General features: G+C 47.1%; 4 protein-coding genes, 4 long non-coding RNA genes and 1 pseudogene across 11 annotated transcripts; 2 read left to right on the forward strand and 7 right to left on the reverse strand.

Moving 5' to 3' along the window:
- Nucleotides 1-9,017: 9,017 nt before the first annotated feature.
- On the reverse strand, nt 9,018-24,247 carry CDC25A (cell division cycle 25A). The gene is made up of 15 exons (XM_081882506.1): nt 24,052-24,247; nt 22,899-22,981; nt 20,504-20,555; nt 19,977-20,013; nt 18,771-18,872; nt 17,603-17,710; nt 16,877-17,020; nt 15,390-15,467; nt 14,404-14,556; nt 13,491-13,592; nt 13,338-13,400; nt 13,012-13,110; nt 11,271-11,401; nt 10,459-10,570; nt 9,018-9,962 (listed from the first exon to the last, which is right to left on the reverse strand). The coding sequence occupies exons 1-15, from the start codon at nt 24,210-24,212 to the stop codon at nt 9,822-9,824; spliced, it is 1,566 nt and encodes a 521-aa protein (XP_081738632.1). The 5' UTR covers nt 24,213-24,247; the 3' UTR covers nt 9,018-9,821.
- On the forward strand, nt 11,947-18,894 carry LOC309353481. The gene is made up of 2 exons (XR_014161896.1): nt 11,947-12,359; nt 18,791-18,894. It is a non-coding gene; the product is annotated as an uncharacterized lncRNA (long non-coding RNA).
- A 263-nt stretch (nt 24,248-24,510) lies between the features above and the next one.
- Nucleotides 24,511-32,947, forward strand: LOC309353374. Of its 3 annotated transcripts, none has more exons than XR_014161751.1 (2): nt 24,511-24,982; nt 32,628-32,947. It is a non-coding gene; the product is annotated as an uncharacterized lncRNA (long non-coding RNA). The 3 variants fall into 3 exon arrangements; XR_014161752.1 differs by lacking the exon at nt 24,511-24,982 and adding an exon at nt 31,401-31,924; XR_014161753.1 differs by lacking the exon at nt 24,511-24,982 and adding an exon at nt 31,912-32,007.
- On the reverse strand, nt 26,241-27,326 carry LOC309353376. Its single transcript, XR_014161755.1, has 2 exons — nt 27,263-27,326; nt 26,241-26,560 (listed from the first exon to the last, which is right to left on the reverse strand). It is a non-coding gene; the product is annotated as an uncharacterized lncRNA (long non-coding RNA).
- A 1,774-nt stretch (nt 32,948-34,721) lies between the features above and the next one.
- On the reverse strand, nt 34,722-51,180 carry BPNT2 (3'(2'), 5'-bisphosphate nucleotidase 2). The gene is made up of 5 exons (XM_081882654.1): nt 50,645-51,180; nt 42,913-43,072; nt 40,479-40,574; nt 38,208-38,369; nt 34,722-36,070 (listed from the first exon to the last, which is right to left on the reverse strand). Exons 1-5 carry the CDS (start codon nt 51,053-51,055, stop codon nt 35,799-35,801), a joined length of 1,101 nt encoding a protein of 366 aa, XP_081738780.1. The 5' UTR covers nt 51,056-51,180; the 3' UTR covers nt 34,722-35,798.
- Nucleotides 51,181-62,522: 11,342 nt separating this feature from the next.
- LOC309353678 (polypeptide N-acetylgalactosaminyltransferase 4-like) lies at nt 62,523-64,928 on the reverse strand. Its single transcript, XM_081883117.1, has one exon. It carries the CDS (start codon nt 64,891-64,893, stop codon nt 63,142-63,144), a length of 1,752 nt encoding a protein of 583 aa, XP_081739243.1. The 5' UTR covers nt 64,894-64,928; the 3' UTR covers nt 62,523-63,141.
- Nucleotides 64,929-74,645: 9,717 nt separating this feature from the next.
- LOC309380832 (protein mago nashi homolog pseudogene) lies at nt 74,646-75,141 on the reverse strand (annotated as a pseudogene). The gene has a single exon. The product of its transcript is annotated as a protein mago nashi homolog pseudogene (transcript).
- Nucleotides 75,142-102,316: 27,175 nt separating this feature from the next.
- On the reverse strand, nt 102,317-106,155 carry LOC309353403. Its single transcript, XR_014161807.1, has 2 exons — nt 104,676-106,155; nt 102,317-104,227 (listed from the first exon to the last, which is right to left on the reverse strand). It is a non-coding gene; the product is annotated as an uncharacterized lncRNA (long non-coding RNA).
- Nucleotides 106,156-109,076: 2,921 nt separating this feature from the next.
- On the reverse strand, nt 109,077-140,534 carry LOC309353208 (EH domain-containing protein 3). Its single transcript, XM_081882492.1, has 6 exons — nt 139,947-140,534; nt 124,921-125,097; nt 121,751-121,848; nt 115,005-115,417; nt 112,740-112,904; nt 109,077-109,974 (listed from the first exon to the last, which is right to left on the reverse strand). Exons 1-6 carry the CDS (start codon nt 140,171-140,173, stop codon nt 109,447-109,449), a joined length of 1,608 nt encoding a protein of 535 aa, XP_081738618.1. The 5' UTR covers nt 140,174-140,534; the 3' UTR covers nt 109,077-109,446.
- Nucleotides 140,535-142,482: the final 1,948 nt, after the last annotated feature.

Consider the following 142,482-nt stretch of genomic DNA (forward strand, 5'->3'; position numbering starts at 1 on the left):
ACCCCCAGGGCATATCATTCTGTTAGGTAAGCTGGAATGCTTACACCAACAGAACAAGAACATTGGATTTCTCCCCATTTCCCCCCTCTAATAGCATTTATATACTGCTTAGTATTTCAAAAGTGGTGCAAAAGGGTGGTGAAAAGATGAACATTAAGTTTGCCTAGTGGAGGAGTCTAAAATGATGTTAATGGGTCCAAGAATGGCAGCAGGGGATGCTAAATTCGGTCAGAAGATGTGATCCTGGTGCCAGGAAGCCATACTTCTGTGATGGAACTCCTACTTGGGGACTTCCCTTTTTTCTAGCCCACATAAGACCAGTCTGGATGAAAACATGACGTTTTCATCCCCCCAAAAGTTTGAGTTTCTGCTGAAATGAGGCTGCATTTTAATGTATTTTAATCTTGTTTTTTAAGTTGTATTTCAATCAATTGTTTTATATCTGGTGTTAGCCACTCTGAGCCCGATCTTGGCTGGGGAGAGCGGGGTATAAATAAAATGCATTATTATTGTTGTTGTTTAGTGGTTTCCGACTCCGCGACCCCATGGACCAGAGCACGCCAGGCACTCCCGTCTTCCACTGCCTCCCACAGTTTGGTCAAACTCATGCTGGTAGCTTCGAGAACACTGTCCCACCATCTCGTCCTCTGGCGTCCCCTTCTCCTTGTGCCCTCCATCTTTCCCAGCATCAGGGTCTTTTCCAGGGAGTCTTCTCTTCTCCTGAGGTGGCCAAAGTCTTGGAGCCTCAGCTTCAGGATCTGTCCTTCCAGTGAGCACTCAGGGCTGATTTCCTTCAGAATGGAGAGGTTTGATCTTCTGGCAGTCCATGGGACTCTCAAGCGTCTCCTCCAGCACCAGAATTCAAAAGCATCAATTCTTCGGCGATCAGCCTTCTTATTATAATCAAAACAAAACCAGTCTAGTAATTGATGCTTGCGTCTCTGATCTCTGCTCTGCACTGCTACAGTGCTGTGCTCCCCCATCTCTGCAGGACAATAAATGTGCCTGCAAAAGCCAAGAGGCTCCCTGACTTTTGGAACCCGGGCCCATCTGAGCAAGCAAGCAGCGCTTGGCCATCAGGCCTCGGGAACGGAAGCATTTCAGAACGAGATTAATGGGGTTGACAGATCAGAAGGCAGACATGTTTTCCAGGAATATTGTCGGCGTCTGCTGCATTGGAGCAAAAACAACCAAGCCATATGTGCAAACTACAGTGGCTGCAAAGGGAAAAAGAGCAGGCTGTGTGGCTAGGAAGACACAGGATTAGGTGGGAGGAAGCCAGGCTGCAGCCTTCCCCATAAGGCTATGCAATAGTCTTGCAGAGAGAGGTTGTGTTGTCGGGGTAGTTGCTTTTTGTTCCCCTTTCCATTCAAAGGAAATAATTTTATTATTTGTACCCAGCCCATCCGACTGGGTTTCCCCAGCGCCACTCATGGCAGCTTCCAGCATGTATAAAAAGATATCAAACATTACGTAATAGAACATTAAACAAAAATCTTTATATAGCTGCCTTGAATTGAGTTGGGCCCCAGTAGTGTCTACTCCAGGGATGGGAACCTGTGATCCTCCAGGTGATGGAATCGAAGAACTGTAGAGTTGGAAGGGAGTCTGAGGTTTACGGGGTAGAGGGCTACAATAACCTAGACGGCTCTAGCGGGTAGCTGCTTGCAACGCAGTTGCAGAGGCCCAATTTATTAGAAGCCACTGCTCTCCTATTTTCATGAGATGCAAACACGCCAGCCCCTGTTGGCATCCTCATTTAAATCTGGGATCTGCCACGGCTACAACTGAATCTTGTCATCTCAGGGCATGCATTAGCCTTAATCTAAGTGCACGTGACATGGTTGTAGCTCAGCTCTGCTAAGGAGTAATCTTGCTTTAGCCAGGATTTCAATCTGTAGATTTGGAACAGTAGTGACACATCCCACATGATCCGGTGCACAGGGGAATCATATAATTGTAGAGCTGGAAGGGACCTTGAGGGTCAATCTAGCCCAACCCCCTGCGATGCAGGAAACAGAGCTGAAGCATCCCTGACAGATGGCCATCCAGCCTCTGCTTAAAATCCTCCAAGGAAGGAGAGGCCACAACCTTCTGAGGGAGATGGTTCCACCGTTGAACAAAGATGGAGCTGTGCTGCATCTTTGTACTTCTGTCCTTCTGGTTTACCTTTTGATTCTTTGTCTGTGTCTTATATTTTCACTTTTGTTGTTCTAACAAATCAATAAAAAGTTTTTAAAAAGAAACCACGCTTGCTTCCATGTGACAGCCCTTGAGATATTTGAAGGTGACTATCATATCTATTAGGGACACGGGTGGCGCTGTGGGTTAAACCACAGAGCCTGGGACTTGCCAACCAGAAGGTTGGTGGTTCGAATCCCTGCAATGGGGTGAGCTCCCGTTGCTCGGTCCCTGCTCCTGCCAACCTAGCAGTTCGAAAGCACGTCCAAGTGCAAGTAGATAAATAGGTACAGCTCCGGCAGGAAGGTAAACGGCGTTTCCGTGTGCTGCTCTGGTTCGCCTGAAGCGCCTTAGTCATGCCTGCCACATGACCCAGAAGCTGTACCCCGGCTCCCTCGGCCAATAAAGCGAGATGATCACCACAACCCCACTTGGCCACGACTGGACCTAATGGTCAGGGGTCCCTTTACCTATCATATCTATTATCCAGGCTAAACATACCCAGCTCTTTCAACTGTTCCTCATAAGGCTTGGTTTCTAGACCCTTGACCCTTGGGTTGTTCTAGACCCTTGACCCTTGGTTTCTTGACCCTTGGGTTGCCTTTTTCTGCACACCTTACAGCTTGTCAATATATCAATAATGCTTTTGTGATACTACATAATAAAGCTTACCTTTTTAAACAGTCACCACCCAGGAAGTTAAGGTAAGGAGGCAATGTATCCAGCAGCTGAGCTGTTTGCAGGAAGCCCATTTAGCAAGTGGCAGCAGCCTCCCCTTGCTGTCAAAGACTTCAGCATTCGGCCATTGAGAAACCTACTATTTTGTACATTTCAATATCTGGAGTGCTCCTGTTGCAAGTTTCAGCCTCTTCCCCCTTTCCCAGGATACTCCATTCCATTTCCCTCCGCCTCGGTTTTCTTTCACAGCTGCCCGCATCCGCCAGCCCCAAGCTCACTGGGCATACTTAGTCCTCACCATGTTGTTTTATCGCCTCTCCCCGCCCAACCCAACATTTTTTGAACTTGTGGAAACTGTGTTTCCCGAGCTGCTGGCTGATACATCCAGCTTCTGCATGGGTTTTGGCTGCATGCGGAGTCCACACTTGGAATCAATTCACTAGTGATATGAAAAGCGATACAAACCCATCATTACAAAACTGTGCTGCTTTTTCCCCAAGCTGAGAAGATCTGTATATCACCAGTAACATGGCTCAAAATACATGAGGCCAGGGATAGCGATCTTAAAAAGAAAAAAAACCCTTGCTTTGGCCAATGCTCCAAAAACCACAAGCCAGTGGTGGATGTAATTATCCCTTATCTGCGACTCACTCTTGCTTCAGCTGATCCATGCAAATCGGCAGAGGGAGGTTAGCGCCTTCTCTCCTCTCACCAAATGATCAAGTGATGACCAAGGAGGGGACAGTTTGCATCCCTATCAGGAGGCTTTGGGTGGGGTGGTTTAGTTAACCTTCTATTGGAGGTAAGGGTGAGCCAGGGTTAGCAATCCCTGCATAGCCTCGGACGAGAACTTTAAAAATAACTTTCAGTGCACGAGAATGCATATTTGGGCTAGTCTACCACCAGTGAGGTCAAAAATTTTAACTGGGCTTTGGTGGGGGAACCTGTCATGAAAAGCAGAATATCCAACCCCCTTTAGAAGCTTTCTATGCAGTGCCAGAGGCTGTGTGTCGTCCCCACAGATGCCAGCCCTTACGACTGGAGGGGCACGCGAGTGAGTGCAGATGGCACCAGGCAGATGGTCAAGAGTCCACCCTAAGGCACACCTTGGGGTTATGAGCCTAGAGCAGAACAATCACCATGCTTCATGGGGCTGCCGCAAGTTTCGTTTGCTTTCAAGGTCACCTTGATCTCTTTGCTGACCATAGTAAATTCATTCCGGATGCATTCTCACATGAACCAGCTGTTACAAGGCAGCCGCTTTGAAGACAGACTTCTCCCAGAGCAACCTCTCATCATAAAATGCTAATGCCAATCTTGGGGGGGGGGGGGACACAATTATTGTTGCTCATCTCATCAAAACAGCATGATGAGGACGCAATAGGGAGCAGCAGGAGCATTGAGGACAACCCACTGGTTGCAGAAATACTCAAGACAATTAACATAAACCCCACCACCATAACCCTGTAAGTCTGTCCATGCTCAGCTACCACAAAATTGTTCAGCCTGGACACTGAGATCCAGCGCCGAGGGCCTTCTGGCGGTTCCCTCATTGCGAGAAGTGAGGCTACAGGGAACCAGACAGAGGGCCTTCTCGGTGGTGGCACCCGCCCTGTGGAACGTCCTCCCATCAGATGTCAAAGAGATAAAGAATTACCTGACATTCAGAAGACATCTTAAGGCAGCCCTGTTCAGGGAAGTTTTTAATATGTAATGCTGTACTGTTTTTAACACTGATTGGGAGCCGCCCAGAGTGGCTGGGGAAACTCAGCCAGATGGGCGGGGTATAAATAATAAATTATTATTATTATTTGGCTTGCTCCACTTGCCCCCAAGATTAGCGAAATTCTCACCAGGATTGGGGCAGCGGGAGGAAGTATAGCCTAGAAGGGTAGAGATAATTGCCTGTTCTGTCGCTTACTGACAACATTGGTGACTTTTGCTCATCTCTATAGATTCACATTTGCTTCCAGGCCTGTTAAGGATGGCAGTCTATAGGCCTTTACAGCACAGGGGTGAGGAACCCGTGATCATCCAGATTCTGTAGGACTCCAGTTCCCATCTGCCTCAGCAAGCATGCCTAATGGTCAGGGCTGATGGGAGCTAGAGCCCAGGAACATGTGGGAGGGTCACAGGTCCCCAACATGTGGCTTAAAGGTAAAGGGACCCCTGACAGTTAAGTCCAGTCATGAACGACTCGGGGGTTGCGGCACTCATCTCGCTTTACTGGCCAAGGGAGCTGGCGTACAGCTTCCGGGTCATGTGGCCAGCATGACTAAGCCGCTTCTGGTGAACCAGAGCAGTGCACGGAAACGCCATTTACCTTCCCACCAGAGTGGTACCTATTTATCTACTTGCACTTTGATTTGCCTTCAAACTGCTAGGTTGGCAGGAGCTGGGATTGAGCAACGGGAGCTCACCCCATCGCAGGGATTCGAAGCGCCAACCTTCCAATCAGCAAGCCTTAGGCAAGGCTCAGTGGTTTACACCACAGCGCCACCCGCGTCCCTACAGGTGGCTTAGCATTACGCTAATCAACTACTAGATGAGCAAAGATGATAGTGGTGGCGGTGATGCCATTTTACCAAAGGCACCGCGAACTCTCCATCAAGGGAGAAGGGGCATTTAGGAGTCTCTTTCCAAGGTGCAAAACTACAATTCCCCAAGCACAGAAACTCCCCTTCGCACAACCAAAGGGGCAAGCAGGGCCACACCGTGACCCCCAACCGCCTACACATTAGGATCCTGCATGATCTAACCCTGAGGCTGCACAGGCTGGTCTTCTACAATAACTGGGTTGGAGGATGCAGCATCCTAGAATTGCAGCATTGGAAGGGACCACAGGGGTCATCTAGTCCAACCCCCTGCAATGCAGGAATTTTTTGCCCAACGTGGGGCTCAAACCCACAACCCTGAGATTAAGAGACTCATGCTCTACCGCATGAGCTATTCTCCATATGGAAGTGGCTCTGCAGCACATTTACTTCGACAGAGGCACCAGGAGATATATTCTGACACTTAAAGAAACTGCTAGTTTAATTGTCTTGATATACCTTTAAAAAAACCCAAGCTCTGTTATTCTATATGTAAGCCACTTTGGATATGCAGAAACTGGCATTAATGTCAGTGTCAGGCTGGGTACCACTTTATGGTGTGTGAGGCAAAACAAGACGACTTTTAATGTTTGAAGCAGCCAATCAGAGGCCAGGGTTTGCAAGCCATTATCCCATGCTAGATATCATATGCCACAGCTCACTCAGAAGCAACGCCACATTTGCCTGTGAGCACCTTCAGTGTCCTTTTGTTTGGGAAGAGAGATGGAGGCGCACTGGAGAGGGGAAAAACACGAACCCACGCAGCAGCCTCTGACCGAGAAGATTTCAGTGGAAACCAGGAAGCGTAATCATTAATAGATGAAAGCTACCATACAATTTTAAATAGGAAGCAGAAGAGTCGAGTACAGCAGCTTAGCTGCTATGCTGAAACTGGAGCGACACACACACACACACACACACACACACACACACAGAGAGAGAGAGAGAGAGAGAGAGAGAGAGAGAGAGAGAGAGAGAGAGAGACAGACCATGAACTATTGAGTAGTCCTGTGTAAAATGTAAGAGCCACACCATGCGTGATGGAGCAACCTTAGTGCTGTCAATTCAGGTTTCCAATGCTTCCTGCATCACTGCACTTCCAACACACAGAGAATTGCTTGATCTTTATCTCATTCTGCATCTGACTAATGAAATCAAAGAGCTAAAGAAGAGGCCTGCATGTTATACTCCTCCTTTCTTCCGACACTGTGCAACAGTCGAGGTTCTCATTTTAGACATCCTTACAGAATTTATTAAGTTAAAAAAAAAGGTAGAAGTTTAAACCCTCTGTCAACAACACGCATCACAGATTGCCCTGAACAAATCACCTTCTGTAAATACAGGAACCATGGTGAACAGTCACAAGGCCACTGCGAGAAGGAATAATGAACAAGGGTACAACTCCTTTTCTAGCCCACAGAGCTGAAACACAAGATTTTTAGAGATTGGAACAGCAGCACCACCAAGTGGGAACTTGGACGCATACAGCATAGACCCATAGCATCACCGGAAATGGAAGCATCAACCAGCTCCTTAGGGGGAACTGTTAGTAGTCTTTTGCCTTTAAACAGATTAACCAATTAAGTAATTGCAGCATGCCATCTCTTTCAAAATACCACAGCTTCTCTTGAACAGATGAAAATTCTTCTGTTAGATTATCTTTAAACAACTGGCCAATGTCAGAACTGGCAAATGTAGAGTCAAAATCACCCTCTGCTCAGATTTCATATGAGCAGATGGAACTGTAGTATTTAGCACTACCCACAAACTTTCAAGAAGCCATTTGAGAGCACATTGGCCTGATCCCAATCGCAGCAGAAGTATAGAAGTCTCCATCTGAGTAGGACTCCCTCTAAAAGATCCTGCCTAAGAGGCAATAAGGACCAGTCAAGGCTTACTGAACAAGAACTCAGCAGGCGTTCAGCTCTGGGCTCGGTGCCCCTGGCATCTCTTCCCCCTCACTTTTAAGTCATCTCCACCCGCAAAATTAAACACACATGGTATGGAAAGGCAAATCATTAAAAGGGGAAGGTTCAATGTACCGACAAGCTGAAGTTTGCACAACGTGCTCCAGCAAACCCAAAGTAGGACCTTCGCCTTCTACCACCCACCAGCCCCTCCTAAATCCACATGCAAATCAGAAAACAATTTACTTAAAACTGTTCAACGGAGCCCAGGGGAATGCAAAACAAGCTACTGCTCTTCAGGAAGATGTAAATAAAGTTGTGATTTAATCCCACCAAAACGACATGCAGATTTTGTACGCTCTTATCAGGTGTTTTTGACAGGCCTCCCTCCTTAGACCATATTGAGTACCAGTTGCTCTAAAGGCAAAAGAAACAGAGCTTGTGCATTGGGCATTTTATTTCCCGAGGCCACAGAAGTAGGTGGTTTCAGCCAAGGCCCTTATTAGGACCAGTGTCGTTTAAAATGTCCCCGTCGCCCTTCAAAAAAGTCACAATACATTAAAAAGCACACTGTTTTTCCTACCCTTAAATGAATTATGTGCAAATGTCAAATTAAAAAGACAAACAGCAACTTGAACAAACAATACATATCCAAATACCAGGAAGTGTGCTTTGGGGAGTGGAATAAACACTTTTGGGAATGTTCACAGGAAGCAGCCAGCAAGGAAACAGTAGAATGGTCTGGCAGACCGCTGGTCCCTGGTGCAGAAAGGCAAAAGCCTGGACTTCCGCTACGGCAATTCACCCCATTTAAGCACCACCTCTGGTCGAAGGCGGCAGCCTTCCTCCACACTGAATGGGAGGACTGGCTTGCATTGAAGTGAGCCTCCTAATCCCGCCCTGTTCGGAGGTACCTGCTGATCACCTGCACAGAGGCCAAATAACAGCAGAGTAAACAAACTAGGGGGTGGTATTTTAGATCTGATGCAGAGACGGAATTGCATCACAGCATATTTGAGCATATGGAACAACATTACCAAAAACCAAACATCTGCACAAATATGAAGCAGAAAACATCCCAGCCTCATGGTTGAGTTTAGCCACTGACTGATTTCTTATGATGTTTGAAGGCTTGTTTCATAGACCAAAACACAATTACGGCAAAGTATAGCTTGCAATACTACTTCCCCCTAAAAAACACTTGTTCTCCCCCTAATGTTTAGAAGTAAGCTGGCTTGTAATACTTTCTGGCCAGGCACAACATAGTCTCTGAGTTACTCCAGCTCCTTCTGCCCCCAAGATTTACACTGGTAACTGGAGCAATTTAAAGCAGCTCAGAATTTGTTTTGGCCAACACTCCTCAAACAGCCGTGTAACTTACACACTTAAAAGAGGAAAGCCATTGATTCCTCACTGGGCAGATGAAGACTCACTGCCATCGGACCTCCCAGCCCTCTTCCAATAAGGCAAGAGGGAGTGATTTGGGAGCAAAATTCTTTAAAAAGGGTTAGCAAACCTCTGTTGGGGACAGATGGAGGAAGGATAAACACACAGCATGATCTATCCAGGCCAGATTTACCTTCTATGTCAGCTTTTGCCCACCTGGTGCCCACCAGATGTTCTGAACTGTAACAGCCACCTGTCCCAGCCTGAAGCATGCCACAATCACAGCCGAGCACACAGGGTGTGTGACTGTATATATGCAGGGACGGCAGTTTGCATTTGAACACTGACAAGCTGTTTTGGCACCAGGTCACTCCAGGCGCTGCACATGTAAAATGTCCCACCTACGCATTAAAAAGCAACTAAGTTTAAGGTGACAACAAGGTCCAAGAATAAGTTAGAACATGATAAAACAGCTTCCTCCTTGGCAGCAGATAAATACTTCATTACAGGAAGCCTATGCAAGTTCCACAAAAATACTTCCAACACCCCTCCTCCACATGGTAAGAGAATGCTGGCAGTATCAGAGCTGCAGCTCAGAGGATGGGGTCAGGTCTCAAAAAAAACCCCTCCCTGCTCATTGCCCCTTGTACAAAATTAGGGCCATGACACAACCCAGGAAGCCCAGTCACAGGTAACTTAGCTTCATCCGGCTGTACTAACATAAAAAGGCACAATTTGTAAAATCGACATTAAAATCTCATGATCGACACTCTGCTCGGCAGTTATATGCTACCCTGATTCCCGTATACACACTGTTTAAATGGACTGTCTTCAGAAGCATACGGGGAAACCCTGGATTCACGGACAGAACGCAAACGCTTGAAGAGTTCATGCCTGCAATATGGCAGTCCAAGGACTCCGCTTGGTCTTGGGTGAAATGATTCAGTAGACAGTGAAGCAAAGCCCATGCAAGGAGTGAACAATTCCTGCGAGGCACATGGAAAAGTTAATGTGTCCCCTCTTTCACCCACAGGGCAGGCAGGCAGGCTAAATCTGGCTGTCCTTCTTGCGGCTCTCAGAGCTTCTTCAGACGACTGTAGTGTTCCCTTTTGCTCTTCTCACCAGCCCAGGTCCTGCTCTTCGTGCGACATTTGCGCAGGTCTTCCTTGAAGTCTTCGTGGTGCATCGGGCGATAGGCTTGGGGCTCACAGTAGCTCTGAAAGGAAAAAGGGGATTATGCAAGACCCATAAAATCTCTGGGGCTATTTGTGATTCATTGACAGCCCTTGTATAAATGTATTCCGCACCGATCTCCGGGGTGCTGAAGTCCTACTTAGCATCCATTTCTGTCACCTAAAAAAGCAATCACTTTTCCTTTCTCCCTAGGTTGACACAGGAGGTGGGAAATCAAGAAGCACTCAATCCAACTATTTTATATAGAGTTCATAACCCTGGTTTTCCTAGCACAGAACTGCCTTTCACCCTGTACAAAGAACACCTGCACACAGCAACAGCTAGGTTGTTAAATTCCCACCTAGCCATTAAGTGAATTGTCTGGGGTTTGGGGACAGTCACTCTCTCTCACACACAACGTTTTGTGGATAGAGAGAGAAACCATCTACACCACCTTGAGCTTCAGGAAGGAAGGTCACAGTACTCATGCAATAAAGACGTAAGGAAGAGAAACGGAAGCAGAGTAAAATGACACTGACCTTGCATTTTAAGAAGAAATCCTTGTATCCTCCCTTTAGAACATATAGTTCAGGATAATGCAGAGTGGGGTAGCTGTTGCCAAGTCGGTCTCTCTCCCTCACAAATCGACACCTGTAACAGATGGGAAAGAGCCTCAAAACCCTCCATAAGTGATATATGTGTTGGTTATACGCAGTTTAGTAGCGCTGCAGAGAGCTTGCTGGGGAGACCATGCATAACAAGGAACTCAAAAATAACTTTAAGAAGGTTTTAATAACAAAACAAAAACTCCTTTTACAGTAAAAATAACAACAACAAACATGACCCAACCACCAACCAATCCCCCAGGGTAATGGGAGAGCTAGGTGCTGCTCCTTATATACTATGCCCAAATCCTGACACAGCTTAATTAACACAACCTAGCAGCACCTGCTATGTTTCACAGCTGTAAGACGGGGTCTTGTTATTTGCCCTGGCCCTTAAAGACATACACAACTTGTGAAACAAGAATGAACCTTCGCATTTTACAGTGACCATTCAACAATACGTGGATGTCATTTCTAACAGGAGGGGGAATTGTGACGCCAAGCATCAAAATGCTGTGTGAAAGACAATTATTAAAGAAACGCTTGGAGCGCACAGGAATGCACCAGGGCCTGCTTCTTAAAACCCTTCCATTCCTGTACCCGCCTAGTCTCATTATCTTCCTGGGCTATCAATTCTCACCTACACTATTAAGTATCAATTATTGCCCATCCAATCGCGTCTGCACGTAACACCACAAGTCCTCCAAGTTCCCAACCTATGCAATGGGGAGCATTCGTGTACTCACATCCGCGGGGCCCGCTCTGAAGAGAACTCGCAGTGGAAAATGATGATGACTCGTTTGCCGTCCGATGACACAATGGGCTTCTTCAGCAAAAAGTCCTCCACGTCCTCTTCCATGTGAAGGTTTACAGCACCCTGAGAAGGAAGAGACACTAGTGAGAGAAGGCAGGTCGACTGCGGGTTGTGTGTGTGTTATGGCACAGCACCCAACAGGACATGTGGCCCCCCAAACTGCATTAAAACAGTATCCATATTCACTCAAGATCTGTCACGATAACTTAGTCTTAGAAGATGAAAAGGGCAGGCATGTCCAAAGTCCGTTTCGGGGGCTCAATCTGGCCCACCAGTCGGTTTAATCTGGCCCCTGTGGCAGTTTATTTCCTGGGGGGAAATCCTAAACTTTGGTCAGCCCTTACGGCCCTTCACTTCATCAAATCTAATGTGGCCAATCTTCCCCTCCCTAGCCCAAGTTATAAATAGAAGAAGAAGAAGAAGAAGAAGAAGAAGAAGAAGAAGAAGAAGAAGAAGAAGAAGAAGAGTAGTAGTAGTAGTAGTAGTAGTAGTAGTAGTAGTAGTTTGGATTTGATATCCCGCCTTTCACTCCCCTTCAGGAGTCTCAAAGCGGCTAACATTCTCCTTTCCCTTCCTTCCCCACAACAAACACTCTGTGAGGTGAGTGGGGCTGAGAGACTGCAGAGAAGTGTGACTGGCCCAAGGTCACCCAGCAGCTGCATGTGGAGGAGCGGAGACGCGAACCCGGCTCCCCAGATTACAAGACTACCGCTCTTAACCACTACACCACACTGGCTCTCAATAGGACGTCTGGAAGCAGAGGACACCAAACAGAAGCTTCGTAATATGCTATTCAGTTTTCTCCAGCATCATTGCATCCTCTTAGACGTCACTACAATGGCTCTGTATAAAAGCAGTGACTTTTTGTTCAGCCTCCCACCAGAAAGCAAAACGTTCTTTTGGAAGCTGAACGTCCGACAGGGCTTCCATGGCTTCCAATTGGCTCAAAAGCCACACTTTGGAAGTCAAACATTTCGGAAGTCGAACAAACTTCTGGAATGGATTCTGTTCAACTTCCAAGGTAAGACTGTAAATCTTCTGTCCCCTGACTTGATCTCTCTCCCCTGCCCTGCCATAAAGACACCTTCCTCCCCTGTTTTAGGAAAATCAGCCAAGGGGATCTTTCCCTGCAAAGGAGGCCTAAAAATCCTTACCTTTGAAGTGAGTGTTGAAACTTAGTCAGAAGTGACAATGCCTAATATTTGGGATATGCCTAGCTTTGGGATAAGGGACGTGGGTGGCACTGTGGGTTAAACCACAAAGCCTAGGACTTGCTGATCAGAAGGCCGGCGGTTCGAATCCCCGCGACGGGGTGAGCTCCCGTTGCTCAGTCCCAGCTCCTGCCCACCTAGCAGTTCAAAAGCACATCAAAGTGCAAGTAGATAAAAAGGTACCGCTCCGGAGGGAAGGTAAAAGGCGTTTCCGTGCGCTGCTCTGGTTCGCCAGAAGCGACTAAGTCATGCTGGCCACATGACCCGGAAGCTGTACGCCGGCTCCCTCAGCCAATAAAGCAAGATGAGCGTCGCAACCCCAGAGTCGGCCACGACTGGACCTAATGGTCAGGGGTCCCTTTACCTTTACTAGCTTTGAGATTCACTCTAATGTTTTTCTGCTTATGCCCAAATTAATCAGGATGCCAGTCTTAAGCAGGTGCCTCTGAACTCCCTCCATACCTTGATGTGGCCTCCTTCATATTCATAGGGATATCGACAGTCAATTATCACGCACTCCTTAATGAAGTTTGAAAACTTGCCATTCAACACGTCAACAATCTGGAGGGGAGGAAAAGGTCAAGCATTAGACCTCGGGGACGTTGCCCCATTACTTAAAAAAAATAAATACTTGTTTTAACTGACAGAACTGTCTAGCTGCGTAGACAAATACCCCACCCCTCTGCCTTCTCTGGACTCCACAGGTGGCCTGCAGACAAACTACCGGTAAGTTTGCAATCCATGTGAAGCAAACATTTATTTTTGTGAGAAGAGCCTGTGCTGCTTACCATTTCTGGGTCAATATACTTCAGATCTTGATGCTTCCCGTCTACAGTATGGAAAAGGTAACCCTAAGGTGAGGAAAGCAGAACACATGAGTGTGCTGCACTTGTCTCACGCAAGCCACAGAATGTCAAAAGAGGAAAGGTCATCAGCATTACCTTTGAAAAATCTCCAATAAGATCCCTTGCGTCATTGTCCAAAATGCTCTCTATTTCCGTTGAGTTTTCAAACAACGAGTTTTGGTCAATTAGCACCAGGCTCTAAAGGAACAAGGGGAAAGCAGATGTGAGATGATGGAAGACCAAGTTCATGTAAAGCTTGCAGCGATCGAAGCATCCTTCCCACAACTGCTTTTGCTTATGCTTATGCTAGAAAGGTTTGCAGAACCTCAAGGATGAAGAGTGTAAAAGCAATTAGGAAGAGAGGGTGGAGGAGAGTGTGTTGAAAGACTGCATTGAGAAAGAGAGGAATGAAGTACAGAAGGAGGCTCTTGGGAGACCAGTTCCTCTGAAGGGGTGGGTTTGGTGAGAAGGGAACTTTGGAACCCCTGGATTAAGGGGGAAAGTGTGGGAAGTACGGGGAGAAGCAGTGGCAGTTTTCTATGATTCCAAAGGTATGCTAGAAAGAACAAGCAGAAAGGATGGGAAGGACTTGAAACTAGAGTTAGGTAAACCTCAAAACATCAGTATTGCCTTACCTAAGAGAATCACAAAGGAATACAAGGAACTCCATGGAAAGATAGAAAGTCAGAAGGAAAAGGAAATAAGCTGGAATTTTAAGAAACACATTAAGGGCCTTCCCTCAGACCCCCAAGTCACCCCTGTACCTGCTTGGTTGGCAACCAAATCCCTTAGGATTTTTGCATTTGTTCCCATCTGCACATTAAGCCCCTTTCCTCCTCAAGATTTAGAAGAGTGCCTGCTGATCAGGGGTTCCCACCCCCTTCAGAGAACAGCACACCTCTCACAACCAGTACCAAAGGCAAACAGGCTTTGCTTGAAGTTAAGAGTCCAATATGAACACAAACAAATTGAGCAGGCTGCAGTCAGTATATGGTGCTCAGCCACCAACCGTTAGTTCTTCAGAAGATGCCTTGCAGACGTTTCTTTTCCTCTTGATGAAATATGGAGAGTTCTCTTCTGGGGATCGCCCCGTTCTCTTCAGGGCAGCTTTGGCCATGCTGTATGGTTCGCTTTCCATGCCCAGCAACCTGCACTGCTTATTCTGCACAAAAACCAAAGCAGCATTAGGACTGCCAGGGAGCCAAAGGTAAAGGGACCCCCTGACCATTAGGTCCAGTCGTGGCCGGCTCTGGGGTTGCGGCGCTCATCTCGCTTTATTGGCCGAGGGAGCCGGCATACAGCTTCCGGGTCATGTGGCCAGCATGACTAAGCCAGTCCTGGCAAACCAGAGCAGCACACGGAAATGCTGTTTACCTTCCCGCCGACGTGGTACCTATTTATCTACTTGCACTTTGACGTGCTTTCGAACTGCTAGGTGGGCGGGAGCAGGGACCGAGCAACGGGAGCTCACCCCGTCGCGGGGATTTGAAGCGACGACCTTCTGATCGGCAAGTCCTAGGCTCTGTGGTTTAACCCACAGTGCCACCCGCGTCCCTGCCAGGCAGCCAAAGGCATCAACAAAAAACAACCGACCACACGTAATTACTTATACGTCATCCACCCACTTTGAAAATGCTGAAGGAACAGCTGCCTCCATTGCAGGAGCAAGGCAACATTTCCCACCACAGTTGAGCTCCCTGCCAAGATAAGGCACCAAGTGGAATCCAAAAGGACTGGCATGGCCGTGGAAGTGGAAGAGAGCTCTACTTGCATCTTGGCCAGAACACACAACCACACACTTCAGCAAAGAAACACAAGCTCCAAAGCCACAGATAGACAACTGTGGAGTAGATTGTCATATGCTTGAACGTATTCAAGAGAAACAGCACTAAAAGCGAACCCCTCTTGAATATCAGAAAATAAGCTCCACTGAAAGCAACAAAGGGTTTTAAATGCACTATTCAGGCTCCATGAAGACTAAAATGGCCAACTTACATGGGCATCTTCCCCTTTCTTCATGACTAGAGGAGCTGTCCAAAGGCTGGCCACGTCAGAGGGCATCTCACCATCGTTCTAAAATAAAATTAAAAGGTCAGTTACTAAGCAGGGAAAACAACATTGGTAGCAAGTGAAATGGTGACTCTTCTTGGACAGGAGGGACTTTGCCACTTATCAAGATTAAATTAAATTATTGTCGTAAGTTATATGTGGAGTGCATTTGCAGACTACTCAGAAATGTCCACTGGACCAAAATAGAGTGCTGAGTTTGCTGTGTGGGTCAAATTTCAATGAATACATCACACCCAACTTGCAAAATGTGCATGGGGCTTCAGTGTTGTTTCCTAGAGTTGTCAGAAGTGCTGGTATTCATCTTTAAGTTCTGAGACAGGGTAGGGGTAAGAAATTCCCCCAATGTTGTTGGGACTCAAAATCTCTTCATCCGCAGTCAGCATGGCCATTGGTCAGCACTGAAGTAAGTGGAAGCTTAGTAACACATGGTGGGCCAAAAGTCGCTGGCCTAAACTATTTGCAGTATTGTTCCCTCCCATTTTGAGTTTGCTTTCCCACAAATGTGCTTCAAAAGCCCTTCTCTGTGTTCCACCTGCTCCTGTGGTGAAAAGGGTCTGACTAAGGATACACTTTTCCTGTGGCACAACATCTTTGGAATTTCCTTCCCCTGGTAGGCTATTTGGTATCATCACTTTTTGCATTTACGCAGCAAGGCAAGAGCCTTTTAGCTCTGTTTAATAATGTGTTACTGTTGAAAGCTGCTTTGAACTCATCTGCTGGAAACCCAACCAACCAATGAATTACTAAAAAAAAAAAAAAAAAGAGGTTACTGCTCAAGTCCTCTTATCTCCATATTTTCACCCAAAATAGGCAAACCAAGGAATTTGAAAAAGCCTACTTATATCAGTTATCAAGTGCAGTAACTACAGTACTAGTCATCTTTAGACAGGCTGAAAATGGCTGTACCCAACACAAACCACCTAGCTGGGGAACTTTTAGTTTTTAAAGTACCATATTTTTCGCCCTATAGGACGGACTTTCCCCCCTCCAAAAATGAAGGGAAAATGTGTGTGCGTCCTATGGGGCGAATGCAGGCTTTCGCTGAAGTCAGGAGAGCCCCACAAGGTCGGGGGACAGCTAGGAGGTGGAACGCCGCCATCCCGCTTTCTCCCGATGTGGTTTGGAGGCTGACGGCGGGGAGATGCGTGCTTCTCCCCGCTGCCTGCCCCGCAAGCTCGGGGGACAGCTGGGAGGCGCAGCGTGTCTTCCCACTGTCCCCGGACCTGGTCTGCAGGCAGGCGGCGGGGAGAAGAGCGCTTCTCCCCGCTGCCGGCCCCACAAGCACCTGGGGGGGAAATAATTTTTTTTTCTTTATTTCCCCCAAAAAAACCGTGGTGCTTCCTATGGGCCGGTGCGTCCTATGGGGCGAAAAATACGGTATTTAATACAGAGGTGTCTTCATCATCACTTACGCAGACATCTGGACCATCCATTATCTCCAAGAATCCATCATCATCGTCATCATCTTCCTCAGTTTCTGAGGCCCCTCGAGATAGCGGCCTCAGAAATGCCGGACTGAAGCTTTCTTGATAGTTGTCAGCTTTTCCACTATGGAACTAAAACAAATGATATTTTATTGGTTGACATGCATTCAGTCTTCCCTCATAGGATTATGGCTTCACTTTGAGGCGAAGATCAGGAGAGGAATAAAGAGACAGGGCATTCTCCTGGCTTGCTTGGGTAGCTCTCATCTAGAATCACAACTCTGTAAACCCAAATACACTAAATGCATAGATCCAACGACTTAAAAATCAGCTTTATCTGCTTGCAAAATCAAGATGCAGAAAGATGTGGCCTCCTACAATCAGATCGGCTGTCCTCATGGCATGCAAATAATGAAGACTCGCTTGGTTTGTGTACCTCCAAGTTGTCCTCTTCAGCACATTGTCTCATTCCGTGCAGTTTGTTCGAAACTGCAGGCGTACAAAGAGCTGAGCTTACAATCTGGCACCTGATGCGGAAGCATGGTTTTTTTTTTCAAATCTTGATTTCTAACAGTATTTCTGCCTTTTGAGACTCTCCTGCCATTTCTGACAGAGTTGGTCCCAGGTTTGGGCATAGTAGTTAGCACCACAACATTCTGGGACAGGAAGCTCTTTCTCAAGGCTGAACACAGAGACTACACTAGTAGTACATACCAAAAGTGTTGAGGCGGGCTCCTGCCTCAACGGTTCATCTTCAAGGGAAGAGGTACGCAGACAGGTACGAGAAGCTGGCTTTGTTGGCTTTTTGAATTCAAATGGTTCCTTAGGGAAAGGAAACAAGACAGCCATTTTACCAATTCATTAGGGCTCAAAAGGTCAGGAAATAAATCTGTAGTTCTAGAGCCTTTGGTCTAGAGTCCTGCGGCGTTCAAGAGAAATCTAATCTCGATCAGCTCTTTTGTTCTGCCACACCCAGTCTTTCTGTAACCTTTTTCGCCCCCACTCATCTTCCTATAATGAAATTAAAGTTCATAGCAGAGACCTGATATGCATCTCGGGTGGAACACCTAAGCAAAGCTTAAAATGTATTCACATTTATTTTATTTTTTTTATAAATATTTATTAAGATTTTTTGAGTACAAAAACATAAATAGTAAACAACTTTACTTATATAACATACTTTCTTCACTTCTTTGGACTCCCTCACGTCACCCACTCCCACTTACATTGTAGAAAAGTTTATCCAAGCAAATTATCATCTTGTTTACAATCTTATATCCGCTCCTTTAAATACAGTCTAACAGTTCTCCATCATAGAGTTTATACTCATTTATCATCAAATTTCAAATCTAAGTTAGTGGAGGAAAAATGTATTCACATTTAAATGAAGAACCACATGCAGCTATTTATCAAGGCTCTAAATTCTCCATGAATACATCAGTGCAATGAAAAGCTGTCTTGCCTAAAAGGTATCGCCCATTCAGGCAAAGAAAAATTACCACCACCCTGGGACAAACAGCATCAGATTCAAACACAAAAACTAATTGGGGCCCTTCTCCAGCAACCTTAGGAAGGAAACAGAAGGAGCAAAATGGCTGAAGCAATTCAGTATGATTTTTCAACACACTGGCTGAAGTTACTCTTATCCCACGGAAAGTGCTCCTGTAAATAGCCAAATGAATACTCTACCAATAACATTCCATCAAGTATTTCACATCTAGGATTTTACAACAGCAAAAAGCACTTAAGCTGGAACACAGTGCCTGCAGCAACACTCATTTACAACTCTAACCCTGTTACACTTCCCTCTTACATATGGAGGTCAGTTCCAGCCCTTGGGGGCCATCTTCCCCAGATTAGGAACTTAATGAAATAAACTTACATTCTCTTTGTTCTCCTCAGGGCCACATCCCTGGAAGACATCACAAGTGAGCAAATCTAAGTGGCTCCTCTTCAGAGCAGGACTGCATCCCAAAAGGCTCTGCTGCAAAGGTGGGAGAAGCAAATGCAGTGTCAGGTTCCAGCTCTCCTCTTTTGTCATGAGGAGCAACCAACAGAACAGCAGGACCCAATTCAATTAAAAAAACATAAAAATCTGGGCATGTGACAGTAGCTATGGACCACAGCATGCTAGCTGAAAAAGAAAACAGGGAAGGATTTGAATTGGGAGGTGGGCAGAGCTGGCTAGGACCCGGAACAAGAGCCAGAGATGTAGGGAAGAAGGATTTCTAAAATTGAACATTTCTCAGGGCTTTGTTTTTCCACAGGGGGGAAAAATAAATCACTATTTTTATGCATTTGTTGTTTCATAAAATTCATCATTTAAAATTAGTGGGTGCCAATACAATATTAAGCAAACTTGGGAGTTTCAAACTGTAATTTTTTTCAGGTGATCATGCCTAAGGATGGGAGAGAGTACATACATACTTTACATTGGCTCCCAGTGTGTTTCTGAGCACAATTTAAAGTGTTGGTGCTGACTTTTAAAGCCCTAAATGGCCTCGGCCCAGTATACCTGAAGGAGCATCTCCACCCTCATTGTTCAGCCAGGACACTGAGGTCCAGCTCCGAGGGTCTTCAGGCAGTTCCCACGCTGCAAGAAGTTAAGCTACAGGGAACCAGGCAGAGGGCCTTCTCGGTAGTGGCGCCCACCCTGTGGAATGCTCTCCCATCAGACAAAAAAGATGAGTATATAACATTTAAGAAACACCTGAAAGCAGCCCTGTATAGGGAAGCTTTTTAAGGTTCAATGTTTTATTATGTTTTTATATATACTGGAAGCTATTTTGGCTGGAGCAACCCAGTCAGATAGGTGGGATACAAATAATAATAATTACTATTATTAATAATAATCAGTCATTAAATTAGGTGTGTGCAAAATTAAACCAAAACTACACTAAGAATCCAGCTCTGTGTAAGATATTAAAATCCCTTAATGTCAACATTGGGATTTCCAGGAGCCTGACAGACAACATGCAAGACTTTTCAAGCTTTATTAATTAAGTTTACATAATCTGACAGTTCTGCATAGTGTGAAATTCAGCTGAGAAAGGGACAAAGGAAGGTTTCCTTCCTAAGCTTCACTTACCGGGAGGGAGTGCATTCTTCGCATGGGCACTCTAAAACTGCAGGAACAAAAAGATGCACATGCCTTAATATAGATTTACATGTTAAATTTCAACATCCAAGCTAAAATAATAGACTACCTAGTAATGACTCATTTAGCTAAAATAATATCACACTGACAGTGACCCAACATTCTGGCAAGCGTGACATGTTCCCGAGTGTGAGAGTGCATAAACATCCCTCTCCTGTGCCTTGGTGAGTGAGTACTAAAGTCTAAGAATGAGACATTCCCATAAACATTGTGCCAGGAAACAGAGGGGAACCTATCATACAGCCTTAGCTACAGAGCTACAACCAAGAACGTTTTACACCAGTCCTGCTAATTTGAAGTACCAGGGTTCTGAAATAGTCAAGTCAATACTCTCACACCTTCCAAATGCATTTTTTGCTTAACACAAGCTGCTCCAAAGCAGACTCTTTGAGGATGCCCTGAACCAGTTTCATACAAAACCCCAAGCAAAAAAAACACCCCAGTGTATTTCTACATACATTTCATCAAGGTTTTTCATGCCGAGCTGGGTAGGAGAATCCATACAGCAACCTGTGAAAGAAATAATCTTACAACTTGCACAGATTTTTGTAGAAAGTGACAAAACATGCAGACAAAGATATTAGGTCAGTACTGTTCCCATTACATAAATGGACTGCTGACATATTGAAGCTTACTGTTCACATATAACAGCCATCTTATGGTTTGGCTGCTCATACTAAGTCTTGGATCGTAGTATTCCCCTTTCTCCCAATCAGAAAAACAATGATGTTACATCTCAACTGAGTAATCAATCACTGTTAGAACTGGGCTTCCAGTCCTGATCTGTAGGCCATCATTGCCCTGGCTCAGGGAAATTATGGTGGAATCAAACCAGGAAATCATACATGTTTATATGTTTTGTTTGTCTATGTATTGTGTGTTGTTTTGTTTTTAATATGTGTTGAAAACCAATAAAAAATTATATATTAAAAAAAAATGGCAAGAAAAAAAACCCAAACAAACCAGGAAATCAAGGAAAGAACTGGGAGTGCTGGTTTACAACATGCTCCCAATCCTCCAAATCATTTGGATAAGAAAGTTACATTTGGACCAATCAATTAAGCTCCTAGCTCAGATGCTAGTTGAACTTCCCAACTAAAACTACAGAGAAATTTATTGTCAAGCCCAGCGGGTTTTGGATTATATGGGAGCATATTCACCTAGTGCTTTTCCAGCTGCACTGGCTCCCGGTGGAGTACAGGGTCAGATTTAAAGTGCTGCGTAAAGCCCTTCACGGCCTAGGACCCTTGTACCTAAGGGACTGCCTCTCCTGGTATGCCCCATGGAGGACCTTAAGGTCCATAAATAGCAACACCCTAGAGCAGTGTTTCCCAACCGGTGTTCCGCGGCACACTAGTGTGCCGCGAGACGTTGCCTGGTGTGCCGTGGGAGGGAGGCGGGCACTTTCTCGTTCGCGCCCTGCAGCGAGAAGGGCAGCGCGGCGCCGCAGAAGAGGCCCAGGAGGCAGCAGGCGCCCAGCGCGCACCCGAGTCCCGCCCAGCTCGCCATGTCCGCCCGCAGCATTGGCGACCTGAGCCAGGCTCCGCGCGCGACGCCCGTCTTATGGCGCGCGCCTCTGCCGAACGCTCAGCCCCGGCGCCGAGCGGCTTAGCAACGCCGTCCAATCAGGGTGCATCTCGGCTGGGCGGCCGCGGCATTCTGGGAAATGTAGTCCTCGGGCAGCAGCGGCATTCTGAGAAGGCGCGCTTCTTCGCCGCTGCGCCTTTTCTTCCTCATTCCTTCTTTGCTGGCAACGCAAAAAGAGGTGGAGGAGGAAGAGCTGCTGGAAATGCCTGCGTGGGCATTGGTGCGCGCAGGAGATTTAGGCCGGGTGGGGTTGTTAGAGTCAAGATTATATTTTGTTTATGTCCATCTTGCTGTTCGTGATACTAAACTACTCTTTATAGATCTCGTTATAACTTGTGTGGGGATTGCTTAATTTCGTTGTGGGCGCTTTGATACGGTTTCTTATGAGTGCATTTGGGTAATTATGTAAATATTGCCATGTCGTAAGCCGCCTCGAGCATGGTTTTTAACTATGGAAACAGCATGCAAATGACGATGATATCTAGGGAGGTTTCAAAGGCTTTGTAAGCAAAGTGAAGGAAAGAAATCCAGATGTGATTGTTACGCATTGTTTTTTGCACCATGAGGCCCTCGTAGCCAAGACTTTACCAGCAGACCTAGTTCATGTGTTTGATGATGTTGTGCGCATGGTAAACAGGCCCAGGTTGCGCACTGAATAAAGTATTTTATAATTTTTCATATTTCTGTTTACTTACTATTTCATAATAAAGTAATTATAAAATACTATCTTTGTGTTTGATTCCTATTAAAGAGAGTTACTTTATATATAGTCAATATAGGCACAGAGTTAATTTTTTAAACATTTTCTAATGGTGGTGTGCCTCAAGATTTTTTTCATGAAACAAGTGTGCCTTTGCCCAAAAAAGGTTGGGAAACACTGCCCTAGAGGTCCCGGGCCCTAAGGAAGTCAGATTAGCCTCAGCCAGAGCCTTCTCAACACTGACTCCGGCCTGGTGGAACGCTCCGTCTCATGAGACCAGGGCCCTGCAGGATCTGATTTCTTTCCGCAGGGCCTGTAAGAGTTGTTCCACCTGGCCTTTGGCTTAGAATCAATTTGATTCCCTCCCCCTTTTTATTTTTCCTTTCTCCTACTGTGAAGAGGCTGCATCCTAATGTTTTAATGTTGTATTTTAATCTTGTTTTTTTAAATTGTATTTTAATCAATTTGTTTTATTATTGGTTGTTAGCCGCCCTGAGCCCGGTCTTGGCTGGGGAGGGCGGGGTATAAATAAAAAATATTATTATTATGGCTGAAGGCAGACAAACCTGAATCTGTAGATTCAGAAGACGACGTCCTTTGCAGATTGACATTCTTTTCTTCCGACGTTTGTACACAATTTTCACTTGAGCTGCAAATAATCAGATACACTATTGTTACATCACACATCATTGTGAAGAAGTCTTCTCAGGGCAACCAAACGGAACATAATGCCACTTTACATAAACACAAACGGAAGTCCATAAATAAAAAATGCAGAATCAAAGTGGTTCCATGCCGAGATCAGTTACTTAAGAAAACCAGGGTGGCAAAGTGGCTATGATAACTGGAAATGCTAGCATTCAAATTCCCACTCAGCTCACTGGGTGACCCTGGGCTATGTCACTGTGCCAGCCTAATCTACCTCAAAGGCTGAGAGAGAAAAATGGAGCGAGTTGGGAGTGGAAGCATGGAAACCACCTGGAACTCGCTGGAGAAATGGTGTAATATTAGCGTATCAAGTAAATAAAACAGCCAAATAATAACCAATTATTATTCTATCCAATTCTAAAGGAGGACGGGGCTCAAAGTGGTATAGTGCTCAAGAGTGTTGGGCCAGGGTTCAATTCTCCACTGAACTATGAAGCTCACGTTGGGCCAGTCGCGCTCTCTCAGCTTAACCTGCCTCAGCTTAACCGTGCTCTCTCAGCTTAACCTGTGTGTTCAGATTAAGGGGAAAATAGAGAAATAGAGACCTGGCGAGGAGAACCATGTACGCCACCTTGCCCTGCTTCAGAGGAAGAGCGCGGCATAATAAGTAATAATAATAATAATAATAATAATAATTAATAATAATAATAATAAACAGGCCTATTTGGATTATATACTTAGTAGTAGTAATAATAATAATAGTAAACAGCCCTATTTGGATTATATACTTAATAATAATAATAATAATAATAATAATAATAATAATAAAAAACAGTCCTATTTGGATTATATACTTAGTCCCACCAAGGCAGCTCAATGGATAGACGAAGCAGCTTCTAGAGCCAGGTGTGCGCCGTCGCCGAACTCCAACTCCCATCAGCCCCAGCGAGCGTGGCCGACGGCAAAGCATGATGGGAGTTGGAGTTCTGCGGCGTCTGGCGGGACAAAGGCCCCCCAACACGCCACAGCGAGGCGTGAGGCGCCGAAGTCGAGGGCGGCCGCCTGCCTTACCCGCCGCAGCCCAGGCTCCTCCGGCGGTCGGCGGCGCGAGCGAGGCCGGCGGGTTCGGGGAGGCCTCCGAGACCCTGGGGAGCGGGGCAGCGCGGCTGGTCCTGCAGGAGGAGGCGGCGGCGGTGAGAGAGCCTCGGCGGGGCAAGGCCGCCGGGCTCCATGAGGCGAGGCTGAGGGGAGTCAGTCGGTCCGGCGGCAGCGGGGACCCCCTGCTTCTTGCCGCCTCAGCGCTGTGAGGCGGAATGAGCCTCGCCGTCGACGTCGCCTCGGCCTGGAACGCGGAGCAAACCGAAGGGGCGCACGCGCATTGGAGAAAGAGCGGCGAGGCCCCGCCCCTTCCTCCGGGAGACGCCCACTTCGCGCGCGCGGCGGCGGTTCGCGCCCTCCCGCCAAAAGTGAGAGCGGCCAATAGCAGCGCGGCAGCCCGCCTCGCTTTGCTTCCCGCCCTCGTCATCCTGGAAGCGAGCGGCCAATGGAAAGAGGGGACTCGCTATCGAGGTAGCCAATGAGGAACCGCGACAACGTCCTTCGCTTCGCGGGCTCCGGACCCCGCCCCTCTGTGAAGAGGCGGGGCGGGAAAGGCGGGAGGGCGAATAGGAAAGCGCTCCCTCCCGAACAGCCAATGGCAGAGAGGGGAAGAGCGCTGTAAGATGACGCCACGAAATGAACCGCGTGTTTTTAAGGCTGCTCTTCCCGCCCCGCAGCTTTAAGGCGGGACAGCGAAGGGAAATCCCGCCCTCGCGCCCGGAAGTCGCCTGGCAAAGTGCGACCGTAGAGAGATACTCAAGGCGGAAATAGTCAAATTAACGGGGAAAAGTCGACAACAGGGCGATGAAACGTTTCAAAAAGACTGGAAGAAGTTTATGTTGTACATAGGAAAGATGTGTGTGAAATAGAGAAACCAGTAGAATTGGAAAAAAGTTCATAATGTGTAATATAAATAATTTTATTGGAATAATAATGATGATGATGATGATAAGAAGAAGTACAATGTACAATGTAATCAAAGTAACCAATGGTGGTTGCAAATAATATATGGATAGACAAGAATAGCCGCCCTCAGCCCGGTCTTTGCTGGGGAGGGCGGGATATAAATAAATTATTATTATTATTATTATTATTATTATTATTATTTTATATATAGATGGGTTTATTTATTTACAGACAATTTATGGACAAATGGGGACGTGGATGGCGCTGTGGGTTAAACCACTGAGCCTAGGACTTGCCGATCAGAAGGCTGGCAGTTCGAATCCCCGCAACGGGGTGAGCTCCCGTTGCTCGGTCCCTGCTCCTGCCAACCTAGCAGTTCGAAAGCACACCAGTGCATGTAGATAAATAGGTACCGCTCTGGCGGGAAGGTAAACGGCGTTTCCGTGCACTGCTCTGGTTCGTGCACTGTGCTGGCCACATGACCTGGAAGTTGTACTCCAGCTCCCTCGGCCAGTAAAGCGAGATGAGCGCCGCAACCCCAGAGTCGGCCACGATTGGACCTAATGGTCAGGGGTCCCTTTACCTTTACTAAGGAAAAGTAGGACATTCGGCATCAAATTAGAAACTGGGGCAGCTGTCCCCGGAAAATAGGAGCACTTGGAGGGTTTGCTTTCCCTGTGGGGTCATTTTACAGTACATTTCCCTCTGAATTCACCTCCCATATCTCCAACCACCTATAAGTGGTGGGCTGACAAAAGCAATTGTGATTTCGTTTTATTTTATTGGCAGCTGCGTAGGTGAGATCAGCCCACAGGGCACAAATGTTGGCAACTCGATTCTGTGTCCCCAGCTGGCCTTGCCTGCCCCCAGACTCCAGGGGCTGCTCACCCCTCCAGAAACTGCCTCTTTCCCCTCATTTGCCATGTCCGTTTGTGACATCACAGGGAGTTGGTGGATGTCTGTGACATCATAGGGAGTCCATGGCCAACAGCCACATCTAGGGAAACATCTGCACAGCCGTTGCTGGCCTCACAATGGGGGGGCACCTTAGCAATTATTAAAAATGAGGTGACCCCCCCATTGTGAGGCCTGGGAGGGCTGTGCGGATGCCTCCCAAGCTGTGGCCATTGGCTACCAACTCCCTGTGATGTCACAAGGGGGCGCAACCCCCCCTTCCGGTGACATCACTACCAAGGAGGGGTACCCTATGATCCTAGAGATTTCCCATATAATAAAAACATGGCACAAAACAGGGATTTCTTTTCAGAAAACGTTTATTTTGAATAAAAATTAGAAAGCCATTTATTTAGAAAACAGGAGCTGTCTGGCTTAAGTCCTGCGGTTCTCTTCATGACTTTCACGGCTGGTCTCGGGGGAAACCTTGCTGGCTCCGGCCATTCCTGAAAGGCAAAGGCAAACAGATGAGTGGGGTGGTCACCATCCGACAGCGTCAACGCAGACCCCTTGCCTTCTCCTTGCTCCACAGCATCCCAATGCCAGGCGATCGCCTCCTTCCGCTTGCCAGCTTGCTGCCACCGTCTGGTCTTGGGGAAAACTTTGCCAGCATTGGACGTCCCTGAAAGGCAAAGGCAAACATGTTGATGGGATGGCAACTATCCGGCGTCCATCCAGATTTTTCCACAGGCTTTGGTCTGACAACTTCATCCCTGACTGGCCTGCCCCGTCAAGGCAGGTTGCAGAAGTGGAGGGTTGCCAGTTTGAAGTGGTAGATCCACATGGGACTACACTGGTTTCCCTGGTTTCCACCTCTAGGGCTGTGCCGGGTAGTTTCCCTCCTCGCTTTGGCCGTCAACGTAAGGTCAAGAGCTCTACGAATGTCAGCAAGCTGACATTCTCAAAAGGTAGGTCTGTTGACCTTAGGTTGAGGGCCAAAGACAAAGGTGAGTGTCACCAGATAGCGTTCACAAATGGATCGGCCAGCTTCACGGGCCTCTCGGCCTCCACTGACATCCCCAAATGTGAACCTGGCTTCACCTAGGCGCCACCACTAGAAGCCGATGGGCAACTTTCCCTCACCACAGAATCCGCCTAGGGACACTCACCCGCCGCCAAAGGGGCAGCTTCCCTCCTCGGTTTGTCCGCCTGTTAATAAACAAACTAGGCTTCCAAACCCGTTTGCATCCCCTCGGCCAGTCTTGTAGCCTTGCGGCATCAACCAGGCACTGAATGCAAACCTTCCGGCAATCCGTCCACCACCAACAGCCGTGCCAGGTCCATTGCCAGACCTCCCCCTGCTTCAGAGCTGAATTTCATCCACCTTCAAGTGCGATCCCACCAGCAAGTAAACCTCAACTTGCCTTCTCCTTGCTCCACAGCATCCCAGATAAGTGCTTTACAACCAAAAACCGGAAGTCAACACAAGTGTGGTTTTGTTCAACGAAGTTTTCAACCAGCGGAGCCTCTCTTGATCTTGCCTCTGATGCGGAATCAGTGTTCTAAAATTTGGCCATTTGGTGGCACCAATATATATCAACCAACAAGTGAATTCAATTAAATAAATAACATTTCAGGTGCCACAGTAAGTGAACCCATTCGATTTCTGAATTGTGGCACTGTTAGGGACATGATAAGAGGCAGTTTCAAAAGATTCGCTGCATGCCAAATAGCCTCTACACTGAAAGTGTTCTGTGGTCATTTAAAATCACTGTGAACCAGAAAATGTTTTAAATTGTGGGTTATACAGAAACTTATCAAAGGAGGGAGATCACAACCCGCAATGTGAGATACAATGCCCCAATATCTGTTTATGATTTATCTTACCTCCATCGTCTGTGGGGTAAAGTCAAAAGAACAAGTGATGCATTTTTGTGGTATTTTGCTTTTGGGTACAAGAAGGTCCCTTCTGTCACATGCCTCTGCTTTCACCTGGGTTTTATAAATAATATGCCAGGGGAGTCCTCTATTTACCAGCGCAATCTCCAGCTCAACTGCCGTTCGTTCGGCGCACGGAAACGCCGTTTACCTTCCCGCCGGAGCAGTACCTATTTATCTACTTGCACTTTTTGGTGTGCTTTCAAACTGCTAGGTTGGCAGGAGCAGGGACTGAGCAACAGGAGCTCACCCCGTCGCGGGGAATCGAACCACCGACCTTCAATTACAAGAAAATACTTGGATACAATTATATATAAAAATAGAGAAAGGGTAAATTCAGGAAACTGGGTAATGGGCAGTGCAGGGAAGAAAAATGTTTATGGGACAGAACGGAAATAAGGGATTCGAAGGAGGGTACTAATGGGAGAAGCAAATTGAAAAGAGAGCAAAATAAAATGGCAAAATTGAGGGAAAAGTTCATCTATTTCTTAGGTTGTCTTCATTTGGTTTATTTGGCCTTGGTTTTCAGTTTCTTTAGTTTTCTGCATCAGAATTCAATCCTCTGCAGTGCAGGAATCTTTTGCCCAGTGTGGGGCTTGAGATTAAGAGATCAAGAGTCTCATCTTCTGCCCAATGAGTAATATGAATTGATCTAAAAAACAAACACCATTTTTTATTTTGCAATTTACAGTGGCGTAAAATAGGGACGTGGGTGGCACTGTGGGTTAAACCACAGAGCCTAGGACTTGCCGATCAGAAGGTCGGCGGTTCGAATCCCCGCGACGGGGTGAGCTCCCGTTGCTCGGTCCCTGCTCCTGCCAACGTAGCAATTCAAAAGCACGTCAAAGTGCAAGTAGATAAATAGGTACCACTCCGGCGGGAAGGTTTCCATGCGCTGCTCTGGTTCGCCAGAAGTGGCTTAGTCATGCTGGCCACATGACCCAGAAGCTGTACGCCGGCTCCCTCGGCCAATAAAGCGAGATGAGTACCGCAACCCCAGAGTCGGCCACGACTGGACCTAATGGTCAGGGGTCCCTTTACCTTTACCTTTAAAATAAGGGGCAATAATAATAATAATAACCACTCGGCTCCCCAAACAATTATGCTGGATAATTTGTTTCACTGGAATCTTCTTCAGCACAACCCATAGATTAGAAAAATGCACAAGGAGCAGCGGTTATAAGGATATGTAACCAAACAGATTATCCGGGATCACTGTCCTACGTTGTTATTCACTTACTACTTCGGCACAGATTGTGAAGTTGAGGCTCCAATACTTTGGCCACCTCAGGAGAAGAGAAGACTCCCTGGAAAAGACCCTGATGTTGGGAAAGATGGAGGGCACAAGAAGAAGGGGATGACAGAGAACGAGATGGCTGGACAGTGTTCTCGAAGCTACAAACATGAGCCTGACCAAACTGCGGGAGGCACTGGAAGACAGGAGGGCCTGGTGTGTTCTGGTCCAGGGGGTCACGAAGAGTCGGACACAACTAAACGACAACAACAACAACAACAACAACAACACTTCGGCACCATGAACACCTAGAAAGTTTTACCGCTTAGCCCACAGGATAGCATCTATTACTTTGTTTCAACCATAGACTTATTATACTTCTACGAACTTTCAAAGACTGACAGAGGTCTGTTCATTCGATTTCAGATATATTAGAGAATTTACAAGTGTACACATTTTGTTTTTGTTGTACTAAATTATGTACCGTATTTTTTGCTCTATAAGACTCACTTTTTCCCTCCTAAAAAGTAAGGGGAAATGTGTGTGCGTCTTATGGAGTGAATGCAGGCTGCGCAGCTATCCCAGAAGCCAGAACAGCAAGAGGGATCGCTGCTTTCACTGTGCACTGACCCCTCTTGCTCTCCAAGCTTCAGCGAAAGCCTGTATTCGCCCCATAGGACACACACAGATTTCCCCTTCATTTTTGGAGGAGGAAAAGTGTGTCCTATAGGGCGAAAAATACGGTATATTGTATTCAGTTATAGGGTATCAAGAGTTTTTAGGGGCTTACCAGGTTGGGATAGCTGGGATAGCAGGCTTATGGGTTTTTGAATGTCTCATGTAGATTTTTTTTCAATTTCGTTGTTCTGTATGGGACAATGACAATAAAGATTATCGTATTGAAAGCCACCAAAGTGTTTTTTGATATATATATATATATATATATATATATTCCCATACCTCACAAACAGATTTTCTTACAGCATGATCCAGGAAAGCTCTATGTACAATAACCTTTCCATACCACAAATAAGCATGCCAACCATATCTATTGTCGTGACCTTCCAGGTCTAAGACATCAGCATTTTTTTAATAATATCCATTCCCAAGGGGATGGCTTGGTCAAAGGACTTTGGCCAGACTTCTATGTGATGATTATAAGCACTGTTGTTCATTGGGGGTACATAATTGGATGGCCCTGGGGCAATACCAGTGGGGTTAGCCTTGCTTAAGAGTCCTCAGTACTAGTAGGTCCAGTTCAAAAAGCAAGATTTATCTTCAATCCATGTCTCAAAACACTCCCATTTGGTACCATTTGAGGAACCCAAGAACCCAGGACTTGCAGACACTGACCTTTGCCTCCCTGAGAACTGCAATTACAGCTCTCCGCTTTCAAACGATGCCCACATCAGTCTGAGATGGAAGAGACAGGAAAGTTCCAAGGCAGTTGAGATTCTTTATTTGTGGGGTCAGTTAAGGAGAAGATCTTCTCCATTGCATACTCCATGGTCAGCTCTAACAAAACCCCAGAGAATTTTTGGAACAGATGTTGGCACCGCTACAGGGACAGAACCCAGAAGGGAAAATACGTTGGCTATTACCTGACTGAGACCTGCTTGTCACATATAAAACAGCCTTACCAACAAAAGCCACTAGAAGTATTTGTGCTAGTCACATAAAAGAAAACGCTGTAGATTCATTACCATATTTTTCGCCCTATAGGACGGACTTTTCCCCCTCCAAAAATGAAGGGGAATTGTGTGTGCGTCCTTATGGGGCGAATGCAGGCTTTCGCTGAAGCCTGGAGAGTGAGAGGGGGCGGTGCGCACCGACCCCTCTCGCTCTCCAGGCTTCAGGAAGCTCTGCGAAACCCTCGGGAGACCGGCTCTGAGGGTTGCGCAGAGCCGTCTGCAGTTCCGGGCTCAGCGCAGCTCTGCGCGGCCATCGGGAGCCGGGCGCGAAGCCCCGCACGGCTCCCAATGGCTGCGCAGAGCTGCCTGCAGTCCCGGGCTCAGCGCACTTCTCCCCATCGCCAGCCCCACAAGCTCGGGGGACAGCGGGGAGGCGGAGCACACCTTCCCGCTGTTCCCCGACCTGGTTCTTCCAGCCCCGTACCTGGGGGGGAGAATATATTTTTTTTCTTTATTCCCTCCCCCCAAAAAACCTAGGTGTGTCCTATGGGCCGGTGCGTCCTATGGGGCGCAAAATACGGTAATTTGATTTATTGTAAATGGATCTTAATAGGTTTTATTGGATTAGCTGCATTTGGAACTGGATTTGTAATGGCTTTTAGTCAAATACAAGCAGTGATTGATGAAAAGGTGCTTTTTTCATGAGATGACAACTTTCTCCCTGCTTATCACTCCTTGAAAAGCTTCATATGGAAATATGAGTCGCTTTGATTGCACCGTTCATTTTTGTGTTTGACCCCCCCCTTTGCCAGTGTTGTGTGGAGGGAAATGCAACCACTGGGATGAAAGATGCCCCCTCCTGCCCCCCTGGGTTTCTGGTGTGGCCTTCACAGATACTGGCACAAATTGGGGAGGGGGGTGTTATATATCTCCTTGGTCAAAAGCGAAGGAGCCAATGGCTGCTGAGCTGCGCCCCTCATTGTGAGGTCTGAGGGGTGGTGGGGATGCCTCCCCAGATGCTGCAATTGTGATGCCACAAAAACATCGGGCAGCTGAGAGGGTATAAATGTTGGCCAAGTCAAGGGCCGAGGCAGTTGCCTCAGTGGAGGCACTCAGCTTGGGTGGTCCCCTGCCCCGTGGGGCAAGCTGGCCGGAGGAAGGAGGCGATCGCCCGGCGCTGGGATGCTGTGGAGCAAGGAGAAGGCAAGTTGAGGTTTACTTGCTGGTGGGATCGCACTTGAAGGTGGATGAAATTCAGCTCTGAAGCAGGGGGAGGTCTGGCAATGGACCTGGCGCGCCTGTTGGTGGTGGACGGATTGCCGGAAGGTTTGCATTCAGTGCCCTGGTTGATGCCGCAAGGCTACAAGACTGGCCGAGGGGATGCAAACGGGTTTGGAAGCCTAGTTTGTTTATTAACAGGCGGACAAACCGAGGAGGGAAGCTGCCCCTTTGGCGGCGGGTGAGTGTCCCTAGGCGGATTCTGTGGTGAGGGAAAGTTGCCCATCGGCTTCTAGTGGTGGCGCCTAGGTGAAGCCAGGTTCACATTTGGGGATGTCAGTGGAGGCCGAGAGGCCCGTGAAGCTGGCCGATCCATTTGTGAACGCTATCTGGTGGCACTCACCTTTGTCTTTGGCCCTCAACCTAAGGTCAACAGACCTACCTTTTGAGAATGTCAGCTTGCTGACATTCGTAGAGCTCTTGACCTTACGTCGATGGCCAAAGCGAGGAGGGAAACTACCCGGCACAGCCCTAGAGGTGGAAACCAGGGAAACCAGTGTAGTCCCTTGTGGATCTACCGCTTCAAACTGGCGACCCTCCACTTCTGCAACCTGCCTTGACGGGGCAGGCCAGTCAGGGATGAAGTTGTCAGACCAAAGCCTGTGGAAAAGTCTGGATGGACGCCGGATAGTCGCCATCCCATCAACGTGTTTGCCTTTGCCTTTCAGGGACGTCCAATGCTGGTAAAGTTTTCCCCAAGACCAGACGGTGGCGGCAAGCTGGCAAGCGGAAGGAGGCGATCGCCTGGCATTGGGATGCTGTGGAGCAAGGAGAAGGCAAGGGGTCTGCGTTGACGCTGTCGGATGGTGACCACCCCACTCATCTGTTTGCCTTTGCCTTTCAGGAATGGCCGGAGCCAGCAAGGTTTCCCCCGAGACCAGCCGTGAAAGTCATGAAGAGAACCGCAGGACTTAAGCCAGACAGCTCCTGTTTTCTAAATAAATGGCTTTCTAATTTTTATTCAAAATAAACGTTTTCTGAAAAGAAATCCCTGTTTTGTGCCATGTTTTTATTATATGGGAAATCTCTAGGATCATAGGGTACCCCTCCTTGGTAGTGATGTCACCGGAAGGGGGGGTTGCACCCCCTTGTGACATCACAGGGAGTTGGTAGCCAATGGCCACAGCTGGGGAAACATCTGCACAGCCCTCCCAGGCCTCACAATGGGGGGGCACCTCATTTTTAATAACTGCTGAGGTGCCACCCCATTGTGAGGCCAGCGAGGACTGTGCAGATGTTTCCCCAGCTGTTACTGTTGGCAACGGACTCCCTATGATGTCACAGACATCCACCAACTCCCTGTGATGTCACAAACGGACATGGCAAATGAGGGGAAAGAGGCAGTTTCTGGAGGTGAGGAGCAGCCCCTGGAGTTTGGGGGCAGGCAGGGCCAGCTGGGCACACAGAATCGAGTTGCCAACATTTGTGCCCTGTGGGCTGATCTCACCTACGCAGCTGCCAATAAAATAAAACGAAATCACAATTGCTTTTGTCAGCCCACCGCTTACAGGTGGTTGGAGATAAGGGAGGTGAATTCAGAGGGAAATTTACTGTAAAATGACCCCACAGTGAAAGCAAACCCTCCAAGTGCTCCTATTTTCTGGGGACAGCCGCCCCAGTTTCTAATTTGATTCCAGAATGTCGTGGTGCTACCTGAAGGAACTTTGAAGGGAGACTGCAAGCCGATTTCTGCTGGATTGCAAATGATGGGGCAATTCCCATCTGTCACCACTGCAGTCTGTTCTTTCCACATTTCTTTCACCTCTCCATTCACCACCGTGCATGTGAATTTCAGGAAGACACATCCTCTGATGAAACAAGGTGTGTTCCAAGCAGTTTCACCAAAATGCCACTTTATACAATAAAACAACGATCATGGTGGCGATACAACGGCTACTGCAAACACAAGATACTATCACCGAGGCAACTATATGTAAACAAACAATAAAGGTCCACTGAAAAGGCAGATATATTGTCTTTCCCAAATACGTTTTATCTTCAACACTCGCAAAAACAGTAAATAAAGAATTCACTTGTACTATATCAGTGGTTCAGTGCTCATTTCTTCTCTTTCCAGGATAGATTTTATATTGAACAATTGCATTGGAAGATGAAGATTCACTGTTCCAGGAAACTCCCCAGCCAGGCAAAAGCATTTGAGGAGGGCGCAGAGCACGCTGGCTGAAGCCGGGCTTAGCTTGGGGAGAATCCTGAGCGGAAGTTGCAAATTGGTGGCCACCACTGCCTCTTGTGGCAAGGAGTTCCATGGTTCAACTCTGCTATATAAAACTATATGCACCTTAACTGGGAATAAGCTCCGTGGAAGACAATACTACTTTTTTTCTGAGCAGAAGTGTGTAGGATCGCTGTTAGTTACTAATTACCTGTTTTTAAAAATGAAAATGATCCAGTTAATATACTAACCAAAAAGCACCAGAAAATCCTTTGTAGGAAAACTGAAAACGAGACATGGTTTTATGAGTTGCATCCCCTGCCACATTCAGATAACCAGCTTTATGCAACTTCAAACATGGTATTTTAGAGCCCTTTGTGTCATCCAGGAGAGATTGTGAATCAGTACACCAGAGACCCAGGAGGCTCAAATCATATGCTTTTGCTTGGTGGGGTGGTGGGCGCAATTTAATATGTTTGCAAGCCTTGATTAATCACACCAGTTAATCATTTGCAAATTACAGGCCTAATTTTTTTTTAACAGAGCTTAAAATCTTGTTTTTCGCAGTCACAGATATTCATCGAACTGATACAGGGGTTTATTTTATTTTATTTAACATAAAGGGGCAAAAAGGCTGGTTTATTAAGAGGTGGGCAGGTCTGAAGGGCAGAAAACAAGTTGTCAAATACATGTTCCTCTGAATCCGTGGCAAATTCCTACAACTCTCCTGCGAAGACTGAATGCCAAGCATCACAACAGGGTGAGAGTTTTGAACTGACAAATCAAAAACTGGGGCCAGCCTTTCAAAGGAAGTGTCCACACAGTGTAACAGTTATGGCAGCCAGGAAGACACTTTTAGATTCCCTGTAAAGACAGCTGCACATAATTCATAATCATAATTCATAATATCACTCGCTCTCTTATCAAGTAGCTTATTAAATGATCACCAAAGATAAATGACTTCTTTATCAGCTCGAACACGGGATGTTAAAGAGTTTTAAGAAATTCAACAGCTTAGAATGGCAATATCCAATAGCTGAAACTGTACAAGGGGAAATCTTTTCTTTTAACATGACACACAGAAATGTTATAATTAAAGATTATAATAAAACCACACAAATATTAACACTCTCATCCACATTAAGCTGGTTTGAATTTTCAGGTAGACATTAAAAATAGACCCAAACATTGCCTTTTCCATTTCAAATTGCACCCAAGATTAGACAATTGTCCGAGGAAGATGATCTGGCCTTCTTGCACCTTTGTATCCCAAAGGGATGAAGAATACCTATCCACTGATTTCAAGTGACCCACAGCCAATCTTTTCTTTTGTCACACAATACAAAGAATACTATAACAGAATGTGAGTGTTTTCCAGAACCAGATCTGTGACATGCTTGTGCTCTTCCAAGCATTATCTGGCCTTGTGTTATGGACACGAAAGAGTCTCAGAAATTAAAAGCTTGATGTTGAGGCCTAAGGACACCGAGTCCCAGTAACCTTGCTTCTGAACGCTGCCAGGGTCTAGGAGGAGGCCAGGATCTATGCAGTTTCCCAAAAGAATATTCCTCTGCCATCTTCCAAAGGCCAGACGCACGTTCCCCCACCTCTAAAGGACCATTTGCAGGCTCCAGAAGCACGACTTGACTTGGTCACTCTTCAGAATTTAATTCTGAGACGCCTTGTCTAATACAGGGAGTTTTTCAACCAGTGCTCTGTGGTCTATATTGATACTAGCTATGAGCCCGCCTTCGTTGCCATCTGAACCCGTGTAACTGATTTCCTCCCCAGACAGTGTAGTCATTTGACCTCCTAATGCCTTCAGCACTGCATTGCCAGCACAGATGTCCCACTTTTTGATGTACGTCACATGAATGTACACATCGGCTTTTTCCTGATCCTTCTCAGGCACATCCAGGAGCGAGAGAACTTTGTATCCTGGGTAGGAAATAATTGAGAGCTCATTACGTATATTTTACAAGCAGGTGTGGGTGTGTTTGAGCTACTCCCTGTAGGCAGTCCATGCAAATCTCTGCTTCTTTACACAAAGAAAATTCTTAAAACTTTGGGTTTAGCTAAACAGTTTGAAAGCTCGATCAAAACTTGAACAAACTACAGCCTCTCTCATGGGTTATGTAGTGGCATGCATACACCCATGGTCACCATCACCAGGGTGGAGATTTGGGCAGAGAACACTGTTCACTGCAAGTGTGTGACTAAGTAGGTGGTTTGCTCTTACCCAGAACTCCCTGTCTGCAAAAGAAAGCACAAGAGACACCTGTTGATTCAGGGTAAACAGAAGTATTTGCTTCTGCAGGACACACCCTTTGTCCTGGCAGGTACAGTGCATCCTGGAAGACTCCAGGAACTGATATGGAGACTGAGGAATTGTGTCTGCTAGACCTCCCCAACAGTGTTTTGGACTCTCCCAACTCTATGATCATATTTATGACTCATATTTATCAAACTCCAAAAGCTGCTGGTATTCTTAGTCTGAGAAAATATTATACAATGACAGTTTTTTTTTTAAGTATGTATTTTACTACTTATTGATTTTTATATTTTTATTTGTAGTATTTTTTATTTTTTACTGCTTTTCTTTTGTTGTGCGTGAACTTTGGCAATAGTACAGCTGAACAGCAGCATGTGAGGAGAAATAAATGGAATCCTTGCAAGGCAAATCTGACACAGGACCATTTTGCAACCTACTTTCATTTGGTAGCTACAGAGTAATCTCAGAAGCAAGGAAAAAACCTAGAGTTTAACTCCCACCAGATACGGCAACGTTTTTACTGTTCGCCAACCATAAACAGTGTCCTGAGAGAGATTATATATTTCTAAATTAACTATTTGATCACTCTGTTGCCCGGAGAACCGTAATCATTTCACACGTTTAAACTGGCAACCACTCCTGAACTAATTTGCCAGGTGAAACAGCTTCCAAAACTCTTAATCTTTCAAAGATCCACTACCCAGTGAAAATCTAGCAACCCTCCTCATCAATTAAGTACCTTCAGGCTCGAAAGATTCCAACAATGGTGTCTCCGAAAAATTTTACATATCACTTGGAAAGACAGGCGAACTAATGCCAGTGTACTGGAAGAAGCAAAGATCACAAGTGTCGAAGCAATGATTCTTCAACATCTACTTTGTTGGGCTGGTCATGTTGTGCGGATGCCTGATTATCATCTTCCAAAGCAACTACAGGTGTACCTTGGAAGTCGAACAGATTCTGTTCCGGAAGTCCGTTCAACTTCCAAAACGTTCAGAAACCAAAGCGCGGCTTCTGACTGGCTTCAGTAAGCTCTTGCAGCCAATCGGAAGCCCCACCGTATGCTTGGGTTCCAAAGAACGTTCGCAAACCTGAACGTTGGGTTTGCAGCATTCAAGAGCAAAAACGTCCAAGTACCAAGGGATCCAAGGTACGACTGTACTCTATTCCCAACTTAAGAATGGAAAGCAAAATGCCAATGGACAACAAAAGAGGTTTAAAGATGTTCTCAAGGCAAATCTTTTAAAATCCAGTATAAGCGTTGGTAATTGGGAAACACTGGCCTGTGAGAATTCCAATTGAGGAATAGTCTCTATCAAAGGTGTCATGGACTTTGAAGCACAAAGGCAGGGAGAAATGAGCTAAGAGGAAGGCATGTTTTAGAAACCCTCACTGTGATCAACTAACTCCCGCCCAGAAACCTATGTTCCCGCGTTGCAAGGACGTGTGGATCCAGAATTAGCCTCCACAGTCACTTACAGACACACTGTTAAGCCTGTTTTCATGGTAGACAATCTTACTTGGCTATGAGGGATCGCCAAAGACAATGGCAGCAACCCTATATACACTTATTTAGGAGTACGTCTCACCAAACTCCCAAGGAGGAGCTTACTTATGGACAGGACTGCACGGTTGGCTACGCCTGCGTCTCTACCCCTTACGTCTATAAACACCATGTCCTCTGCTCTCATAAATTAGGGAACTCAAGAACCTTGACCACATCTCACACTGCAACCACGTCCATTTCCAGTGCACCATTTCGACATTAATAAAATGAGGGACAATAGATTCAAGAGAACAAACCTGCTCCTCCAGCTTTAATGATTGCAGTTTTATTTCCAAAGGTCTGCCAAGCAAGCTGCCTGACTTTCCCTTCGTGGGAACGGGAGACAATGATTGTTGGTGTCTGCTCATTGTAGGAAGAACGAGGCTTAATATTTGATCCTCCGTCAACCATCGCCCAGGCTGCAAAACAGGCATGTCATCAGTGGCCAGTGGGTGGGTAGCTGAGTCTTCCAATTGCTTGGCAGATTAGGGTTTTCAGGGCTACCCAGCTATATTTGGCAAAAAAACCCTTATGCTTCTGTATTCCTATTTCTTCCTGAATTCCAGGAAGAGCCACCAAGCCCAGTTACGGGTTCAGAATTGCAGGGATTCAACTAAATAATCCCTTTCCAATTCTACACTTCTATGATTCTGTCTTTTGGTATCTAGTATGCATATATGCCATTCCTTTGGCCAGCACATCTCACATGGAATCACAGAATGGTAGAGTTGGAAGAGACCCCAAGGATCATCTAGTCCAACTGGAATGTAGGAATATGCAGCTGTCACATACAGGAATCGAACCTGCAACCTTGGCGCTATCAGCACCACACTAGGCCTGGGCGATGTATCAATATATCACCCAGGACCAGTATGAGGAGCAGTTCGCGATGCTGGTTTCACTCAGTGGTATATCGCTCAGGAAACCGCTGCGCTTCCAGCTCCGAGGGCCTTCTGGCGGTTCCCTCACTGCGATAGGCCAAGTTACAGGGAACCAGGCAGAGGGCCTTCTCGGTAGTGGCACCCGCCCTGTGGAATGCCCTCCCATTAGATGTCAAAGCGATAAACATCTACCTGACATTCAGAAGACATCTGAAGGCAGCCCTGTTCAGGGAAGTTTTTAATATGTGACATTTCAGTGTATCTTTTATCTTTGTTGGAAGCCGCCCATAGTGGCTGGGGAAACCCAGCCAGATGGGCGGGGTACAAATAATAAATTATTATTATTATTATTATTCTGAGTCCCGCTGCTAGCAGCGCAACTGCATCCAGAGGGTACTGCTAGCAGAGGGACTCAGAAGCACAGCAGCATAGCTGTCAACCTTCCCTTTTTTTGCAGGAAATTCCCTTATTCCATCACCGTTTCTCGCTGCTATCCTGGATTGTTAAATATCCTGTAGACTGTCCCCGGGACAGATGAGGCTGCTGATCCCTTAGTTTTAAGGCTGCTGATCCCTTATTTTCAAATCTGAAAGTTGACAACTATGACCAGCAACCTGGGGGTTCGCTTATTCATTTTACTACCCCTTTCCTGACCAGTCTGCAAGCTGATAAATGAGGAAAACGAGGGGATGTTCTTACCAGCTCAGAAGAATGCACTTAGAAATAAATAATAGTAAAAACCTGCCTTGCCCTGTCTCTTGTTTCAAGATTAAGACACCCAACCATAATAATAATAATAATAATAATAATAATAATAATAATAATAATATTTTAGTTATGCCCCACCCATCTGGCTGAGTCTCCCCAGCCACTCTGGGCGGCTTCCAATCACGTGTTAAAAAGTGAGGCACCGATACAGCTTGTTCCTCCCTCCGCATCTTTAAACTGCTAGGCTGAGGGGTGCCCGGTTGCCGCTCCCTTCAGCCAAGCATTTAACAGAGCCCCCAGATCGGTTGCTGGCTTGCCCCAGCCGGCAGTGGAGTGGGGCCTCCATGAAACTGCCCTTTCCCACCTGAGCAACTCCGAAACCTCAGACGCATCGGGTCGCTCAGTTGGGGTGGGGAGAGACTTCTTCTATGCCCCAGGTGCGTGAAGCCCGATGCTGCTGAGGTGTCAGGGGTCATTCAGCTGGGGTGGGGGGAGCCCTCCTTCCCCCTCCAGCTGAGCAGTGGCCTGGACTAGCTGCATTGGCCCTAGCCTGCAAAGCACTGGGGTGAAAAGGCCCCAGCTCCGGCAGTGAGAGCTGTGGCAGTTTCACCCTGCGTCTAGCCGGCTGGGGCCAATGCAGCTTGTTTCAACAGCACAGTACATCGCCAAACTGCAATGTCTGGCTGGTGACACATCGCAATGTTGAAAATCTAACATCACCCAGCCCTGCACCTATACGGTGCCACAGCACCACCACCACCAACAATAATATTAATATATTTATATCCCGTCTTTCCCAGCCAAAGCCGGGCTCAGAGTGGCTAACAACAGTAAAATAATACAGCATTCTAAAATCAATTCATTTTACCCTGCTGAGGGTTAGGAATCATACATCACTATTCACACCATTGTGAATGGGAAAAAAACTATGTCACATACCTGTGTATCCAGAAAATGGCTTGTGTATTACTCCTATTACTGGCTTGCCATTTACAGCTGCACAGACCATAGTAGTAACATACTGTCGAAGATTCTCTGAAGGAAGGATAGGAAGAATGTCAACACTTCTCATTTGTACAGCGTAAAGCACAACACTAAACTAACTTTTAAACCAGATATGACAAGGCAAGACACCAACCTGAAAGGTGTAAAATTAGAAAGTAAATCCAACTTTGGGTATTGGTGTATTATATCATTTTGATTGAATAGTATTTCTGAAAGTACACAGTCCTACTCTGCTCTTCCCCCTTTCAATCCTAGGCTTCAGATATTGTATTTACTTAACCTATGCACAAGAGCCAACACAAAACACAGTCTGGATTTAATATTCAGCAATAGTTTCAACATAAATCAGAATGCACTTAAGACGGCAGTGTGAACACCAATTGTTCTCTCGTGTTCAACAGCTTAGCTGTCTTTGCATATTTGAGTTCTTAAATTGTTTCCCCTTTACTCCAAATCCCTGAAGAAATTATGCTAATGAAATATTTAAAATATTGATTTGTTTCATTACTCAAGGTGCTGGTTTAGTGTAATGATTTGGTGTTAAAGGAAAAAGCCTTCTGTTAAAGGAAAAAGGACCCCCTCCTCTGCTCACATTCATTCCTTCAACATAATTACTGCCTCTTTTGCAGAAACCATTGTGCTTTGGAGGTAATGGCAAACTGTGGTTCGTGACTGACATGAACCCAAGTGAGTGAACAGAAGGAGAAACAGGGAGCACAAGGATTGCTCCAACAGGGCCAAATCAAAACAATAGCTTGGAGTTAACATCTGAACCTTGCCGTAATGACAACAGAACCCAACATGGTGCCCCCCCAAGGTGTTTTTGGGTTCCAGTTCCCTTCAGCCCCAGCCAGCGTGGCCAATGCTCAGGAATGCTGGGAGTTGTAGTCCAACATTGTCTGGAGGCCACCATGTAGGCTGCTATTGTTCACTTGTCATGTTAAGTAGCTTGGACAGCATTCTGCAACTTCTGGCAGTTTATGGAGCTATCCCAAAATATGTCACGTCACACACACCCAATCCCCATTTCAAGCAGAAGCCTGCAAGATTTTTGTTCAAGCGTGACATAGATCTATAAATAAGTCCACACATTAAGTAAAGAAAGAAAAGAAGGAAAGCCACACCCAGCATCACTACAAAAAAACAAAACAACCCCTACTGTCTTCTAATTCCAACCTGATTTATGCTGCAAACCACAAAGGTCTCACTCCAGAAGTCCATGGGACCATTAAAAGGGGCAAAGCAGTTTCCCACAGGCAGCACTATCCCATGATCAGACAAATTCCTTCCATTTTTGTATAAGAGAAAGGCGAAAGAGAAAGGGACCCCTGACCATTAGGTCCAGTTGTGACTGACTCTGGGGTTGCGGCGCTCATCTCGCTTTACTGGCCGAGGGAACCGGCGTACAGCTTCCGGGTCATGTGGCCAGCATGACTAAGCCGCTTCTGATGAACCAGAGCAGCCACAGAAACACCGTTTACCTTCCCGCTGGAGTGGTACCTATTTATCTACTTGCACTTTGATGTGCTTTTGAACTGCTAGGTTGGCAGGAGCAGAGACTGAGCAACGGGAGCTCACCCCGTCATTGTGGGGATTCAAACCGCCGACCTTCTGATCAGCAAGTCCTAGGCTCTGTGGTTCAACCCACAGCGCCACCCGCGTCCCCCAGAGAAAGGCTAAGCTTTGTAAAATTAAAGTGTATGAGCCATAGCATACAAGTGAAGAGATTTCACCCCTCCCATATCCAAGAATCTCCTGATGAGTCTGGTGATTCTCCAGAGAGAGGGAGACGTGTTCTGCTCTCTACTTATTCTACTCCAGCACCACGTCAGTCAGTCAGTGTGTTGGAGAGAGAGAGACTGAGTGTTACAGATCGTGTGTAGAGATAAGGTTGCTGCTAAGAGCAGCTGCAGGCACTCAGTGCAGTTCAGCATTCATTTATGCTTAGAACCCATTTAGCTCTGTATATAGTTGTATTATAGTTGTAGACAGAATAAAGAAGATATTCTACAGAGCTGCTCTCCGAGTCATTTATACTCTGCTAGACTCTGCTGTGCGACGACTGTCTTCTTGTGGAAATGAATCCGGTGCTCACAACTCTAAGCTGTGAGTCCACAGCACTTTGACCTGTTCCTGTCCAGAAGGTGGTCTCTGGAAGTGCTACCCACAGCTCGCCTAGCCCAGTCGGGCCTGAAGTGCATGAGTCCAGTTGGTGACACTGACTCAAGGGCGATGCTGACAACAAGCACAAAGTTAAAGTTAATCCCCCCCCAGTCATGATAGGGAGCTGCCCTGGTGAGATGCCATTGTAAGGGGTGGGGTGCTACACAGAGTAGCAGTAAGCCAAAAGTAGCTCAGTGCTGGTTACCTGTATATTCCTGAGTAGCATCCAACGGATCAATCCACACAGTAACACTGTCTGCTTGGACCAATTTGGGCTGAATTTGGTTCTTTATAGCTTCAGGAATAGTTCGGTCCCAAGAAATTATCTCCTGGTCATCTGCATCTACATGTTCCTCTGTGTTTATCTAATGACAAAGAGAGAGTATGTAATTAAATAAGCATGTAACTGTTGCAACACTTCCATTCCTTCCCTGGAACTTTCACCTCCAAAAGAGCATGCATACAATATTTTAATGATTACAGGTGACTGCTCAAAAACTCCACTAAATTTCAGTATGCCAATTCAATACTTCTCCCAAACAGTTTTGTTTCACAACGTGCCATTTGTTTTTCACACAGTATGTATCCAGAACCTTAACCCATTAAAAATTAGAACACCTATGAAATGCAGTAAAAGCATGTACACCTACTCTTACAGGTTTTGTGAAATGCAAATTGTAATATAATAAAATATCATCTAAAAAATAAAGTAACCAATTAAAACCATCCTGCATCAGGCACAGCGTACTACGGTTGCTACAACAGGCAAAACAATCATTAAGCCAAGACTATCAGCAATTTTCATGTGGCCTATGGGGGGAAACAGTTTGGGATCTATTAATCCCAAATACACCTTATTTTTTATTTTGCTTTGCACAAATATGCCAAAGCGAGTTCAGATCAAATCAGATTAGGTAATCCAGCGAAAGGGAATTTCTCCACAGTGCAACAATGTCTTACACACACTTATATATATATCTGTTTCATCTGTTACGCAGTCAGGATATATTTACCAACTTCACAGAAGTTCCACAACCGCCAAACTGCCATGCTTAAGATTCCCAGAGATGGAGATTGCATTCACTTGAGACAGTTGAGAATGCGAAACTCCCATGGAGCAATAAGAAAGAAAACCCAGTAGCAACATTATTTACCAAAAGGTTTAAACCCAAATCCAATGAAATAATGACCGGATTTGAGCATGCTTAGCAAAATGCAAGAGTCAATCCTTTAATGTTTATGGTATTTGTTCACAATTATTAAAGAATTACAGAAAATTTTCTTTCCCCCAAGTCATACATGTGTGTGTGTGTGTGTGTGTGTGTGTGTGTGTACACACACACACACACATATACAGTGGATGCTCGGGTTGCAAACGTGATCCGTGTGGGATGCACGTTTGCAACCTGCAGCAGCGCGGCTGTGCATGTGCGGGTTGCGATTTGGCGCTTCTGCGCAAAGCATGATTTAGCGCTTCTGCGCATGCGCAACCCCCGAAGCCCAGAAGTAACCCGTTCTGGTACTTCCAGGTTTTGGTGGGTCCATAACCCAAAAAAATGCAACCTGAAGTATCTGTAACCCAAAGTATGACTGTATGTGTGTACACACACACACATATGACCACTTACAGATAGGTAGCCGTGTTGGTCTGCCATAGTCAAAACAAAAAAAATTCCTTCCAGTAGCACCTTAAAGACCAACTAAGTTAGTTCTTGGTATGAGCTTTCGTGTGCATGCACACTTCTTCAGATACAAGTGTGCATGCACACGAAAGCTCATACCAAGAACTAACTTAGTTGGTCTTTAAGGTGCTACTGGAAGGAATTTTTTTTGTTTTGACATATGACCACTGTAACTGTTAGCTTTCTTCTTGCACCTGTTAAATGAGCATCTTAATGGATTCTTCCATGTTCACACACGAGGAGCAACAGTGGGAATGAATGACTCCATGCCCCACTCATTGCTCACTACGAGTTGAAGAGAGAAACATCCAGTCTTTGTGGATTTTAAGGGTTCTGAACAGGCAGGGAGTCCAGGAGGCTCAAAGTTTCAGAGGTTTGCCCTCCAACGCATGGAGAGCAATGCAGGGGCACAGCTAGTCCATTCATCCCCACCCATGCGTTCTTCAGTGCTAACAATGCCTGAAAAGGATTAATATAATTTCCCAATGTGGGGCTTAAAGCCGCAAGGCAGTGCTAAAGCCAAAACTGAAATGAAACTGGGTGTGGGTGTCACATCACATGTAATACACAGATGTTTTGATAACTGGATTCTTTCACAATTCAGACCCCAAGTGTGCATTTCACATTTCAGACCCTGAGCAGTCCCTATTGTATAACTAAGTTCTTCTACCTGTCATACTCTGAAATAGAGGGATGGGGGAATGGGAAGCAGTAGCAGTGGAGGTTGAAAGTATGAGAATAGGACATTCACAGATGGAAGAGCCATAGCTCTTTGCAGGCAAAAGGTCCAAGGTCCAAAACAACAACTTCAGTTAGGGATGAGAGAGAACACGGTTTCGAATCCTGGAGAGCTGCCACCAGTGAGTATAGACCAGGCATCCCCAAACTCGCCCCCCTTGATGTTTTGGGACTACAATTCCCATCATCCCTGACCACTGGTCCTGTTAGCTAGGGATGATGGGAGTTGTAGTCCCAAAACATCTGGAGGGCCGAGTTTGGGGATGCCTGGTATAGACTGTATTGGGCATAAACACAGCAGAAACAGGGTGCAACTAACCAGCGCCAACGTGGCAGAAACTGTTAAGTAATACATCAAACAAGAAGGCTCTTCTGTACTACTGTAGCATGCAAGCCTGGTCTCTTCAAGAGAAGGAGATAGTGTAAATAGAATCCTTTGCGACAGAGATACCACTGGTCACAGCACAAAAGCAGTGTCTGTAGAAAAGCAAAACTCTCCAGTTATTGATGTTGCAGCTGTTACATGTGTGGATAGAGGAAAGCTGAATTTATCTACCAGGTCATCACAGAGTGTAGTCAGGAACCTTACTAGAGAAAACCTGTTCTGCAGCTTTATGTCCACATCATCTCTCGTTACAGCCTGCCAACAAGTAGAATCAGCTAACTATAAAATGTAAGCAGCACATACAGTTCTCAAATGAACTCATGGATTATACAGTGGTACCTCAGGTTAAGTACTTAATTTGTTCCGGAGGTCCGTACTTAACCTGAAACTGTTCTTAACCTGAAGCACCACTTTAGCTAATGGGGCCTCCCGCTGCACGATTTCTGTTCTCATCCTGAAGCAAAGTTCTTAACCCAAGGTACTATTTCTGGGTTAGCGGAGTCCGTAACCTGAAGCGTATGTAACCTGAGCTACCACTGTACTCAAATGGCCAGAGAAACACATCCCTTCAGAAGTCTGCAAACCAGGAGGCCTGATTATAATGCCCCATTATCAAAAAGAGAAACACCTTGATATTGACTCCTGACCTCTCCCTGCTGCTCTGCTTATCAGAATATCAGAGAAATGCCTTGAAAAAACATGGGGAATCTTATAAAGTGTTCTAAAGACAGCTCAATAAAGCCTTAAGTAAGCCTAGGCAAAACTATGGCACAGATATTCCTAGAGAATGTGAGATCATAGAACTGAGAGGGACCACTAGGGTCATCTAGTCCAACCCGCTGCAATGCAGAAATCCTTTGCCCAAGGTGGGGCGTGGACCCATGAGCCTGAGATTAAGAGGCTCACGTTCTACTAACAGCTATCCCAGTTGTCTATGGGCATTCCAAAAACAAGGACATAAGAACTGCTAAGGCATTTGGCAGAGGTGACCCAAGGAACCTCCCTCTAGTAATTCAGACAAGTTAGCCACATGTTTTTCGAGATGGACAGAAGTATCAACTTTCAGAAATACAAATAAACCTCAGAGGATTAATCCATATGGGGACAGGAGACTTGCCAAAACACCACTTTAGGTACCGTATTTTCCGCTCTATAAGACGCACCGGACCACAAGACGCACCTAGTTTTTGGAGGAGGAAAACAAGAAAAAAATATATTCTGAATCTCAGAAGCCAGAACAGCAAGAGGGATCGCTGCGCAGTGAAAGCAGCAATCCCTCTTGCTGTTCTGGCTTCTGGGATAGCTGCGCAGCCTGCATTCGCTCCATAAGACGCACACACATTTCCCCTTACTTTTTAGGAGGGAAAAAGTGAGTCTTATAGAGCGAAAAATACAGTAAGTCCTTCTTTTACTCTATAATACTGGTCTACCCCCAAGAGCTATCCCAAAGATTTTGTATGTTAAATACTTTAAATGAAAAGGCTCTCAATAAATGCTATTACTATTACAGTGGTACCTCGGGTTACAGATGCTTCAGATTACAGACTCCGCTAACCCAGAAATAGCACCTCGGGTTAAGAACATTGCTTCAGGATAAGAACAGAAATCGCGCGGCGGCAGCACAGCAGCAGCGGGAGACCCCATTAACTAAAGTGGTGTCTCAGGTTAAGAACAGTTTCAGGTTAAGAACGGACCTCTGGAATGAATTAAGTTCTTAACCAGAGGTATCACTGTACTAACACTGTTTAGTCTCACAGGTGAGAGTCACCACCTTTCTTGTAAAGCTAAATGTACACTTCTTTTGACTATTCAGGGCCACCCCCAATGTATACAGTCCCTGCTGAAGCACACAATTTATTTTAGATAAGCAAACAGAAAATGGGAAGCAAGGGGAATCTATGCTAGGGGTCAGCAGGAAGGTAGATTGGAGATCTACTGGCAGGTCTCGAGGCTGTTAGATTGGCAAGGGTTTCTGGTTCTCAGTTAACAACAAAGAAAATGCCTTCCCTAACTAAACTAGGTTGGTGAAATGGGGAACAGGGAAAACAGATTTTTGAGCACAAGGACTTTGAGCTCAGTGCAGTTCCGGTTCTGAAAACGAATTTCCTTGGCTCAGAAGAAACACCACGCTCATTCATTCTAATTACCATTTTTTGTGTGTATAAGACGTTTTTTGAACACACACACAAAAAAGTAAAAAATTGGGGTCACCTTATACAGGGATGGTGAATGCACACAACTTAACTTGCTGCAGCTGCCATGAAGAAGCTGCCGGAACCATTGCAGGCTGACCACCTTGGCGATTTTTTCATTTGTTAGCAAATGTCTGCGTTGGAGCGCGTGTTTGCCCCAGAAAAGCTAAATAGCTTTGTGGTTGTTCACCCAAAAAGAAAAGCTCAATGCCTTTCCATTGCCGCTGATCATCTGGATTCTCACTTCTAGGGATATGGCAACCCTAAGTTACAGCCGTACCTTGATTCTCAAACGTAATCCATTCCGGCAGTCTGCTTGAACTTCCGAAATGTTTGAAAACCAAGGCGCAGCTTCCGACTGGCTGCAGGAGCTTCCTGCACTCAAGCGGAAGCCGCGTCAGATGTTCAGTTTCTGAAAGCTGTTCAAAAACTGGAATTATCGGGGTTTGGGGAACCAAAATGTATGAGTACCAATGCACTCGAGAACCAAGGTACAACTACTGGTTTCTTAATTTTGGGTTCAATAAAATAGGGGTAGTCTTATACATGGGGGCATCTCACACACGAAAAAATGTAGTACTGCATTTTTTGCTCTATAAGACTCACTTTTTCCCTCCTAAAAAGTAAGGGGAAATGTGTGTGCGTCTTATGGAGCGAATGCAGGCTGCGCAGCTATCCCAGAAGCCAGAACAGCAAGAGGGATTGCTGCTTTCACTGCGCAGTGATCCCTCTTGCTGTTCTGGCTTCTGAGATTCAGAATATATTTTTTTCTTGTTTTCCTCCTCCAAAAACTAGGTGCGCCTTGTGCTCTGGTGCGTCTTATAGAGCGAAAAATACGGTACCTCTTTTGCACCCGACTCTGGCTGATACACCTTGCGATTCTAGGGATGAGGGGAGCTGTAGTCCCACAACAGCCGGGGACCCAAACTTGAGAAACACTGGGCTTCAGCAGGGCCGCATTTAGGTTTGATGCGGCCCTCAGCTACTGAAGGTATTGGGGCCCTTTTTATGTCCAGCTGTCCTTTGTAAACAACAAATTGTCGCTGGTTTTTTTGTGTTGAGTATATGCTATATGGTAATTTATAGACCCAATAGGTATCTCAAGCCATTTGCACATGCAGAATGTAGGCACCCTATATAGAGAATGAGCAAACCAGTGATATTTTAGGGAGCAGGCTAGCAGGCGGGGCCCCTTACTTACATCCTAGGAGCCTACACAACACACAAACACTGTTGCTGTATGTAGGTTTTATTCTATTTGTTTTGTATCTTATATTTTGGAAATGTACATCCAGTTAAGTACTTAATTCGTTCCGGAGGTCCGTTCTTAACCTGAAACTGTTCTTAACCTGAGACACCACTTTAGCTAATGGGGCCTCCCGCTGCTGCTGTGCTGCCGCCGCACGATTTCTGTTCTTATCCTGAAGCAACGTTCTTAACCCGAGGTGCTATTTCTGGGATAGCGGAGTCTGTAACCTGAAGCGTCTGTAACCTGAGGTACCACTGTATCAGTAATAGCATTTATTGAGAGCCTTTTCATTAAAAGTATTTAACATACAAAATCTTTGGGATAGCTCTTGGGGGTATGTAGGTTTTATTTTATTTGTTTTTTATCTTATATTTTGGAAATGTACATCCAGGTTTTTTCCTTTCAGTTTTTTTTGGCCCCCCCCCCCAAGAGCAGGGGTCAGCAAACTTTTTCAGCAGGGGGCCAGTCCACTGTCCCTCAGACCTTGTAGGGGGCCGGGCTATATTTTTGGGGGGGAAATGAATGAATGAAATGAATGAATTCCTATGCCCCACAGATAACCCAGAGATGCATTTTCAATAAACGGACACATTCAACTCATGTAAAAACATGCTGATTCCCGGACCGTCCGTGGGCCGGATTTAGAAGGTGATTGGGCCGGATCCGGCCCCCGGGCCTTAGTTTGCCTACCCACACCCGAGAGTGGGGCCCTAAGCTATAGCTTGTTTAGCTTATATGTAAATCCACTTGAGTGTCACTGGGACGTGGGAGTACAGTGGTACCTCGGGTTACAAACTCCGCTAATCCAGAAATAGTACCTCGGGTTAAGAACTTTGCTTCAGGATGAGAACAGAAATTGTGCTCTGGCGGCGCGGCAGCAGCAGGAGGCCCCATTAGCTAAAGTGGTGCTTCAGGTGAAGAACAGTTTCAGGTTAAGAACAGGCCTCCGGAACGAATTAAGTTCTTAACCCAAGGTACCACTGTAATAATAATATAATAATTTATTATTTATACCGCACCCATCTGGCTGGGTTTCCCCAGCCACTCTGGGCAGCTTCCAACAGAACACTAAAATACAATACCGTGGTACCTCGGGTTAAGTACTTAATTCGTTCTGGAGGTCCGTTCTTAACCTGAAACTGTTCTTAACCTGAGGTACCACTTTAGCTAATGGGGCCTCCTGCTGCCGCCGCACGATTTCCGTTCTCATCCTGAAGCAAAGTTCTTAACCCGAGGTACTATTTCTGGGTTAGCGGAGTCCGTAACCTGAAGCGTCTGTAACCCGAGGTACCACTGCAACATTAAAAGCTTCCCTAAACAGGGCTGCCTTCAGGGAGAGCCGAGTTCGAATCCCCGCTGGGCCATGAAGGGCAGCCGCCATCTCTTATCCTGAAGCACTTTTTCTGGGTTAGCGGAGTCCGTAACCTGAAGCGTCTGTAACCCGAGGTACCACTGCAACATTAAAAGCTTCCCTAAACAGGGCTGCCTTCAGGGAGAGCCGAGTTCGAATCCCCGCTGGGCCATGAAGGGCAGCCGCCATCTCTTAGCCTAACCTACCTCAAAGGGTGGGGATTAAAAGAGGTGAAGGAGGTTTAATAAATATCATTTTTTTAAAAAAAAGAGGAGGTGGAGGAGACTTTTGTGCGCCGCCTGGAGCCCCTGGGGCGGGGAAAGGCGGCCTACACCCTCACCTGCACCCCCGGGAAGGCGGCCTTGAGCAGGTAGTACATCTTCCTGTTGGAGAGGACGTCCCCGCTGGTCATCTTCTCGTCGGCCCCTTCGCGGGTCTTGCCCTTGGCCTTCTCGTTCAGGACGTTGCTGTCGCGGACCCGCCTCACCTCGGCGCCGCCTCGGGCCGCCGCCGCCACCGAGGCCGCCAGCAGCTCCCGCAGGTCCACGGTGCCCGAGGCCGGAGGCCCGCCCGCCGCCTCGGAGCCCCCCGCCGCCGCCGCCGCCGACTCCCCTTCTCCGCCGCCGCCCAGCATGAAGAAGGCGAAGCGGCCGGCCAGGATCCCCGAGTAGAGGTGGTAGAGGACGCCCAGGCCCAGCAGGCCCACGACGGCCATCCCCAGAGGGGACAGCCGGATCCCCATGGGCGCCATGGCCGGAGAAGGAGGCGGAGAGGCCCGTCACCGGCAGCCCATGGCGGCCTCCTCACGGCGCCTCAGGCGGACGGACGCGGCCTGCACATCCGCGCCGGCCTTCTGCCGTTGCTAGGCGCCGCTCCGCTGCCGACGGCGCCTCTTCTGAGGAGAGAACTACAACTCCCGGCGTCCTCCGCCGTTGGGCCGGCCGGGAGGGGCTGATGGGAGTTGGAGTCCGGAGGAACATCCGGGTTACTTCCGGGGAGGGCGGGTTTGACTCAGGGAGTGCGTGGCTGTTATTACGGACCACAACTCCCGGCGTCCCCGGCCGTCGGCTACGCTGGCTGGGGGTTGATGGGAGTTGGAGTCCCGTCCGCTGGGCTAAGTCTTAGTGGCTCCCTGGCAGAGACTCCCTCCGCGCCTGCGCTTGAGCTTGTATGTTAGAGGTGGGGAAACTGCGCCCCCTAGCGGCGGGGTTCGGGAGGACTACAGCTCCCAGCAAGCTTTGCCGTCGCTCACGAGGGCTGGGGTTGATGGGAGTTGGAGTCCAGCGGCGTTACTGCGTGAGCTAAGCGGGCCTCGGGAATTCAGTAATGCGTAGAGATAAGAAAAGTGAAGAGTTGCCCTCACCGTGGATATTGCAAGTCTGCGCAGCGGCATGAGATGTGCTCTCAAGCAGACATGCCCAGTGGAAGCAAATGAAGCCACACGCCCTGTTATGTACTGAAGTTCTCCCCCTGGGCCAGCAGGGGGATACTGTAGATAGTTCAGGTCCACATATGCAAATAAGGGATTGAAAGTGACGTTCAGTGATTGGATAGTTACAGAAAGGGGTTACTGTTGCGTTGTAGTGGAGCTCTATATAAGCAGGCTGGCTGAACCCTTCAGTTCTGTTCTGTCCTGGCCTGTGAATAAACAAGAGCTGTTTGAAGAATCGCTGTGCCATCTGATATGTTCACCCGCAACTTAACACACCCTTTCCTCCTAACCCCTCCACCTGTGATTCAGAAGGGGAGGAAAGTTTTTTGCCTTCGCAAGGGGAGGAAAGTTTTTTGCCTTCGCATCCATGGGAGCAAAAAAAAAAAAAAAAAAAAGGCAGGTCAGAAACATTCCGCGACAATTCGCACCCGTGTTATCATCTCCCTGCCTCCTCCTAAACTGTGAACACCGAATGCTGTGAACCGCCCTGCAATCTACGAATGAAGGATGGTATACAAATTTAATAAATAATGAAAAGCAATGGTCTGAAGCTCAACATCAAAAAAACGAAGATCATGGCCACTGGTCCCATCACCTCCTGGCAAATAGAAGGGGAAGAAATTGAGACAGTGAGAGATTTTACTTTCTTGGGCTCGATGATCACTGCAGATGGTGACAGCAGCCACGAAATTAAAAGACGCCTGCTTCTTGGGAGAAAAGCAATGACAAACCTAGACAGCATCTTTAAAAGCAGAGACATCACCTTGCCGACAAAGGTCCGTATAGTAAAAGCTCTGGTTTTCCCAGTCGTGATGTATGGAAGTGAGAGCTGGACCATAAAGAAGGCTGATCGCCGAAGAATGGATGCTTTTGAATTCTGGTGCTGGAGGAGACTCTTGAGAGTCCCATGGACTGCAAGAAGATCAAACCTCTCCATTCTGAAGGAAATCAGCCCTGAGCGCTCACTGGAAGGACAGATCCTGAAGCTGAGGCTCCAATCCTTTGGCCACCTCATGAGAAGAGAAGACTCCCTGGAAAAGACCCTGATGTTGGGAAAGATGGAGGGTACAAGGAGAAGGGGACGACAGAGGACGAGATGGTTGGACAGTATTCTCGAAGCTACCAGCATGAGTTTGACCAAACTGCAGGAGGCGGTGGAGGACAGGGGTGCCTGGCGTGCTCTGGTCCAGGCGGTCACAAAGAGTCGGATACGACTAAATAACTAAATGACAAAAGGAAATTCGCTCCACCCAATTTTGACACGGAAGTCTGAATCTTTGCAGAGGCTCGATCTGTTCTGAAATCTCATGGATCAGCAACTAATTATTATTATTATTATTATTATTATTATTATTATTATTATTATTATTATTATTTATACCCTGCCCTCCCCAGCCAAGGCCGGGCTCAGGGCGGCTAACAAGCAATAATAAAAACAAGTTGAATGAATACAACTTAAAAACAAGATTAAAATACAACAGTGAAACATTAAAATGTAGCCTCATCACTGGAGGAGAAAGGGAAAAAGAAAGAGGGGGAGGGAATCAAATTGACTCCAAGCCAAAGGCCAGGTGGAACGACTCTGTCTTACAGGCCCTGCGGAAAGAAATCAGATCCCGCAGGGCCCTGGTCTCATGAGGCAGAGCGTTCCACCAACTAAGAGTCGTGATTCTGCCCTCCAAGATATTTTGCTGCTTGAAGCAAAATATAAAATTGGGTGGGGGGGGCCTCCTCTTCTTCCTCCTTTGGTCCCTGACCCACTACGGCTGCCACCTCCTCCTTTGCTGCCTGAGGCAATTGCAGGCAGCCCGGAGAAGCCCTGATGTGAACTGAAGGCCGTGGTAGAGGAGAAAAAGGAAGACGGTGTTATGTACTGAAGTTCTCACCCTGGGCCAGCAGGGGGATACTGTAGATAGTTTTCATTCAGGTCCACATATGCAAATAAGGGATTGAAAGTGGCATTCAGTGATTGGATAGTTGCAGAAAGTTGTTACAGTTGCGTTGTACTGGAGCTCTATATAAGCAGGCTGGCTGAACCCTTCAGTTCAGTTCTGTTCTGGGTCTGTGAATAAACAAGAGCTGTTTGAAGAATCGCTGTGTCGCCATGCTCACCCACAACTTAACAGACAGAGAGTAGGCAGTGGCAACAGCAGCAGCCCTGCTCTTCCCAGGTGGCATGATGCAGGCGACAAGCACAGGAGTGGCATACTCTTGGGGTGGGGCACAGGTATGCCACCCCTCCCAGTTGTACCCAGCCTGCCGCCCGAGACAACTGTCTCACAAAGCCAATGGGAGGGCCGGCCCTGCAGCTGTCTGTCATGCAGGAAACTAGCCAGAACACATTGCCCTGGGGAATATAGCAGGTGGATGAAGCTAACTACAGTGGTACCTCGGGTTAAGAACTGAATTCGTTCTGGAGCCCCGTTCTTAACCTGAAACTATTCTTAATCTGAGGTGCCACTTTAGCTAATGGGGCCTCCTGCTGCCGCCGCACGATTTCTGTTCTCATCCTGAAGCAAAGTTCTTAACCCGAGGTACTATTTCTGGGTTAGCGGAGTCTGTAACCTGAAGCGTCTGTAACCTGAGGTACCACTTTATTGTGGTTGAGAATAAGAAGCTGTTGGTATTTGGTGCTGTTTGACTGCAGTTTGAACTGTCAAAGGAAGAGGCAGCTTTTTTTGGCTTCTACAGAGAGCAGATATAAAAAGGCTGGAGGAAGTCTTGAGACCTAGTTATCGTTCTGCACCGGAACATTCAACATTCTTTCTACTCATGCATTTTGTGTTTTTTATACAGCATTTTTATGTTGTGAACAACCCTGAGATATACGAACGAAGGGTGGTATACAAATTTAGTAAATAATAATAATAATAATAATAATAATAATAATAATAATAATAATTACTTTCTACTCAGATTAAAAAAGCTAAAGGGACCTCTGACCATTAGGTCCAGTCGTGACCGACTCTGGGGCTAATCTCGCTTTATTGGCCGAGGGAGCCGGCGTACAGCTTCCGGGTCATGTGGCCAGCATGACTAAGCCGCTTCTGGCAAACCAGAGCAGCGCACGGAAACACCGTTCACCTTCCCGCCAGAGTGGTACCTATTGATCTACTTGCACTTTGAGGTGCTTTCAAACTGCTAGGTTGGCAGGAGCAGGGACCGAGCAACGGGAGCTCACCCCGTCATTGCGGGGATTCGAACCGCCGACCTTCTGATTGGCAAGTCCTAGGCTCTGTGGTTTAACCCACAGCGCCACCCGCGTCCCTGCATACAATATGAATAAAGTTCATTCAATGAAAAATGAAAATGTGGAGTCTGGGGACCCTGCCAGGGGAGCCAAGGAATGCCTTTGGGGGCATCAGAGAATCCGCAGGCGTTGTGTTGGCAACCTCAGCTATAGGGAAGCATACCAGACTAGGAAGAAGGCCAGTCACAGCTGAACTCCAAGTCAAGCTTTGTCACAGACTGCCTTTTCCCCACACACCTTCTGCTTTGACTATACCTGTATACTGCTGTCACAACAATTAGATGGGTGCTTCAGCAGTAAATACAAAGCATTTCTATTTTCAGCCACGAAACCCTATTCCAAATTACTGTAATTATATATATATATATATATATATATATATATATATATATATATATATATGCTTTCGTAGATTTTCACGGGTACAGGAATGCAGGTTTTGGTGTCCTCGGGTGTCTTCCCGTGTAAAAGTTGGGGTGTCTAGGCGACGTTTCAACGAGGTCTCACTCGTCATCATCAGGCTGGTGCTTTCGGCTTCTTGTTACTGGAACAGAGCAGGATCTCAGTGTTTGAGTTCCTATAAATACTGTTGAGGGGGTGTGGTGTATAGCCTCCAATGTTCTGGGCAGAGAGGAAGTTCCCAGGCTAGTGTGCTTTTTCTTCTTTTGTTCCTTAATTACTTGAGGGATATCTTGAGTGATTTCTTGAGTGATATCCTGAGTACCACTTAGGTGGGTCATTAGGTGTGGATTAGTTGCTAAAGTCTTTGTGTCTTGACCTCTTGAACTTTGTGAAGAGTTTTTCTGAGAAGATGGCTGTACTGCACTTAGTTGTGCTCTGGCTTGGCTTCGTGTATAGGGGCGAGCTGTGGTTTTGTGGCCTGTGTCAGCCAGATCTGTGTAGGGATTGCAGGGGGGTGCAGCATCTGGAGGTGCCACCATGGTTTGGCTACTGGATGGTGTCTGTAATTTATCTGTGGAGAGGGTCTGGGTTTGGGTCTGGTGTGGTTGATTGGTGATAGCGTTCTGTGTGCCTCTGGATCTGGTGTCAGTTTTTGTGGGGAGGGCTAATTTCCAGATGTCTGGCAAGCGGGATGTGTCGTCACGCTTGTTCATGTTGTGAGGGTGTTTCTCTATCTCGATGGCTTCCATGATTATTCTCTTGTGGTGATGTTCCATGTTAAAGAGCAATTTGGAATCTGCAAAATTAATTTCGTGTCCTGTTTCTTTCATGTGTTGGAAAAGAGAGGAAGTTTTTTCTTCTTTTTTGACGGCATTCTTGTGTTCTGCGATACGTGCATTTATTCGTCTGTTTGTTTGTCCAATGTACGTGGCTGGGCAGACTTTGCAGGGTATTTCATAGACCCCTTGGTTTTCCAACTGGATTTTATCCTTGGGGTTTCTGAGGATATTGGCTATTTTTTGGTTGGTGCAAAAGGCTGTTTTGATATTGTGTTTATGGAGGATTTTGCTAATTTTATCTGTAGTGCCCTTGATATAAGGAAGGAGGGCCATGCCATTGTTTTCTTCTGTGTCTTGGTTTTTGGGGGGTGTTTCAAGAGGTCAAGACACAAAGACTTTAGCAACTAATCCACACCTAATGACCCACCTAAGTGGTACTCAGGATATCACTCAAGAAATCACTCAAGATATCCCTCAAGTAATTAAGGAACAAAAGAAGAAAAAGCACACTAGCCTGGGAACTTCCTCTCTGCCCAGAACATTGGAGGCTATACACCACACCCCCTCAACAGTATTTATAGGAACTCAAACACTGAGATCCTGCTCTGTTCCAGTAACAAGAAGCCGAAAGCACCAGCCTGATGATGACGAGTGAGACCTCGTCGAAACGTCGCCTAGACACCCCAACTTTTACACGGGAAGACACCCGAGGACACCAAAACCTGCATATATATATATATATATATGCCCCGCCCTCCCCGGCCAGAGCCAGGCTCAGGGCGGCTAGCCAATAAAATCACAGTAAAAACATAATGGGGGGGGGCAATTTAAAATACAGGTTAAAATGAAATTTAAAATGCAGCCTAATTTTAAAATAGCCGATAAAGGAAGATCATAAGGGGAGGGAAACATAAGGGTCAGACTGAGTCCAAACCAAAGGCCAGGCGGAACAGCTCTGTCTTGCAGGCGCTGCGGAAAGATGTCAAGTCCCGCAGGACCCTGGTCTCTTGTGACAGAGCGTTCCACCAAGTCGGGGCCAGTACTGAAAAGGCCCTGGCCCTAGTTGAGACCAATCGAACCACCTTACGACCTGGGACCTCCAAAATGTTGTCATTTGTGGACCTTAAGGTCCTCCGCGGGGCAGACCAGGAGAGGCGGTCCCATAGGTACGTGGGTCCTAGGCCGCATAGGGCTTTAAAGGTCAAAACCAGCACCTTAAACCTGACCCTGGACTCCACAGGGAGCCAGTGCAGTTGGTAAAGCACTGGATGAATGTGATCCTGTGGCAAGGACCCCATAAGGAGCCTCGCTGCGGCATTCTGCAACCGCTGGAGTTTCTGGGCAGCCCTGCGTAGAGTGAGTTACGATAATCAAGCCTGGAGGTGAGCGTTGTGTGGATCACTGTGGCCAGATCAGGACAGAAATTACATTTCTCCTTTTATTTTTTAATTAACAAAGTAATAATAATAAATAATAATAATAAAATGTGCACCCCACCCTCACACCATTCCATTGTCGCTATCCAACCTCCCAAAATTTTGACACCTTTTGCGATCATTTGACCCCTTTCTGTTTTAACAGTACATATTCTGCAAATACACTCCATATCTCCTCAAAATCATTTCTCCTGCATATTCTCTGTCTTACCTTAATAGCACGTGTTAATTTATCATGAATACAGCCATATCCCACACTTCTTTATACCATTCTTCCATTTTATATTCACCTTGCCCTTTCCACTTCCTAGCTATAATAATTGTGCAGCTGTAAATTACATTTCTGATATTAAGGCCCCTATATACAAGTGTGCAAAGACTGGTGTAAATGGAGTAAGTTCCATTAGTACAGAGAGGCCAATTCGAGATTTAAATTGAAAACTGTTTATTTCCGCCTTTTCAAGGAGCTTTCAATCACATCTACGCATTGTGAAGTTATTTATTTCCCTAAAACAGACACCATAAATCAGTAGTTTAAAACCCTCACAGTAAAATTTCCCCAAACAATTTCATAATTCATTCAAGAACTGAAGCATAATTAAAATGCATACCTTCATTTTCCAGATATCAAATATTTCAGAAGCCTGTAAACAGTATTACCTTTCTGAACTGAACTTAGTGACAATGCTACAGCTAAGATTGCCAATGCAAATTCTTAGTATAAAAATATTTATATATCTTAACTTACACACAGACACACAATTATTATATTCTTTCCTCTGTACTTTTCATACAGCGATGGAATACTAATTCAGTTTTGCTTTTTCCCTTCGCGCCAGTTATTAACAGTGCAATCCTGTAAATGTTTACCCTGATATAAGTCCCACAAAGTTAAAGACGACCTCTTAATCTCTAGCAAATAGGTTCAGGATTGCTGTCCCAAGAGAATTGTGGATTGGCACACCTTCATATTAGGCATTAAAACAGTCCTCCGTAAGAAAATACAATTTTTCCTGAACCTTCAAAAAAGAAATAAGGCACATATAGGTGGATATAATTGCATAGCTCACACAAGCTCATAGTGAGATAGTGCTTTGCACAGAGCTCAGTGTAAATCCAGCTTCGGTGTGCATAGAAAAGGGGGGAAACGTTTTTAGAAAAAGCTTTACAAGGTCACTTGTGGTTAAGACACTCTACACCTCAGTCCCACCATAGAATTTAACGGTGCTAAATCATCACAATACTAAAGTGTCATAGGAATATTATGTGCACAGTGGAATCTTACCTACAATAAATTTCCCGTAACTGTTAATTCTGGTTTAATAGTCATCAAGCCATAAGGGTGGTTTCAGATCAGTGATTTTGCACTAATACAGTCATCATATGACTGTAACACTAAAGTCCCTTTTCACCAACCATGTTCCACAGAGTCGCAACACATACAGGACAATTTCAGAAGGCCCTCTTCCACAGAGATATCGCTCTGCAGCAACTGCAACATTCACCACCAAACTGCAGGTGAAAACTGATCATCCAAACCCGACCTAAGACACTTGTTTACATGTGGCATAGCAGCTATTCTGGCAGCAAACTCAGCACCTCTGGTTGTCCTGAGAAGATGAGTTCATTTCTTATTGGCCACAGAACGGACATAGATTTGTTCGCTCCGGTGTGCTGTTTTCCCTGCACCTCTGCTTCAAGGTCATAGTCTTCCTGGCACTAAAGCAACAGGCCATATCCGCACCTTGCGTTAGCAGCAGTCTCGTGACTTCCCCCTGGGAATCCTGGGAAATGTAGTTAAGGGCGCCAAGAGTTGTTAGGCCGGCCGACTCCATTCCCTCACACAGATACGGCTCTCAAAGGGGCTTAACAATCAATCCCTCTTCCAAGAGAACTCAGGGAATCGTGCTGGGTCTCCTCTAACAACGCCCAGCGCCTGTACCAAACTACAGATCCCATGATGCTTTGGGGTAGCCATGACTGTTGAAAGTGGTATCATGGTGCTTTCAATATACGGTATAATGCGGCACATTCTCTCCCTCCCTAGATTGGCTTCTGTCCCCCTTCAAGTACCATGATGGGGTGGCAGGGAATGTGAACAAACATTTCCAGCACCTTGGAAATCTGTATTCTTTGCACATAATAAGGTAAAGGGACCCCTGACCATTAGGTCCAGTCGTGACCGACTGTGGGGTTGCGGCGCTCATCTCGCTTTACTGGCCAAGGGTGCCGGCGTTTGTCCGCAGAGAGATTCCGGGTCACGTGGCCAGCATGACTAAGCCGCTTCTGGCGAACCAGAGCAGCGCACGGAAATGCCGTTTACCTTCCCGCCGGAGTGGTACCTATTTATCTACTTGCACTCTGATGTGCTTTTGAACTGCTAGGTTGGCAGGAGCTGGGACCAAACAATGGGAGCTCACCCCGTCACGGGGATTCAAACCGCTGACCTTCTGATCGGCAAGTCCTAGGTTCTGTGGTTTAACCCACAGCGCCACCTGCATCATTCTGTCCCGATACCATTTACTGGAACTTGCAAAATAACCTGCAATTCTTGGCAAACCCTGGATTGTTCCAGGGATGAAATTACAAGAGGCAACGGCGATGAGAAGTAGAAACAGGGGAGGAATAGTAGCTTTGGAAGAAGAGCAGGGAAGTTATTAGGCACGGCGACTCTTCTCCCTTGACCACCACAAATGCCATCATCTCTAAAAATGAAGGCAGACGACAAAAGAGTTAAACGATGGTGGCATTAGAGGCACTGTTCACACCCATTAATATCCTGTCCAGCCTTCATTGCTGTTCAAACAAGTTTATCAGGTTTTCAAAAACCCTACAGTGACCTGTAAGAGGAGTAATAACAGGTGCAAAATGAGCAAAACACAGGAGAATTGAGTTTCTCCTCCGTCACCTTCAACTCTGAGTGGCGGTGATCATTTCCTCAGCCTCACAATTCAAGGTTGCCCCATCAGGAATAAGGATTAGATGTGCCCAGTCTCATTTTTTAAGACTGAAAGCTGGAATGGCTATCTAAGGTGGCCACATGGCTAGTTCTGAAGCAGAAACAAGGTTCTCTACATACAAGAGGCACAGAGAGAGAGGCTAACAGCTTCAATGGCAGGTTGTCAACCATGATGTTTAGGACTGCTGGCCTTGATAACTCGAGGCTCTGTTGGGAGTTAATTCTGCTATAGTTTCAAGGTAGCCTGGTGCTATGGGTCATGCCCAATTGCAGCTTAGTTAAAATATAGAGATAGCTACAGCTTTGTCACTTTTCCTGCCAAGAGGCAAGTTATAGAGATCCCAGAACCATTACCTTCAGAAGGTAACAGTCTTCTTTAAGAAGAATTCGCCTATGTCAGCCTTGCTGGCTGGGGCTGATAGCTGTCCTTGGCCAGAACATCTGGAAAGGACCAGGTTAGCAAATCCTGATCTATGTCCTGTCAACAGTCATGTGCTTATGACAATCAACATGCAGTTTACTCCCTGAACCTCTGCCAGACTAGCTACAATACTGCATCGTTGATTTAACCTAGGCAGAGACTTAAAAGGCAAGTATCACACCGATTTGTTGAAACTGCTTCTCTGCATATCTTTCCAGCTTCCTGTCACTTCGTAGCCACAGGGGCAGAGCCTCTGAGTTCAAGGTACAGACTTGGAATGCAGCAATTAGTTAATATTGGCTATGCCACGTTTGAGGAAGTGTGACAACACCTTATACTTTTCCCTAAAGATATAGCCCTCGGGGAAATCTGAATTCCATCTGAAGTGCGTTAAGAACCATCCAAAAAGCAGTTTCTCTTATTCTCTGACCCATCGGTGGATTTTAAAGCGCTACATGTAACTGATTATGTTAACAGTGATAAGGCAGAGATCATAAATAGCTACTATCAGGAATTGCAAATCTTGATATAGAGCAGTATTTCCCAAACATAGGTCTCCGGCTGTTTCTGGACTATAATTCCCATCATCTGTGACTACTGGTCCTCCTAGCTACGGATGATGGGAGTTACAGTTTAACAACAACTATAGACTCAAGTTTGGGAAACACTGATAAAGAGCCTTTAAATCAGGTGCGAGGAACCATTGGCCCTCCAGGTGTCAGTGAACTACAATACCCATCATCCCCGGCCATTGGCTGTGCTTGCGAAGGCTGATGGGAGTTGTAGTCCAGCCACATCCAGAAGGCCAAATATCCCCATGCCTACTCTAGATATTGACGCAGGTGTTTCCGATACAAGAGACAAGTCTGGTTTCCCACCCTTTTGACATTTTTCAGCGTCATCAATAACAATAACTCTTATTTGCCACGAATACTGTTAACCTCAGCTACAACTTGATTACCTCCTCCCTAAGTTAACAAAAGATCGCTTTCACCACAATCTGCACGATGCAGATTGTATTTTCTCCTCGCTCTGCTTTCAATAATGAAAAGCAACATGAACTCAGGCCTGTTACTACTTTGCAGCCTTCTGTAACCCAGGAGGTGGATTTAGGGCACACAGCCTTGGGGGCCCCACAACTATTGTTTAGAATGGAGCACAAGAGGTAGGGGGGAGGAATTTTGGCGTCGCACAGGGCCACTCCTAACCTGGTGCCTTCCAGGTTGTCTACAACTCCCATCAACCCCAGCCAGCGCACTGATGGGAGTTGGGAAGCTGCCGTAAAAGCTAAGCAACATTTTCTCCCAACACACTCAACGAGACTCCTATGTGTAACACTCAGGCAACACCCTAAGGGTGATGTTTCTCCCACTTCTTGGCCAACCACATCATTAGCCACGAACAGTGGCGTAGTGTGGGTTGTCAGCACCCGGGGCAAGGCAAGTAATTTGTGCCCCCTAACCCGTGGATTTGCACCCCCTAACCCTAACCCCCAGATGTTGCGCCAGGTGCGGCCGGCCCATCCTGCACCCCCCACGCTACGCCACTGGCCACGAATTATGCATATAGTTAACTCAGACATTGGGGAACATGTGGCCGTCCTCTTGTCGCTGGACCAAAACTCCCAACAATCCCTGTCAACATGGCAAGAGTTGATGGGAGCCTTGATCTATCCAACACCTGGAGAACCACAGCTTCCCTTTCCCTGGCGTAACTCGTATTAATGTTATTATCTGTTCTGTGGCTGCGTTTGTATTGATTTCAGCCCCCCCCCCACATTGTCACAGTAACACGTAACATAAACGTTCAGTAATCTGCAGTTCTAACCAAGGCCACCTTGTTCCCCAAGTATTACAATCACACACACAAAAATTATAGTTGTTCCCTTTTAAGTGAACACCTAAGGATCCACCCGTCCAGATATTGGACAATGACTCTCATCAGCCCCCGCCAATGGAAGTTTAGAATAAAAGGCACTTCAGACACCCTGCTTCTTCACAGTCATTCACTGCCATTCCCAAACCTGTTAAAAATCCTTTTCGAAGCTACCTAAATCTGGCATTAACAGTTAATGGGAAGACACGTTTAGCCAGACTTAGTGGGAATACACACTAAGTCAGCTGGAAGTAGCCTTGAAGAGAGACTCCCAGACCAATTTCTATTTCTCGAACTTCCACAACTGGTTTTTATCCTCTGCGTTGCATGTCCTCATCTGCACATCAGCCCGGCCCTCGGCAGTGCGGTAAGCGCTAAGGCATTTTGCCGAATGAGGGTGATAAATGGTCCCGTCTTCTCTAAAATGCCACACGATGTTTTCTGGGATAGCGGAGCCGTCTTTCGGGCAGTTCCTCATGCCTACAAAATCCTTCTGGTCGGGAACTTCGGCGCAGAGCTCTGTCACGGAGTTGAACCGGATCTCCTTATTCGACGTGTACTCAAAGAACTGGTTCCCTCCTTGCCCGTGGCACCCGAAGAGGTTGACGTGGGCGCCCGTCGGGTTGTGCTCAGGAGAATTGTAGTCTAGGCACTCGGAAGAGATGCCCACGCTGCGGATGGCTCCGTGCCAACCGGGACGGTCCTCTGGCACGTGCAAGTTCGGAAATATGTTTTTCAGGTACCAGTCGAAGTTCTGGCACTTCAGGCGCTGCCTCAAGAGCTTCCTTTCTGAGATGTCTCCGTAGTTCTCCTTCCGTGCCGGCGGATTCCTGTTGTAGAAGTGCTCTTTATACCCATCCATCCACACTTCTGCCGCCCGTGCCGTGTTCTGGAGGAAGTTGGGCCTGGCGTATGGAGCGCGCTTGGGGAACACATGCCCCACGTGCGAACAGGGGTGGATCTCCAAGATGCCCCCGCATTGCCACACCCGAAAGGAGAGCTCCAGGTTCTCTCCTCCCCAGACGTCCATCCCCATGTCGTAGGTGCCCAGGTATTCGAAGTACTTTTTGCTGACGGCAAAGAGGCCCCCGGCCATGGTGGGCGACCTGATGGGGTCGATTTTGGACTTGCGCCTCTGGCGCTCGTAGTCGGGGACCGAGTGCCACTGGAAGGTCAGGCGCCAGTCAAAGCCGCCGATCATGGGCTCGGCCGACTGCATGTAGAACTCGAAGGTGTTCCAGTCGATGGTGTCGATGACGGGGCAGACGACGGTGCTGACGTTCTGGGCGATCCTCTCCAGCAGCGGCTCCAGCCAGCCAGGGACGCACTCGCAGTGGCAGTCGAGGAAAGTGAGGACGTCGCCGGTGGCAAAGGTGGCGCCGATCAGGCGCGCCCGGACCAGCCCTTCGCGCTTGTTGGTGCGGATCAGGCGCACCCTCTCCAGGCCGCTGACGTACTTCTCCAGTTGACCCTTCAGGTAGGGCTTGTCGCTCAGGTCGTCCACCAAGATGATCTCCTTCAGCAGGACGGCCGGAGAGGTCTCCAGCACGCTGTGGACGGTGCGCAGCAGCGTGGACCAGGCCTCGTTGTAGAAGGCGATGACCACGGAGGTGGTGGGCAGCTGGCGGTAGCGGTAGGCCTTGGCCTTGCACTCGGCCATGCGCCCGTCCTGGATGTGGCGGTGCAGCGAGATCTTCTGGCTGAGGTAGACGTTGATGGCGTATTGCTCCACCAGCTCCTCCTCCTCCTTCTTCTCCTCAGGGCTCAGCTGCAGGTGGGCAGGCTTGCCCCACTCCCCGGGGGCCGAAGGCTCCGGCGGCGCCTTCGAGTAGACGGGGCGGGCCAGGTCTTCGGGCCGCTCCGCCCCGTCCGAGAAGCGCCTCTCCCCGCCAGGAGAGCGCCTCTCGCCGGCCAGCGGGGGCGCCTGCAGGCTGGCCAGCGACAGCGCCACGGCGAAGAAGGCCACGGCGGCCAGCAGCGCCAGCGCCACCGCGCAGCCCCGGCCCGGACACGGGCCCCTCCGGAGCCGCCGCATGGCGCCGCCTGAGGGAAAAGGCGAACTTCGAAGGCGGCGGTCTCCTCAGGGTCTCCTCAGTTCCGGGCTCGCTCCTTCCCGGATACGGAGCGCCAAACTCCGAGGAGGAGGCGGAGGAAGCGACCCACCCCCGGCCGCCTGTTCCTCCGCCTTCGCCGCGGCTCCTCGCGCCTCCAGGGCGCCCAGCGGTTCGCTCGCAAAGTTGTCCTTTAAAGGGAGGGAGAGGAGGCGGCGGCGAGCGAGCGAGCTTCCTTCCCCTTCGGCCGTCCCACCTCCGGGCAACCGGCCACCTCCCTTCGCCTCGGCCGAAACTCCGCGCGCTCCGCCCGCACCGCGCGCCTTTTCCCCGCCGCGCGCTCCGGCCGGAGGAAGGCGGGCAGCCGTCGGGCTCCGGGCTGGGGAAGAAGGGGCGCTTGAGGGAAAGGAGGAGGCGAGCGAGCGAGCGAGCGAGGAGCTTCCTTCCCCGTCTCGCCCGCCCGCCTTTTCGGCCACCTCCCTTCGCCTCAGCCGCCCCCTCCGCGCGCTCCGGCCGGAGGAGCGCGGGCAGCCGTCGGGCTCCGGGCTGGGGAAGAAGGGGCGCTTGAGGGAGGGGAGAGCGGCGGTGGTGGGGCGGCTGGGGGTGAGGGGAGAGTGAGCCCCGGTTGGGGCAGGACGGCGGCGGCGTCCGCCTCGCGTGGACGGCGGAGCGCGAGGGAGACGCGCCCCGTCGCGGCTGCCCTCACGAGGCAGCCGCTTGGAGAGAGAGAGAGAGGGGCCCTTTTAAGGCCCTACCTGCCGCGGTGGGCGGGGCCAGAGGAGAAAGGGGCGGGGCCACAGCCAGTGGTGTAGCGTAGGGGGGCCGGCCGCACCGGGTGCAACATCTGGGGGTTAGGGGGCGCAAATCCACGGGTTAGGGGGCGCAAATTACTTTCCTTGCCCCGGGTGCTGACAACCCACGCTACACCACTGGCCACAGCGTGACCCTCGCCTTTTTCACGCTGCTAGCAGAAGGGCACCGTAACAGCATCATCTTTTAAAATTTGAAACATCCCCACCCCAAAGAAGGGCAGTGCCAAAGAATGCGCCAACTACCGCACAATTGCAGTGGCGTAGCGTGGGTTGTCAGTACCCGGGTGCAGGCAAGTAATTTGCACCCCCTAACCCATGGATTTGCGCCCCCTAACCTGTGGATTTGCGCCCCCTAACCTGTGGATTTGCGCCCCCTAACCCTAACCCCCAGATGTTGCGGCCAGTGCGGCTGGCCCCCCCTGCACCCCCCACACTATGCCACTGCACAATTGCACTCCTTTCACACGCTAGCAAGGTTATGCTTAAAATTCTACAAGGCAGGCTTAAGCAGTATGTGGACCAAGAACTCCCAGAAATGCATTTCGTACAAAGATTACCATAATAAAGGACAAAAGTGGTAAGGACCTAACAGAAGCAGAAGACATCAAGAAGAGGTGACAAGAATACACAGAGGAATTATACCAGAAAGAAAGGGATGTCTCGTATACCCCAGGTAGTGGGGTTGCTGACCTTGAGCCAGACATCCTGGAGAGTGAAGTCAAATGGGCCTTAGAAAGCACTGCAAATAACAAGGCCAGTGGAAGTGTTAGTATTCCAGCTGAACTATTTAAATTTTTAAAAGATGATGCTGTGAAGGTGCTACACTCAATATGCCAGCAAGTTTGGAAAACTCAGCAGTGGCCAGAGGATTGGAGAAGATCAGTCTACATCCCAATCCCAAAGAAGGGCAGTGCCAAAGAATGCTCCAACTACCGCACAACTGCACTCATTTCACACGCTAGCAAGGTTATGCTTAAAATTCTACAAGGAAGGCTCAAGCAGTATGTGGACCGAGAACTCCCAGAAGTGCTAACTGGATTTCGAAGGGGCAGAGGAACCAGAGACCAAATTGCAAACATGCGCTGGATTATGGAGAAAGCTAGAGAGTTCCAGAAAGACATCTACTTCTGCTTCATTGACTATGCAAAAGCCTTTGACTGTGTCGACCACAGCAAACTATGGCAAGTTCTTAAGGAAATGGGAGTGCCTGATCACCTCATCTGTCTCCTGAGAAATCTCTGTGTGGGACAAGAAGCTACAGTTAGAACTGGATATGGAACAACTGATTGGTTCAAAATTGGGAAAGGAGTACGACAAGGCTGTATATTGTCTCCCTGCTTATTTAACTTATATGCAGAATTCATCATGCGAAAGGCTGGGCTGGAGGAATCCTGAGCCGGAATTAAGACTGCTGGAAGAAATATCAACAACCTCAGATATGCAGATGACACAACCTTGATGGCAGAAAGTGAGGAGGAATTAAAGAACCTTTTAATGGGGGTGAAAGAGGAGAGTGCAAAATATGGTCTGAAGCTCAACATCAAAAAACCGAAGACTTTCCCGACAAAGGTCTGTATAGTTCAAGCTCTGGTCTTCCCAGTAGTGATGTATGGAAGTGAGAGCTGGACCATAAAGAAGGCTGATCGCCAAAGAATGGATGCTTTTGAATTCTGGTGCTGGAGGAGACTCTTGAGAGTCCCATGGACTGCAAGAAGATCAAACCTCTCCATTCTGAAGGAAATCAGCCCTGAGTGCTCACTGGAAGGACAGATCCTGAAGCTGAGGCTCCAGGACTTTGGCCACCTCATGAGAAGAGAAGACTCCCTGGAAAAGACCCTGATGTTGGGAAAGATTGAGGGCACAAGGAGAAGGGGACGACAGAGGACGAGATGGTGAGACAGTGTTCTCGAAGCTACCAGCATGAGTTTGACCAAACTGCAGGAGGCAGTGGAAGACAGGCGTGCCTGGCGTGATCTGGTCAGCACCACCACCACCGGGGAACTGGAAAGGGATCCCAGTAGGTCATGTAGTCCAACCCCTCGCCATGCAGGAAACATAACACTGGACTACAGTGGTGCCCCGCAAGACGAATGCCTCGCAAGACAGAAAACCCGCTAGACGAAAGGGTTTTCCGTTTTGGAGGTGTTTCGCAAAACGAATTTCCTATGGGCTTGCTTCGCAAGACGAAAATGTCTTGCGAGTTCCTGCGGGGTTTTTTCCTCCCCCCCTTTTTCCTAAGCCACTTATCAGCTAAGCCGCTAAGCCGCTTAACAGCTGATCCGCTAAGCCGCTTAACAGCTGATCCGCTAAGCCGCATATCAGCTGATCCGCTAAGCCTGCTAAGCCGCTAATAGCGCTAAGCCGCTAATGGGCTTGCTTCGCAAAACGAAAAAACCACAAGACGAAGAGACTCGCAGAACGGATTCTTTTCGTCTTGCGAGGCACCACTGTACCTGGCGCCCTTTTCATAGGAGCCAACTATTAGGGCCCCGAGGTCCTTGCGCCCCTCCCAATAAAATATTCAAGGCATCTGGGGGGCTCCTAAAGTTGATGGGCATTGCCATTCAGAGAGAGACAGAGAGAGTCATGTCATGTGATCGATTATGCTGTGGGGGGCTTCCTGCCCCCTCCCCAATATTTTATTCAAGTTGGCACCCCTGGTCCCAGCTTAGTCCTTGCAAATGATTGCTTTTGGTTATTATTGTGGTTTTGCGTGTTGCACTCTGCCCTGTACTTTGAGAGGAAGGGCGCTGTTGCTGTTGTTGTTGTTTTAGAGACGTACTTGCCGGGCAAAAGAACTTGAGCTGTCAACACGAACTTCCTTTAAATGCAATTTTTCAATGGAGTTAGTATCAGTCAAGTGCAAAGTCACCTCGCCATCTAGAGCTCAGAGATGCTATTGCACACACTCCTCTCGCGACTTGTGCAGCTGTTAAGGCACAAAAGTTTTCAAGAGATGCCTTTGTCCCCCCTAGTTGCCCTCCAGATGTGTTGGACTGCAGTTCCCAACAGCAGCTCGTGGAAGCTGCAGGCCAGAATATCTGTTGCCTTGCGGCTTATGGGAGTTATCGTCCAAAACATTGTTATTATAATAATTACAAATTAATGTACTGTAACAAATGCCAAACTGGCTGAGAGGCAGATGACAAGCACAAAAACGATTATAAAGCCCATGTGTAATAAAACAGTACACAATAAAACAATTTCTTCAAAACGTTAGAAACACACATATTTAAAATACGCAATGAAGCAAGCCCACTAGAATGTGTAGCAATTAAAAGAGACATTAAAATGTCTGGAGTTTGAGAAGCTGCATGTTTGAGAGGAGCTAAAAGATTCAGGACAGATAAAGGTTTGTCCTTATTCACGCAGCTCATAGTTAAACTGTGGAACTCATTGCCACAGGAAGCAGTGATGGCCAACAACAACTTCTTCTTCTTCTTCTTCTTCTTCTTCTTCTTCTTCTTCTTCTTCTTCTTCTTCTTCTTCAATCCCTCATAACCAAGTAGGATTGTCTTCCATAAACACAGTTTTAACAGTGAGTCCGTAAGAGACTGTGGAGGCCAATTCTGGATCCACACGTCCTTCCACAGTGGGGATATTGGTTTCCGGGCGGGAGTTGATCACGGTACTTGCCAAACATGCCTTCCTCTTAGCATGTTTCTCCCTTGCGTCCTGAGTTCGAGTGTCTTTAAAGCCCATGACACCTTTGGGAAAGGCTGTTCTCCAACTGGAGTGCTCACAGGCCAGTGTTTCCCAGTTGTCGGTGTTTATACTACATTTTGAAATATTTGCCTTGAGACAGTCTTTAAACCTCTTTTGTTGACCACCAGCATTACGCTTTCTACTTTTAAGTTGGGAATAGAGTTGTTGCTTTGGAAGACGATAATCAGGCATTCGCACAACATGACCAGTCCAACGATGTTGAAGAATTAATGCTTCAACATTGGTGATCTTTGCTTCTTCCAGTACAAAACATCCAATGCCATCTACGGTACTTGAGGGTCGAGTCCAAAAGATCCCGCCTGAGAAATGTCTTTACCCCTGTGGAGACGGTAGCACCGAAACAGCGGCACATGTCCTCCTGTCTTGTACTCTCTACAAAGACCTGAGGAATGAGATCATCACCCCACTCATACTAACCATCCCAGGCGTTCAACCACTGCCACAATGTCCGAACCAGAGCAGTGCACAGAAATGCCGTTTACCTTTCCGCCAGAGTGGTACCTATTTATCTACTTGCGCTTTGAGGTGCTTTCGAACTGCTAGGTGGGCAGGAGCAGGGACTGAGCAACAGGAGCTCACCCCGTTGCGGGGATTCGAACCGCCAACCTTCTGATCGGCAAGTCCAAGGCTCAGTGGTTTAACCTACAGCGCCACCCGTGGCCCATCATGCTGCTATTTATAGCATGACAAATAATGCTACTGATATGATACCCATTCAAAGTATTTCCTCTCTTTCATCAGAGTTGGCAAACTTTTTTTGCTCTAACACATGGGTAGGCAACCTAAGGCCCGGGGGCCGGATGTGGCCCGGTCGCCTTCTAAATCTGGCCTGCGGACGGTCCGGGAATCAGCATGTTTTTACATGAGTAGAATGTGTGCTTTTATTTAAGATGCATCTCTGGGTTATTTGTGGGGCATAGGAATTCATTCTTTTTTTTCCCTTCCAAAATATAATCCGCCCCCCCACAAGGTCTGAGAAACAGTGGACCGGCCCACGGCTGAAAAAGGTTGCTGACCCCTGCAACATATCAGGAATGTGGAAGCCCTAAAAGGCCTCGGTCCTGTATACCTGAAGGAGCGTCTCCACCCCCATCATTCTGCCCGGACACTGAGGTCCAGCTCCGAGGGCCTTCTGGCGGTTCCCTCCCTGTGAGAAACAAAGTTACAGGGAACCAGGCAGAGGGCCTTCTCGGTGGTGGCACCCGCCCTGTGGAACACCCTCCCACCAGACGTCAAAGAAATAAACAACTACCTGATATTAAGAAGACCTCTGAAGGCAGCCCAGCTTAGGGAAGTTTTTAATGTGTGACATTTTGATGTATTTTTAATCTTCGTTGGAAGCCGCCCAGAGTGGCTGGGGAAACCCAGCCAGAGGGGCTGGGTACAAATAATAAATTATTATTATTATTATTGTAGAAGGAGTTGTAAAGCCCAGAAAGTCAGTTGCCTGTGATAGAGAGGGAAAGAGGAGAAATCAATGTGTGCTTCACAACTGAGGCCACCTAAAGGGTTGTCCCCCAAAAGACCACGAACGAACACAAGAACATTAGGTTGCATCCTGCTGTCACAGGGGCCAGCCAGATCGCCATTCTGTTTTTTTAAAAAAAATATTTTTATTAAGTTTTTCAAAATTTATATAAAAACAAAACAAAACAATAATAAAAAACAGACAAAAATAAAAAACAAGTATAGTTTCAATCCCTTTTTTTCTTATAACTTACTTTCCCGACTTCCTTGTACCTCCCCTCTCTGTATTCCAATTTCTATTTTATTATTTCAGCAAATCCTTTCCCTTAATTTTCATTTAATTTTTAGCCTTTCTTTTTTTTTTACTTATCCATTACGGCTGGAAACCACATAATTTCTAAACCAACGTCATTCTAACATTCATAAATTTTGCAATATTTCTTGAGATAGTCCTTAAATTTCTTCCAATCTTCTTCCGCTGTCTCTCTCCCCTGGTCAGCCAGATGGCCATTATGGTGAACCTGCAATCTGGACCCAAGCCCAATAGCATCTCTCGCCTCCTGTGGTTCCCAGCATCACAATCTATGCCACAAACGTCCACAAGGCAATGTCACTAAGCTTGTGTCTGCAGAACGGGCTAAAGCAGCTGAGCCAGGCTAGATCACAAGGGAAATTGTAACCCGGGCATAACTCGAAAATCACGCTCATTAAACTGGTTTTGGCCCCAGGGCGCTGAATCGAAGCAACAGTTCCCAGCTGAAAATAGATCTGCGTTCTTGCATCTGCCCTGCTGATTCACAAGGCAGCTTTTTAACTCAGCTGTTAAATCACCAGCTGCCGAATAAAAGGCCTGTTGCCAATGAGTTATTGCTAGGATGTAAATATAATAAGGAGAGAAAAGAGAAGCAGGCTGTTGACAGCCTATCACGGCTAATAATCCTTCATTAGAATGAGTTTTCCAGGAAGCACTGAGCTCAGATTTAATGGAGTCCTTTACAGAACCCTTTTAAATCAGGGGAAGTAATTGAATTTGCATCACTCAAATATTACTGCATTGTGTATATTGCAAACATATATTACTAAGATAAGTATAGGGAGGGGAAAAACTGTTAACTGATGCTAAACAGCAGAAAAAAAGGGGGGAATTATGAAGCATTTCAAGTTGAGAACAAGAATTGTGCTTGTAATATGTCCTTGAGAAAAATTTATTTCCTACTATGAAGCCCGTTTAAAATAAACACAAAAAGTGTGCATGGCTGAACCTATGGAACTCACTCCCACTGGCCACCAACCTGGATGGCTTTAAAAGAATATTAGACAAATTCTTGGGAGAAAAGAAATGACAAACCTAGACAGCATCTTAAAAAGCAGAGACATCACCTTGCCGACAAAGGTCCGTATAGTTAAAGCTATGGTTTTCCCAGTAGTGATGTATGGAAGTGAGAGCTGGACTATAAAGAAGGCTGATCGCCGAAGAATGGATGCTTTTGAATTCTGGTGCTGGAGGAGACTCTTGAGAGTCCCATGGACTACAAGAAGATCAAACCTCTCCATTCTGAAGGAAATCAGCCCTGAGTGCTCACTGGAAGGACAGATCCTGAAGCTGAGGCTCCAAGACTTGGGCCACCTCATGAGAGGAGAAGACTCCCTGGAAAAGACCCTGATGTTGGGAAAGATGGAGGGTGCAAGGAGAAGGGGACAACAGAGGAGGAGATGGTGGGACAGTGTTCTCAAAGCTATGAACATGAGTTTGACCAAACTGCGGGAGGCAGTGGAAGACAGGAGTGCCTGGCGTGCTCTGGTCCAGGGGGTCATGAAGAGTCGGACACGACTAAACAACAAAAGGCTAACAGCGGCTGGCCTGTGCCTCTGTGCACAACGGGAGTCGACAATCCTTTTGAATGCCAGTTGCTGGAAACCACAGGAGGGGTAAAGATTCTTGTGCTCAGCTCTGGTCCTGCTTGCGGGTTTCCCATAGGCATCTACTTGTTGTCATCTGTCTGTCTCAAGAAGCAGTGAACGTCACCTCTGGGGATGAATCAAACTGTGTCATGAATCTCGAATTGGACTGTTCTGGACCCAGGGATAACCCGAGTAACGTAATCCAGGTCTGGTCCCGAATCCAAGAGTTCTGCGAGGAGTCAGTCCAACTGGGTCAAGGCAGGAAACCAGGCAAGGTCCGGCACAGGATCACAGGCAGGTTCTGGCAAACAGCAACGTTGTTCCCACAATCTGGGACAGGGTCCGACAGCCTTTTATCTCTGTCAGGGTAACGGCCAGTCCTGATCCCCTGGCAACTCACCTCCCTGTTCCGCCCGAAGGCGAGCACTCCTCCCGCGAGTACTCAGGTCTCTCCTTCTCTCAGACCTCAGTCTCTGCAGCTCAGGAGACGTCAGTGGGTTACTAGACCCAGGGGCCGCCTCAGCCTCCCCTGACCCAACCGGTAGTGGAGCAGCTGTAAGTGATGGCCCAGCTGAAGGCAACGAGGTCATCCCCGCATCTGGAGCCAGGGCAGGCTCAGGCCCCTGACTCGGCCCAGCTGGTGCTTGTTGCAGGGGAACCTGTGCAGACTGGGACACTTCAGAATCAGGCCCCAGACCTGGTTCAGGTGCCGCCTGAGGCAAAGGATCTGGTGTGCACTGAGACTCGTTTGGCTCTGAGTCCAAGCCTAATTCCCAGGCCATCACATGGAGCTCCACCGTGTTCATGGAAAACAATCTTACTTCGCTATGAGTGCTCACCGAAGAAGAAGAAGAAGAAGAAGAAGAAGAAGAAGAAGAAGAAGAAGAAGAAGAAGAGTGACCTCTCTGGGACACAAGCCTGGGCAGTGTCTATGGAGGTCCTGGGCTGCCCAAATGATCTCCTCCCCTTGATCTCACTAATGTTCTTGTCCTGGAGTATTTGTCCTCCTTTGTTCCCCACCCTGCACTCACCTGGGGCTCCTAGAAGCTCTCTGCATACGACAGTGGCTACAATCCCAGGAAACAGCTTCAACTGGCCGGCTAAACCAGGCGTGGGTAGCCGATGGGTCTCAAACCCTCAGTGAGTTAGGGACTTCTACATTTGAAGATGGATGGAGCAGACAAGACTTAGAGTGGGTCCAACAGTCAAGAAGGCAATTCCTGCACGTCATGTAGAGGGAGGTGAGGGGCAGATGGGGCTCCTAGGAAGGAAGACCATCTAGGAGAAGGAAAACTCTGATCCTAAACTTCCGCTGCTTTGAGAAAGGTTTTGGCAGTGAACCCTGATGAAAGATCTGTACCTTCTGCTTTGCAGGACATCTTGGGAAGAAGAAAACCAACGGTTGGCCACTGTGGGAACAGGATACTGAGCTAGATGGGCACCCTTGGGCCTCATCCAGCAGACCTCCTCCCCCTTCTTTTTAAAGCTTTATAGCATTTATTAAATTCACTCTGTAAAAAAATCTGACACACATAGAACCAATAAAAGATAAGGAATGGAAAGTACCGTATTTTTTGCTCTATAAGACTCGCTTTTCCCCTCCTAAAAAAGTAAGGGGGAATGTGTGTGTGTCTTACGGAGCGAATGCAGGCTGCGCAGCTATCCCAGAAGCCAGAACAGCAAGAGGGATTGCTGCTTTCACTGTGCAGCGATCCCTCTTGCTGTTCTGGCTTCTGAGATTCAGAATATTTTTTTCTTGTTTTCCTCCTCCAAAAACTAGGTGTGTCTTGTGGTTTGGTTCATCTTATAGAGCGAAAAATATGGTAACCCCACCAAAAGAAACTCTGCAGTACAAATTTAAATCCATACAATTTAAATTGGCTTAATCTTGAAGTGTAATCCAATGAGACTGAAGACGAGACACTTGAGGTCCAGGACAAGGTAGTAAAACACTCTTAGACCTTCTGGGTCCTTGGACTGATTTACATCAATAAGAGAACCAATTTTTGATGTGGTAAAAGATGTGTGTTCATCACCAATTACAATTTCAAGCTCCTGCCGGCCAACTCTGTCAGGAGGCGGCCATAAGGCATCATCTTCTTTTGTGATTTCACTGTCATCGATTATCCTCTTTAGCTCTTCTGTCACATGTTTGTGTACCTAGGCTTCTTTTCTGATCCTGACATCTTTTTTATAATTGCTGTTGTTTGCATATCTCAGTTTCCTGTCAGTGCAGAACTCGAGAAACTCGTGGCTGAACTTCCCCTTGTGCCTGTTGTAAACAAAAATATGCCCTTTTCCCTTATGGGGTATCCAAGAGCTCATACAGAGTCCTTACATAGGTTCCTTATTGGTAGGAGAGAATAACAGAGGCCAACCAGAGAATATTGAGAAGCAAAGCAGCTAATAAGCTTGATCTTTATTGATCAGTTGCAACAGGGTGCTCCCCTCACCTGCAGGAGGGAGGAGGAACCCAGAACAATGGCGCACAAGGCCTTATATAGACTTCTGGAATTGCCACCCTGTAGATCAAGACCAACCACAGAAACATCATACCTACATCACAGAAGGGGTGTAACCTAAGACCACCCCTCAGATACATCACACCTACATCACAAAAACAGAAATCTGAATGTTGTTTTTCTCCTGTCGTTGTTTATCCCCTGTCTGGCAGGTTACTTGATTGGATACCCTGTGGAGCCTGGCCATTCTTTTGTCGTGATAAATACTTAGTTCCTGGGCCAGGTCACAGGCTCACACCCTATTCAAACACAGACATACCCTTAAGACAGGATTTGCAAAGGAAAAGACAATGTGGAGGTTTTTCCATTTTCCTTTGACCTTGCAGAGAAAACATTGACTCAGTTTAGGAATCAAAATGGTTCCAGGTTGGCCTTCCTGTGCTGTTCTATGTACGTGCTTGGTTGGTACACTTATGAATATTACCATATATCTAAGACCATATAATTCCTATCACATGCCCAACATAATAACGCAGATAGAAATCGCTCTCCATGGCCGCATATGCCCCACTGGCCCATCGAGACACCAGCATACACCACCTCCAGCAGGCTCTTCTAATATCCTGATGTTGAAATGATGGGATCCTACACTGCATAAGGCTCCATAGGTCATGATACGGAGGGGGGGGCATGTCTTCTTCACCTTCTTCTTCACTACAATATATCCATTTATTTCCAATTGTCAATATCAAAAGGGACTAAAATCTATAAAATTAATAGAAAATCAACGTGCCAATTTGCTCAATTTCTCTAGGACTCCATGACACCTCCCCTGTCCTCCATAATCCCTCAAGCAAGGTGTCAAGACCCTAATCACGTCAAATCACTCTGCCAAGCCTTTCCTCCAGGCAATGCCAGTACATGGACCATTGTCTTCTCATCACCGGTACTCAGGATGTGCTTATCTGCGCATATCTCCAGCTCTGCATATTCCCCCCTCCCTCCTCCATATATTAATCCTGTGTAACCCAACCTCTTCTTAATGTATTAATGATGTAACTGGGATGTGTTTTGCACTGTATTCTGGGGCATGGAGGGAAGTTTCAAAAGTTCATGTCACCCCTTTCTCGCTGTTCAATCTCACCTTGAACCTGTTGCGCAATAAACTTGGATCTTCTGCAGCTTGCTCTTGTCTCCGGCTGAGCTCATTTTCCTCTGCAGGGACCCGCGGACTTAGTCCGACGAGCTGGGTGGCAGAGCAGCCTCGCACCCAGATTTTACCGTAACAGTCAGAACCAACCCTTTGAAATGTGCTGGTCACCTGGTGTTTTGAACTGAAGAGCCTCATTCCTCTTTCCCTAACACGCTCACGTTCCCACCAGAGGGGGCTAAATTCACGAGAAAAGCATCGCAGATCCTCTCTTCCGTTTGCTCCTGTTCAACATGTGAGTGACAGACCAAGAAAGCAGCTTGCGCCTCTGCCGGCATGCAGGCTGGAGCCGCTGCAAGATTTAGTGCATTAATCAGATTCATTTGTCAAGGCGGCCGTCCTGCACAAGCTTAACTAGCAGTAAGGTAAAGATAAAGGGACCCCTGACCATTAGGTCCAGTTGTGGTTGACTCTGGGGTTGCGGCGCTCATCTCGCTTTATTGGCCGAGGGAGCCGGCGTACAGCTCCCGGGTCATGTGGCCAGCAGGACTAAGACGCTTCTGGCGGACCAGAGCAGCGCATGGAAATGCCGCTTACCTTCCCACTGGAGTGGTACCTATTTATCTACTTGCACTTTGATGTGCTTTCAAACTGCTAGGTGGGCAGGGGCAGGGACCAAGCAACGGGAGCTCACCCCGTCACAGGGATTCGAACCGCCGACCTTCTGATTGGCAAGTCCTAGGCTCTGAGGTTTAACCCACAGCGCCACCTGCATCCCTAACTAGCAGTAAGTCTGACTAAACTCAGATAGGACTTACGGTATTTGTTCTGAGTTGGCATGCATTGGATTGCAATGTTTAAGAAGCAGTGTATTAAGCAACAACAAAAGCGTCCCCAGTTAATCAGGAAACTGGTTTTGGTCTTTAAATACACACATTAAATATATATATATTGACCACCGTCTTAAAAGAGACACTACCTTAAAAACAGAGACATCACCTTGCTGACAAAGGTCCGTATAGTTAAAGCTATGGTTTTCCCAGCGGTGATGTATGGAAGTGAGAGCTGGACCATAAAGAAGGCTGATCGCCGAAGAATTGATGCTTTTGAACTCTGGTGCTGGAGGAGACTCTTGAGAGTCCCATGGACTGCAAGAAGAACAAACGTATCCATTCTGAAGGAAATCAGCCCTGAGTGCTCACTGGAAGGACAGATCCTGAAGCTGAGGCTCCAAGACTTTGGCCGCCTCATGAGAAGAGAAGACTCCCTGGAAAAGACCCTGATGTTGGGAAAGATGGAGGGCACAAGGAGAAGGGGACGCCAGAGGACGAGATGGTGGGACAGTGTTCTCGAAGCTACCAGCATGAGTTTGACCAAACTGTGGGAGGCAGTGGAAGACAGGAGGGCCTGGCGTGCTCTGGTCCAGGGGGTCACGAAGAGGCGGACACGACTAAACAACAACAACCTGTGTCATCTTCCAAGAACAGACCAGCCATGCTGGCTGGGAGGGACTGATGGAAGTTTATCTGTTATTTCTTATTTCTTGCATTTACATCTCACTTTTTCCTCCACTGAGCTCAAGGTGGTGTACATAGTTCTTCTCCTGTTCCTTGTTTAATCTCCACAACAACCCTGAGAGCCAGGTTTAGGCCAAGAGGCCGTGACTGGCCCAAGTGGTGATTTGAACCCTCATCTCCCAGGACCAAATCCGAGATGCTGACCAATGAAGTCCAAAAAGTTTAAATCTCTGCTCAGCTGCGACTTGGGGGGAAAACCCCTCTCTCAGCCAAAGTTTACTATAATATTGCTGTCGGGTCTTTGTAAGGCTATGGGGATAAAAATCCAATATGAAGCATTGTCTGGGCGTATCCCCATTCTGCCTCAAAGAGAATTCAGAACCAGAACGACTCAAGTATGTCACTCCAGCTACTTCCAAGTAGACCCATTAAATTAATTGTGAAGACATGTAAATTAATTTCAGTGGAGAGTAATCTGAGCACGTCTATACAGTGGTACCTCAGGTTACATACGCTTCAGGTTACATACGCTTCAGGTTACAGACTCCGCTAACCCAGAAATTGTGCTTCAGGTTAAGAACTTTGCTTCAGGATGAGAACAGAAATTGTGCTCTGGCGGTGCTACGGCAACGGGAGGCCCCATTAGCTAAAGTGGTGCTTCAGATTAAGAACAGTTTCAGGTTAAGTACAGACCTCCGGAACGAATTAAGTACTTAACCCGAGGTACCACTGTACTTGGATACAATCCAGAATAATTTGGTTGTTTTTCAGATTTCGCAAAATACCGTGTCCTTGGATTTAAACAAGAAACATACAATTCTGGTGGTTTTTTTTTTTTTAAAAAGGTTTCTGGTTGAATAAAATAGAAAAAGGAAGGGGAATCGTTTTTATAAGTGCATGGAAGGGTTAGGCAGAGGAGGTCAGAATGCATCTATTTGCGGGAATTTGACCTTTGTTATACGATGGCCAACAGAGTCCCATTCACCAACGAACATTTTTTACTCTATTTGCTGGAGGAAAAGGAGTAGGTAGGAAACGTACTCCCATTCCTCTTTCAGATGTAATTCCTCTCTGTGCACTCCTGTTCCTCTCCTTAATGGGAGCGCCATTTTTAGACTGAATGGCAGAGAACGAGCTCTGCCAAATCTATTGTAGGGTTAGGCAGTCAAGAGGAAACTTCGAGAACAACACCCATTGTGGGCAACCTCTGGGGTGGTCTTATTTATTTGTGGGTGTTTTCAGTGACGTCACTGGGGATATTTCCAGACAATCTGCTTCTTGACTCTCCTTCCTGATTTGCTTAATAATAATAATAATATTAATAATAATAATAATAATAATAATAATAATTAATAATAAAATTTTATTCATATCCGTCCCCAGCCAAAGCTGGGCTCAGAGCGGCTAACAACAATAAAACTAGCACAACATTCTAAAATCAATTCATTTTAAAATCAATTCAGAATTAAATTAATGGCAACCATTGGGCTAGAGTTCTGTGAGGATTACAGAAGGAGGGGGTCAGGCTGTGCCTTGGCCAAAGGCCTGGTGGAACAGCTCTGTCTTGCAGGCCCTGTGGAAAGATGTCAAGTCCCACAGGGCCCTAGTCTCTTGGGACAGAGTGTTCCACCAGATCGGGGCCACAGCCGAAAAGGCCCTGGCTCTGGTTGAGGCCAGCCTAACCTCCCTGTGGCCTGGGATCTCCAAGATGTTTTTATTTGAAGACCGTAAGGTCCTCCATGGGACATACCAGGAGAGGCGGTCCCATAGGTATGAGGGTCCTGGGCAGTTTGCACCGAGTCTTTGTGGCCTTGGCTGTTTAGTGGACGTTCATCTCCGTTGGTCTGTGGGATTGACATTGCGTCGAAGGAAGGGTGACACCTCCCAGTACATTTCATCCCTTCCCTTCTTACAGAAAGCCCGATCTTTTGGGGAAATGGGTTTGTTGCTCAAGAACCGCCAATCAATTGTACTTGCGGAAACCTGAATCAGACAGAATTTCACCTAGAAGCAGCCGCAGCCTGGTAGCATCCTGACAAAACGATGTGTCCGTCCCACAGATTTTTTTTTTTTTTTTTGGTGGGACTTCCTCTGCTTAATTGTCACTTAATTGCTCTACAGCGCAACAAAAGTGGGACCAAAAAATAAATAAATTAGAAGATCTGCAGAATAAAAAGGTGCAGGACATTACGGGATATGTTCCGATTGGAAACAATGTTTTATTTAAATTTATTTAAATTTATTTAAATAAATAGCCTTTCAGAAAAGCTGTCACTGTTGTCTCCCTTCCCTGAAAACTACAAAGCTTGATGTATTTTTGTAGTAAGGATTGCATCTTTTTTTAAAGGAAACCTTCATGGCCGTAGGAATTGCAAATTTCTCATTGTGTGCTACTGAAATCTACAGAATTGCAGTTTTTTTAAACGGGGTGTCATTTTCTTTTAAAACTAAAAACCTAGTACGTGGCTTGGTTGCTAGAACAATCTCTTTGATATATGGAGTTTTTACTGTTAAGTTTGATGCTCTTGATCTTTTTGTGGCAGCATTTTTAAAAAACTGATTGGAAACAAGGCAGGAGGCAGACCCTAAAACATGGGTAGGCAACCGAAGGCCCGGGGGCCGGATCCAGCCCAATCGCCTTCCAAATCCGGCCTGCGGATGGTCCGGAAATCAGTGTGTTTTTAGATGAGTAGAAGGTGTGCTTTTATTTAAATTGCATCTCTGGGTTATTTGTGGGGCATAGGAATTCGTTCATTTTTTCCCTTCAAAATATAGTCCGGCCCCCAACAAGGTCTGAGGGGCAGTGGACCAGCCCCCTGCTGAAAAAGATCGCTGACCCCTGCCCTAAAACCTTTCCAGGCACATACATCAGACCCTCCAAATCTCCCTATTTTTCAGAGACAGTCCTGGCTTTACAGAAACCGTCCCAGTTTCTGTTTTGATCCCAGAATGTCACAGTTTTCCTGATGACATCCCTATTTTCATGGGAGAAATGTTGGACGGTTTGGAGCTAAGCGACCCCCGATCCAATGCGATAAGTACCGTATTTTTCGCTCTATAACACGCACCAGACCATAACACGCACATAGTTTTTAGAGGAGGAAAACAAGAAAAAAATATTCTAAACGAAATAGTGGATATATGATTTTTGTGGTTCATGCTGTGGCCACAGACATGTGATCTGACAGTGAGTTTGGAGTAGCCCAATGCAAAAATCCTGAGGATCCATGTGGATCCATGCTTTGTAACCACAGAGGAGGGAAGGAAGGGGAACCATGGATCCTCTGCTCACGACTGCAGCAGATTCCCCCCCCCCACGCCACCTGCAGGCATTCGCTCCATAACACGCACAGACATTTCCCCTTACTTTCTAGGAGGAAAAAAGTGAGTGTTATGGTGCAAAAAATACGGTAACTGCACAACCTTTAGAAGACATCTGAAGGCAGCCCTGTATGGGGAAGTTTTTAAAAATGTTTAATGTTTTATTATGTTTATTATATATGTTGGAAGCCACCCGGAATGGCTGGAGCATAAACAATAAAATACCTATTATTATTATTATTATTATTATTATTATTATTATTATTATTATCCCTGTTTTCATTTGAGAAATGTTGGAGGGTATGCACAAAGTATTCAAAGTGGCAGGTTTTGCAAATAACACAGCAGTTCTGTGAATCACAACCTCTGACTGTCTGCAAAATGGATGCGAGGAGAAAGAAAGAAAGAAAGAAAGAAAGAAAGAAAGAAGGTCATATTTTCATTCCAAGGGGCAAAACAGGTGCAAAAAGGATTGAAATTGCTACGTCCATCTTCCTGTTTTCTTCCAAGCAAAACCTTTGTCCTTATTATTCAGCTTCTCATCCTGGGAGGAAGATGGTATCAGATTTGTCTAAGGCCTGCAGGATGTTTGCAAGATGCCATTTTCCACCTCCCCTACGCTGGGGCCACTGAGGAAATCCACTCTCCATATTTTCAGTAGCCAAGAGTTTTTGACACCTCACTGACTGCAGCCTTGAATAAACGTGTGGCTAAAGGCCAAAGGTCACTGCAGATGGTGACACTGTATGGAAGTGATGTATGGAAGTGAGAGCTGGACCATAAAGAAGGCTGATCGCCGAAGAATGGATGCTTTTGAATTCTGGTGCTGGAGGAGACTCTGGAGAGTCCCATGGACTACAAGAAGATCAAACCTCTCCATTCTGAAGGAAATCAGCCCTGAGTGCTCACTGGAAGGACAGATCCTGAAGCTGAGGCTCCAAGACTTTGGCCACCTCATGAGAAGAGAAGACTCCCTGGAAAAGACCCTGATGTTGGGAAAGATGGAGGGCACAAGGAGAAGGGGACGGCAGAGGATGAGATGGTGGGACAGTCTTCTCGGAGCTACCAGCATGAGTTTGACCAAACTGCGGGAGGCAGTGGAAGACAGGAGTGCCTGGCATGCTCTGGTCCAGGGGGTCACGAAGAGGCCGACACGACTAAACGACTAAACAACAGCAACAAAAAGGCCAAAGGTGCTGGATTTCCCTTGGCGGACCTCTACTTTAAATTCTGGGATAAATTTGAGTTTTTGTCTGTGTTACTAATCTCTTCTTGACACTGCAGTCCTTTGCTAATCAATACACTTGCTTGGCCATATCACATGGGTGTGGGTGTAAAACTGTAAATAGTGAGATCGGAAGGAAACAGAGCATTATTGTTAATTTTGCAATATTAATTTTGTTATTAACAGTGGACATTAGCAAAACCGAAGCGGCTGGCAACACATACATCCTGAAATCAAATGGCAAGCCAATTAACACATGCAGTTTGATGAAAATCTATTATTCCCACAAAGCAACAGTACTGAACCTTTTGCTGCAATGCAATTGTTTTCACTTTGGGACCGTTCAAGAAGTGCAGTGCTTTGACTTCTGGATTGAATCAGCACCATGCCACTCTGGAAGAATGGCAGATGAAGGTGATGGACTATATGGGACTGGCAGAAATGACCGGCAGAATCCGAGACCAGGGAGAAGAGTCGGCGGAAGAAGACTGGAAGAAATTCAAAGTCTATTTACAGAAATATTGCAAAATCAATGAATGTTAGAACGATGTCGGATAGAAATTAAGTGGTTTCCAGCTGTAATGTTTAAGAGAATATGGGAAAAAGGTTTAGAAGTAGGTTAAAGCTTATTGATAAGGATTTGCTGAACTAATAATTTGAATTGGAATACAAAAAAGGGAGGGATGAGGAAGTCTGGGAAATAAGTTAAAGGAAAATAAGTTATGGAAAATTTGTGTGTTTTTAATTATTTTTATTTTGTTATCTTTTTCTTTTTTCTTTTTGACTTTTATTGTATTAAAATTGAAAACTCTAATAAATATCTTTTTTAAAAAATGAATCAGCACCATGGACATTTAGCATGCTACGTGGCCGCTGGTAATAACATAACTATCACCATCTGTACATTCCTACACTTTCTGCATCTTAGGAACAAAATAAAATAACTCCTTCCAGTAGCACCTTAGAGAGGGACGCGGGTGGCGCTGTGGATTAAACCACAGATCCTAGGACTGTACCACTGTATTAAAAAAGAAAATGTAGGGAGCTATGTTGGTACATAATAATATTAATAATAAGCCTCAGGGCCTGAGACCTTTCTCTGAGGTGGGGCACCAGGGCAGAAAACAGCTTTAGGAATGGAAATTGTCCGGTTCCCATCATGTTCAGCTTTGCGCTGAATGCCTGGGCTCTGTCAGCAATTCCAGAAAGGCAGTTTTTGCTGGGAAAGAGTCAAGACGGAACAAGTTATTCTTTTGTTACTGCCTTTGACTAGTGCTGCCTAAAAGGAAAGCCCAAAAAACCCTGGCAAACGACGAGGAGAATTCTACAGTAGGTGTGGTGACTAGAGATTGCGAAAGGGGGGGGGGAATTGATGCAGTTTGCATTTAAAGGAAAACCTCCCTAGTTCGCACTTTCTGGAACACAACATGAACCTGAAATTTGCAGTGTTCTGAATTTTGCGGTGGAATTCTCCAGCCAAGTATGGGTGCAGAAATGCATTCAATGGGGTAAAGCATAACCATGCTTATATTAGTGGGGGGAAAGCACACCAAAATTGTCAGTTTGCATTTCTTAGTACAGAAAGTATTGGTCTGATGTGTAGAGATCTTTCCTAGTCTAATTAATTCAAGAGGGTTCCGGAAGCTTCTCTGGGTGAAAGAAGCAAGCAGAAGGTTCATGATGTTTGGGTTATTCCTTCAGAGAAGCTGAGTCCAGCTGGCTTAAACTGGTGATGTTATCAGTCAAGGTCATGCTGACTATAAAAGGCCAGAAGGTTTCACTTTATCTTTCAATCTCTTTTCCTTCTGTGTGGTGTTCTGTACATAGTATGCATAGTGCTAATGTTTAGACTTATTATAAGTTATTGTAAGTTATTGTATAAGAAAAACAGAGACATCACCTTGCCACTGGTCCCATCACCTCCTGGCAAATAGAAGGGGAAGAAATGGAGGCAGTGAGAGATTTTACTTTCTTGGGCTCCATGATCACTGCAGATGGTGACAGCAGTCACAAAATTAAAAGACGCCTGCTTCTTGGGAGAAAAGCAATGACAAACCTAGACAGCATCTTAAAAAGCAGAGACATCACCTTGCCAACAAAGGTCCGTATAGTTAAAGCCATGGTTTTCCCAGTAGTGATGTATGGAAGCAAGAGCTGGACCATAAAGAAGGCTCATAGCCGAAGAATGGATGCTTTTGAATTACGGTGCTGGAGGAGACTCTTGAGAGTCCCATGGACTGCAAGAAGATCAAACCTCTCCATTCGGAAGGAAATCAGCCCTGAGTACTCACTGGAAGGACAGATCCTGAAGCTGAGGCTCCAAGACTTTGGCCACCTCATGAGAAGAGAAGACTCCCTGGAAAAGACCCTGATGTTGAGAAAGATGGAGGGCACAAGGAGAAGGGGATGACAGAGGATGAGATGGTGGGACAGTGTTCTCGAAGCTACCAGCATGAGTTTGACCAAACTGCGGGAGGCAGTGGAAGACAGGAGTGCCTGGCATGCTCTGGTCCAGGGGGTCACGAAGAGGCAGACACGACTAAAGTGAAGTCTGCTGCAACTGGATTTCTTATGGACAGGGCCAATCCTGAATGTATTGGATTTGCAACCATGACGCTGATTTGCCTTCAGTAGCTGTAAAGCTCTGCTGGATGAAATATTCATTGCCTCTGGTCTACTTTTGGGGAATCCTGCAAAGTGTCTAAGTTTTTACTCCTCTAACTATACGTTGAAATCTGCTCTGGATCAACACTGAGTAGAATTCCATGGCATTATTTTAGGAGAGTTTATTGCTAGTCCTAGTGAAGTAAGCGGGAGGCGTAGAAATCGCTCCAAGGGCAACCTTCACCTTGACTGTATCACTGGCTGCCCACCTGTCTATGGTATGTGGCCTTGAAGACGAAGCTCTGGCTATGGCTCAAGCTTTGTTTTAAACCAGTGGGTATTGCCCCCTTGATATTGAGGGACGATTTCCAATCATCGTGGGAAAGGGAGGTCATTAACGAGGTTCAATCCTGCGGATTGTCTCACCTTTATTTTGAGTCTATGACGTACAATCAAGCTAGAGCTGTGATCTCCCGGAGACTGGGTGACATTGCCAGACAAGAGGACATAGCCCAGGTAAAACCAGGGATGTTCCTAGGGGACCAGATTTATCGGACCATACCAGCCCCCTACCTTGCAGAAATTCACTATGTGGAATACCGCAGACTTCTTACAGCGGCTAGGTTAAATGTCCTTGACTCTGCGATATTGTGGGGAAGGTACAGGGGAGTACCGTACGCCCAGAGAACCTGTCATTGTGCCATGGGTGTGGTTGAGTCCACTGAACGCATTCTCTTGACTTGCCCTTCTTATGCAGAGCTTAGACAAAATTTTATAGACCCACTCCTATGTCAATTTAGCTTCCTACCCGAAGAAAACCAGGTTTTACACTTGCTGAATAATGTCACTAGAGCTATACCTTCCTTGGTGGCCAAATTTCTTTTTTTTAGCTTTTAAGCGACGCACGACTACAATTGACTGTATTGATATGGGGCTATCTGTTTAGCCCATTTTAGTGTTGGCTAAGCTCTAAAATCTTCCTGGATGTTTAACTGTGTATTGACAAATGTACTTTTTTCTGACTGACGGTCAAATAAAACGTTGATGATGATGACCTGTCTGACTCCATCATTTTGACTGACTCAAGGAAGCCTGGAGACCCTAAGTCTGATGCTAAAAAGAGAGAACTCCTCCTGCTGAAAAGTGGGTGGCATCTGTTACCTTCGGGAATTAGTCCTCACGTCAGCAGAACACACTTCCCTTTCCTACCATCCCATAAATTACACATCCCTGACACTCTGACGGTATGGGGAGGGCAAGGGGTAGCAATCGAGGGACTTTCTTTGCTCCCAGTTTGGTGTCACAGAGCACCGCTGGAAAAGGCGAGAGAGGAAAGTCTGTGTAACTCACACTGGTCTCTGATAACCATGCGAATAAGCGAGGACCAGGCGCTCCTTAAGAATATGGTATGCATGTTTGCTCAAAAGTAAACAAGTCTAGGACTTGCCGATCAGAAGGTCGGCAGTTCGAATCCCCATGGCGGGGTGTGCTCCTGTTGCTCGGTCCCTGCTCCTGCCAATCTAGCAGTTCAAAAGCATGCCAGTGAAAGTAGATAAATAGGTACCGCTCCGGCGGGAAGGTAAACGGTGTTTCCATGCACTGCTCTGGTTTGCCAGAAGCAGCTTAGTCATGCTGGCCACATGACCCGGGAGCTGTACACCGGCTCCCTCGGCCAGTAAAGCAAGATGAGCGCCATAACCATAGAGGCATCTGTGACTAGACCTAGTGGTCAGGGGTCCCTTTACCTTTATCCTTTACATCTGAAGGACGCGGGTGGTGCTGTGGATTAAACCACTGAGCCTTGGGCTTGCTGATCGGAAGGTCGGCGGTTCGAATCCTCGTGACAGGGTGAGCTCCCGTTGCTCGGTCCCTGCTCCTGGCAACCTAGCAGTTTGAAAGCACGTCAAAGTGCAAGTAGATAAATATGTAACTCTCCGACAGGAAGGTAAACGGAGTGCCCTACTCTGATTTCGCCAGAAGCGGCTTAGTCATGCTGGCCACATGACCTGGAAGCTGCACGCCGGTTCCCTCGGCCAATAAAGCAAGATGAGCACTGCAACCCCAGAGTTGGCCACGACTGGACCTAATGGTCAGGGGTTCCTTTAACTTTACCTTTAAGCATCTTTTGGTACCATTGGTCCATGCTTACTCCTGACAGGTCTCTCAAGTGTCTGGCTATGATGTTTCTGGCTTCTGAGAGTAGATGGGTTATGAGCAATTTATGGTATGAGTGGGCATTATTATCTTGGAAGATGATTAGTAGGGCCAGTTCTGGGGTGACTTCAAATACTTGCTTAGTTTTTTTGCACATTTCTGGAACGGATTAATCCATTTTGCATTACTTTCTATGAGAAAACGTGCCTTGGTTTTGGAATGCTTTGGTTTTGGAACGGACTTCCAGAACAGATTAAGTTTGAGAACCAAGGTACTACTGTAAAAGCATTACAAAGACCAAAAGCACAACAGACATTGTTGGGTTGGCAAAGTAAAGGAAGGAGTGGACCCTGATTAATAAGAATACACACAGAGGCTTGAACCAGCAAGACTCTGGGAAGGGTGCGTATAATCGTGTCTCTCTGTGCTTGTGCGGAACTGCAGCAGCTGACCCAGACCGTTTTCATTCACAAAAAAGCTTTTTACAGAGTGTTCGTAAGAACCAATCAGATTTCTTCTGAGCATTCAAACAAACCTCAAGTGGGGACAAAGTTAAACGATAAACACTAGTTATCCATGCATACTTTTGGGGTAAATGAATGAATACTACAAAGGAGCGAATACAGCAACCCCGGAGGTCATAAACAATCAGTACACATGATAAGAAGGATGGCCAGGAGGGCAACAAACACTATCACCTTCATGTGAGATCTGTTTCCTGGACCTAAGATTAACATCCTAAGATTACATATTAGAAATTACCAAGACAAAACTGCCCAGTCTTTGAGGACCCAGGACGCCTGCCTGTCTAAGTGTGTACGTGATTTGTGGAGAGCAAGGAAAAATGGGCAGCAGAGGCAAAGGGGCATCAAAAGGGCATGAATGTAGAATCTTATGGGATTTAATCAGAAATTATCATCAATATATCAAACCCAGTCAACACAATGTCTTCATCGTGGACACGATGGCTTGATGTATATTCTACAATTCCTCATGGTAATCCCATCTGATCCTTACAGACATCAGTCACTAAACATCGTAGCATGATGAAAACATCATTCCCCAGGGCAGCTAAACAGATATTTTTAACTCCCACTAAGATAGATAGATAGATAGAGGGACGCGGGTGGCGCTGTGGGTTAAACCACAGAGCCTAGAACTTGCTGATCGGAAGGTCGGCGGTTCGAATCCCTGCGACGGGGTGAGCTCCCGTTGCTCAGTCCCCGCTCCTGCCAACCTAGCAGTTCGAAAGCACGTCAAAGTGCAAGTAGATAAATAGGTACCGCTCCGGCGGGAAGGTAAACGGCGTTTCCGTGCACTGAATAGGTATTCACCAGAAGCGGTTTAGTCATGCTGGCCACATGACCTGGAAGCTGTACACTGGCTCCCTCGGCCAATAAAGCAAGATGAGCGCCGCAACCCCAGAGTCGGCCACAACTGGACCTAACGGCCAGGGGTCCCTTTACCTTTACTTAACTCAACCTCCCCACAGACTCTATCCCAATTCACTCCCACTCCACCCTTTACCTTTAAGATAGATAAGATAGATAGATAGATGATAGATAGATGATAGATAGATGATAGATAGATAGATAGATAGATAGATAGATAGATAGATGATAGATAGATAGATAGATAGATAGATAGATAGATAGATAGATAGATAGATAGATGATAGATAGATAGATAGATAGATAGATAGATAGATAGATAGATAGATAGATGTGGTAGCGATTAATTGATTTTTAAGAATATTAACTATGGGGAGTTTCTGAAAAAGCAAGTTTACTTTGGCAGGTTTGGAAATCACAGCACAATAGAGGGACAAGGATGGAACAGAAACAGCATTTTTTAAGGAGTGTTCCCAATTTATCCATCATTAATTACTGACAATGAAAACCGGATACTCCCACACGCGACAGCCAATAAGCTTTCTCTTCCACCCGAACAGCTATCTGATAAGAACACAAGAGCTATTCTTGCTGGGGTGTTAAAAATAGTCCCCCAAAGCTGAAAACATTTCTTTTTAGGAAATTCGAAATGACATCACGAATTCTTCTCTTCTTTTTTTGAGCAGGTCACCATGGAAAGTATGACTCCCATCCGATCCCATCCCAAGTGCTGTCAAGCTTCATGGGGTCTCGGACAGGTTTTGGCTCCTTGGTGAAATGCAACCATTTGCAAAAACAGGAATCTCGTTGCATCTCAACAGGAAATTCTATTTTTGCTCGGCGTTTGAATTAATACTGGAGGAGGGCACATACGAAACGTGAGCTAAAATTAAACAATTCTCTCTCTCTCTCCCTCCCTCCCAGATTCTCAGTCAGGAATTTGTGGTCAATCACAGCCTGAGCAACTATATAGATATATATTTACTAGAATGATTAACCAAATAAAGAGTCTAAGTTTCAAAAAATTGAATATCTGCCCCCCTGGGGGGGATTGCCTTGTTGTTGTTGTTTAGTCATTTGGTCGTGTCCGCCTCTTTGTGACCCCCTGGACCAGAGCACGCCAGCCACTCCTGTCTTCCACTGCCTCCCGCAGTTTGGTCAAACTCATGTTCGTAGCTTCGAGAACACCGTCCCACCATCTTGTCCTCTGGCGTCCTCTGGCGTCCCCTTCTCCTTGTGCCCTCCATCTTTCCCAACATCAGGGTCTTTTCCAGGGAGTCTTCTCTTCTCATGAGGTGTCCAAAGTCTTGGAGCCTCAGCTTCAGGATCTGTCCTTCCAGTGAGCACTCAGGGCTGATTTCCTTCAGAATGGAGAGGTTGGATCTTCTTGCAGTCCATGGGACTCTCCAGAGTCTCCTCCAACACCATAATCCAAAAGCATCCATTCTTCGGTGATCAGCCTTCTTTATGGTCCAGCTCTCACTTCCATACATCACTACTGGGAAAACCGTAGCTTTTACTATACGGACCTTTGTTGGCAAGGTGATGTCTCTGCTCTTTAAGATGCTGGGGATTACCTAGGGGACCCAAAGAGGCAAGCGGGTAGCAATGGGGCACTGGAGTTATAAATGACTATCAGTCTTTGGAAAGCTGGTCTCACTGGATCACGGTGATCAATTCTGTTGAATTAATTAAACCAAGTTTCGATTGGATTTTGAACAAGCATGCAATCAATTCTTAGTGTTTTGAATTCCATGATGTTATTATATTCCTCGGCGGGCTGTGCAAACCGCTGTACTGAACAATGCTTTTTATAGGGGCCACTGAGGGGGTGAGTTTATGGAGCAAATAGTGAAGGCAGCCTGAAAACATTTGGGAACTACTAGACTGGTGCTTAAAAGGGATGCGGGTGGCATTGTGGGTTAAACCACAGAGCCTAGGACTTGTTGATCAGACAGTCGGCGGTTCAAATCCCCGCGACGGGGTGAGCTCCCGTTGTTCAGTCCCAGCTCCTGCCAACCTAGCAGTCCGAAAGCACATCAAAGTGCAAGTAGATAAATAGGTACCACTCCAGCGGAAAGGTAAACGGCGTTTTCGTGCGCTGCGCTGGTTCGCCAGAAGCGGCTTAGTCATGCTGGCCACATGACTTGGAAGCTGCACGCCGGCTCCCTCAGCCAATAAAGCAAGATGAGCGCCGTAACCCCAGAGTCATCCACGACTGGACCTAACGATCAGGGGTCCCTTTACCTTTACTTTTAGACTGGTGCTTAGGACTGAACATGTCACGAGTTCTGCTCACACAGACTGTCAGAAAGCACACACCTTTATGCAGGCTTGCTGCTGTTGCTGCTGGCATCCGTCTGTCTCCAGAGACAATGGAGAAATGTGCTTTTGGGGGTGAAGTGAAACTGTTGGAGGGTTGCAGAGCCTGCAGTGGCTGTAGAGACCGATATGGGAGACACATGTTTTGTTGGAGCTGGGGCAGATGAAGGCAAACAGTTGTGTTGCTGCAGATGCGCCAGGGCGTTTATTTTCTATGCTTCTACTAGAGGTCATTCCTCCTCTGGTCACTGCTGCAGATATACAACCTGACTGTCTGGGGATGTGGGTGGCGATGTGGTCTAAACCGGTCCTCTTGGGCTTGCTGATTGGAAGGTCAGTGGTTTGAATCCCCTTGACAGGGTGACCTTCCGTTTCTCTGTCCCAGCTCCTGCCAACCTAGCAGTTCAAAAGCACACTAGTGCAAGTAGATAAATAGGTACCACTCTGGCGGGAAGGTAAACAGCGTTTCTGTGCGCTCTAGTTTCCGTCACGATGCCCCGTTGCACCAGAAGTGGTTTCGTCCTGCAGGCCACATGACCTGGAAAGCTGTCTGTGGACAAATGCTGGCTCCCTCGGGCTGAAAGCGAGATGAGCACCACAACCCCATAGTTGCTTTTGACTGGACTTAACCGTCCAGGGGTCCTCTACTGGGAGACAGCATGGTGTAGTGGTTAAGAGCGGTGGACTCGTAATCTGGTGAACCAGGTTCAATTCCCCGCTCCTCCACATGCAGCTGCTGGGTGACCTTGGGCTAGTCACACTTCTCTGAAGTCTCTCAGCCCCACTCACCTCACAGAGTGTTTGTTGTGGGAGAGGAAAGGAAAAGGAGTTTGTTAGCCGCTTTGAGACTCTTTAGGGATGTGGGTGGCGCTGTGGGTTATACCACAGAGCCTAGGACTTGCCGATCCAAATGTCGGTGGTTCGAATCCCTGTGATGGGGTGAGCGCCCGTTGTTCGGTCCCTGCTCCTGCTAACCTAGCAGTTCGAAAGCACGTGAAAGTGCAAGTAGATAAATAGGTACCACTCCGGCAGGAAGGTAAACGGCGTTTCTGTGCGCTGCTCTGGTTCGCCAGAAGCGGCTTAGTCATGCTGGCCACATGACCCAGAAGCTGTACGCTGGCTCCCTTGGCCAATAAAGCGAGATGAGCGTTGTAACCTGAGAGTCGGTCACGACTGGACCTAATGGTCAGGGGTGCCTTTACCTTTACCTTGAGACTCTTTAAGGGGAGTGAAAGGCAGGATATCTAGTCCAAACTCTTATTCTTCTACCTTTACTTTTACCTGGGCAGTTATCTTTCCACAAGGGCCAACATTTATGCTGAAATCCAGCATCACCTGAGCTCTGCGAGTGCGGCTTTCTCCTGACTGAAGTGCAGAGTGTTTAAGGATTGGGACATTCGCAGGGAAACTAAAATGCTTGTTTACAAAGTTATTGTACTACCAACCTTTCTGTATGCTTGTGAAACGTGGACCACTTAGAAACGCCATCTCCAACTCCTCAAAAGATTCCATTAACAGTGTCTCCAAAATTTTTTACACATTATTTGGGAAGAGAGGCGAACGAATACCAGTGTACTGGTAGAAGCAAAGATCACCAGTGTTGAAGCAATGATTCTTCAACAAATTACTTAGTTCAGTGTACGAAGAATCAGGACTGAGGTTAACTTAATATCCTGGTCTGAATCTGATCCGTGTATTTAGACTTGAACTTTGCCTGAGACTCACCAAAAGCACAATGTGCTCAGGACAAGGGGAATCTGAGGGAGAAAGGAATTCGACTGAGCATATTTTTCTCCTTGCCTCAGAATAGTCCGAGTAAATTATTTTTAAAAACCTCAAAACAGGAAACGCTTATCGGTGCATCAGGAAGTTCCTATTACTTGGTGGAAGTGTTACTTTAGGGTCATTGCTCCTTTTGGGAGTTGTTTGCGAGTAATTTATGGGTCCTCGGTGGGCGTAGGGCCATCCGCAGAGAGACGCTCCCAAGCGGGAACCGATAGCGGAGGAAAGAGGGAAATGGAAGAGGACAGTTATCTGACATGGGCCATTCCGTACATTTGCCTCGATAATGTTCTCATTGTTTGCTGTGGCAAATTAGTATCCTGTTATTGTTCTGAGCTCTGATCAGAAAGCAGCAAACATGCCTTCTGCTAAAAAGAAATTAAGAGTATTTTTATTTTTTATTTTTTTAAAAAAACACCTCTTCCATTTTGTTATTCACTGAGTCCCTACCTTACAATGTAGGAATCGGGCCTTCACTGTGTTGGCCCCTGCCTGTTGGAATTCCCTCTCCTTGGATAATACACAGGCGCCATTTTTGTTGTCTTTCGGACACCAATTGAAGACCTTCTTTTTCCAACCAGCCTCTTGAGCAGAGATCTTCCCCAGTCTGCATCTGTCCTGGGTGTTGCTTTTTGGTGTTTTATCGTTTGTGTGTTTGAGCAAAATCCAGCTGCCAATCTGTCTGCCTTTTACAGATAGGTAGCCGTGTTGGTCTGCCATAGTCAAAACAAAAAAAAATTCCTTCCAGTAGCACCTTAAAGACCAACTAAGTTAGTTCTTGGTATGAGCTTTCGTGTGCATGCACACTTCTTCAGATACACTGAAACAGAAGTTTCCAGACCCTTCTATATACAAAGGAATTTCAGAAATAGACTGGAAAGAGAAGCTGCTGAATTGCAACTTATCACCAAACTTAAAACCATGGAGAAACCTGGTCTGAACAAATACATTGGATTCTTATCTCATTATACATGACAAAGCCACTTTTCACCTTCTCACCCCTTGCTTTTTCCTGTAACACCTATTGCAGTCGTTAAGAGTCGTCAACAGGCTCATCACAGCTATCTGCCAATCACCCATTCCCACCACCCTTCTGAGTAATACCCCTCCCCACCTTCTCACTATATAGAAGGGTCTGGAAACTTCTGTTTCAGTGTATCTGAAGAAGGGTGCATGCACACGAAAGCTCATACCAAGAACTAACTTAGTTGGTCTTTAAGGTGCTACTGGAAGGAATTTTTTTTGTTTTGTCTGCCTTTTGTACAAGGAAGCAGGTGGGGAGCCGCCATTTTGTGCTTCACTTCAGGCAACAAAACCATACTCTCCAAGCGTTCCGATTTTTTCCAGGGACAGTGCCGGAATTACAGAAGTTGTCCCGGTTTCTGATTTGATCCCGGAATGTCCCACTTTTCCTTTTCCCTCCATATCTCGGAGAACGATTAAAAGTGGTGCGTGTCGGTCCAAAAGGGAGTCCTGTTTCTACTGAAAATAAAATCCCTGCACATAATAGAGTGGCACCTCAGATTACATACGCTTCAGGTTACAGACTCTGCTAACCCAGAAATAGTACCTCGGGTTAAGAACTTTGCTTCAGGATGAGAACAGAAATCACACAGCGGCAGCAGGAGGCCCCATTAGATAAAGTGGTGCTTCAGGTTAAGAACAGTTTCAAGTTAAGAACGGACCTCCAGAACAGATTAAGTACTTAACCCGAGGTACCACTGTAATGGAAACGGTGAAGCTATGAATGATAAACCAACCAATCTTATTTGGGTGGACTCAATTGGTTAGAGCATGGTGCTGGTAACACTAAATTTTGTAGGTGTGCTGGGCCCGGGGTTAACCCGAGAACCGCGGTCCAGGTCCAGGTCCGGTCCAGAATCCATAGGTTCAGTGGCGTAGCGTGGGGGGTGCAGGGGGGCTAGCCGCACCGGGCGCAACATCTGGAGGTTAGGGTTAGGGGGCGCAAATCCACGGGTTAGGGGGCGCAAATTACTTGCCTTGCCCCGGGTGCTGACAACCCACGCTACGCCACTGCATAGGTTCCGCTAGGAGTCAGTCCAAGGCAGGACACGAGGCAGGAAACCAGGCAAGGACAGGTACAGGATCTGGCATACAGCAGTGTTGCTCCCGCAACCTGGGGCAGGGTCTGACAGCCTTTTATCTCTGTCGGGGTAACGGCCGGTCCTGATCCCCCGGTGACTCACCTCCCTGTCTCACCCGAAGGCTAGGACTCCTCCTGCGAGTACTCAGGTCTCTCCTTCTCTCAGACCTCAGTCCCTGCAGCTCGGGAGACGTCGGTGGGTTACTAGACCCAGGGGCCACCTCAGCCTCCCCCGACCAAACCGGCAGTGGAGCAGCTGTAAGTGATGGCCCAGCTGAAGGCAATGATGTCATCCCCGCACCTGGAGCCAGGGCAGGATGAGGCCCCTGACTTGGCCCAGCTGGTGCTTGTTGCAGGGGAACCTGTGCAGACTGGGACTCTTCAGGATCAGGCTCCAGACTTGGTTCAGGTGGTGCCTGAGGCAAAGAATCTGGTACAGACTGAGACTCCTCTGGCTCCAAGTCCGAGCCCCAGTCCCAGGCCATCACAGTAGGTTCAGTCTCTGTATGAGACAGATGCATATTTAAAATCATAGCTTCATAGAACTGTAGAGCTGGAAAAGACCCTAAGGATAATCTAGTCCAACTCCTGAAAATACCTGTTTGTTTCCATCAGCTTTTCCCATTTAACCACTTGTGTCTCACTTGCTGGCTGAAGGCTGGAATATTTATTTATTTTTTTAATATAATATTTTATTAAGGTGTTTTTTTTAAAAAAGTAACAACATACAGAAAAAACACACACACACAATAAAACACAAAAAATACACAGAAAGAAAAAACAAAAATCCCTCTTTTTAAATTCTTATCTTTGATTCACTTATTTTCCTGACTTCCTCACGCATCCCTTTTTTGTATCCCAATTTGACAATTAATTCAGCAAATTCAAATCCTGCTACTTTACCCTTAAATATTTTACCTCCCAATTTTATAAACTCAAAGTTCTCCTGTCACCAGAACCCCTTCATATTATTTTAATGTCATCAACATTCATATATTATACAATGCTTCTGTAAATAAATTTTAAATTTCCTCCAATCTTCCACCAACTCTTCTCCCTGATCTCAGATTCTGCCAGTCATTTCAGCCATTTCCATATAGTCAATTACTTGCGTCTGCCATTCTTCCAAGGTGGGTAGATCTTGTGTTTTCCAATGCTTTGCGATGAGTATTCTTGCTGCTGCGAAGGCTGGAATATTTATAGAATCATAGACATGCAGAGTTGAAAGGACCTCAAATGCCATGTAGTTGTACAATGTAGGAATCACGGCTAATGTTATTACGTTATGGGAATTCTGGATCTGTCCGTGTCTGTGCCATTTATGGCTTTAAAAACCATTCATTTTCATACTTCTATTTCCAAGCCAGTATGGACAGAAGGCTTTGCCCAGGAAAGCTGTGTGTTTTTGAGGCAAATAATTAAAATAATAATTTTGTATAGAACAGCCAACAAAGGTCCGTATAGTTATAGCTACGGTTTTCCCATTAGTGATGTCTGGAAGTGAGAGCTGGACCATAAAGAAGGCTGATCGCCGAAGAATGGATGCTTTTGAATTCTGGTGCTGGAGGAGACTCTTGAGAGTCCCATGGACTGCAAGAAGATCAAACATATCCATTCTGAAGGAAATCAGCCCTGAGTGCTCACTGGGAGGACAGATCCTGAAGCTGAGGCTCCAATACTTTGGCCACCTCATGAGAAGAGAAGACTCCCTGGAAAAGACCCTGATGTTGGGAAAGACGGAGGGCACAAGGAGAAGGGGACGACGGAGGACAAGATGGTGGGACAGTGTTCTTGAAGCGACCAGCATGAGTTTGACCAAACTGCAGGAGGCAGTGGAAGACAGGAGGGCCTGGTGTGCTCTGGTCCATGGGGTCATGAAGAGTTGGACATGACTAAACGACAACATAGAACAGCATTCCCTCATACGAGGCTCCTCCACCACAACCTGAACTGATATACCTCTAAGTTTTATCACCGAGGCCTCAGATGGGAAATCTGTGACCAGCCTGCAGATATAAAGTTGAACTACATTTCCCATCATCCCTGCCTATTGGCCATGCTGGCTGGGGATGATGGGAACTGGAGTCCACTAACACTAGGACCGCCACAGATTCTCCATCCCTGATTTAGACCAGCCTCCTCCAACGTGGCCCACCAGAAACTTCGGACTACAACTCCGAACCGCCCAAATTAGTGCATCCATAAAGCATCAGTCTCGATCATGAAAGACTCGTTCACAAAATATCAAAATTCCCCCTCGCTGTAGGTCTGTTTTCTGTAAAACCAATGTAAGTAAACAGGCTTTCAGGAACTGGCTCCTCTGCGTGAATTGATTTGGGGTTTGCCAAGAGGTCTTTCCAGGCTAATGTTATCAGTGTTTCTTCTCTGTGTCTGACATTTCCCTAAGTCTTTAATATCAGCGTGCTGGGTCTCCTTGGGGTCAGTAACAGCAGGACGCCAAGTTCCAACTCTGCTCTCCCAACAATGGTGCCAAGAAGAGCAAAAGGGACAGGAAGGAATTTGACATGTTGCTTCTCTGAGGAAACCCAGCCAGATGGGCGGGGTATAAATATTATTATTATTATTATTATTATTATTATTATTATTATTATTATTATTATTATTATCCCATCATGCCAGATGCTCCGGTTCTTTGGACCAGAGCAACAGCAGCAAAATTATCTGGTTATCTCCCACTTGGACTACTGCAATGTGCTCTATGTGGGGCTACCTTTGAAGGTGACCCGGAAACTACAACTAATCTAGAATGTGGCAGCTAGACTGGGGACTAAGAGTGGTTGCCAAGACCACACCAGTACTTCAACACCAGTATTGAAAGACTTACATTGGCTCCCAGTACGTTTCCGAGCACAATTCAAAGTGTTGGTGCTGACCTTTCAAGCCCTAAACGGCCTCGGCCCAGTATACCAGAAGGAGCGTCTCCATCCCCATCGTTCAGCCCGGACACTGAGGTCCAGCTCCGAGGGCCTTCTGGCGGTTCCCTCCCTGTGAGAAGCAAAGCTACAGGGAACCAGGCAGAGGGCCTTCTCGGTGGTGGCGCCCGTCCTGTGGAATGCCATCAAATGTCAAGGAAACAAACAACTACCTGACTTTTAGAAGACATCTGAAGGCAGCCCTGTTTAGGGAAGCGTTTATAATTTGATGAATTATTGTATTTTAATATTTTTGCTGGAAGCTGCCCTGAGTGGCTGGGGAAACCCAGCCAGATGGATGGGGTATAAATTGTTGTTGTTGTTGTTGTTGTTGTTGTTGTTGTTGTTGTTATTATTATTATTATTATTATTATTATTATTATTATTTAAACCCTCCCAGTACTGTCACCTGAAGGTAAGCCTATCCGTGGTTACTAACCATCATAGCTACATCAGGCCTGCATGAGTTTCTGTAGCCTCAAATATGTGCTGGGCTCATTCATGTCTTCCATGCTACTTAATCCAGAAGAATAAAAACAATTTGAAAAAAAAAAGACATATCAATCCTTCCATAACTTATCTTTCATTTGCTTGTTTCCTTGACCTCCTCACACCTCCCTTTTTTGTATTCTAGATCAATTAACTATTTCAGCAAATCCTTTCCATCTTTGTTTTTATCCTAATAATTTATCTTAATATAATGTGACTTTACATTCTCACCAGTTAATCTATTTTTACTTAATCCTTTATAACATTTCTGCTAAAACCACGTAACTTCATTCCAACATCCTTCTAACATTCCTTAATTTTACAATGTTTCTGCATGCTACTCAATCCACGGTTGTCTCTAGGTTGGGTGAACCATCAAACTGTAGAGTTGGAAGGGACTATAAGGGTCATCTAATACAATATTTTGCCCAAGTTGGGGCTCAAACCTAGAACCCTGATATCGAGTCTCGCGCTCAACCACCTGAGCTATTGTGAAGGCCTTTGGTTGATTTAACAGTCTATGTCCTTTTAAATGGCTTTTTTTAAAAGGGCTTTATTGTTTTGTCCTTTTAAATTTATTATTATTATTATTTGTGGTTCTATCCTGTATTCTACGCCGAAAACTTCAGAGGAAAGGTGGTGTACAAATAAATGAAAATAAGATTTTTGTCCCTGCCAGTTCACGCAGCAAACACACATCCCTGGGAGTAGAGATCAGCCAAGACTTCTGTTTATTATGTGTTTTCAAAAGCAAAACCAAGAGTCATCCATCTTCTGAGTGGCATCCTTTATTGTATGTAATCCATTCGTAGGAGAAAAGGGATTTGGGCTTTGTTAAGATTCCTGCTGTCTCCAGTCTGTACATGCAGGATGGCTGTAATTTTCGGGTTCCTGATCCCATTTCAGACTCTAGATGCTATAAGTCTGCACAGGGATAAGTACTGGCTGTGCAGCTGAGACCATTGGATTCCTGCGGCTTGCCGGTGTTGGCTTGTGGGAAATGGGAGTTGTTCCACCTGGTACGCAGGATGAGACCCTCCCTGCCTGCAGACTGTCTCGCCAGAGTGGTGCATGCTCTGGTTATCTCTCGCTTGGACTACTGCAATGCGCTCTACGTGGGGCTCCCTTTGAAGGTGACCCGGAAACTACAATTAATCCAGAATGCGGCAGCTAGACTGGGGACTGGGAACGGCCGCCGAGACCACATAACACCGGTCTTGAAAGACCTACATTGGCTCCCAGTACGTTTCCGAGCACAATTCAAAGTGTTGGTGCTGACCTTGAAAGCCCTAAACTGCCTCGGTCCAGTGTACCTGAAGGAGCGTCTCCACCCCCATCGTTCTGCCCGGACACTGAGGTCCAGCTCCGAGGGCCTTCTGGCGGTTTCCTCATTGCGAGAAGCCAGGTTACAGGGAACCAGACAGAGGGCCTTCTCGGTGGTGGCGCCTGCCCTGTGGAAGGCCCTCCCACCAGATGTCAAAGAGAAAAATAACTACCAGACTTTTAGAAGACATCTGAAGGCAGCCCTGTTTAGGAAAGCTCTTAATGTTTAATAGGTTATTGCATTTTAGTGTTTTGTTGGAAGCTGCCCAGAGTGGCTGGGGAAAACCAGCCAGATGGGCGGGGTAGAAATAATAAATTATTATTATTATATTATATTATTCCTGCCTGGGCCAGCTGCCAAACTGCTGCTCACACTTGCAAAGAAAGTTGCTGCCTAGGCATGTGTAGTTAAACTGTGGAACTCATTGCCACAGGAGACAGTGATCACCAACCTAGATGGCTTTAAAAGAGGATTAGACACATTCATGGAGGAGGAGAGGGCTAGCGATGGCTCCTAGCCATGTAAGCTATGCTCTGCCTAGAGGCATCAGTGTTTCTGAATACAACACCCTGGAAACGAAGAGGAAGAGAGCTCTCTTGCTACACAAATCTGGAGTGGGGTCCCTAAGGTGGTTGGATGGTGCCTTTGGACCACATCAGCATGACAGGGGGGGCAGGTCTTGTCGCCTCAGCAAGCCAGAACCCCAATAATAATAATTTTATTATTTATACCCAGGCGGATGCGGCTGTGGGTTAAACCACAGAGCCTACGGCTTACTGATCAGAAGGTCGGCGGTTTGAATCCCCGCGATGGGGTGAGCTCCCGTTGCTCAGTCCCTGCTCCTGCCCACCTAGCAGTTCGAAAGCACGTCAAAGTGCAAGTAGATAAATAGGTACCACTCCGGCGGGAAGGTAAACGGCGTTTCCGTGCGCTGCTCTGGTTCGCCAGAAGCGGATTAGTCCTGCTGGCCACCTGACCCGAAAGCTGTACGCCGGCTCCTTTGGCCAATAAAGCGAGATGAGCACCGCAACCCCAGACTCTGCCAGGACTGGACCTAATGGTCAGGGGTTCCTTTACCTTTACCATCTTGCTAGGTTTCCCCAGCCACGACAGGGGGCTTCTAATGTAATAAAAACTCATCAAACATCAAACATTAAAAACTTCCCTAAACAGGGCTGCCTTCAGATGTCTTCTAAATGTTATATCGTTGTTTATTTCATTGACATCTGGTGGGAGGGCGTTCCACAGGGCGGGTGCCACTACCGAGAAGGCCCTCTGCCTGGTTCCCTGTAATGTCACTTCTCGCAGTGAGGGAACCACCAGAAGGCCCTCGGCGCTGGACCTCAGTGTCCAGGCAGAACGATGGGGGTGGAGACGCTCCTTCAGGTATACTGGACCAAGGCCGTTTAGGGCTTTAAATGTCAGCACCAACACTTTGAATTGTGCTCGGAAACGTACTGGGAGCCAACATAGATCTTCACAGTATTATACAGTCTCGGCAGCCACTCCCAGTCACCAGTCTGGCTGCCGCATTCTGCCCAGGCTTGCAACCCGGAGAGGTCATTTTGGTGCTGCTACCGCAGCCGTTTTGACTTCACCCATCGTCTCTCGAGACAGACAGCTGCCAACAACAACCGTGTGTGTGTGTGTGTGTGTGTGTGTGTGTGTGTGTGTGTGTGTCTTCCCCTTCCATTTTCTTTATCAACTGGTTCCCAAGCAACAACGTAGATTTGGAATGCAGATATTGGTACAAGACCAATTGCTGGCAGCTGCCCAGATTAGTTTTGGGTAAAGAATGGTTTGCTTAGCCTGTAGGAACAAAAGTTCAGGTGCGGGGGGACAGGTTTCGAAACACTCTCAGCACAGCTCCATCGATAACAAGGCGACACCCAAAGAAACAGATCCAAGTCTTCATTTTTAATGATGTTTTAGGATGTATGTACAACGGGGGGAGAAGAAAGGTTAACGGATTTTATTTTTAAAAAAAGACATGGTAAATGCACTGCGATAAGAATGTTGTTTGGGTTTTTTTACACACACAGAATATATATTTCTCTATATAATATTAACACAAGAGATATAAAATAAGTTATACCTGTCCTGGGCTCTGTCTCCCACCGCCCGCCCCCCCTTTTTCTCAGGTCACAGTAGAAGTTCAACAAAACGCAAAGCAACGAGGACAGTTCATCTCACTCTCGAGATCAGCAAAAATGACGGGGTCAGAGAAAGAGGTGTGATTTGGACCGAGGGAAGCGGAAGACCAACAGGAAACAGTTTGGCTCAGGGTCTCAAGTCTGAATAAGGTTCAAGACAATTAGCGTATTTTTCGCTCTATAAGACGCACCAGACCACAAGACGCACCTTGTTTTTGGAGGAGGAAAACAAGGAAAAAAGTATTCTGAATCTCAGAAGCCAGAACAGCAAGAGGGATCGCTGCGCAGCGAAAGCAGCAATCCCTCTTGCTGTTCTGGCTTCTGGGATAGCTGCGCAGCCTGCATTCGCTCCATAAGACGCACACACATTTCCCCTTACTTTTTAGGAGGGAAAATGTGAGTCTGATAGAGCAAAAAAGACGGTATTTTAGAGATGAAAATGGAAGGCGAGAGTTGGGGTGGAGGCTGTAACTGTTGGGTTAAGCGACTCCCGGGCAGGGCCATCCTTGTGTCGTGTGCCCCCAGCCTCTGTCGCCAACGGACTGGGCAAATGACGAAAGGGCAGGGCATTCTACAGATTCACCATTTTTATTGTGCACAAACACATCTGTGGTGAAACAGAAACACTGAGCAAAATTAAGTCCACCCACAGTGGAAGAAGCACTCGGAAAAATGTGCAAATCGTCCCCTTTGTTCCAAGAATAATAAATGCAGCAACAGCTTGCTCCAGCCACAAATCCTTTAGTATCTCCCCACTTCTGATGCTGCCATCTTTTCCATGCAAGGGACTAAACCTGTATGATTAAAAACCAGGGGACTTGGAGCCCTCCAGCCATTGCTGGACTCCATATCTGCCATCATTCCAGTGTTCCTTCAACCGTTCGGTCCCCAGATGTTGATGGACTACAACTCCCATCGTCCATGACCGTCCGTTAACCTGGCCGTGGATGATGGACGTTGTAGTCCCAGGACATCTGGGAAGTGGGAACCCAACAGTTGAAGAACACCAGCCTACTCTGCACTGTTGACGCTTGTCCAAAAGCTCTCCAGTCTTTCAGACAAGGCTTTCGAGCTTGGGTTGAAGATCCTGGAGATCAAAACTTTTGCCTGCTCTGCTATGTTCTTATGTGGAAAGCCGACCATTCTCAGATTTGCATCCTGGCAGGGCTTGCAAATCCGGTGCAGCGTTCACCGGAATGACCTTTGGAACTCAGAATTTCCAAAACATCAAGTGTCTTAACACAACACCTTCGGCCGAGGTCTTACAAGAAAATGCAAGCGACCAGGGGGAGTTTCCTACAGCTAACACAGGCCCACTGTTCACCTTTTGCCGAGTTATTCTGTGTACAGATTTTCACCAAGTGTACTCAATAAAGATTAAGGAGACAGACAACAGGCAGGAAGACTGGACGTTGAAGACTGCTGAACATAAATACTTCAGATCCAAGTGTGTCTTTGAAGCACCAGTTTCATGCAGAGGTATTTGTCATCTAAAGGTGCTTCCATACAGAAGGCTCTCGGGGCTTCTAATAATTGCTCTTCCACTGAAAACTATGAGCAGAATTGCCATTGGTCACCCACATCTCAAGAGTCAAGGTGCGTGTGAATCTTGCATTCACCCAGTGGGCATGGCGGTGCCAGGTGGGCACCTCTGCCCGCTGACATTTCCCCACTACTCGCTGGCCATGCCCACCCACTTTCTTCTCCAGACATTTCAAAGCGGGTGTTCTCAGCGGCATTTTGGGCACCCTTGCTTGGTTACAGTTGTTGGGAGGGAAATCGCAAAAATAATAATAGTTAAAGCGCTCTTGTTTTTAAAAGGCCGCCTGTATTACAGGGTAACAACCAACCAACCTATGGTCACGTAAAGCAACCTCAATAAACACACGAGGCGTAACCGGCTGTGTTCTTAGATAAATAAGATATACTATTCATAGTATCGGGATGCGGGTGGCGCTGTGGGTTAAACCACAGAGCCTAGGACTTGCCGATCAGAAGGTTGGCGGTTCGAATCCCCGCAATGGGGTGAGCTCCCATTGCTCGGTCCCTGCTCCTGCCAACCTAGCAGTTCAAAAGCACGTAAAACTGCAAGTAGATCAATAGGTACCGCTCCAGCGGGAAGGTAAACGGTGTTTCTGTGCACTGCTCTGGTTCGCCAGAAGCGGCTTAGTCATGCTGGCCACATGACCCGGAAGCTGTACGCCGGCTCCCTCGGCCAATAAAGCGAGATGAGCGCCGCAACCCCAGAGTCAGTCACGACTGGACTAGGTCAGGGGTCCTTTTATTCATAGTATCAAATTGTAGATTTCAACAGAAGTAACTCACACCTGTCTATAAAATGTGTGAGATCATGTTATTGTATATATTTGCATTACTTAGAGCTTTGACTACTGATGAAGCCCAGGATGGCAAAACAAAACCAATATTCCAGAAATCCTTGTCTTAGACTTTGTGAAAGGATTTTGTGGATCTGTAACAACCTTGTAGGGACGCGGGTGAAGCTGTGGGTAAAACCTCAGCGCCTAGGACTTGCCAATCGCATGGTCGGCGGTTCGAATCCCCGCAGTGGGGTGCGCTTCAGTCCCAGCGCCTGCCAACCTAGCAGTTCGAAAGCACCCCTAAGTGCAAGTAGATAAATAGGGACCGCTTACCAGCGGGAAGGTAAACAGCGTTCCATGTGCTGCGCTGGCTCGCCAGATGCAGCTTCGTCACGCTGGCCACGTGACCCGGAAGTGTCTCCGGACAGCGCTGGCCCCTGGCCTCTTAAGTGAGATGAGCGCACAACCCTAGAGTGTGGCAAGACTGGCCCGTACGGGCAGGGGTACCTTTACCTTTAACAACCTTTCAGAGTGCCTGGCGTGCTCTGGTCCATGGGGTCACGAAGAGTCGGACACGACTAAACGACTAAACAACAACAACAACAACCACCTTTCATTTGGATGGTTTGGACTTTATGAACAGACAGGTGGAATGGACACCATTACACAGATGGACCTTATGCATGAACTGACTATAGAATGATCCGATCCACTGGGTCTTCTGCTTCGTTCGTTGGTTGAACTTTATGAGCTACTTCTGTTGAAATTTACAATTTGATACTAGGAATAGTATACCTTATTTATCTAAGAACACAGCCGGTTACGTCTCACGTATTACAGGGTAAGCAAACTGCATCTAAACTGATTTCTGAGTGAACGACTGAGATGCAGGTTGCAAGGATTTCGCCAGAGAATGCCCAGCGCTCAATTTCACAAGTAGATCTCATCAGAGAACCCAACCCAACCAGTTCCAGAATTCAGCCTGGTAAGTTTCACAGCCCAGCTAGGAAATATACCAGCTTGATCTTCATTGCTTCTTAGCTGCATTGATTTTCCATAGTGCAATTGCAAAAAAAACCCCCCAAAATATATATATTTAAGGAGTGCCTACAGCACAGGTTTAGAGGACTAACTTTACAGTGCTTACTCTGAAGTAAGCCCTGCCACTTTCAATGCAGCCTACTAATTAATAGCTAAACAGAAGGTGGAAGAATCTTCAGTTCAGGAAGTGGTTAATGAAGGGGACAAGAGTTTCGGTGAAAGACAGGAAATGGCTCTGGAACAGGAAATGCACAGCGGACCAATAGAAAAAGGGGGCGGGGCTCTCCAACGTGTCACTCACCTCCGGGGGCAACTCGTCACCCCCCTACGGCAGCGAGACCCCCACCCTCTGCAAAGGAGATTGCATCGCTATTCTGCTCTTAATGGATTTTCTGTAGGAAGGGGCGGAAAAACCAGACTGAAAAAGAAATGGGGAAACGTGGCAGGTTTTCAATCTGCCCACGAGACGGGCAATTGCACGTGAGAAGCCGCCTTTGGAAGCACTGAAAGGGAACCTTGGATTGGGACCCGCAGGAGATACTTAGGGCCAAACTCAAGAGGAAAATCCGACAATGAATAATGACAGAAGCTCAACCCCAATCACAGCCTACTAAGGATTCATTCATTCACACCACTTTGTTCTTATTAAGACATTATCGTCAGGAAGCAAGGAGGTCACCAGGGAAGAGTTAATTGCATACTGGGGTGAGATGGGAGTACTGAACGTTTTACGGCAGGCATGGGAAACCTTTTGCCCTCCAGATGTTGCTGCATCAGAGTCCAGTGTCCAGTCCTGGGCGCCAGAGTTTAAGAAGGATACCCTACAAGCTGGGGCAGGGGTCAGCAAGAAATTTTTAGCCGCGGGCCGGTCCACTGTCCCTAAGACCTTGTGGCCAGCCGGAGAAGCGTCACTCCAGGAGGCCTTTCTTCTTGGAATAACAGGTTTGGAAGTGCCCAAGAAAGATGTTAGACTGTTTTTGTATGTCACAACTGCTGCTAGAATTTTGTTAGCTAAGAATTGGAAGACACAAGAAGTCCCAACAGTGGAGGAATGGATAAAATTCAAAGACTACAGTGGTACCTTGGGTTACATACGCTTCAGGTTACATACGTTTCAGGTTACAGACTCCGCTAACCCAGAATTATTACCTCGGGTTAAGAACTTTGCTTCAGGATGAGAACAGAAATCGTGCTCTGGCAGCGCGGCGGCCCCATTAGCTAAAGTGGTGCTTCAGGTTAAGAACAGTTTCAGGTTAAGGACGGACCTCTGGAACGAATTAAGCATGTAACCAGAGGTACCACTGTATTTAGTTAAATATGTTAAGATAACTTAATTGGAAAAATTTGCAAATCTCAGATAGGCTTAGGATTTAAATATGTATTGTTAAAGAATAACATGTGGAAAGTTAAAATGAAAAGAAAGAAAGATGTTAAGTGATTAATTTTATGAGAAAATTGGTTTTTGGAAAACTGTTACAATGATATACACTGAAATTCAGCCAGGGGGATTTGAGGAAGTCACTTAACAATGTTACTAAGATTGGATTAAGTACAATTAAGATTAATGTTTGTTTGTTTGATATTTTTGGAAAACCGATAAAAAAAATTTTGGAAAAAAAAGAGAGAAGCGTCACTGGTAGGGGGAAGCTGGAAGAGGCGGCGAGGGGGCAAACAGTCCTCCTCCTCACCCCCACCTCCAGCCCCAGCCGCTCCGCTTACCTCCCAGGGGCTGCCACTGCCGTTTCTCGTGAGTAGGCAGAGCGAGCTCGTCCACTCCGCTCTCTGGCCCACAGGAGCACCAGGGCGGCAGTGGCGGAGGGAAGATGAGAGGCGTGAAAGAGCTGGCTCCGGAGAGGGGCTGCTTAAAATGGCGCTCAGCCAGCCCCCTTCCTTCTCTAGGCAGGGCAGGGAGAAACTGGGAGGAGGGAGGGAGGGAGGAGCGGTGTGTGTGTGGGGAAATGGAATGGTGCAGGGGGGAAAATGGCGTAACCAGAACAAACAGAATCTTCACGCTGATCCACAGACAGTCCGCGGGCCGGATCCATAGCTGTCAACTTACAGATTTGAAAATAAGGGACCAGCAGCCTCGAAAATAAGGGACCAGCAGCCAAAATAAGGGATTTTAGACAACCAGCAGCCAGACGCAGCCTCAAGTGGTGGTTCCCACAGCGCAGCAACCCGGCAAAGGGGATGCAGCAAGGAAAACCACCGTCACCTCTCCGCTGGGAAGCGCTGAGCAAAGGCGAGTCCCCAGGCAACGCGGCCGATTTGATCAGCACAAGGCATGCAAGCTCCACCCCCCAGTCGTTCTTAGACTCCTTATTGGGTGAGCAACGCAGCCAAGCGACACAGTTGGAGCCTCCCTCCTCCCTGGCCGGCAGGGGCTGCTTCCTTTGAAAGGAGCTGCTTCCTTTGAAACCCGGGAAATTTAAGGGACATCATCAATAAGGGACAGCAGCAGGACATGGTACGGGGATAAGGGACTTTCCCGCCAAATAAGGGACGGTTGACAGCTATGGCAGGATCCTGAAAGCAATTGGGCCTGATCCAGCCCGCGAGCCTTAGTTTGCTGACCCCTGAGCTGGAGTATGTGGAGAGGATAATCAAGGGACTGGAAGCCATGCCTGATGAGGAACGGTTGAAGGAGCTGGGGATGTTTAGCCTGGAAAAGAAGAGACTTAGAGGAGATATGAGAGCCATCTTCAAATATCTCAAGGGCTGTCCCATGGAAGATGGAGCATGCTTGTTTTCTGCTGCTCCTGAGATCAGGACCCGAAACAATGGATTCAAATTACAAGCAGATTCCGACTAAACATCAGGAAGAACTTTGCGACAGTGAAAGCTATTCCATAGTGGAATGGACTCCCTCAGAAGGTGTTGGGCTGTCCTTCACTGGAGACTCTGAAACAGAGTTTGGACGGTCATCTGTCAGGAATGCTTTAGCTACGATTCCTCTTCCAATTCTACGATACCACCTGCAACTCCCACCATCCCTGGGCACTGGCCACGCTCGCTGCTGGGGGTTGCAGTTTAATAAACACACAAGACGTAACCGGCTGTACGTTTGAAAAAATAATATATACTATTCATTGTATTGAATTGTAGATTTCAACAGAAGTAAAGATCATAAAGATCAACGAGAAAAGTAGACGCTTCATCAGTAGTACAAACTCTAGGTAATGCAAGTAAACACAACATCGTAATCTCACACATTTTCACAGCAAAAATATAAAAACCGTCAACAACCGTACATACCACATATGATATCACAGGACAGTGGATCTTAGAGCATAGTACTTTAGAGCTGATATTTGATTACATTTTTGTATGAGGTGAATTACTGTTTATATGTATAACATCTGAGTATGGATTAAGTTTCTTTTACTTCTGCAGTGCCATATGGGTCACTTTAAGAAAGAATTTTTTGTATCTGCTGATCGCCAACACCTGTTACTAGAATCAGTATTGTGCTTGTCCATATAACTCTGTAAGAGTTGCTGTTTACAGCAGCTACTACTATGCTGTAAGATCCACTGTCCTGTGATATCATGTATGCTATGTACAGCCTAGGATGGCAAAACAAGGCTAATATTCCGGAAATCCTTGTCTTGGACTCCGTGAAAGGATTCTGTGGAACTGCAACAACCTTTGGTGTGGATTGTTGGACTCTATGAACAGACAGGTGGAATAGACATTTTCACATGCATGGACCTTATGCATAAACTGATTAGAGAATGAACTGATCCACTGGGTCTTCTACTTTTTTCTCGTTGAAATTTATGAGCTACTTCTGTTGAAATCTACAATTCAATACAATGAATAGTACTGTATTTTTCGCTCTATAAGATGCACCAGACCACAAGACGCACCTAGTTTTTGGAGGAGGAAAACAAGAAAAAAAAATATTCTCAATCTCAGAAGCCAGAGCAGCAAGAAGGATCGCTGTGCAGCGAAAGCAGCAATGCCTCTTGCTGTTCTGACTTCTGGGATAGCCACACAGCCTGCATTCGCTCCATAAGAAGCACACACATTCCCCCTTACTTTTTAGGAGAGAAAAAGTGAGTCTTATAGAGCAAAAAATACGGTATATATTATGTTTTCAAACGTACAGCCGGTTACGTCTTGTGTGTTAATATTGAAAATGTTTCACGTAACCAGGGGGTTGCAGTTCGACGACATCTGGAAGGCCAAAGGTTCCTCACGCCTGCTCCAAAATATTGCACCAGGTTCCTCACCACGCCTGGACATTACTGGAAGCCAAAAGACAGCTCCGCATCTCAATTAGGTATATTTGATTTACCCACCCACCCAACACCCCACAATTTCTTCCTGTCACCCTCTCACTCTGTCAGTTTCCTCTTCGACGGAGGGATGAGGTGAGACGGGAGCTCATTGGGCAACTCATGGCCCTCCAACTTGACTTTGATGAGGTGGTTAGCCAAAGCAAACTCCTCGTCGTCAAGCATCCCGTCTTTGTCGATGTCAGACAGTTTCCAGATCTTGCCCAAGACAGTGTTCGGCAGCTTGGACCTCACCATCTCCTTCTTGGCGTTGGCGCCAGTGATCTTCCCGTCCACCGGCGAAAGCGTGTAGAAGATCTCGTCGTACATGGGCTTGTCCCTGGCCACCACCCAGTTGGCGTCGTCGATCCCTTCGCCGGCGCCCTCGCCGTAGCCGTGCCCAAAGGGGCCGTGAAGGGTGCCCTCAAAGGCGCCCCCTTTCACCATCTGAACGGGCCGCTGGGACTCCTCCTGGCGCACTAGAACCATCAGCTGGGCGATGTCACTGGCTAGCATATCCTCAACGGCATCCAGCAGTTTGCTCTTCAAGGGCTGGAACTTACTGAAGTCTTGGCCCTGTAGCTGCTCCTGAAAGACAAAGCGATGGGCAATTCAGTGTTAAGAGAGGGGACCGCAATCACCTTTGGCTCGGCCGGGACGATATGGGATTGGGGGGCAACTCCCATCTCCTGCGGGGTGCAATTAGTGCCAGCACCGTCCGTTAAGAGTTTGGGTGTAATCTTTGACACCTCCCTTTCCATGGAGGAGCAGATTGCAGCTATAACAAAGGCGGCATTTATTCATCTCCGCCAAGCTAAGCAGTTGGCTCCTTACCTCTCTCGCCCTGACCTCGGCACTGTGATCCACGCGACGGTCACCTCCAGATTGGATTATTGTATCTCGCTCTACGTGGGGCTGCCCTTGAGACTGACCCGGAAACTCCCACGGGTGCAGAATGCCGTGGCGAGACTCCTTACGGGGTCCTCTCTGCGAGGTCACATTCACCCGGTGCTATACCAGCTGCACTGGCTCCCGGTGGAGTACAGGATCAGGTTCAAGGTGCTGGTTTTAATCTTTAAAGCCCTATATGGCCTAGGACCCTCATACCTACGGGAACACCTCTCCTGGTATGTCTCACGGAGGACCTCAAATAAGAACATCTTGGAGATCCCGGGCCACAGAGAGGTTAGGCTGGCCTCAACCAGAGCCAGGGCTTTTTCGGCTGTGGCCCCAATCTGGTGGAACGCTCTGTCCCAAGAGACTAGGGCCCTGCGGGACTTGACATCTTTCCACAGGGCCTGCAAGACAGAGCTGTTCCACCAGGCCTTTGGCCAGGGCACAGCCTGACTCCCTCTCTCCTTCTGTAATCCTCACAGAACTCTAGCCCAATGGTTGCCATTAATTTGACTCTGAATTGATTTTCAAATGTATTTCAATTAACTGACTGTAATTTTATGTAAACTGTGCTATTTTTACTGTCGTTAGCCGCTTTGGCTGGGGAAGGTGGGATATAAATAAAATGTTATTATTATTTATTATAACCAAGCCTCCTGAGAAGTAGCTCTCAAACGTTTTCCCTTCAGAATAAAAATTTGCCACATTGATTTTTAAATTGGCAAGAAATACGTTTGGTTAGGGGGAGAAACAACTCCTAGCAGTGCTTGGTTTTGAAAATATACCTATCCATACCTGGAAGATTTAATGAGAGGTGTGAACTGGCTTTTGCAGCGTAATCTCACTTCTATTAGGTCTGACTTGAGACAAACTGTCATCCCCTCATCAGCACAAAGGAGGCTTTCTCTTTTGTGATCTTTCCTATTTGTCAGAGTTGGAAATCCCTCTTCACGACAATATGTTGCAGAGAAGCACAGAAGAATGGCCAACGCTGTTGGAGAGAGGCCTGGATACTAGTTCTGGTTGTAAAGGTAAAGGGACCCCTGACCATTAGGTCCAGTCGTGACCGACTCTGGGGTTGTGGCGCTCATCTCGCTTTCTTGGCCGAGGGAGCCGGCGTACAGCTTCATGGTCATGTGGCCAGTATGACTAAGCCGCTTCTGGCGAACCAAAGCAGCGCACGGAAATGCCGTTTACCTTCCCGCCGGAGTGGTACCTATTTATCTACTTGCACTTTGACGTGCTTTCGAACTGCTAGGTTGGCAGGAGCAGGGACCGAGCAACGGGAGCTCACCCCGTCGCGGGGATTCGAAACGCTGACCTTCTGATCAGCAAGTCCTAGGCTCTGTGGTTTAACCCACAGCGCCACCTGTGTCCCAGTTCTGGTTGAGTATCCCCCCAAATTATTTTGATACTATACTACACTGAAACGTTTGAACGCTTCTTTGATTGTCCTTGAATCTTCCTGCCACAATTGTCATCACATCCGACCACACCACTGTGATGTGCCACACCCTTTGAGAACAACGGCCTTATGAGGAATGGTCGAGGGAGCTTGGTACGTTTAGCCTGGAAGAGGAAACTGGGAGGTGAAAGGATAGCCATCTCCAAATATCTGGAGGGCTGTCAATGGAGTTGACTTTTAACACCCTAAACGGCCTCGGTCCAGTATATCTGAAGGAGCGTCTCTACCCCCATCGTTCTGCCCAGACACTGAGGTCCAGCGCCGAGGGCCTTCTGGCGGTTCCCTCGCTGCGAGAAGTGAAGTTACAGGGCCTTCTCGGTGGTGGCGACCACCCTGTGTAACGCCCTCCCAGCAGATGCCAAGATGAATAACTACACAACTTTTAGAAGACTTCTGAAGGCAGCCCTCTATCGGGAAGCTTTTAACGTTTGACATATTGCTGTGTTTTTATTATGTCGGAAGCTGCCCAGAGAGGCTGGGGGAACCCAGTCAGATGGGTGGGGTATGAAATATAATTCTGATTACGACGGCGGATTAAACAAGAAAGGCGATTCCAGCTAGAGGTTAGGAAGAACTGTCTGACAGCAATAGCCGTTTGACAGAAGAATGGGACTTCCTCCAATGGACTCTCTTTCCTTGGAGATTTTAAAGCAGAGATGGGATTGCCATCTATCACAGATGCTTCAGTTGAGATTCCTGCATTGCAGGGGGCTGGACTAGAGGACCTTAGGGGTCACCAATTTTGAACTCTACAATTCTATGATTAACCTGAAATTTAAAAGGCAGGCTGTTCTCCCCACCCCACCCCCAGAAAAATAATCTGAACTGAAAATGAGATTTAACTTCTGGCCGAAAGCATTCCTTCCAAACCGGAACGTTCTAGCCAAGGTGGACAGCAAAGTTCATCTTTGCCTCATACCTCCCTCTGTGCAAGTGAAACTGAGGAGTTTTCCGTCCCGGTTCTCAGAGGCGCTTTGTTTTTCCTGGCACTCACCTGCATCTTCTTCAGATTGGGAAAGTCTCCCGGCGAAATCTGATGCTCCCGCTCGATGCGCCCGTAGATCTCGCCCAAATTGTTCACGAGCTCTTTCTTCTTGTTGTCTTTCCCAAACACCGACGGCATTTCCTTCTTAAGGGAGCTAATGATGTAGGCGTGGACCTAAGGGCATCGCAGAAGGGAGGTGTAAATACTTTGTGACTGCCATAAAACTTAGGGAACAAGCTGTGCTACCAAAATGATTAAGGTTTTCAATGATAATTTTAGGTTATATTTTAGTGACCAAGATTTAATATATTTTTTTTAAATTGCCGCTATATCTGAATTGTCTCTGTTATACCCAATTGCAGTTCAATGTATCCCTGTTGTGTTTTATGAAGTGACCTGGAACTGGTCTGTGACCGTAATAATAAAGTTGTTGTTCTTCTAAATATTTTGTGGTTTTTTTAAACAACAACAACACCTCATTCTCCATCCCTCCTGCCCAAATATTCTCCTCTATTTCTGCAAAGAGCTCAAGGTGATTACCCCTTTCCCATTTAATCCCAATGACCCTACGAGGTAGATTCATTGCTGTCATTTTCAGATTTGAAAATAAGGGATCAGCAGCCAAAATAAGGGATTTTCTGGGCACAGGTATGTTCAACTTCTGAGCCCCTCCGAGCCAAAGGCAGAAAGCCCAGCCAGCAGCCAAATGAAGCCTCATCAATAAGGGACAGCAGCAGGACATGGCGCTGGGATAAGGGACTGTCCCACCAAATAAGGGACACTTGACAGCTATGGGTAGATTAGGCTAAGAGACAGCAGCTCACCCAATGAGCTTCACAGCCGAGTCAGGATTTGTCTCTCATCTCCCAGGTCCTAGTCTGGCTCTCTAGCCCAGTTTTTCCTCAAACCTGGGTCCCTGAGAATCTCAGGTATGTTGAGCATCTTCCCGAAACCATCTTTTTTTGGGACTGATGGGATCTGTGATCCAAAATATCTGGAAGCCCTCAGGTTAGCGAAGGCTGCACTACGTCACACTGGTTCTCAGGTAGACACAGTTGGATTTTGCTTTATTTTGCATGTTTCTGAGTAGGACGCAGGACGAAACAGATGCCTTGCAACACTCTGTTTCAAAATACTTTTTCCGTCGTGACATTTCTTGGGTGCTTTGAGCGCAGCACAGTCCCTTAGGTCAAGCTATCCTCAGTCTCATGATGAGGACAAACAGAAAAAAGGGGTAGAAAGCAGCCTTTAACTGCAAAATTACAGCGGTACCTCGGTTTTTGAACGTCTCCGTTGACGAATGTTCCGGAACTCGAACGCCGAAAACCCGGAAGTAAACGTTTCTGTTTTTGAACACGCCTCGGAAGTTGAACGGCTTCCACCGAGGTACCACTGAATTTTTATCAATTTTCTCTGTAAATTTGCAGGCTGCCCTTTGCGCCTTGGTTTTCGAACGTTTCGGAAACTGAATGGTCTTCTGGAACGGATTACGTTCGAAAACCGAGGTTCCTCTGTATAACCAGAGCCAGTGTGATGTGGCGCTTAGAGGAGGCCTTTCTCAAATGTGGGTCTCCAGCTGCTGCCGGACTACAACTCCCATCATCCCTGACCATTGGAAGCTAGGGAAGATGGGAGTTGTAGTCCGACAGCAGCCGGGGGACCAAAGTTTGAGGAACACTGGGCTAATCGCTGGGACTGACCAAGTGTGCAGAGAAAAGCTTTCCTTGTACACCTGCTTCCGGAAATCCCTTCAGGATTGAAAAACATCTTCATGTACGCAACAACGGCCGCGAGAGTTCTGGTAGCACAAGGATGGAAGACTGAAGAAACCCCAACTAAAGAATCATGGCAAGAAAAATTGATGGACTACGCAGAACTGGCAAAACTGACATACAAGTCAAGGATAACTGTGATTTTAAGGATGAATGGGAACCCTTTACAAAGTATGTGAAGACGCAACAAAGCGAACTGGACTCCTTGGCAGGTTTTGAATAAACACTCACAAAACTTTTCTTGATAATAATCAGCTAAATAGTTTGAGGATCTATACAACTGTGTAACATGCAGAAAACAGCAGTTTTAGAGAAACCAAAGACTGGAAACTGAGGGAAGTCGGGGGGTGGGGTGGGTTTTTGGGGGGATGAAGGAAAAATGGGGGGGGGGGACAAGGATGATATGTTTTTGGATAATATGTCTTGTTATAATTTTGAATTTTTTTTTTTTTAAAGGAATAGGCCACTGGGGAGAGAGACAAACAGACAGACAGACATTCACCTTGGCTAGCCTCGCCCGCTTAATGAGGTCGTTCAGTTTCCGAAGGGCTGCGTTTCGGGGCAGGCTTTGGATATCCCTGAAGAGGTCCTGTTCCTCGGCTTCAAAGAGCTTGCGGTTATCGGGGATGAGGAGCGGGTGAGACCAGAAGGAGCCGATGTAGACCCTGATCACCTCGGGCGTGTTGACGATCTTTCCCAGCGACCACATGAGCGCCCCGTAGACCCTCATCAGCTGCTGGGTCTCGATCTGGTCGGCCTTGTTGAGCACCACCCTCATCTTGTCCTCGTGGTTCTTCAGGGCTTTGATGACCTCGGAGAACTCGTCCGAGATGTCCAGCTTGTGGGCGTCGAAGAGGAGGATGATGCGGTCCACCCGCTCGGCAAACCACTCCAGGACGGCAGCAAAGTCGTAGCCTACGTTGGGGAAGGAGAGAGGGGAGTCCCGTCAGAACACCAGGGATGGCTCCGTTGGTTGTGGAGCTCAAAGCCCATCCATGAAATAAGGGGCAGCTACTTAGTCCTGCGGGGACGTGGGTGGCGCTGTGGGTTAAACCACAGAGCCTAGGACTTGCCAATCAGAAGGCCGGCGGTTCGAATCCCTGCGATGGAGTGAGCTCCCGTTGCTCGGTCCCTGCTCCTGCCAACCTAGCAGTTCAAAAGCATGTCAAAGTGCAAGTAGATAAATAGGTACCACTCCAGCGGGAAGGTAAACGGCGTTTCTGTGCGCTGCTGTGGTTTGCCAGAAGCGGCTTAGTCACACTGTCTGCAGACAAAACGCTGGCTCCCTCGGCCAGTAAAGCGTGATGAGCGCCAGAACCCCAGAGTCAGCCAAGACTGGACCTAATGGTCAGGGGTCCCGTTACCTTTATCCTTTACATTTGAAGGATGAGGGTGGCGCTGTGGGTTAAACCACAGAGCCTAGGACTTGCCGATCAGAAGGCCGGTGGTTCAAATCCCCGCGACGGGGTGAGCTCCCGTTGCTTGGTCCCTGTTCCTGCCAACCTAGCAGTTCAAAAGCACGTCAAAGTGCAAGTAGATAAATAGGTACCGCTCTGGTGGGAAGGTAAACGGTGTTTCTGTGCGCTGCTCTGGTTTGCCAGAAGTGGCTTAGTCATGCTGGCCACATGACCCGGAAGCTGTACGCCGGCTCCCTCAGCCAATAAAGAGAGATGAGCGCCGCAACCCCAGAGTTGGCCACGACTGGACCTAATGGTCAGGGGTCCCTTTAACTTACATATTCCTACATTGCAGGGGGTTGGACTAGAAAGACCTACAGGGTCTCCCAGTACGTTTCCAAGCACAATTCAAAGTATTGGTGCTGACCTTGAAAGCCCTAAACGGCTTCAGCCTGAAGGAGCGTCTCCACCCCCATCGTTCTGCCTGGACACTGAGGTCCAGCGCCGAGGGCCTTCTGAGGGTTCCCTTACTGCAATAAGCCAAGTTGCAGGGAACCAGGCAGAGGGCCTTATTGGTGGTGGCGCCCGCCCTGTGGAACGCCCTCCCACCAGATGTCGAAGAGAAAAACTACTACAAGATTTTTAGAAGACATCTGAAGGCAGCCCTGTTTGGGGAAGTTTTTAATGTTTAATTAATGTCCCACAGAGGACCTTACGGTCTTCAAACAAAAGGTCCAGGGCCACAGGGAAGAAGCAGCAGCAAAGTTTGGATTTGATATCCCCCTTTATCACTACCCAAAGGAGTCTCAAAGCGGCTCACATTCTCCTTTCCCTTCCTCCCCCACAACAAACACTCTGTGAGGTGAGTGGGGCTGAGAGACTTCAGAGAAGCGTGACTGGCCCAAGATCACCCAGCAGCTGCATGTGGAGGAGCGGAGATGCGAACCCGGTTCCCCAGATTACGAGACTACCGTTCCAAAACCAAAGCACGCTCTCCCATAGAAAGCAATGCAAAATGGATTAACCCGTTCCAGACTTTTAAAAACGACCCCGAAAATAGCGATTTAACATGTATTTTACTATCTAACGAGACCATTGATCCATAAAATGAAAGCAATAAACAACGTACTGCGGTCACAAAATCAATCAGTAGCTGAACTGGGTTCCACAGAAAAAAAGGGGGGGGGGGAAAGAGCCACAAAAACACAAAATAAATAGCAAAAATAGACAGGCCGCAGCGTAACACTTAAAACTAAAGTGTGGCACTCAAACTGGAAGTGTTAACATTCAAAACAGAGCACATTCGGCTTCTGAAAAAGTCTGCAAACCGGAACGCTTACTTCCGGGTTTGCAGTGTTTGGGTTCCAAGTTGTTTGAGCACCAAGGTGTTTGAGAACCAAGGTACCACTGTATATAAAGGTGCAAAATTATGAATGTCCCACCTAGCCAGAAACTGCCGCTCCAGGGCGAGAGCTGCTTCTTATTTCTCCAAAGGAAAAACTTAAGAAACAGCAGAAAAGGACACAGCGGGAATACTCTGTCTGCAGCAAATCCCAAAGGAAAATCGCACAAGCGGCTTTTCACAGCCTTACATCTGCCCTGCTTTTCTCAGCCAAAGGGAAAAGAGATGCTTGCATGTCAGGCTTCCAGAACTAACAATTGCATTAAGACACAGCAGCGCAGGGCATGTCCCGGGTTCGAGTCTCGCTCAAGGGCTCGTTGTATGACCCAGATTCAGATCTCTCTACGGTGCTGCACAGGAGGGGATGATTTGGGCTCAATCGCTGCAGCTGGATACATATGGAATAATAAGAACTGTAGAGTTGGAAGAGGCCCCGTAAAAATTATTCCGAAAAGAACTGGAATGATTAATGCTTCAGGATTCTGAACAATTTATTAAGAAAGGGAAATTAAGTCTCTCTCTCTCTCTCTCTCCAAAATATTCCAGTCTTGACCCTCAATAATTTGTTGGTTTTGCAACCATACCAGGTCCGTCAACAATTTCAGATTTTCTCATTTCTTCGGACAGCGACGCTTAAAAGGCAATCTTGCTAAGAGTGCTCTCAGTGTTGGCACCTGCCACTGAGATCAAACAGGCCTTGGAAAGGTTTTCTGGCAAGGCTAAGTCAGTGCTTAGCAAAAGCACCACTCCCATTCTTAATTGTTCCAAGAACTGACCGGTTAAATGGTTTACATAAGGAGATGGACAATGTGTATTGCAGCGGTTCTCAACCTGTGGGTCCCCAGATGTTGTTGGACTACAACTCCCATCATCCCTGAGCTCTGGGCCTTGCTAGCTAGGGGTGATGGGAGGTGTAGTCCAACAACATCTGGGGACCCACAGGTTGAGAAAGGCTGCTGAGCAGGAACAATACTAACATTAAAGGTAAAGGGACCCCTGACCATTAGGTCCAGTCTTGGCCGACTCTGCGGTTGCGGCACTCATCTCGCTTTATTGGCCGAGGGAGCCGGCGTACAGCTTCCGGGTCATGTGGCCAGCATGACTAGGCCGCTTCTGGCGAACCAGAGCAGCGCACGGAAACGCTGTTTACCTTCCCGCCAGAGTGGTACCTATTTATCTACTTGCACTTTGATGTGCTTTCGGACTGCTAGGTTGGCAGGAGCAGGGACCGAACAACGGGAGCTCGCCCCGTGGCGGGGATTCGAACCGCCGACCTTTAACCCACAGCGCCACCCGCGTCCCTAGCAAACTAACATTAAGACTCACTAACTCAGGCCTTTGTCAACCTGGTGCCCTCCAGGTGTTTTTCAACTACTGCTCCCATCAGTCCCTCCCAACCAGAACTGAGCTTTTCTGCTGCTAGCTGCACCCGAGGTCTCCTCCACAGTCATTTAGTGAGTAAGCACCTGAGCATGTGCAGAGTGCTCACCCCCCACGCCCGCACAGCAGAATTTGCTGTTGCCATAATGACAAAGATGGCATGTGTGATGCTGCTGAAATTTCAGCCCTTGAGAGCAGAGAGAGAAGAAAGAACAAATGGAAAATAAACACCTCACACAGGAAATTTTATAGGATGCAAGCTCCTCTTGCAGAAATAAAATTCATTAAATGTGTAATTACAAACAAAAGTCAAGAAACCAGTGGCTGCTGAAAGAAGGAGCAAGATCAGAACTGTTGTAACTGGATTAATCAAGATTACGGAAGCAGAAAGAAATAAGAATTTGGCACCCTGACATCCAGCACACAGGAACTCACCTAAAATAGTTTAATTTGCACTTTTAATAACTGGCTCTTTTAATTGTATTGTAAGTCAGTATTGTGATAATGTGGCTTTTATTAGATTACTGTAATTGATCTGAAAGAGGAGAGCGCAAAATATGGCTTGAAGCTCAACATCAAAAAAACGAAGATCATGGCCACTGGTCCCATCACCTCCTGGCAATTAAAAGACACCTGCTTCTTGGGAGAAAAGCAATGACAAACCTAGACAGCATCTTAAAAAGCAGAGACATCACCTTGCTGACAAAGGTCTGTATAGTACTATGGTTTTCCCAGTAGTGATGTATGGAAGTGAGAGCTGGACCATAACGAAGGCTGATCGCCAAAGAATGGATGCTTTTGAATTCTGGTGCTGGAGGAGACTCTTGAGAGTCCCATGGACTGCAAGAAGATCAAACCTCTCCATTCTGAAGGAAATCAGCCCTGAGTGCTCACTGGAAGGACAGATCCTGAAGCTGAGGCTCCAATACTTTGGCCAGCTCATGAGAAGAGAAGACTCCCTGGAAAAGACCCTGATGTTGGGAAAGATGGAGGGCACAAGGAGAAGGGGACGACAGAGGATGAGATGGTTGGACAGTGTTCTCGAAGGTACCAGAATGAGTTTGCGGGAGGCAGTGGAAGACAGGAGTGCTTGGCGTGCTCTGGTCCAGGGAGTCACGAAGAGGCGGACACGACTAAATGACTAACAGACAACAATTGATATTATGGAAGAAGATTTGCTGTGCTCATTAGGCCTGGCACTCCTGTGCAGATCCTGTGTTGTTTTTTTCTAATAATTTACTTTATGTGATTTACTGCCTTCTGCATGCAAAGCAAGTGGTCTCCCAGGGAACCCTTCTCCAAACAGACAGCTGGGTTGGCTAAAAGATTTTCCCAGACTGTCCCCGCGTCCCACAAAAGGAGAAATGTTCTTGCTCCAGAGTCCGTTAGCGGTTCAGAGGCCGTAGAAGGGACAGGCGACCTTCGCAAAGAGGAATGAATGATGAATTTCCAGACTTTGCCGGTCTCTCCCACCTTCAAGGACAAGTGGAAAGGTCAGGAGGACTCGGCAAAATGGGTCAAGCCTCGTTTCACACACAGGCCGGCTCACTAATGAGCACAGAAAAGGGACATTTGGAAAGAGAAATCCAGGCCAACAGAGTGAGAAATATCAAGGGTGTCAGCGGCCGAGGCAATTATCGATAGACCCCGAGAGAGAAGCCTATTTATAGCCGAACCAACACAGGCGATAGCTATTTATAGAAAACGTTTTTTTCTTTTAAATAGCCGAGGAGAACGCACCCCTGGCACCAGTGGCATTGGAATGAAGCTTAGCTCAGCCAGGGGTTCAAACAGCCACAAAAGAGCAGTAAAATCCGGCATGCTATCCTGATCTCCCTGCTCTGGGATCGAACTTAATCGTTAGTCCAAAAGTACACCCCAAAGCCAGCCCTGTGAAGACTGGAAATCATTAAAAGACGATGCTGAGCAATACCTTCTGGGCTGGTGAGTTTATAAGGTTTGAAACAAGATTTAAGCTACGTCCCAGAGAGGAAATGGACCCTGTCAGTTTGGATTTCTTAGTGCAGAAAGTATTGACCTGATGTGTAGAGTTTTTTCCTGTTCTGATTAATTCAAGAGGGTGCTGGACGTTTCTCTGTGTGAAAGAAGCAGAAGGTTCATGATGTTTGGGTTATTCCTTCAGAGAAGTTGAGTACAGCTGGAGTAAACTGTCTCTGTTATCTCTTTCTGTCCAGGTCATATTAGCGAGGCCAGAAGGAGCCAGAGTTTCACACTTTCTCTTTCTATCGCTTTCCCTTCTGGTGTGGTTTTCTGTACATAGTATGCTTCGTGTTAATGTTTAGACCAGGGGTCAGCAAACCTTTTCAGCAGGGGGCCGATCCACTGCCCCTCAGACCTTGTGGGGGGCCGGACTATATTTTTTTGGGGGGGGGGAGGAAGATGAATGAATTTCTATGCCTCACAAATACCCAGAGGTGCATTTTAAATAAAAGGACACATTCTACTCATGTAAAAACACCAGGCAGGCCCCACAAATAACCCAGAGATGCATTTTAAATATTAGCACACATTCCACTCATGTAAAAACACACTGATTCCTGGACCGTCCGTGGGCCAGATTTAGAAGGCAATTGGGCTGGATCCAGCTCCCGCGACTTAGTTTGCCTACCCCTGGTTTAGACTTATTACAAGTAATTTTAAGTTTAAGTTAAGTCTGCTGCAACTGGATTTCTTATAGACAGGGCCAATCCTGGATGTATTGGATTTGTGACCATTACAGTGGGACCTCTAGTCACGGACGGGATCCGTTCCGGAGCTCCGGACGGATCCTGAGGTTTCTGCAAGCGGAGGTGCCTGTTCTGCACATGCGCGAAACCCGGAAAAATACTTCCGGGTTTGCCGCTTTTGCAACCCGAAGCTTACGTTACCCGAGGGTAAGGTAAACCGAGGTTCTACTGTATGCTGCTTTGTCTTCAGTAGCAGTAGAGCTCTGCTGGATGAAGTTACCAATTGCCTCTGGTCTATCGTTTGGGAACTCTGCAACATGCTTAAGCTTTTACTCCTCCGCGATGACAGTCCCTTCCACAGAAGCTGCTCCTTTCACTTTACCTCGGCTGATTCTCTGCTTCTCCCCGGAAAGGATCCCTGGAGTGTCAATGACACTGATGCTCTCCAGAACCGGGTTTGGCAGCTGTGCACAAACGAATCTAAGGGGTGGAAAGGCAGAAGGAAAATGTCACAACGAAGTAATACAAGGGACAGAACATAGACAATATTTCGGGTGAGAATTAAGTCGGGGCCCACTGGTTTGCCTCTCAAGTTCTCCACTGAAACGCATTCCATGTACTGAAGACTAAAGGGTAAAGGTAAAGGGACCCCTGACCGTTAGGTCCAGTCAGGAATGACTCTGGGGTTGTGGCGCTCATCTCGCTTTACAGACAGAGAGAACCAGCGTTTGTCTGCATCTGTAGACTGTTTTTCCGGGTCATGTGGCCAGCATGACTAAGCCACTTCTGGCAAACCAGAGCAGAGCACAGAAACACTGTTTACCTTCCCGCCGGAGCGGTACCTATTTATCTACTTGCACTTTGACGTGCTTTCGAACTGCTAGGTGGGAAGGAGCAGGGACCGAGCAACGGGAGCTCACCCCGTCGCGGGGACTCAAACCGCCGAGCTTCTGATCCTCCGTAAAAACAAGCCCAATGGAGCCAGTGTGACCCAGTGGCTAGATTGTCAGATTAGGACCTAGGAGACCCGGGTTCGAATCTCCACCTGGCCACAAAGCTCCCTGGGTGACCTTGGGCCTGTCTGTCTTTCTGCCTAGCCTACCTCACAGTCTTGTTGTTGGGAATTAAAAAAGAAGATCATGGCCACTAGGCCCATCACCTCCTGGCAAATAGAAGGGGAAGAAATGGAGGCAGTGAGAGATTTTACTTTCTTGGGCTCCAAAGTGATCACTGCAGATGGTGACAGCAGTCACAAAATTAAAAGACGCCTGCTTCTTGGGAGAAAAGCAATGACAAACCTCGACAGCATCTTAAAAAGCAGAGACATCACCTTGCCAACAAAGGTCCGTATAGTTAAAGCTCTGGTTTTCCCAGTAGTGATGTATGGAAGTGAGAGCTGGACCATAAAGAAGGCTGATCGCCAAAGAATGGATGCTTTTGAATTCTGGTGCTGGAGGAGACTCTTGAGAGTCCCATGGACTGCAAGAAGATCAAACCTCTCCATTCTGAAGGAAATCAGCCCTGAGTGGTCACTGGAAGGACAGATCCTGAAGCTGAGACTCTAATACTTTGGCCACCTCATGGGAAGAGATGACTCCCTGGAAAAGACCCTGATGTTGGGAAAGATGGAGGGCACAAGGAGAAGGGGACGGCAGAGGACGAGATGGTGGGACAGTGTTCTCGAAGCTACCAGCATGAGTTTGACCAAACTGCGGGAGGCAGTGGAAGACAGGAGTGCCTGGCGTGCTCTGGCCCATGGGGTCACGAAGAGTCGGACAGGACTAAACAACAACAATTAATCCAGCAAAGAAAAATAAAATCCAAACTGAAAAATTCATCCTGAAATCCAAACCCGGCAACAACTACTCATTTAATGCTCCACATGGCGAACACCACCATGGCCGGCCCCGCATGTAACAGGCAGACAGCAGAATATCTCTTTTCCTTTAATACCAGCCTCCTGGATTTGGCCCTGATGTTTTGGAAGGAAATGTTCTTGATTATTTAGCTGTCCAAACAATAAATCAGATCTAGGCCCCCCTGCTAAGAATTGTCTTCCACCACTCTCTGCACCCTCTTCCGACAGTTAAAAGGCAGCCGCCGAGAAAAATGTTTTCATGTGTTAAATTTAGGGTTTCGCCACAAGGGTTTGTTTGTCCCGCTTTTAAGCCTTTGCCCCGGCAGGAGTCCGACCTGCTAGTTAGCATCTGAGAGAGCGCCGGGGCTAAGTAAATGCCAGGAAAGTCAGGAGGCAAATTTGGCCAGGGACAAAGGCATGCACAAAAAACATTGTTCCTTTCGCCGCCTGCCTCAAAACAGCAAACACACACACACACACAAACTGCTTGAAGCATCATTAGAATCAAAGATAAACTAAAAACTTGATTAAAACACACGTTGGGATTCTACCTATCTGAATAGGCTGGCCAAAGCAAGAACGTTTGTAAAGGTAAAAGTAAAGGGACCCCTGACCATTAGGTCCAGTCATGGCCGACTCTGGGGTTGCGGCACTCATCTCGCTTTATTGGCCGAGGGAGCTGGTGTCCAGCTTCCGGGTCATGTGGCCAGCAGGACTAAGCTGCTTCTGGCGAACCAGAGCAGTGCATGGAAACGCCATTTACCTTCCCGCCGGGGCGGTACCTATTTATCTACTTGCAGTGCTAGGTTGGCAGGAGCAGGGACCGAGCAACGGGAGCTCACCCCATCGCGGGGATTCAAACCGCCGACCTTCCGATTGGCAAGTCCTAGGCTCTGTGGTTTAACCCACAGTGCCACCCGCACCCCATACAGGACTCTAAATCTGTCTTAATTGTAGCTTTTTTCTGGCATGGCGGTATATAGTTGACCAGCAATAAAGAGGCTCTCCTTAGTTTGAGTAGGACGGCCATTCCTAGTGAGTTGCAAGTGGATGAAGCTGTTGTTAATGTGGTCTAGCGCTGTGGAGATAAAACAGGCTAGACCCCTGCCGGTCCTTTCTCCCCTCAAGGAGGGGGTGGCAGGCAAAGAATGGGAACTATAGCCATTAAGTGTTATAGGGTCGCTATGCCATGTCTCTTGGAGGAGGAGGATGTCAAATTACAAGTTTCTATGGAAGCCACCTACAGTGGCTGGGGAGGCCCAGCCAGATGGGCGGGGTATAAATAATAAATTATTATTATTATTATTATTATTATTATTACATTAGGTGGTATATTAGGTGTTGGTTAAGGTCCGTATAGTTAAAGCTATGGTTTTCCCAGTAGTGATGTATGGAAGTAAGAGCTGGACCATAAAGAAGGCTGATCGCAGAAGAATTGATGCTTTTGAATTCTGGTGCTGGGGGAGACTCTTGAGAGTCCCATGGACTGCAAGAAGATCAAACCTCTCCATTCTGAAGGAAATCAGCCCTGAGTGCTCACTGGAAGGGCAGATCCTGAAGCAGAGGCTCCAATACTTTGGACACCTCATGAGAAGAGAAGACTCCCTGGAAAAGACCCTGATGTTGGGAAAGATGGAGGGCACAAGGAGAAGGGGACCCCCAGGGGGTCTTGAGAGAGAGCGCTGCTCACTGACCTGTTCAAGAAGGCATTGCCAAAGGCGTTCAGTTTCCTGAAAGGCTTCTTGGGGTCTACCACCAGCGCATTCCCGGGAATGATGCCTTCCACGTCGCCCTGCATCACGGCAATGAAGGAGTCCGTCGTGGGCTCTGGACCGATCCTCATTCCGGGGAATTCTTGCTCGAGGAGGTACCTAGGAACAGACATAAAAGCATGAGATGTGTCACTGGTTCCACTTAAGACGCTGAACGCTCAGAGGGTGGCCACTAGTTGCAAATCTGATGCCAGACGATGCCTCCTTTAGCAGGCAGCTCCTAAGACATACAAAATGCCAACCACAGAGCCTTGGGCTTGCCGATCCGAAGGTTGGCGGTTCGAATCCCCACGACGGGGTGAGCTCCCCTTGCTCGGTCCCAGCTCCTGCCCACCTAGCAGTTCAAAAGCACTTCAAAGTGCAAGTAGATAAATAGGTACCGCTCTGGCAGGAAGGTAAACAGCGTTTCCGTGCGCTGCTCTGGTTTGCCAGAAGCGGCTTAGTCCTGCTGGCCACATGACCCTGAAAAACTGTCTGCGGACAAACGTCAGCTCCCTCGGCTTATAGAGCGAGATGAGCGCTGCAACCCCAGAGTCGTCCACAACAGGACCTAATGGTCAGGGGTACCTTTACCTTTTGGGTTATTAAATTGTGATTTATTTTATCACATTTATTATGGTTTCGTTACTGCCAACAACATACCATTTGAAGCTATGGTTTGCTGTCGGCTTACAAACCCTGGTTTGTTTTAATCATGGGTAGGCAAACTAAGGCCCGGGGGCCAGATCTGGCCCAATCAACGTCTAAATCTGGCCCACGGACGGTCTGGGAATCAGCATATTTTTACATTTGTAGAATGTGCCCTTCAATTTAAAAAGTATCTCTGAGTTATTTATGGGGCCCGCCTGGTGTTTTTACATGAGTGGAATGTGTGCTTTTATTTAAAATGCATCTCTGGGTTATTGGTGGGGGATAGGAATTCATTCATATATTTTTTTCAAAATATAGTCTGGCCCCCCCACATGGTCTGAGGGACGGTAGACCTTAGGTTGCCAACCCCTGCTGTTATCTAATATTAAAGAGTGCTTGTAGACTGATGATTAGGCAGCATAGACTAAGGGTATGAGTCTTATGGCTACTGATTGATTTCATGTACAGTGGTACCTCGGGTTAAGTACTTAATTCGTTCTGGAGGTCCGTTCTTAACCTGAAACTGTTCTTTAACCTGAAGCACCACTTTAGCTAATGGGGCCTCCCGCTGCCCCGCCAGAGCACGATTTCTGAAGCAAAGTTCTTAACCCAAGGTACTATTTCTGGGTTAGCGGAGTCTGTAACCTGAAGCGTATGTAACCTGAGGTACCACTGTAATACAAAAAACAGCGACAATTTGTTGTTGACAAAGGACAGCTGGACATATATAGGACCCCATCACCTTCGGTAGCCGAGGGCCTCATCAAACCTAAATCTGGCCCTTGAGCTATCCACCAGCAATGAACTATTTTTGCCTCAACGACATGCTGCCGTACACAGCGCCGAAACCCCTTTCCCAAGCCCCCAGGACAAGCGGACCAGGAAATATGAGCGAAAGCTGGACACTTGATGCACAAAAGACAAAACCTGCAGCCAGCCTGCGCAGGTGCGGCGGAAAAAACACACCTGGGCAGTATCATTTACACCCCCTACCCAAGGAGACCTGAGCAATTTGTACCCAAGATCTCGAAAGAACAAGGATTTCATTGTACTAGGGTGATGGCTGAGGGAGAGGGGGGCAGAAAGAGAGAGAGACAAGGAATTTCTTGTGAGCCGCAATATACACCAGTGTAAAGGCTTAGAAAATACAGCAGTGAAAACAGGATGTACTTGCAACCGGTGGAAGAATCACATGCCGGCAAGTTAATATTCTGCGTACAGTGGTGCCTCGCAAGACGAAATTAATTCGTTCCGCAAGTCTTTTCGTCTTGCGAAGCACGGTTTCCCATAGGAATGCATTGAAAATCAATCAATGCGTTCCTATGGAAACCGCCTTCAGACCAGGTCCGGGGACAGTCTGTCCCCCGACCTCTTCTGAAGGCCGGCGGGGGGCAAAAGTCTTTGCTTCCACCCCGCCTGCCTTCCCGGGACAGCGGAGACTTCTGCACTGTCCCGGGGCGATTTTAAAGCCCCCGGGAAGGCAGGCGGGGGGGAGCAAAGACTTTCGTCCCCCGCCGGCCTTCAGAAGAGGTCCTGGATCTCTTCTGAAGGCCAGCGGGGGGCGAAAGTCTTTGCTCCCCCCCCGCCTGCCTTCAAAAGCCGTCCGGGAGAGCGGAGAATCGCAGAAAAAAATATTCTGAATCTCAGAAGCCAGAACAGCAAGAGGGATTGCTGCGCAGTGAAAGCAGCAATCCCTCTTGCTGTTCTGGCTTCTGGGATAGCTGCGCAGCCTGCATTCGCTCCGTAAGACGCACACACATTTCCCCTTACTTTTTAGGAGGGAAAAAGTGAGTCTTAGAGACCAAAAAATACGGTACTTTTTTCAACCTGACGGGATCGATACGCCCAGGGAAAGGAGTGTGTTTACACTGGCCAAACTAGAAGAAAGCGTCTAGGAGGAGAGCAGTGCAAGAGCTTTCAGGGCTCTAGGGCTAGGGCAGTTTTTTGCCAGCATGGCACCCTCCAGGTGTTTCGAACTACAACTCCCATCAGCCCCAGCGTGTTCAGCCAAGGCCTCACCTTGAATGGTCAATTCCAGGTGCTGCTTCCAGGGTGGAGTCACTGCTAAGCTATTTTTGGGGCTTGCCAAGGCCTGTTTCTCAACCGCAAGCAGCCCGTTTCTGCACCACACCGGTTATTTACGAGAATCTCGCAAGGTGAAGAATTTGGGCGCCTTGAGTCTGCTTGTTTCTTCTTCCCTCGCCATCCCCTTTTCCTTTTGTGTCGCATCCTTTTTGGATTACAAGCTGGGGCTGGGCCGCCTTCGCCGGTCTGCAAACTGCTTGCAGAGACTTTCCGGCTGAAGAGCAGGATACAAAAGGCTTTGAACAAATAAAATAAAGGGAGAGACTGGGCCCAGAGAGGCCTGTGCTGGCAGCCAGATCTCCTGGGGACAGCTGTGTTTATTTTATTATCAGGAGGGGTCACAGGCTCAAACCACAGCAACTCGCCACAGGAACTATAGCAAAGCACAGCGACAGCCAACTGGACCGTGGCGCTGTGCATCCATGCGCCTGGCTGTTAACCAGAGGGTGCTGGTGGATCAGGTCCACCCAGGGACAGCTGTGGGCAGGATTCCTGCATCGCAGGGGGTGAGATGGATGACCCTTGGGGTCCCACTCAGCTCCATGACTCCATGACTATCCCCTTCTGCCATCTGTGCCCCACACGAGACACAACCCCTCGGTTAACATAGGAAGATGCCTTTTACAGAATCAGGCCACTGGGTCCATCTGGTACGCAGGCTGAGACCCTCCCTGCCCGCGGACTGTCTCGCCAGAATGGTGAATGCTATGGTTATCTCTCGCTTGGACTAGTGCAATGCGCTCCATGTGGGGCGACCTTTGAAGGTGACCCGGAAACTACAACTAATCCAGAATGCGGCAGCTAGACTGGTGACTGGGAGCGGCCGCCGAGACCATATAACACCAGTCTTGAAAGACCTACACTGGCTCCCAGTACGTTTCCGAGCACAATTCAAAGTGTTGGTGCTGACCTTGAAAGCCCTAAACGGCCTCGGTCCAGTATAGCTGAAGGAGCGTCTCCACCTCCATCATCCACCCCGGACACGGAGGTCCAGCACTGAGGGCCTTCTGGCGGTTCCCTCGCTGTGAGAAGCAATGTTACAGGGAACCAGGCAGAGGGCCTTCTCAGTGGTGGCACCTGCCCTGTGGAACGCCCTCCCAACCGATGTCAAAGAGAACAACAACTACCAGACTTTTAGAAGACATCTGAAGGCAGCTCTGTTTAGGGAAGCTTTTTAATGCCATGGTTGTGTGAGAATGTTCAGTGGTACCTCGGGTTAAGAACTTAATTCATTCTGGAGGTTTGTTCTTAACCTGAAACTGCTCTTAACCGGAAGACCACTTTACCTAATGGGGCCTCCTGCTGCCGCCGCACGATTTCTGTTCTCTTTCTGAAGCAAAGTTCTTAACCCAAGGTAATATTTCTGGGTTAGCGGAGTCTGTAACCTGAAGCGTATGTAACCCGAGGTACCACTGTATTTTAATCTTCTGTTGGAAGCCGCCCAGAGTGGCTGGATAAACCCAGCCAGATGGGCGGGGGTATAAATAATAAATTATATTATTATTATTATTAAGCTCAGCACTGTTTGCACGGACTGGCAGCAGCGCTTCAGGGCATCAGGCAGGCGAGACTGAAGCTGGGACCCTCTGCGCACGCAGTGAATGCTTCGCCGCGGAGTTGCGACACCTCCTTGGGCGGCAGAGTTGCACATCGGCAGAATGAGACGGACACAAACATCTTGCTTCATCGACCTTCAGCACAGTATGCCTCCTTCCTTCCCCGTTTCGAAAACCTCCCGGCCAGCCTTCCCCGATCTAGCTTCAACTATCGGGCAATTCCATTTAAGCCTCTCGACTGTGACCCAAGTCTGATCCCTGTGGTCTCTCTTCCAGGTCTACAAGTCTCCGCAGGGAATTGAGCATCTAAATTGAGATTCAGCAGACCCATTGTCTCCAAATGCATCCAGCTGCTGATATCCATTACGATTTCTGCATTTAAGAAAAATCCGTCAGGTCTGTGTGCGTTTAAAATGCACAATGATCCCATTATTCAGTAGGCCCTCAATAAACAGCATAGATGGAGTCACTCTGGTCCCTCTGAATTGTGGTTCCCAAAGCCCTTCTTAGTATTTAAAAAGGCCGCCTATCTCTTTGCTATTGTATTTGGAATAAGAGGACAGACTCTACCTGAAAGAAATACAGAGGATCAACGGACAACGCAATTGGCTAAAGGACCCTCTTGATAAAATAGTTTTGAACAGGAACAGGCTACATTTCATAACAAGGTAAATAGCTGCTCAACAAATAGCTCAACATCAAAAAAACGAAGATAATGGCCACTGGTCCCATCACCTCCTGGCAAATAGAAGGGAAAGAAATAGAGGCAGTGAGAGATTTTACTTTCTTGGGCTCCATGATCACTGCAGATGGTGACAGCAGTCAGGAAATTAAAAGACGCCTGCTTCTTGGGAGAAAAGCAATGACAAACCTAGACAGCATCCTAAAAAGCAGAGACATCACCTTGCTGACAAAGGTCCGTATAATACTATGGTTTTCCCAGTAGTGATGTATGGAAGTGAGAGCTGGACCATAAAGAAGGCTGATCGCCGAAGAATGGATGCTTTTGAATTCTGGTGCTGGAGGAGACTCTTGAGAGTCTTGCAAGGAGATCAAACCTCTCCATTCTGAAGGAAATCAAGCTCTGAGTGCTCACTGGAAGGACAGATCCTGAAGCTGAGGCTCCAAGACTTTGGCCACCTCATGAGAAGAGAAGACTCCCTGGAAAAGACTTGGAAGAGAAGACTCCCTGGAAAAGACTTGGAAGAGAAGACTCCCTGGAAAACTTCCCTGATGCTGGGAAAGATGGAGGGCACAAGGAGAAGGGGACGACAGAGGATGAGATGGTGGGACAGTGTTCTCGCAGCTACCAGCATGAGTTTGACCAAACTGCGGGAGGCAGTGGAAGACAGGAGTGCCTGGCGTGCTCTGGTCCAGGGGGTCACGAAGAGTCGGACACGACTAAACGACAACAACAACAATTTATTGCAAGGGGGCGGGTGGGATAGCCAAATTTAAAATGGAATCAGGAAAATAATAGTTTTATTTGCACTGTTTCTCTCTTCACCCCAATGTTTTACACACAGTCCCGTCCCCCATCCCCCAAAATATTAAGACCTCCTTAAAAATATCCACCATCCTAGAACATGCTATTTTCTGGCTGAAAAAAGATCTGCACCTGTTTTGTTTTTTAAAAGAAAAAGCAGTCAGCTGAACTGCTTGGTCATTCTGTACTTGGCTCTCGCATGCAGGCGATTAGGTTTCTGAAACACCAGCACAGGTAAAAAATTCCAGGACCTCTCAAGGTCAACAATCACCAGGTACTGGAGATTTTATTACTTCCCCCTGGGTTCTCACTGTCTGTACACACACGAGTTTCTCTCCCTCCAAGTAATGAGTGACTGGCAGGAGGTTATGGCGGGGAGAATCTGCTCCCGACAACCTCACAGCAGGAACATAGGAATTGGCTTCATCCAGAGTCAGGTGCACTGGTCCATCTCGCTTAATATTGTCTGCACGGACTGGCAGCTCTTCAGGGTTTCGGACAGGCGGCATTCCAAGTCAAACTGTGAGAGGTTGGGGACTGAAGCTAGGACTTTTTGCATGAAAAGCCAGACGCTCTAACCACTGAGCCACGGTCCCCAGGGTCCTCTCAAAACTCCTGCCTTTGCCCAGTCCCAGCCTGGGGTCAGCGGACCTAGCTCTCGTGACATAAACAGAGTTAATAAACACACAAGACGTAACCGGCTGTACGTTTGAAAAAATAATATCTACTATTCATTGTGTTGAACTTGATGAGCTACTTCTGTTGAAATCTACAATTCAACGAAAAAGTAGAAGACCCAGTGGGTCAGTTCATTCTCTAATCAGTTTATGCATAAGGTTCATATACGTGAAAATGTCTATTCCACCTGTCTGTTCATAGAGTCCAACAATCCACACGAAAGGTTGTGGCAGTTCCTAGGCTTCATCCGTGGTACAAACTCATATATGATATCACAGGATAGCAGCTACTACTATGCTATAAGATCCACTGTCCTGTGATATCATATATGAGTTTGTACCATGGATGAAGCCCAAGACGAAACAAGGCTAATATTCCAAAAATCCTCGTCTTAGACTCTGAAAGGATTCTGTGGAACTGCATTTTCACATGTATGGACCTTACGCTGATTTAGAGAATGAACTGATCCACTGGGTCTTCTACTTTTTCCGTTGAACTTTATGAGCTACTTCTGTTGAAATCTACAATTCAACACAATCAATAGTATATATTATTTTTTTCAAACGTACAGCCGGTTACGTCTTGTGTGTTTATTGAATGTTTCACATAACCAGAGGTTTGTTGTTGTTTTGCGCACATAAGGCACATCTAGCTCATTCGGTAGTGCATAAGACTCTTTAATTCCAGGGTTGTGGGTTCGAGTTCCGCGTGGGGCAAATGATTCCTGCAATCAAGGGGGGTTGGACTAGATGATCCTTTTGGTCCCTTCCAACCCAACAATTTGAGGATTCTGTCCTCTTCCCATCCTCGTCTTAAATGTTTCCGTGTCAGTATTTACATACACGCTCGTTAAAAGCAGGAAGCACACACTCGTTGAGACTTCGCTTCTACAGAGCTAGGAAAGGGAGCTGGACCCTGAAGAACCAGAATATTAACATTTTAACAAGGCTACTGGTAAAAAAAACAAACAGGGAGTGTGATTCGTAAGGACATTCAGCAGAAGATTAGGACAACCCACGGAAGAGAGGAAACTGCCTGGAACCGAGTCAGAACATTTGACCCATCTAGATTAATACTGTCTACACAGATTGGCAGCAGCTCTCAAGCTTTTTTAGGCAAGGGGTGGGTCTTTGTGTATGGAAATCTTCAATGCTGCGCAACATGCCTTCCCCAATATTTTCTTTTAAAACTCCATTCCTTGATGCTAAACTCAGCAACTCTTATGCGGCTTATATAGAGGCAAACGGTGCGCTCAAAGAACTCCCTAAGCCAGGAGCAGTTTATAATAATAATAAAAACAATAAAGTGTTATTTATATCCCACCCTCCCCAGCCGAAGCCGGGCTCAGAGCGGCTCACAACAGTAAAAGTAATACAGCATTCTAAAAACCAATTCATTCTAAAATCAATTCAGAATCAAATTAATGGCAACCATTGGGGTAGAGTTCTATGAGGATTACCAAAGGAGGGGGTCAGGCTGTGTCTCAGCCAAAGGCCTGGTGGAACAGCTCCGTCTTGCAGGCCCTGTGGAAAGATGTCAAGTCCCGCAGGACCCTGGTCTCTTGGGACAGAGCATTCCACCAGATCGGGGCCACGGCTGAAAAGGCCCTGTCTCTGGTTGAGGCCAGCCTAACCTCCCTGCGGCCCGGGACCTCCAAGATGTTTTTGTTTGAAGACCATAAGGTCCTCCGTGGGACATACCAGGAGAGGCGGTCCCGTAGGTACGAGGGTCCTAGGCCGTATAGGGCTTTAAAGGTTAAAACCAGCACCTTGAACCTGATCCTGTACTCCACCGGAAGCCAGTGCAGCTGGTATAGCACTGGATGAATGTGATCCCATGATAAGGACCCCATAAGGAGCCTCGCTGTGGCATTCTGCACCCATGGGAGTTTCTGGGTCAGTCTCAAGGGCAGCCCCACGTAGAATACCCACCCCAGCTCCTCTCTCCAGCAATTCTTCCATCTCCTTCAGGATCCCAAAGATTTTGGCAGCCAAAAGGAAACAGCTTAAATCTCCCTGCCCAGCTCAGTGCCCTAGGGGGATACAAATCGCCACCTCTCCAGTCATCAGATGCCTCATTTGGGGAGGCGGGTGATGAACCCAATTCATGCACAGGTCAACTGAGGGTGGGGTAGGGCGGTTGGGTTGTGTGTGTGAATCATTTGGGGGAGGGGGCAATGGGTCACTCCCACCTCTGCTATGAAGTCCCTGAAAGCTAGGTCAAGGACGAATATGGTCCTTCAGCCAATTTACTACTACTACTACTATTATTGGGACGCGGGTGGCGCTGTGGGTTAAACCACAGAGCCTAGGACTTGCCAATCAGAAGGTCGGCGGTTCGAATCCCCTCGACGGGGTGAGCTCCCGTTGCTCAGTCCCTGCTCCTGCCAACCTAGCAGTTCGAAAGCACACCAGCACAAGTAGATAAATAGGTACCGCTCTGGCGGGAAGGTAAATGGCATTTCCGTGCGCTGCTCTGGTTCGCCAGGACTGGCTTAGTCATGCTGGCCACATGACCCGGAAGCTGTACACCGGCTCCCTCGGCCAATAAAGCGAGATGAGCGTCGCAACCCCAGAGTCGGCCACTACTGGACCTAAAGGTCAGGGGTCCCTTTACCTTTTACTACTACTACTACTATTATTATTATTAGTTTGTATTACTTATTAAATTTATATACCTCCCTTCATCCAAGGATCACAGGGTGCTTTTACAAGTTAGCCACTCCCGCTGTAAAATCGCTCTTAGAAGCTACGTAATTCAGCCCAGGAGTTCAGTTTTATAGCGGTGCTGTATTTTCACTTAATCCAGAAGAGAGACACCGGTATCAGTAAAAGTCTAAGGGCCTTATTACACATACTATTATGGGGAAAATTCAGACAGTATAGACATGCGTCACATGAGACATTCATCATTTTAATTATCTACAGCCTTTTCGCATGGGTGGGATGTTTTAATTTAGTTGTTTTTAAAGAGAATCGCCTTTTACATTTATTTATTTTAACGCTGGTTGGTTGGTTTCTTGCTTAACGTATTGCAAGTCACTTTGAACTGCTGTGGCAAAAAGAACAGGGGGGAAAAAAACCTGACTCATAAATTTAACAAATAACAACCAGCTATAATACCTGGAAAAATCGTCCCTGTTGGAAGATGCACTGGACAAGGAGAAATGTCAGATACATTTGATTCCTTCCATGATTGCACTGTAGGAAGAACCCGGCTGCTGGATCAAGCCAAAGGCCAGCCTAGATTCGCATTCTGTGCCCGACGCAGCTAACCAGGTACCTATCGGGGAAACTCATAAGCTGTTTATTATTTATACCCCGCCCATCTGGCTGGGTTTCCCCAGCCACTCTGGGCGGCTTCCAACAAAGACCAAAAATACACTAAAATGTCACACATTAAAAACTTCCCTGAACAGGGCTGCCTTCAGATGTCTTCTGAATGTCAGGTAGTTGTTTATCTCTTTGACATCTGATGGGAGGGTGTTCCACAGGGCAGGTGCCACTACCGAGAAGGCCCTCTGCCTGGTTCCCTGTAGCTTTGCTTCTCGCAATGAGGGAACCGCCAGAAGGCCCTCGGCGTTGGACCTCAGTGTCCGGGCAGAGCGATGGGGGTGGAGATGTTCCTTCAGGTCTACTGGACCGAGGCCGTTTAGGGCTTGAAAGGTCAGCACCAACACTTGGAATTGTGCTCAGAAACGTACTGAGAGCCAATGTAGGTCTTTCAAGACCGGTGTTATGTGGTCTCGGCGGCCACTCCCAGTCCCCAGTCTAGCTGTCGCATTCTGGATTAGTTGTAGTTTCCAGGTCACCTTCAAAGGTAGCCCCACGTAGAGCGCATTGCAGCAGTCCAAGCAGGAGATAACTAGAGCATGCACAGTTACCCCATTCAGGATCAGGATCTCAGCTAAAGCATCCAACTTCTGCTTAAAAACCTCCAAAGAGAGTCCACAACCTCCTGAGGGAGACCGTTCCACTGTCGAACAGCTCTTACTATCAGAAAGTTCTTCCTGACACTTAAGACGCAATCTGCTTTCTTGTAACTCGAAGCCATGGGTTCGAGTCCTACCTTCCGGAGCAGGAGAAAACAAGCTTGCTCCATCTTCTGATCTAGTCTCAGGAAAGGTTCCGCGGCCAAACCCTGACCCAACGCCTAGTTTTCAGCAAGAGGGTAAAAGCCTATGTCTGGCTATTTCAGTTGTACGAGACCCCACCTGCGGTCTGACGTGGGGAAACCCAGACGCAGCCTTGCCAACTCAGTGAGAACTAAGCCTGAACCATCTCACGGTGACACAGGTAGATACCGTATTTTTCGCTCCATAGGGCGCACCGGACCATAGGGCGCACCTAGTTTTTAGGGGGGGGGGGAATCAAGAGAAAAAATCTTATTTTCCCCACAGCCCCAAAGAGCAGTGTACAGGATGCACGCAACCTCTCCCTGCCAAAGGGGCTGCGCACGGCTATTCCTGAAGCCTGGAGAGCGAGAGGGGTCGGTGCACACCAACGCCTCTCACTCTCCAGGCTTCAGCGAAAGCAACGCGAAGCCTTTGGAGCACGGAGGGAGTGCTCCCTCTGCGATTCGGAGGCTTCGCGTTGCTATCGCTGAAGCCAAGGAGCCTGCATTCGCTCCATAGGACGCACACACATTTCCCCTCAATTTTTGGAGGGGGGAAAGTGCGTCCTATAGGGCAAAAAATACGGTAAGTCTCTACTAGTGATATTCCATGGGGTTTGTGACGCTTCCCACTGTGGGTGCAATGACTGTCCAGACCCCGTTTTTAGGCCTCCACTTCTTCAAAGTGGAACATCTTTGTTCTTCTGCACCTGCAAGTTTATGGGTACCACTTGAGAGAAGCCTGAAAAGCGTTTTTCGAATCTCCAGGGGCCACCGAACAACTGCTATGCACCCAGCTAAGGCACCTAAAATCTCTCCCCCACCCTCTCTCTCTTCTCCAAAATATTGGAAGACGTGATCTAAGCATACTAGCAGCCCATAATTTTCTCAGAATCTGTGCACTCAGCATTCCACAGACTCCTCTCATGTAAACACCACTTGCTGTGTGAACATGAGACACCCCCTTGCCTTGAACGCCATCAGTCGCAAACTTTGCTCCCAGGGAAAACAGTCTTGCTGTGGCGGTTTAAAGATTATCATTAAAGTTTACTCCATAATAAAATCTGTGAGTCTTCAAGATGCCACAAGTCGCTTTGTTATTTCTCCTGCAACAGACTAACCCTCCTGGATTTTCTTCTCCTTTTGGAGTCCCATAATATTTTGCCAGTTTTTTAAAAGGTCAGCAAACTACGGTCTTGGTATGTCATACGTGCCCATTCACGCTAATTTTCACCACAAAGGTTTTCACAGGCTCCAGTGATCTCACAATTTTTCTCCATGGGATTGTATACAAAGGCCAAGAGCACAGTTTCCCCCAGAAAATAATCATGGCAAATTATTTTCCGGTATGGTTGCCAATGTTCTGCTAGCCGGCACAAATTACCGTATTTTTCGCTCCATAAGACGCACCTAGTTTTTTTGGGGGGGGTTAATTCTGAACGAAACAGTGGATGCATGATTTTTGTGGTTCATGCTGTGGCTACAGACATGATATGGGATTTGACGGTGAGTTTGGGGTAGCCCAATGCAAAAATCCTGAGAATCCATGTGGATCCGTGCTTTGTAACCACGTTTTTGCGCCATTGCGGCCCCACGAAACAGTGGATGCGTGATTTTTTTGGTGCAGGCTGTAGCCATGGACATGCTATGTGATCTGATGGTGAATTTGGGGTGACCCATTGCAAAAATCCTGAGGACCAATGTGCTTTTACCTCCCCCCTCCCAGGCAGCCTCCTTTATCTCTAGAGTCCCTTATCTCCCTCCCTGATCGCTTGCCGTTCAGCTGCTCAGCGGCTTTGTTTCAACACCCCCTTCCCTCTTTCTAAAAACAAAGGCATGATCTGCTTTTCGCCCCTGGGCAATTCGGCTCCAGGGACCACGCATTCACTTCATAAGACACACAGAAATTTCCCCTTACTTTTTAGGAGGAAAAAAGTGCGTTTTATGGAGCAAAAAAAGATTTATGCACTTGGTATCACACCCTGCCTTCCACAGACAGATCCAAAACATATATTTAAAGCACCTTCATAGCACATGGCTTGCCCCCAAATAGTCCTGGGAATTGTGGTCTGATACGGGTGTTGGGAATTGTAGCTCCGGGGTGAGAAACTAGAATTCCCAGGATTCGTTGGGCAATGACATGTACTTTATATGTGCACTGAAGGTGCTTTAAATACAAGGTGTAGATCTGCCGTGTGTTTCACCAGGCAGGTGTTTAAGAGGCTGGTCCAACCAGCAAGAAAGCCAGCATTTTGGGAAAGAAATCAATGGATAGCACAAGCTGAAAGTCTCCTAACTCCAAAACCTAAGTCAAAAGAGGAGAGCACAAAAAGGAATTGAAGAGATTAGGTGTATTAAATTTATATCTCTTGCCCACTACAAAAAGTCCAGAAGTGCCTTACAACCACCGTACTCTGAATAATAATAATAATAATAATAATAATAATAATAATAATAATAATAATTTATTTATACCCCGCCCATCTGGCTGGGCCTCCCCAGCCACTCTGGGCGGCTTTCATAGAAACCAAAAATACACTAAAATATCACACGTTAAAAACTTCCCTGAACAGGGCTGCCTTAAGATGTCTTCTGAATGTCAGGTAGTTGTTTATCGCTTTGACATCTGCTGGAAGGGCGTTCCACAGGGCAGGCGCCACTACCGAGAAGGCCCTCTGCCTGGTTCCCTGTATGTTGGCTTCTTGCAGTGAGGGAACCACCAGAAGACCCTCAGAGCTGGACCTCAGCATCCGGGCAGAACGATGGGAGTGGAGACGCTCCTTCAGGTATACTGGACCAAGGCCGTTTAGGGCTTTCAAGGTCAGCACCAACACTTTGAATTGTGCTCAGAAACGTACTGGGAGCCAATGTAGGTCTTTCAGGACCGGTGTTATGTGGTCTCGGCGGCCGCTCCCAGTCACCAGTCTTGCTGAAATACGCACCCATACCTGAAAGAGCGTCTCCACCCCCATCGTTCAGCCGGACACTGAGATCCAGCGCTGAGGGCCTTCTGGCGGTTCCCTCCCTGCGAGAAGCAAAGTTACAGAGAACCAGGCAGAGGGCCTTCTCGGTGGTGGCACCCTCCCTGTGGAACACCCTCCCATCAGATGTCAAGGAAATAAGCAACTATTTTACTTTTAGACAACTGAAGGCAGCCCCGTTTAGGGACGTTTTTAATGTCTGATGCTGTATTGTTTTTAATATTCAGTTGGAAGCCGCCCACAGTGGCTGGGGAAACCCAGCCAGATGGGTGGGGTATAAATAATAAATTTAATATTATTATAGGACCGCCTCTCCCTATATGAACCAACCCAGACCCTGCATGTGTCGTCCGATACCCTTCTCTGTGTCCCCTATCCCCAAGAGGTTTGGTGGCTGACAACATGAGAAAGGGCCTTTCCTATACCCCACAAATAAACAAGAGATGCATTTTAAATAAAAGCACACATTCTACTCATGTAAAAACACGCTGATTCCCAGACTGTCCATGGTCCAGATTGAGAAGGCAAATGGGCTGGATCCGGCCCCTGGATCTTAGGTTGCCTACCCCGGATCTACGCAGAATTGGCCACGCTAACAGCAAAAATTGGAAGCCTTTTTCGGAACATTTAAAGAAATGTTATAGTATGATGAATTTGCGAGCAGAATTTGAACGATGAGCCACAGAAAGCCTTAGAGATTATTGCATAGTTGTTACAATATAAGAGGGAGAAGATAGGGTGCGGCAAGGGGGTGAAATTAAAAGCACCATGAGGTATCTTTATGTTTGGGAGCGTATATGTGATTAAAAAATAATAATAATAAAGGAAATGTTTAGAAATCGAATAAATAAATAAATAAAGACCCAGCAATTGACATACCACATATGAAAAAGCAATATTTTCATATGCAACAACAGCTGCCAGGGTAGTGATTGCTACTAAATGGAAATCTCAGGACATACCAACAAACGAAGAGTGGATTTGTAAATTAAGTGAGTGTACAGAATTGGCAAAATTAACTTCAATTATAAGATATCAATCAAATCAAAAGTTAAGAATGGAGTGGAAGTCTTTCGAAGATTACATGTCAAAACACTGTTCTAAAAATGACATGTTAATAGGCTTAGAATAAAAAATGTAAGCAATAACAAAACAAATAAAGAAGGAAAAATCAGAATTTAACAAAAATAATTCATTATAGAATGCAAGGAGAAACAGGTAGAAAGAAATATAAAGAAGTCGAATTGCTGTGAGAGTGGGTGGCGGGTTTTATAATTAAGTGTATAATTGTGCAGCTGTTGCAATTTAGATATTCTAGTTTATGTGAGGGAATCCTTGGGAATTTTGGTTATGATGTATATTTGTTAATTTTCAATAAAGATCTTTGAAAAGGGGGGGGGGAGACCCAGCAGTTTTTACCTTATGAAGGTGGTCTTGCCGGTGGAATACTGTCCCACGAGGAGGACCATGGGCTTGTTGTCAAAATCCGCATCTTCCAAGGCGGGCGAATGAAACTCGTGGAATTTGTAGTATTCTTCCAGAGGGAGCAGCTTGGTTTTGTAGAGTTTTTTCAGCCCCTCGCTCACCGTCTGGAAGACCTCGGGGTCTTTTCTCCGCCGGTCGTCGTTGCCCAGCCAGCTGAACATCTTGCAAACGGATCCCGGGCTCCGGGAGGAAATCTACTCGCCGATGAATGGAAGGAGGGAAGAGGAGCTGCAGACGGAGCCGCCGGGGAAAGGGAATCGCTGGCTCGCAAAATGGAAAATAAAAAATCGGGCCCTGAAGATAAGGTGGGGAGGTAGAGGAAGGGGGGGAAAGGCACCAGGAGGGGATGGCAAGATCTCCAGATCCCTTGCAGGAAAAGAAGAGCCCACGCTGTCCTGGTGGTGGGCTATTGCAAAAAATAAAAAGGCAAGCCCCCCAAAACTGCTTTTGAAGGGCTACTGCAAAAAATAAAATAGAAATGCAAGCACACAAAAAATTGCTTTTGATTGCTAAATGCAAAAAATAAAAAATGCAATGCAATGCAATGAAATGCAATAAAATGCAAAAAATAAAATGAAATGAAATGCAAAAAATAAAATGAAATGAAATGGAAAAAAATAAAATAAATAGGGGTGTTTTTTTTGCTAATAACTGATTGCAAAGGCTTATTGGGAAATAAAAAATGGCTGTTGCAAGGCGCCAAGAGAGGAAAACTCCGATTATCTTTGGCAATTTCTGAGGCTCGGCGAGGGAAGGGCGAGGGCTGCCTCCGCAAAGGCGACGTCGCGCAGCTGAATCGCAGCCCAGCAGCCTCCCCGCCCGGGCAGCGGGGCTTTAAATGCCAACCTTTCAGGAAGTCGGGCCGGAAGCGGAAGCGGACCCAACTCCTGGCGACGCCCTGAGGCGGGAGAGCGACCGCCAGGGAGAAACATGGCCGCGGGCGGCTTGGCCGGAAGTCCGGGCTGAGAGGCGCTGCGCCTCGCGTTCTCTCTATGGCAATGCCTGGCCCCGCCCACGGAGCTGGCAGGGGCTGATGGGAGTTGGAGTCCCAAACCCCTGGAGGCTGGGAGAGGACAGGGCCAGGGATGGAGGCCCTCTGGACCTCCAGATGTTTGCTGGATGCAGACATCTGCCCAGTGCCGGATATCCATATAAGCTAAACAAGCTATAGCTTAGGGCCCCACTCTCTTGGGGGGCCCCAAAATTTTAAAAGGAGAAAAAAATTGGACGTACATTTCCAAAATGTAAGATGTTGTTGTTTAGTCGTTTAGTCGTGTCCAGCTCTTCGTGACCCCCTGGACCAGAGCACCAGGCACTCCTGTCTTCCACTGCTTCCCGCAGTTTGGTCAAACTCATGCTGGTAGCTTCGAGAACACTGTCCCACCATCTCGTCCTCTGTCGTCCCCTTCTCCTTGTGCCCTCCATCTTTCCCAACATCAGGGTCTTTTCCAGGGAGTCTTCTCTTCTCAGGAGGTGGCCAAAGTACTGGAGCCTCAGCTTCAGGATCCGTCCTTCCAGTGAGCACTCAGGGCTGATTTCCTTCAGAATGGAGAGGTTTGATCTTCTTGCAGTCCGTGGGACTCTCAAGAGTCTCCTCCAGCACCAGAATTCAAAAGCATCCATTCTTCGGCCCTCAGCCTTCTTTATGGTCCAGCTCTCACTTCCATACATCACTACTGGGAAAACCATAGCTTTTATGTATAAGCTAAACAAGCTATAGCTTAGGGCCCCACCCTCTTGGGGCCCCCAAAAATTTTAAAGGAAAAAAAAACTGGATTTACATTTCCAGAATGTAAGATAAAAAACAAATAAAATAAAACCTACATACAGCAAAAGTGTTTTGTGTTGTGTAGGCTCCTACACAACTATGGAACAACTGATTGGTTCAAAATTGGGAAAGGAGTACGACAAGGCTGTATATTGTCTCCCTGCTTATTTAACTTATATGCAGAATTCATCATGCAAAAGGCTGGGCTGGATGAATCCCTAGCCGGAATTAAGATCGCAGGAAGAAATATCAACAACCTCAGATATGCAGATGACACAACCCTGATGGCAGAAAGTGAGGAGGAATCAAAGAATCTTTTAAAGAGGGTGAAAGAGGAGAGCGCAAAATATGGTCTGAAGCTCAACATCAAAAAAACGAAGATCATGGCCACTGGTCCCATCACCTCCTGGCAAATAGAAGGGGAAGAAATGGAGGCAGTGAGAGATTTTACTTTATTGGGCTCTATGATCACGGCAGATGGTGACAGCAGTCACGAAATTAAAAGACGGCTGCTTCTTGGGAGAAAAGCAATGACAAACCTAGACAGCATCTTAAAAAGCAGAGACATCACCTTGCCAACAAAGGTCCGTATAGTTAAAGCTCTGGTTTTCCCAGTACTAGTGATGTATGGAAGTGAGAGCTGGACCATAAAGAAGGCTGATCACCGAAAATTGATGTTTTTGAATTCTGGTGCTGGAGGAG

This window comes from Podarcis melisellensis (assembly GCF_964234715.1).
Source record: "Podarcis melisellensis genome assembly, chromosome: 12".
NCBI classification, from domain to species: Eukaryota; Metazoa; Chordata; class Lepidosauria; order Squamata; family Lacertidae; genus Podarcis; species Podarcis melisellensis.

Bases quoted from the DNA above. Each gene is read 5' to 3' on its own strand.
- CDC25A (XM_081882506.1), bottom strand. From the start codon at position 24,212: ATGGAGCCCGGCGGCCTTGCCCCGCCGAGGCTCTCTCACCGCCGCCGC. The intron at 15,468-16,876 runs GTAAGTGATGAT...ATTTTATTTTAG, and splicing joins TGGATGGTCCAGATGTCTGC to AACGATGGTGAGATGCCCTC. The intron at 13,401-13,490 runs GTAATGCTGATG...TCCTCACCTTAG, and splicing joins TTATTGGAGATTTTTCAAAG to GGTTACCTTTTCCATACTGT.
- LOC309353208 (XM_081882492.1), bottom strand. From the start codon at position 140,173: ATGTTCAGCTGGCTGGGCAACGACGACCGGCGGAGAAAAGACCCCGAG. The intron at 125,098-139,946 runs GTAAAAACTGCT...GTCTGTTCCTAG, and splicing joins GGCAAGACCACCTTCATAAG to GTACCTCCTCGAGCAAGAAT. The intron at 115,418-121,750 runs GTAAAGTGAAAG...TCCCCAACGTAG, and splicing joins GAAGCAGAGAATCAGCCGAG to GCTACGACTTTGCTGCCGTC.
- BPNT2 (XM_081882654.1), bottom strand. From the start codon at position 51,055: ATGGCGCCCATGGGGATCCGGCTGTCCCCTCTGGGGATGGCCGTCGTG. The intron at 43,073-50,644 runs GTGAGGGTGTAG...CTTTGTCATTAG, and splicing joins CCGCCTTCCCGGGGGTGCAG to ATAAACACAGAGGAACATGT. The intron at 38,370-40,478 runs GTATGTGACATA...CCTGTTTTGCAG, and splicing joins GCCATTTTCTGGATACACAG to CCTGGGCGATGGTTGACGGA.
- LOC309353678 (XM_081883117.1), bottom strand. From the start codon at position 64,893: ATGCGGCGGCTCCGGAGGGGCCCGTGTCCGGGCCGGGGCTGCGCGGTG.